This window comes from Toxorhynchites rutilus, chromosome 2 (genome assembly GCF_029784135.1).
Source record: "Toxorhynchites rutilus septentrionalis strain SRP chromosome 2, ASM2978413v1, whole genome shotgun sequence".
In the NCBI taxonomy this organism is placed as follows: domain Eukaryota; kingdom Metazoa; phylum Arthropoda; class Insecta; order Diptera; family Culicidae; genus Toxorhynchites; species Toxorhynchites rutilus.
The window spans coordinates 24,681,754-24,825,932 of NC_073745.1; the positions used below are offsets into that span (position 1 = coordinate 24,681,754).

The following is a 144,179-nucleotide window of genomic DNA, read 5'->3' on the forward strand; positions in this document are numbered from 1 at the left end:
GAATATAGGCGGAGACGTTTAGTTACTAACATCAAAATATCAAGAATAGGTGTGAACTTCCCTGAAACTGCATCTAAAACTAATTTTTAGGCATTTATATATTTGGCCAGTTTTTGTATGACGTCACCCCGTTGTGCACTCGGTTCCCCAGACTGCAATTGGCAACATGCACGGAGGAAAAAAATTTCATAGAAAGCTTCTTTCTATTCAGAGAATGTTTTCTTTTCACGGGAAATAGCTATGGATTATTTAATCAGACTTGCAAAATGTGCATGAATTCATAGCCTCATACAATTTTTGCAATACGAATTAAATTTTTAGTTAGTTTCTGTGAAAAAATACTGTACAAAGAAATGTTTTAGGAGGAATTATTTTTTCCTGTACATGAAAAGAAATGCAAAGCAATGAATACTGCGACAACGGGTGGTATGTCTGTACATGATGTTCTTGAATCATAAACATCGTGTTTATTTACAAATGTTTATGTTTGTGTATCATTGTTCGTGTTTGGGATAGACATTTAATACTAGCGAAAATCATGTTCGTGTTCAAACAAAAACATGGAACTTTCACATCGCGTGGACATGTGTAAGTGTTTTTCGGAAGACTGATTCCAAGGGCACTACTACAGGGAAAGAGTTTTCCTAACAACAACTTTTTCATGTTGAACATTTTTTATCAATGTTTAATTCTTAACGTTTTGTGTGTAAGTTATCGCGATTGACATGTTCTGCATACTTTTATACAGCCATTCCATGACAAACCGATATTGTGGTTCTTAGATTTCCATGAAAAGAGGTAGTTTTGTTCTTCATCGCAAAACATTAGACCCGTATTTTTTTTATTTTTTTATCGGGGTGCCCATTTCCATTTTAGGGTGGTCCGAAAAATCAACTCTTTCCACTTTTCCCCAAAAATGACTTTATTCAAAAATTCGTAACTTTTGAACCACTGAACCGATCATCTAGGCATATAGAATTAAAGAAAATGAGCTAGCCTTTTATGAAAAAAAATATTTAACTTTATTCCTTATTCTTTATTCTTTATTATTATTGATTCATCTGACAGAAATAGTCTTAATGAATAATCTATCACGTTTTAAAATACATGCAATCTTCTTATACTATTAACAAATTGTGACGTGGACATTCCAAATTCAAACACTGATTCAACGGACGAAAACATGCGGATCATTGCACAAACAGGTTGGTTGTATCCATACAAAGTACGATGAAATCCCGGCTGCATTAGGGATCGGTATCTCAGCATCCTACCCGAGGCTCGAAAGTCCAAAAGCGATAGGAGATACGAGCAGGCGACATCGCCATTGAGTAGTTTAACTACAAACGTCGCTTGTTGAATCTTTCGTCTCCGATCAAGTGTTTCAAGTCCAAGCAAGCGACACCTGTCAGCGTATGCTGGTAGGTTCAATGGGTCACGCCACGGTAAATTTCTAAGCGCAAGCCGTACAAACCTCTTTTTCACTCGTTCAATCCTTAGGTTCCACGTGACATCATTAGGAGCCCAAACAGCAGATGCATTCTCCAGGATCGGGCGAACAAGAGAGTAATACAATGCTTTTAGGCAATGCGGGTCCTTGAAATCTTTGGCAATCTTGAATAGAAAACCAAGTTGTCGGTTTGCCCTAGATATGGTCCAGGTATAATGAGAATGGAAGGAAAGTTTAGGATCCAGCACTACGCCAAGATCTACCACTTCATCTACTCTCTCAAGAACATTTTCAACGATGTGATAGTCAAAAATGATTGGGTCCTTGGATCGATGAAAGGTCATTACATGGCATTTACCGATGCTAATAACAAGTTTGTTCTTGCGGCACCAGTGAACAAACTCATCGAGTAGCCTTTGAAGACGTAGACAATCCCCGATGCAACGTACCACGACATAGATCTTCAAATCATCAGCATACATAAGTTTGTTCTTGAAGCCTAACGAAGATGCAGCATCATTGAAATATAACACGAACAATAAAGGTCCCAAATTGCTTCCTTGTGGGACACCAGATACGCTCACAAACGATGATGATACGCTAGAGCCATGCTTGACACGAAGCTTCCTATCAGTAAGGTACGACGACAACCACGACACCAATCTGTTCGATGCGCCCATCCGTGATAGTTTACACAGTAGCACTTTGTGGTCGATCTTATCAAAGGCTGCCTTTAGGTCTGTGTAGATCACGTCTACCTGTACCTTTTGTTCTAAAGCTTCGAACCAAGTACTGGTGAAATCCAACAGATTGGTACTTACGGATCTACCGGGAATGAAACCGTGCTGATCGGACGAAATGTGGAACTTAGTAGCATGTAGAATTTGATCACTGACGATAATCTCAAAAATTTTCGATCCAGCGGGGAGGCTGGTTATTCCACGATAGTTCTTCACATTACGTCGATCCCCACTTTTGTGTACAGGTAACATATTTGATTCTTTCCAGCACATGGGAAACACTCCTCTTTCAAACGAGTGTCTGAAAATGAAGGCAAGCGGCTCTGCAACTGCAATTATGCAGCGACGGAAGACAGATGCAGGGATACCATCCGGTCCAGGAGAAAATGAATTCTTCAATTTCTTGGAGGCGTGGATGATCATTGCAGGTAATATTTCAAACGTATCCAAATCTACTGCATCCGCAACGATGTTAGACGCAGCCAGTTCAGCATCGGAATCGCTAGATGGCTCGGGTTGAAAGACGGAAGCAAAATGTCTCGCGAAGAAGTCGCACGCTTCGGCTTCATCACTGGATTCCTTGTCTTCATACACTAAATTGGACGAAACTATTGGGTTTTTGCGTTTGCTATTGACAAAGCTCCAGAAGGATTTTGGATCACGACGTAGACCAAACTGCACTCTTAATACATGTGATTTGTAGAGTGCAGCATTTAGATGCCTGTAGTCATCGCTTGCATGTTTGAAATTGACTTTTGTAAAGTTGGATCAATGAGTTCACATACGTCGCTGCCATTGATTGCGTACACGCTTCGCCCTCCGGAGGAGAGGCGTACTCCAAGGAGGTGAAATTGGGCACCGTTTCAAAGGAACGTTCGCAATCAGCCATTGGCGAATGATGTCGCAAAATTTGAATGCCATGTCATGGACGTTCGTACAATCGTAGATACAACTCCAATCAGAACCGGACAGATGGGCAGAAAGGCTGTCAAAATCAATTTTACGGTAATTTATTTTCCTTTCTTCTACATTTCCCACTGGAAGCGAAGTCACTGATTTAGCTGGTGCGTTGAAGCGAATGGTCAAAGGAGGGTGATGAGGATCTACGGACACTAGTGAATCAACGGCGGTCAATACTTCAGCATGGCTTCCTTCGGATACAAAAACCAAATCCAAAGTACGGCGCAGGTGATTTAGTTGTGCATTAATTTGATTCATGTTCAAGAAATCCATTCCGTCAATCAGCGCTGCGCTCGCCGGAGTCAAAAGTATCGGGTTGTCGAGACGTAAGCTGTTGTCGTCGTTAGACCATGCTAAACGCGGCTGTTATAGTCGCCACAAGCGAGAATGATAGCTTCGGAGTTGGCGGACACACTTAGTTCACGGACGGTGGCGATATGATCTTCCATCAAAACAACGTCCCGGCTTTTATCGGGTGGAATGTAAATGTTACACATCAGGAAACGATGGCCCCGAATATTCGCAGAAACACACACTTGCTCCAGCCGATTTCCGTTAAGCGTGTCGATTGGCGACAGCTATCAGTACACCGCCAAAATTACGCTTGTCGCTATTCAGAGAACATCGATCACATCGAAAAACGTTGTACGATGATCCGAAAATTTGCAGTGAATTGATGCTATCGTTTAGTCCAGTTTCCGTCAGCAATATAACGTCATAACCGCAGTCGAGGGAAGTAAGAAATATATTGTCCAGCTTGGTCCTCAATCCTCTTACATTTTGGTAATAAATCCAGACGGCATCATCGATGGAAGTAGAAGTATGCTGCAACACAGACTGATTGAGTGCTGGGGTCGAGAGAATAGAATGGATATACTCGCCTGTGATGGGAATCCTTGGGTTCCCACTGTCCTCATCATAACGCATTGGAATATCGATCAATTCTGCATTGCATCTACCGGTGGTGTGATGGATGTTGGCGTCAGGTTGACAACGGGAGGTTTCCGAAATTTTTGGACAGTAATCTCCTCGAACTCACGGAACATGATGCCCTCTGGCCAAGACGAAGGGTCCATTGCTTTGGATTTCAAAGCTGGATCAAGCCCGACTTTGAACGAGATGAAGGTCATGTTGCCGATGTCTGCTCCTTTGGGGACCAGTTTGACTACGTCGGGATCCTGGGTTAATTGCAAATTTGCACGCACCATTGCTGAAATTTCCCCATTGGTCACATCGGGACGTATGCGAGACAGGTAGAGCCAAAATTTGGGTGCTGGTTTTGCACTGATGGCAACAGATACAACATCATTCCCAATCTGCTTAGAGCCAGACTGACATTCAGACGATTTTTGTGTGACATCAGGTCCACGAAGACGTTTGGCAGCTCGAACAGGTTCTAATGAGGGCCAACGCTTCACTGCGGGTGACATGGTCAACGAAGTGGGCCTAGATGACAATTGCTTTATTTCCGATTGCAAATTGGTGATTGCTTCCGTGAGTGCAACCAGCGGAGATTTTTCATCTGCTACCTTAGTAATGGAGCGGAGATGGGAATTGCTGAACAGCTCAGCGCATTCATCGCACATCCAAAAGAGATTTTTCCGATGTGACGAGAAATAGCCCAGAAGGGCACGTGTCACTACCGGCTGGCCAGCACATTGCAAGTGGAATATGCCACCACAATATCCACGGCATGTGACGAATTCAATGCCGTTTATCATTTGGCAGCAGTTTGCACAAATCTTCTCCATGATAACCGTCGAACTTATTGGCCTATCGGTAGGCTTACAGCACAGCACAAACACAAGAACAGCAAAGAGGTGCCGAGGAATGTTTATTGTTTTTGTGTACAAGTGGATGATAAATCCGATGAACAAAACGAAAACTTTTAGGCAGCTACAGTTGCAACACAAACGTAAGAACGATAATATCGACAACTTTTTCACATTCGCACAACAAACAGTCAATGGACAGTCACTAATTAAAAAATATTTGAGTGCGAAATCACAATAAAAACGGTAAGGAATAACGATCAAAACCATTTCAAATATGTTTTCTCTATACAGTAGAACCCCGCTTATCCGCGGCATAGTCGGACTAGCTCACCACGGATTACGAAAATCGCGGTTAACGCAATACAGGGAAACTTCGATATAACGTACCCTCGTTTGAATGTACCCTCGATATAACGTCACTCGATATAACGTACATTTTACCTCGATATAACGTACACATTTCCAAAGTGTAAAGGAAATTTTTTTTCAATATTTTTTTTCTGATAGAACAATAAATTATCTGTATTGTGATGCTAAAACAAGTTTTGTACCTTCAATCAATCCCGAAATACAGCTGGTTTTATGATTCCGGATTCTAAATGAATCAAGATTTACTCAACAGTACGAAGGGAAACATCATGTGACTTTTTAGTCCTGACCGAGGAATTGTCGAACAATCGCGCAGTTGCTAAGGATGACCGATTTTTGGATGTCGGTCAATTCTTTCTCCATATTCAACACCTTTAGCGCTTCCAGAAGTGTCTTCGGGACAATTCCAGTTCCAGAGAGAACGACTGGAACAATTCTTAGGACCTCCCTTAGCCCTCACAGTTCCTTGAGCTCCACGGCCAGTGGTCGGTACTTGCAAATTTTGCGACCGTGAATCTCCTCCAGATTATGGTTCATTGGAATAGCGACATCGATGATGGTGACTTTGCGGTCGCTCTTGTCGTAAACCATTATATATGGACGGTTGTGGTGGATCGAGAGGTCGGTCCCAGTACAGCTTGAAGTTTCAAAAATTTCATTTTACTTCATTTTAATTTTTAATTTTTTTTAGAAAATTTTTCGGCATTTTTTTTTTTGAAAAATTCAAACAATTTCCTACATTTCATGTTTGGACTAGATATTTGTACATGTTATAGGTTTTGAGACCCTTTTCAAAAAGTAGTCTAATTTTTTTTCGAAGATTTCGAGTATGCAAAGTAGCTTAACACTTTGAGTGCCACGATTGTATAGCGACTCTATGGAAATTTTTAAACATATTAAGGCTATCGTTTCTTATCGTAGTGGAAGGTATTTTTGTTTGAAAGGGAATGCTTATGTTTATATTAGTTACCTTTATTTTCATATGTTATAAGTTAATTTTCTTTCTTAGAACTTAAAGAAAAAAAATTTATTTATTTTAGAGCTATGCTCTACTTTTACTTAAAACTAAGATTAAGACTAAACTGAGACTAATTTAAGACTGACTCTACAATCGTGGCCCTGCTCTATTTATATTGATCTGGTGATGCGTTGTTGTGAAATAGCATGATGAAATCATGCTATCGATTTCCTGGGAAAGTTCCGTTCTCGATAATTCGTCTGGTCAATGTTTATGTTTATGTCTCGATCGCCCGCCTGTCCGCTGGGTGGCTAATTTATGATCTTCTGCACTTTGTCTGGGATGATGTTTATGGGTGGCTATGCTGACGCTGCGCGATAATGAAGTCATCTCGGTGTTAACTCTTCCCCTCTTGATCGCTTTGTCCTCAAAGTTGATTAACGGTCCGGAATGGTGATGGCATATTAATAAAATTCTCGATTTCTTTCTTCCGCTCGTCCGATAATTCGATCGTTGGTTCTGCTGACTTCAGCTCATTCAATGTGATGTTTTGTGTCGATTCTTCTGGAAGTTGAACTTGAATTTTCGTGGTTGATCTTCTGGAGAGAAAGAAAAATATCGCTATTGCGGTTATGATGAGGATTATTGTCGTAGTTCCCAATGAACTGAATAAATTCAATGACCACTGTAATGACTCATTTTTTAGTTTTAGAGTATCTAATGTATCTCTATGCTCGAGTGTTAAGTTTTGAAGATAATCATTTGAAGGTGAATCAATGATATGCGCTTCATGAACAATTAGACCTGTTGTGGGATGATAAGGTCGTCCTGGAATATTGACATCGAGATTGGCGTAAAGTTCTCCGTTGATATAGATGTTACAATCTTCAAATTGTAATAAAAAACTTCCTTCGAGTACTTGTGTTGAATTGCTGCAATTGGAGGTCACTTCAACCTTAGCGTCATTGATGAGAATAACTGCTTCGCTGATTCTTTTTACTAATCCTGTGGAGTAGACTTTTTCGAAAGTACAATTTGAATGCTTGCCTTGGATTAGTTTGTGAATACATTCTGATGTCGGTTTAAGAAAATAGCTTTCACAGAGATATAGATTTTCTGGATTTTCGCATGGTTTTTCTAATTCGTAAATATGAGTTTGATTTCGCAAATAGTAATTTTGTTTTATCCAAATGCGTTTGCTATTTTTGATAGTGGAATCAATATAGTTGTACTCATACGTATTTGTTGATACTTGGGGCACTTTCAACATGTATACTATATGTGTATTGTTCAAGGTAACTTGAGGTGTTGACATTGAAAGTAATTCTTCATATGATGCGACATAAATATTGTGATTGTCCAGAAAAGTGGTAATTGTTTGAAAATCTCTCATCGATAATATTCTGCTGCTAGGAATGCCATGTTTTGCCATGAGTATGGCTTCTTCTAATGTTTCAACTTGATTTTGTAGTGAATCGAGGTTTGACAGGAGTACTAGCTGATTTATTTCCATGGAGTGGTTTTTGAGTCTTTCGCTTTCGATGGTTAATATTTGGTTAGCGACGTCTGTTATCTCTTGGATGCGTTTACTGATGGCTTCATTAATCATCACCTGTTTGTTGTTCTGGAGTATTAGGGCGTTCATCGAGCTGTTGATTATTCGTAGATCCTCTGCGTCGGGGCTTCCAGCTATCCATTTCCATATGGTTCCGATCGTGTTCCATCTTTTGGTCCTTCTTGTTTTGGGTCTTAATTTTAAATATGTTTCATACAATTTATAATTTTTTATCTGAATCAATTCATACAATGTGTTTGGATAAGGGTGATTCTGAATTTCTCTGTTTATGCCTGCTATTGTATTTTCTATTTCTAGTAAACTGATTGGGTGTATTATCCTGATGTAACCTATCTTGATTTTAGCTTCTCCTAACGGTATAATTGCTAGTGGGTTGTTTGTGAGGTCATGTACTTGCAGTATCGGTTTAACAATAGACACGCAGATGGCGAGTCTGAGAAAAGATGGAAAAGAATTTACAATTAGGGTTTTCTTAAATTTGCTTTGTGAATTTTCCTTCCATATATGTCTATTACATGTGTGTTATGGTCTTCTTTGATTTTGATTATTTTGTACTTACTTTTTCGTTTAGATATATCATTTGATTTTTCGTAAGCATATGTATCTGGTGTATAACTTGGATATGTGTTCTGTGGTAATTTTTCTTCTTTTTCTTTATAAAGTTTGATTATTCTTTCGTGTAATTTTTCTCTTTGTTTGTTAAATTTTTCTAATGGCAAATTATTTATATTTCTTCCCTGGTATATATTATGTGGAGTATCATTTGTGACTGAATGAACCGAATTGTTATATTTATGGGCTGCCTGTTGTATTAATTCGTTTATAGTTATTTCTGGATTTAGTGCTTTTATACACCTAGCTATTTCTCTTATTGTTGAATGGCATCTTTCTATTTGTCCATTTGTTTCAGATATGTGTACTGGTGTTTTAAATATTTCTATTCCTAATCCTTTAATCTGTTGTTCCATTACATTTGATACAAAAGCGCTTTCATTATCCATTACAATTTGTGCGGGTACATCCCAATCGTATATTAATTGCATTAATACATCTTTGATATGTGCAATAGATTTTGATTTGATTGGTCTAATTTTTAGAAATTTGGAAAATTTGTCAATGGATGATATAAATAATGCATTTTGATTGTAAACGAAAATATCTATATGTATAATTTCTGCTGGATAATTTGGAATTGGAGTTTTAACTGGGATATACTTTTGTGGATTTCTATCATATTTTTCAGTTTTACAAATTTCACATGTTTTTACATAGTCTTGAGTTAATTTATTCATTTTTGGAAAATAGAAGTGCTTTATTAATTGTAGTACGTTTTCTTTTGCGTTTCTGTGAGCGAAATTATGGACATTTTTTATTTCTTCTAATTGTTGTTCTTCTTCATTTATATCTGTAACCTGTGTTTGTGAATATCGTGCCTTTACAATTTGTGAATTGAAATTTTCTTTGTATATTTCTTGTATTGTTGCCATTATTGGTTCATCTGTTAGAATTCCATTTATTATTCCTGGTATTAAAAATCTTTTTAATTTGTCTTTTAAAAATTCTACTGTAAAACGTGGTTCACAAAATATATGTCTCTTGAATTTTTCGAATGGAATATTCATTTCGTAACTAGATCTTGGATTGATTTTGAAAATTAATTGATTTCTGAATACGTTAATAGGTGTTTCTGTAGATGGGATATAGGAGTTGTCATCATTATCAGAGGAATGCTGTGTAGCGGTTAATGAATTAATTTGGATTCGAGATAATGCATCAGCTACAATGTTGGATTTTCCTGGTTTATAGTGTAACTCATAATCATGCTCTTCCAGATATGCTTTCCAACGTTTTAGCTTTGCATTACTATTTTTTGGGGATAACGTAAAAGTTAGTGGCATATGGTCAGTATAAATTTTGATTTTTGTTCCATAAATGAAGTTTCTTAATGTGTTAAGGGACCAAACAACTGCCAACATTTCTTTTTCGTTAGTCGCATAATTTTCCTCGGTTCTTGAAAGAGTTCTGGAAATGAAAGTAATGGGTCTTTCTCCTTCTGGAAATTGTTGTGATAATACTGCACCAATTGCTTTATCTGATGCATCGGTCGTGAGTATGAATGATTTTTCAAAGTCTGGGAATGTGAGTACGTCTTCCGAAGATAGAATTTCTTTGAGAGTTTTGAAAGATTGTCGCGCTTCTTCGTCTAATTTGATCGAAAAGTTTTTTGACTGAGTTTTAGGAATTTGGCGATGGCCATCTTCCCCTCTTAAAAGTTTTGTCAACGGTTTAGCAAGTGTTGCGTAGTTTTTGACAAAACGCCTGTAGTATCCTGATAGTCCTAGGAATGCTCGTAATTCCTTTAAATTTGTTGGTTCTGGGTATTTTTGAATACATTCGACCTTTTTCATATTTGGTCTAAGTCCATTTTCTGAGACAATGAATCCAAGAAATTCAACCTCAGTTTTCAAAAATTCGGATTTGTCTGGTTGTATTTTGAAGTTTGCTTTTCGTAATGTTTCGAAGATTGTCTTAATGTTTTTTAGGTGTTCGTCAAAAGTCTTACCGAAGATTATTATGTCATCTATGTAGACATAACAAATTTTACCAATGTGTTCACGTAAAACGTCATCCATTACTCTTTGGAATATTCTGGGAGCGTTTTTTAAACCAAATGGCATACGAACGAATTCGTATTTACTATTATTAACAGAAAAGGCTGTTTTTTCAATGTCTTTTTTAGCCATTCGGATTTGATGAAATCCGGATGCTAAATCCAAAGTTGTAAAATACTTGTTTGCACCTAAGTTTGCAAGGACTACAGATGTCTCTGGAATTGGGTAAGTGTCACTGATTGTTTTTGCGTTGAGTCGTCGATAGTCTATTACCATTCTATACTTTCTTTCTCCAGATGCGTCTATTTTTTTGGGTACTATCCATATTGGTGAGTTGTATGGGGACCGTGATTGTCTGATAATTCCATCCTTGAGAAGTTTGTCTATTTGTTTGCACACTTCGGATTTTAATGCCTGTGGATATGGATATGATTTGCTGTAGGTAGGATTCTCGTCTGTTGTTCTGATCTCAGCTTTAACTCTAGTGGTGAACGGTAGTTTTTCATCAGGTGGCTGAAATAAATCTTGAAATTGTCCTTAAAATATATCTAATTTTGATTTCTCTTCTGCTGTCAGGTGTTCATTCCTGATTTGAATTTTGTTTATTTCTTGAAATTTATGCTGTAACAAAGGTATTTCATAATTTCCTGGAAGTATCAATTTCTCTTTGAAGGTATTGATTATAGCTTTGAGTTCCTTTAATGTATCATGTCCTATTACTGCATCAAATGTTTTTAACTCGTTCATATGGTAGAATTTAATCATTATATTAGAATATGGTAAAAAGAACTTACCTTGTGAGTATTTGTTGATTAGAATGTCTCCTCCGACTGATGAAACTGTAAAGGGGTTTTTTACGGTATGTGCAATTTGAGTAAAGCGAGGGTGAATAAAGTTTTTATTTGATCCAGTATCGACTAAAATTTTCAAAGGTTTGTTTGGATTACCATAATATAAGAAATATGGTAATGTTGACTTTAGCCTAAAAAATTGAATTCAACATTTTCTTCAATGAAATCTTCCGAATTTTCATTTTGTTCCCATTGTTGCATATACCGTTCAAAAGTAGAATCATTAGACATCATTTCTTTGATTTGCTGTTCATGTTCCATTTCATCGGGTATTTCTGTATTATGTTCTTCAATTATTTGTTCAAGTTCAGGTTGGTTCACAGAATTCATGTTATACATTCGGAGTCTTTTTAGTGGTGGTTTAAATTGATTAGAAATTTGGGGCCTATTTTTGTAATTGACTTGTTTTGTTCTAATGGAAGGGTCTACTTCCATAGGTTCAGGTTTATTGACTTGATTGAAAGGATTTCTGGGGGGTTGAGGAGGTTGGTTGAAATTATTTCTTTGAGGTACCATTGGTTGATTATTAGGATATCGTTGAGGTCCTAGTGGATAATTGTTTTGGAAAGGTCTATTATATTGAAGCGGTCGCTGTGGAGGTATAAAGGGTAATCTGAAATTAGTAATTTCAGGTCTTCTTTTTGGAGGAATAGGAGGTGGTAATGGAATTTGGTTTCTTGGGACACTAGCGAATGTTGGAGTTCTATTTCTTGTTAATTGGTTTCTGAATTCTACATTTTGGAAAGATACACAGTAAGCATATGCGGCTGCTAACGAATCAGGTTTGTAATTTTTCAAGAATTTTCCTACATCTCCTTCTAGACCTCGGATGAAAGCATCGATAGCTTTATCATTATAATTCTCAATCATAGCACGAGAGGCTTAGGATGTTGAAATCGAGGATCTGTTTTAATTTGGTTGGCAATAAGTGAGAGCAATCTATTGATCTTATCATAATATTGTTCAAGAGTTTGACCATGTTGATGCGAACTTATTAACTGATAGTCGAGAGTACCGAGATCACTCTTTTCTCCATAGTATGTTAAAAGTGTTTTCTTAATTAATAGCCAATTTATGTTAACGTTTGATGCTACTAAAGCATCATTCGCTTCACCTCGAATTTTCCTTCTTATGGCTTTACACACCATATGAAACTTATTTTTTTCATCAGTTGTACTTTGATGATGAGGCTTGTAAAGATTGATTAAACCTTCAGCGTCATTTATCCAGATGCTGACCTCATTTGGTTCGCCGTTAAATATCGGTAAATCTTTCACCAAATCAGATAGCTTCTCGATAGACTCTGGGTTAACGGGTGTTCCGTCTGCGTTTTGGAGGAAAAGTGGTGGATCACTGTAATCCAACTCTTGGAATGCGATTCCTGGTCTTGCATTTTCGAGTGCATTTACTCGATTGATCAGATCTTGAATTTGTTGTTGAGCCATATTAAGATGGAAATTTTGCAATAAGTCGGCAATGCTGTCAGGATCAATTTTGAAAGTTAAAATTTTTCCTTAAATATTAGTAACAAAAAAATATTCTTCTTCTTTAAAAAGAAGTCGCTTCCTAATAATAATTCTTCTTCTTTAGTAAAAGAAGGTCGTTCCTTAAAATAATTCTTCTTCTTTAGTAAAAGAAGGTCGTTCCTTAAAATAATTCTTCTTCTTTATTGAAAGAAGGTCGTTTCTTTGTTTAAAATAATTCTTCCTCTTTATTTAAAGAGGGTCGTTATCTAATTCTATTTGTTTCGTATTTTCGTATTCTTATTTAATTTCCTTATATTTTTATTTTAATTTTTGTGATGTTGTGTGGTATAATTTTATTTTGATAATTATTATTTTTCTTCGCTTTTTGCGGTTTTTTTTTATATTTCACTTCGCTTTGTGCGGTATTTTTATATTTCACTTCGCTTTATGCGGTATATTTATATTTCACTTCGCTTTATGCGGTATTTTTATATTTCACTTCGCTTTATGCGGTATATTTATAATAAAAAAAAATTATTTGACTTACATGATTAGCCTGAACATCTCGAGGGTAGTCCTTGAGACTGCGGGACAACGTACTTCTGGCCACCAATCCTTTATCAGTGGTGATCTCAGCAAGCTCCGGTACGCGTGTTCAGATGGTCCTTACCGATGTCCTATTACTACCTTTTATCTCAGCTTCGCCGGGTGCGAATGGAATCTGCTGAGCAGGAACCTGGAGTGTGTTGCTCACCTTCTCAGTACGTCGCGTTGGATCCCTTTCCTCAGGATAAACCAGCTACTCAGGAACGTTACGTACGGCTGCCTTGTTGCGATTGGGTTAAGCGGTTGATGATAGTCCGGATGTACAAATCCTTTAACAGTTGTACTATTCCGGTGCTTGTGATATGGACTACTTCACTTTAACGTTGTAATACTCATAACACTTGATTCCACACTATGACTATCACTGCACACTCTGGGTCCCTATTCGGGCGCCAGTTAATTTTCTTTCTTAGAACTTAAAGAAAAAAAAATTATTTATTTTAGAGCTATGCTCTACTTTTACTTAAAACTAAGATTAAGACTAAACTGAGACTAATTTAAGACTGACTCTACAATCGTGGCCCTGCTCTATTTATATTGATCTGGTGATGCGTTGTTGTGAAATAGCATGATGAAATCATGCTATCGATTTCCTGGGAAAGTTCCGTTCTCGATAATTCGTCTGGTCAATGTTTATGTTTATGTCTCGATCGCCCGCCTGTCCGCTGGGTGGCTAATTTATGATCTTCTGCACTTTGTCTGGGATGATGTTTATGGGTGGCTATGCTGACGCTGCGCGATAATGAAGTCATCTCGGTGTTAACTTATACTTTCAGCCACCGGTGACTGACGCAGCCTGAGCGAAAACTCGGTGTCAGTCACTTGGCAGTCAACATGTTAAATGACCATAAAATATTTGATAAAAATCGACCGGAAACTATTCGCCACATATAATATTTAAGGCGTTGGAATGCCGAATCTCTTGAAGTTAGGGTATCACTGAAATTAAACGATGCAAGTACTCCAAAATTACGCGTAAACTTCGTATACTGTGAGTGAATCATTTTAGAAGAAATGCTATATTTCTCTGGAAGGCGTGTCATTTAGAAATTTGTGCTTTGAATAAATCAGTGTATTTTAGGTGCATTTTAATTTTATAAAAACTTTCGGTTATTTCGAATAATTAAACAACATTTTTTACATTATTTCTTATGTTTCGAAAAACGTGATATAAGCGAATCATTATAAAAAAGCTCAGTGATATAATCGAGACGACACTGTACCTCAATTTCTCTAGAATATTATCGATTAAATTACGACAAAACATCGGTGGAAGATGTACCATATCAACTCTGCTAAACGCTAGAATGCACTCTCTCAAAAATGTTCCGCTGAATTTTAAACGCTCTGTATATATTTACCTCCCAAAAATTAAATGAATGTACACAGAAGTTGCGCGCCCAATTTTCGCCTGCAGCCAATTGAAAACACACGACTTCCCAATAACCAACAGCCGAGAGCTAAATTGATGTTAAAAGTCCTCTCTTCCGACATCAGACCGGCAGCATCCAATCCAAATCTCGTTAAGCAAAATTTTCCCCGAATAACAGCAGCAGCATCAAGCCGTTTCGTTAGGTCAAGTTCATTCCGGTTAATTTAACTGCGTTTTTGTGCGCCCCGCTCGGAGCTTGTTTTATCGAAAAACTTTCTCCGAGTGAAGAGTGCAGCAAAAACGCTAAATCAACACCCACGCCGCTGTTTCGAATGTTCGATTCACCCAAAGTAGGAGCCAAAACTATGAAATGCATTAGTGCAAACTTCGATTGCACTTTGGTGCAATCCTGTGAGATGGAAGTGGAAGTGTGAGAGGGAAGGTGTGGCCGCGAACGGAGTCATTGTGCCAATTGGTTGCTGTTTCGCGATTAGTTTTTCAATCATCAGGTTGTGGCCCACCCCTTCATTCACGGTCGTTGCCGGAGAAATGTGCCGCCCCAGTTATTCCAAAGTCGAAGCGAAATTTCTAGATGACTCTCCAGCATTGAGTTCACTATTTCACCGTGGCTAGAAACGGTAAAATTGAGACACGGTATAATTGAAATTGATTTCAGCCGTGACAGTTATGTCCGCGAGTGCACCGGAAAGACAGCGCGGCGAAAAATGTTAATTTTATCAAATAATTTCTTGCCCTGTCAGAAATGTCCCCCGGGTATATATCCGAAGAGAGACGACTTTCATAAATATCGCCCCGTTTCGAAGCGCATTTTCGCTGATATGACAATGAAGGAACACGTCTCACTCACCAGGTATTTTTACTTAAGTGGAAAACTGTCACTCATCGCTTACGGCGATAACAGACGATTCCAACTATCGAGAAATATATTCCGGGTTGCAGTCACGTTCCACTGACAAAATGTCACTTAACGAAAAACGTGCAATTTATCGAGTTCACACGGCTGCTGGCTGCGATGATTTTTGCTTAACGAGCATACATACGAATTCGAAATTGTGCAAGTTTGATAATGCATCATGCATCAAGTTAAGAGCTGTTCGACCCGTCTCCAGTGACGAGCACACAAACAATTTGCCAACATTGTTTCAAATTACAGAAAACTTATTGCTATAGGACACAGGACAATTATCGCAGCAAGTGGCCTGCTCTAGTATTCATTGAAACCTAGCCGCAGAAACCAGGGAGCAAAGGATCCATGCCTGGCCAGTCGGAAGGGTTAGACTGCAGCACGCCAATCATAAGTTAAATTTGAAATTGTGCGGTTTCCATCCATTGCACCGAGCCCAAGTCACCGAACGCATGACGATAAGGACGACGACGACAACGACGATAACCGGTGGAAGTGCTGCTGCTGCTGCTGACTTTCCACCCGGATGCACGGTTCCCCGACAGAAGTCAGCTAAAGCCATAATTAATTGATACGTCAGCAGGTTTATACTTTTGCATTTTGTGCGCAACCAACTCCATTAGACGAGCACGAGCACACGAACAAACGGAAAGGCATTCGGTGATGCGCACCCACAGACTCCCCCACATTAGGGAAGGTTGGGGGTGCGCTCGGGGATGAGCGGAAATCCAGCTGATGTTCAAATGAAGGGAAAACTGAGTGTATAAGCAGTTCGCTGTCCCTACGCAGCATACGAACCAGATAGACTGTCAGACAGTCAGGCAACCGCCAAGAAAATGAAGAGTAAAAACAGCACTTTGTGACGTTTCATATGCGCATCACATCGGGTTTAATAGCAGCCGGGTGTCAGGTTAGAAAATCCTTTTCATAACCCCTCTGTCTAACGAGATGATGAAGATGGTGGCAGTCGGCAATAAAATTGTTGTGGTTTTGCTGAATGTTTGAGGAACACCGAAGGACGTGTTCATGATATTACTGATGGGTAATAGTAATTTTCTGATTTATGATATTAATGGATTGGAAAAAGGATGGCTTCAAAATTAGTGCTACTTAGTACTACGGTTAGGATGAAAATCCTATAGTTGCTGGACGTTTTAATAGACATAATTATTTATTGACTGTAATCATTTAAAATAGTTTATCCCAACTTAAAAGAACTGAATACAAAAGTTGGTCCGAAATAATAAGACAGTTACAATTAGTTACACGAATATAGCATTCACCCGAATTTCACATTGACCAGAAGGTACTGTTTTTACGAGAAGGTATTTTAATATTCATTACTGCAAAGCGTTATCAAATGACCACATTTGTCTTGTACTTCGCTTCTATCCCAAAATGTGGGAAAAATCGACCCTAGAATTTCAAAAACCCCATACAAAATGTACACCCTTCGAAAAAACACCATATGCAAAATTTCTGCTCAATCGGACTTAAGGAGAGTGGCGCAAAGCGGTTAAAGTTTAAGTTTTTTTTTGAAAATCGAAAAATGAAACATCGAGAACTACTGTCATCCCGAAAAAAATTTTTTTTGTAAAAAATTTACACTCTGCTTTATCTTGGAATACGAAGCAAAACGTATGGTTTAGGGTGACAATGAAAATGATCCTCTCGATTTTTCATACGGAACTTCGTGCAAAATGTTGATTTACACGATAAAATACCCAATGCAAAATATTAGCTCACTAGAATTTCATTTACTAGTGTCGCATTTACTGGAAGTCCCAGAATGCCGATATTTGACAAAACAAAATTGTTTAAGATTACACTAGACCTCGACGTTTCATGCAATTCTAAGACATTTGACATCAAACTTTTTTTTTTCGAAAACCCCGATTTCCCCGATTTGTATAGTTACATTTTGAATTTCAGATTTATGTTAATGAGAACACCTTCTTCCGTTATTCTGTAATGTTTAAGCCACCCTATGGCAATGATTACTGATCAAAAGTGGAGAACGGAAACAAAAACCGAAAATCATACATGATTCTGCGTGTTGATGTTATTTTAGCTGCTTCGATATTAAGCATTTTGAGTGGTTTGATATAAAAATTTAATTCGCTGATGGTTATATTTCGGTTTGTGAGCTAACAGAGAAGCGATATCAGGTATGTACGGAAAAGTAAATTCATTTTTGAGTGGATTTTTTAAATTTTAATTATTGAAATAATTGAACTGGTGGGGTAAAACAGACAGTTGCCAGTGGGAGTGAGATGAACTGTGAAAAGTCTGTTTAATCTGTTTCTAAGGAATGCCCTGCGTCTAAAAATGCAAATCAAATCGCCAAATATGGACTGTTTAGAAGCTGACTGGAACCAGAAGGATAATAGTTAAGGGTCTGTACGTTTATACTGCTGAAAAGCACGATATCACTTCTAGGTGGATTAATTCGATTTTTTCAAACATGTCCATATTACCCGCATCGAAAAAAAAAGTTGTACAGTAAAACCTGTTTTATTTTTTGTGCGAATTTTTTTTTGTGCGATTTTTTTTGTGCGGTTTTTTTTGTGCGATTTTTTTTGTGCTGTATATGAAAAGAAGCATATTTGACGAAGTTATAGTCCGTTTAGTTTCTTTCGATGGTTTATATGCATTTCAGTGCGAAAAAAGCATATTTGCGTCTCAATTATCCACTTCTGAAATAATTCCCTTCCTCCCATCAAATACTCTAAGTTTTTCTAAGTGTTTGCATGACATGATTTCTAACAGCAACACGTTTCGACATGCAACTGAGAGCACAAAACAGCCACGCGCAACCGACGAAGCAAACTGTCCCATCACAAAGCAGGGGAAAAAAAAGGAAATTGAACGGTGAACGGCGTGGAATTGAGTTATTTTCTTGGGGGATACTTTTTTTATGCGGTCCCTATCTACCGCACAAAAAAAGTATTTTTCAAAATGTGTACCGAACACGATTTTCTAAAGCTAATGGATAAGTTTTGCACGATTTCTTTTTATGCGATTTTTTTCTGAGGTCCCTATCCCCCGCACAAAAAAAGGTTTGCCTGTACTTTTCGGTGTGTTTTTATTTCAGTAAAAAAACATTGAAAAATGCTTTTTTGAAAAATATTTGTTCAATTAGGTAGAAAAACAGTATATTGAATTGCAAGAAACCGCATCAAAGTTGGGAAACATGAAAAGCATTTTTTTGAAGTTCTTCTTACGTACATATTTCACCCCCACCTCCCCTACAGTTCACGCGGGGATGATTTGAGTTTTGTTACAAGATGCATTTCAATGGAGAATTTAGAAGAGTGCAGGTGTCCACCAAATCCGTCATTTACCCTTCAATCAACACTCAGGTTGAATTCATCTGAAAGAGGAATTGAGCCTGAAGATAAAACACTTTAGAGAAATTCTTTTAATCAACAATTAAATTAAATTTTTGTAATCAACAATTGAGTTTATACTAACTAGTTAAAATCTTTATGTGCAATATGTGATAGCAGCGATATACTTCAATCTAGGATAAATTATTCCTTTAAGCTAACTTTGATTTTATGGATTTGAATATTTAACGAGATTTTTACACAGAGATTCTAAATGCATGATTTGCAAATCTAATAGAAGATTATTATTATGAAGTAGAACTGCATAGGGATGGACTGTTTTTCATTGAAACATTTGGCATGAAAAAAAATTCTTACAAGAATTAACGCATGTGACTCTCATTATGCTAAAAGTCCATTGCTGAAAACGTTGTTGTGTGAAATTTACTGTTCCAGCTCGTTGATTCTATGCCATCAGATAAGGTCAAAAATCACATCGAATCACAATCAACTTGATCTTACATATCATCATAGTTAAAATGGCGCTTGCACCACCTCCCAGTGGAAATGGCGCTTACGCCATTCCGTTCTCTCTCTCAATTCCGCGAGATTACGGCAGACCAGTGGCTATGTGGATAGCGTGGTCGTGTAAAACAGCCTTGCGTTCCACTCAGCCGTTTGACATCGTATGGAATCTTTTTTTGTACTATCCCAAAAGAGACGAAAAAAGAAAAAGGGAAGAGATGTCTGCTCCCATACATACAATCATTTTTAAAACTTTTGAAACAGATGCTTTTATTTGCTCATCTGACTCTTCAGAACACGAAACAGCATTATTTCTGCCGAAGATGAAATATTTTCTGCACACACTGGTTTGGGTGTAGTAAATGAAATTCGTTTGAGCTACTCCCCATTATCCCGCGCGGCGAATTAAATTAGATAGCAAATTTTCTCTTTTTATTGTGGAAGCCACATTACTTTTTCAGCTCCTGTTTCATACCCGAGTCGATAACATATGAGGACACGACTTCAAATCTCACCTAAGTGACAATCTATAGTCACGCAATTCGCCTGCACGAATACCGTGACTTGAGTCATCTCATGTCACTCGCCGCGCGGAATCAATGGGAATATTTTACATTGGATTTATCGTGTAAATCAACATTTCACACAGATCACAATTATATATATATATATATATATAATATATATATATATATATATATATATATATATATATATATATATATATATATATATATATATATATATATATATATATATATATATATATATATATATATATATATATATATATATATATATATATATATATATATATATATATATATATATATATATATATATATATATATATATATATGGATGGATGGATTTCTGTCTGTCTGTCTGTATGTCTGATACTTATGGACTCGGAAACTACTAAACCGATCAACATGAAAATGGGTATGTAGGGATTTTGGGGCCGGGGAAGGTTTTCGTGATAGTTTAAGACCCCACCCCCCTCTCTGAGGGGGGGCTGCCATACAAATGAAACACAAATTTTTGCATTACTCGAGAATTATTCAAGCAAATGAAACCAAATTAGGCACATTGAGGTTTGAGGATGCAATAAATGTTTCTATGGTGGTTAGACTCTCCACCCCCTTCTCTAAGGGGGGGGGGGGGCTGTCATACGAACAAAACACAAATTTCTGAATTACTCTAGAATTAATCAAGCAAACGAAACCAGATTTGGCGTGTGGAGGTTTTAGGATGCAATAAATATTTCTATGGTGGTTAAACACTCTTCCTGCTGTGATACAAATGAAACACAAATTTCTGCATAACTCGGTATGACACCCCTCCCTCCTCTAGAATGGAGAGGGGGTCCCATAAAAATATTACACATATTTCAACCAGAAATATTCCAACCAAACATGACAATTGAAAATTTTCGTAAAACTCTGAAGGAAAAAGGGAAAGTTCGGAAAATTTAATTCCCATATGTTCTACAATTACATAGTTACAAGCGCTGTTGGTCCATTTGATGTTTGCGCTAGAGAAATTGATCTTTGTTCGAAACTGGAAATGGATTTGATGAAACGCATGATGAGTTTTGTTAGAAACACTACGAATTTTATAGTAAAAGGTAAATTCAACGGGGTCGAAGAGAAGATCAATCAATGAACAGTTCTGCGATTGAACCCGATTGCGATTGCGATTGAACTTGCTCATAGTGAAAAATATCGTGAATGTTTGAAGGTATTGATAACAAAAAACAAATTTTCGGCAGGACGAAATTTGCCGAGTCAGCTAGTCCATAATAAAAATCGAGATGGTCATTTTCATTGGTACCCTAAACCAAAAAAAAACCATAGTCCCAGAGCGTCGATTTTTGACAGAACATTTTTTTCCGAGATGACAATAGATCTCGACGTTTCATGCAATTTTGAGATATTTGACATAAAACTTTTTTTCTAAAACCCCTATTTCTTGAGTGTTTCTATCGATTTTAAAAAAACTCATATTTTGACCGCTTTGCGCCACTATCCCTTAAGTCCGATTGAGCTGATATATTGCATAGTGTGTTTTTTCGAGGTGGTGAACATTTTTTATGGGGTAACTTTTTGGAACTCGAGATGACCATTTTCATTGGCACCCTAACATGTATACTTTGAATGGCTTTGTTTAATGTCTTTTCGTAGTAATAAGAAAATTTAAAAAAAATGATTTTATTTGAATGATGAACTTTGAATTTCGATTATAAACATTTTCCTTGCATTTAAGTCACACAGCTCATTCACAGTGAAGAAAGCTGTATTTGAGGTACTCGCCATAGAATATACAGAATTATATGTTAGAACCCGTTTTATGGAAAGTTAGCGACATATATCCTGATAAACAGATAATACATTAGCATAATAATAAAGCGAATGATAAATTTCACTTATTCCCTAATCGGATTTCCTTGATTTTTTCCATCCTTCTTCATTTGAGTTTTAAATGGTGTCCTTCGTTTTCTTGATAGTACTAGCAGCAATTTTGAGTCAAAAAGGTCGCATCGAAAACGTCATAATGTGTGGTTAGGTACTTATAAATACTTCACAGTTCATCATTACGATCGAAAACTTTTATCGGTGTCAGATGTATTTTTTGCTTATCGCGTTTAATTCTAAGTTTAATTCAGAACTGGAGATTCTAGTATCGAAGACAAGAAGGATTCCGGAAAAGTTAAAACGTTTGAAGACGCCGAGCTGGGGACACTTCTTCACGAGAATTCCAGTCGAGCCCAGCAGGAACTGTCAAAATCATTAGCCGTATCTCGACAAGCGATGTTCTATCGTTTACGAGCTTTGGGAATGATCCAAAAGCACGTTTGGTTCCATACGAATCGAGGCCGAGAGACGTCGAACGAAGATCGTTTGTTTGCGTACCACTGCTCCAACGTCAAAAACGGAAAGGATTTAACACTCCTATACTCGCGCATAGGTCTGTGAGGCCGAGAAATAGAAAATTCGCTCATTTCTCAGAAAACATCAACTCTACGACTTTGCGATTCTCTCTAGCTCCGTTATTCGTCGTTCGTCATCGTTTAGCGTATCGTATGTGTTGGTACCGAGGGGACGTGTATCACTTTTTTACCACTCTCGGTCTGAGACACCGACACTAGTATAAGAGTAACTTTTGACGGATTTTTGACGTCTTTCGGGAACATATTGGGGTACATATTGAAAATCTAAAGTCGAGCACATCGTGAAAATTGTCCAATTTCAGTCATTTCATGATGGATTGACAAAATTTTTGCGTCAATCGATTTCGGCACTCCATAACAAATTTTTATATTAAAGAAAATAATATATGTCATGAAACTAACTATGGGGCAATTGAAAAATCTCAACCGCTATCCTAACGGAAATACCCACTTCTGATTGGTCGACATTGACGACACATGCGATGGGTCCCTAACAGAGATATCAAAACCAAGCTGTCTGGGGGAGATCGGCATTGCAAATATATGAAAGAAGAAGGAGCTTTTGTTCCCACCGAAATGTATTCCCTAACAGAGACATCAAAACCAAGCTGCGTGGGAGAAATCGGCATTGCAAATACATGAAGGTAGGGCCTACCGAAATGTGTTCCATAACAGAGACATTAAAATAGAGTTTAACGATGTAATTCTTCAAATATATCCAAAATCAACAGATAGCCTAACGGAATCCTACGAATCGGAATCCCTCCTGTGACTTTTTTAGTCAAGTGACTACTTCCTATTTTGGACTATCGTTCAATGAAATGTATAAAATCATGTTAGGGGCTGTCCATATACCACGTGGATAGAAAAAGCACGTTTTTGGACACCCACCTCCCCCCTCCGTGGACAAGCGTGGACATTCCTGATACCCCTCCCACGTGGACATTTTCCCAGAGACAATAGTTGAGTTTTTTTATGTTCTACTAGCTAACCCGGCAAACTTCGTCCCGCCCATTTACATGATTAATTCTCGAGTAATGCAGAAATTTGTGTTTTATTTGTATGGCAGCCACCCCTAAGAGAGGGGGAGGAGTATCTAACCACCATAGAAACATTTATTGCACCCTAAAACTTTCACATGCCAACTTTGGATTCGTTTGATTGATTAATTTCCGAGTAATGCAAAAAATTGTGTTTCATTTGTATGGCAGCCCCCTCTAAGAGAGGGGGAAGGAGTATCTTATCACCATAGAAACATTTATTGCATCCTGAAACCTCCACATGCCAAATTTGGTTTCATTTGCTTGATTAATTCTCGAGTAATGCAGAAATTTGTGTTTCATTTATATGGCAGCCCCCCCTTTGAGTGGGGGAAGGACTGTCTAACCATCATAGAAACATTTATTGCACCCTAAAACTTTCACATGCCAACTTTGGTTTCATTTGCTTGGTTAATTTCCGAGTAATGCAGAAATTTGTGTTTCATTTGTATGGCAGCCCCCTCTTAGAGAGGGGGGAGGGGTCTCAAAATATCACGAAAACCTTCCCCGGCCCCAAAAACCCCTACATACCAATTTTCATGTCGATCGGTTCAGTAGTTTCCGAGTCTATAAGAATCAGACAGACAGACAGACATCACTCCATTTTTATATATATAGATTCTATATTTTCTATTGGTAAAAATGTTAGCTATTACTATTAAATGATATGTCCTATTTTTTGACGTAGAACTGCGTCTTTCATTAAGGGTGTCAAATCAGAAAACAGGTCACGTTTTTATGAAATAAAGTTAACGTTAATAACTATTTTTGCCGCGAACGGATTTTGGCGATTTACATACTAAACGAATCGGAAATTCCGTAAGATTTGTTTAATATGCCATACAATAGAATCCCCTGGTTAGTAAATGGTTAAAATTCATGAAAACTTTAAGTGTTTCTATTTTCCCATACATTTGTTCTGTTCATTTGAGTGCTTTCCCGAACAGAGCTATCAATAACGAGCAACTTATCGACGAGCAACGGAGGAGAAATCGTAGGATTTAAAGTCTCCGTGAACAAAGGAAAAGAAGAAGAATGAAGGGGAATACTTGCCTAGAGTATAAACAGTGGATCTCGCTGAGGCAAATTTTCATTCGGCATCAGACTGTTAAGTAATCCAGCTCACTTTGCTTTCGCTGCGTTTCGATCTAAGATTGGACCCCACCAGTGGTAATCCAACTTGGAAATCGTCGTTTGATTTTTCTGTTCGTTTTTCGCGTTATTCGTATCGTATGTTCTTTCCGCATCATAAATTGGACGTTTCGCGTAGTGTGCGATGAGCAAGAAGAAGAGGAAGGCAGTCTCGAGCCTTGCAAAAAACGAACGCATTGCCAGGGGCAATAAAATTTCGAGGTAAGCGTCATCTAATGATGCACGCGGTGTTGGTGCAGTGAAAAGCGCTCGCACTGAACCGAGCCTTCGCAAATATGACACCGCACCGAACAACAGCGAAGTAGGCTATTTCGGCGCGTCGGTCGAAAATGTAAACGCCCAGGCAGCAACCAAAATCAAGCTCCCCCGCTGGTGGTGAAGGCGGTCGCTCTGACAAACTCATCAGCGAATTCGCATCGATGGGTGTTACAGCAGAGTACAAGCTGTGTGGCATAATTCAGCCTTTTTCCAAGCAGTTAACATTGTTTATTTTCCGTCTTCATAAGGGCTTCGTTGGTGCCTTTGAGAATGCATCAATGCATTAAACTGACGTTATGGCGAAGCAGACGTTAAGGTTGTGCACCAAAAAATTATTTGGGAATACCAAGCATCTTGAATGTCTTACTGGAATGTTATAAGTTATTTGGGTTCGCGTGCCAGTCGCAAAACTGCCTTCAACTAGGATTGCGTTTGCGCTAATATTGATCATAATGAAGCATTGCTACTGTTTTCGAGGTTGTTATTAACAAAAAAAAGTTTATTTCTCTTGTTAAGTCATCAAGAAAGTAAATGTTCTGGAATTTTGTATGTGATTAGGTTTTGCTTGCCAGTAGCAAACATCCTCCACTAAGGGTGACAGCTGCGCTTCTCTCGAGCATGAGAAAGTAATGCAACTCTTTTCGAGGCCAGTAATATTAACAGAAGCGACACACGATTGTACATGGAATAAATTGCGACATACGATTGTTTTGCGAGGGCAAGAATGAATCATCAATGAATTATCGTCAACTGGTTCTACAATTAAAAAATCATTTCAGAGATTATTCTACTAAGCAGTTGTTTCTAAAATTTCACAGCATTATAGAATAATATCCGAAGGTATAAACAAGCAACTTATATAAAATAACAGCGTATTTCTACGTCAACAATGCGGTCGTATCTTGGACACAACCTCTTATAATTTTTTATTTTTTACCGAGCTCGGGAAGCTCTTTAGTTTTTTTGTCCGATGAAGTCCATATAAAAATATTTCTCAAGACGAATTTCGAAACGAGACAGCAGTGGTACAAGGTTTTACATTTCGGGCTTCCGAAAGTATACAGCCCTGCGCTGACAACCGTTTGACATAGATGTCAACCAAAGTGTCATATCGTTAGTTGAATGTCTGCCATTTTACAATATGGATCGTTTTAGCATCGCACAACGTGTTAATTTTGTTAAATTATACTATAAAAATGATGAAAAACCGGCAAATGTTTTTCGAGCACTACAGACGGATTTTGGTCGTCATGGACGGCCTACAAAGCACACAATCGCTAATGTAGTGCGTAAATTCGAACAAACTGGATCCGCGGATATTGTGAAACTTGTGCATCATCGTAATGTGCGTTCGGCCGAAAATATTGCTGCTGTTGCTGCTAGTGTGGAGGATGACCCGAATGTTTCGATTCCACGGCGTGCTCAGCAATTGGGCTTGTCAAACACATCATTGTGGTGAATTATGCATTTGGACTTGCACCTACATCCATATAAAGTCCAACTGGTACAAAAATTAGAGCGTGGTAACCATGGAATGCGTCGGGCATATGTCGATTGGGTGAACGAACAACAGCAGCAAAATGCTGAATTTTCGCATCAAATTTTCTTAAGCGATGAGGCACATTTCGAGCTCGGTGGCTATGTGAACACCCAAAATATTCGTATATGTGGCTCAGAAAATCCACACGTGATTGTTGAGAGGCCATTGCATCCGCCAAAAGTCACTGTTTGGTGCGCATTATGGTCTGGTGGAATCATCGGGCCGTATTTCTTTGAAAATGAGGACGGCGGGATGGTAACTGTGAATCGTGAGCGCTATGGCCGCATGTTAACCGATTTTTTTTTGCCACATATTTAAGATATGGATACGGATGACATGTGGTTTCAGCAGGACGGCGCCACGTGCCACACAACACGACCGAACATGGGCATAATGCGAACGAAATTTGAGGGACGCATAATTTCGCGTTTTGGTGATGCCAATGGACGGCCAGATCATGCGATTTGAACCCGCTAGACTTTTTTTGTGGGGTTATGCGCGAAAGACCGTGTCTATGCCAACTCTCCGCAAACTCTTGAACATTTGAAAGACATTCGTGAGTTAAGACCGAGATACCGCCCCATATGTGCCGAAAAGTCATCGAAAATTACCTGTTCCGGATCAAGGTGTGCGAGGAAGCCCTAGGTGGACATTTGAATGATGTTGTAAGTTAATACTTTTACAGAAGGTTTATTTTAAAAAAATATTTTTTTGACACCAACGTGTCTTTATTCACTCTTGCTAAATAACTGAACATAGAATTTTAGGATACTGCTATATATAATCTCGCTGTGCCCTGATTCTAGTCCTATCGCTAAATACTGCATTATGGCAAATAATGGAAATGTTTGTTTATTTGGATCTTGGGTCGTGAGATTGTTTATGATGTGATGTGGCTGAGTGGTCCGATGTCTGGAGTTTGTTGATAATGAATTATCGCTTCGCGGGTGGTCCGTTGCTGGCCAGATGGTTGGTGACTTAACTCTTCCCCTCTTGAATGACTTTGTCCTCAAAGTTTAATGGTTCGAAAGGGTGATGGCATGTCGATGAAAGATTGGATTTCGTTTTCGCGTTCTGCTGATAGTTCTGATGACTGTGTCTTGGAGTTTGTGATGATTTCGTTTTTGCTGACGGAAACAGTTTCCGTGAGAATGATGTCGTCTTTGTTAATACTTGAAATGCTGAATTTGGCGTTGATGATTGTTTTTCTGGAAAGATATAGGAAAACTCCAATTGTGGCAATTATTGATACTACCGTGAATCCTCCAATGGATCCAAACAGGTGTAGCTTCCAGGTGAGAGAGTTACTTTGAAGTTTCAATATTTCCAATTCGTCTCGATGTTCTAATGTCAGGTTCTGTAGATATTCAACAGGTGGTGAGTCCAGGGTATCGAGCTCGGTAACTATTAGGCCGGTTGTAGGGTGATACGGTCGTCCAGGTAGAATAGTTTCAAAGTTAGAGAAGAATTCTCCGTTGATTCGTAGAGTGCATCCTTCAAATTGGATTAGAAATGAACCATTGAGTTGTTGGTTCGAGTTGCTGCAGTTGGATGAGACTTGCACAAGTGCGTTGTTGATAAGTATGGAGGCGTCGTCTATTCGTTTGACTAAACCTCTTGAATATATTTTTTCGAAGATGCAATTGGAATGTTTTCCACGTATTAATTTTTCTATGCAGTCATTGCTTGGGGTTAAAGTTGAAGTTTCGCAGAGAAAATAATTTCCTTGATCCTCACATGGTTGGTTTGACTCGTAAATGTGTGTCAAATTACGCATTAGATAATTGCGTTGCAGTGAGATGCGTTTGTTGTTCTTTATAATGGAATCAATGTATTCATATTCATAAATGTCTTTTGAAAATTGTGGTACTTTTAAAATATACGCAATGTGCGTGTTGTTCAATGTTACTTGTGCCGTTGATTGTGATAATAGTTCCTCAAATGATGTGACGAATATGTCGTGGTCTCCCAGGAAGGTTGCGATCGTATTGAAGTCGCGCATTGATAACAGCTTGCTACTCGGTATACCATGTTTTGCCATTAGAATTGCTTCCTCAAGTGTTTCTATCTGGTCCTGAAGTGAGTCTAAGTTGGACAGTATCATTAAATGATTAATTTCAATCGAATGATTTTTAGCTTTTTGTTTTTCCATTAACAGCATTTGATTAGCCAAATCGGTTACTTCTTGTATTCTATTGCTTATAGCTTGGTTTATCATTACTTGCTTGTTGTTTTGGGTGATGAGGGAGTTAAGTGTAGCGTTGATGATACGAAGGTCGTCTGCATCAGGGTTGCCTGCTACCCACTTCCATACAGTGCCTATAGTATCCCATCTTTTTTGTCTTTTTATAAAAGGTTTCAATTTGAGAAAGGTTTCATACAATTTATAATTCTTAATTTGCATCAATTCGTATAAAGGATTAACTGAAGGGTTTGATTGTATTTCATCATTCACGTTGGATATGGTGTTTCCTATTTGAATCAAATCTATGGGATGTACTATCCTTACGTAGCCTGTTTTTATCCTAGCTTTCCCTAATGGTATGATAGCTAGTAGATTATTTGTGAGGTCATGTACGTGAATACTGGAGTGTATGGCCGACAAGCAGAAGGCGAGTCTGGAATGAAAGGATTGAAGAATTAATTAGATTTCCGTAGATTGACCTTATGTATTTTCCTGCCTGTAGTGTCTATTATAAAAGTGTTATGATCTTCTTTGATTTTAATGTGTTTGTACCTGCTTTTTATTTTTGATATATCATTGGTTTTTTCGAAAGCATATGAGCCTGGTTGAAAGATTGGGTATGTTTTTTCAATAATATTTTCGTTTTTGGCCTGATGTAAATTATATATTTTTTCAAAAGTTTTTTCTCTTTGTTTGGCAAAATCTTCAAATGGTAAGTTGTTATAATTTGTTCCAATATATACATTGCGAGGTGTGTCTTTGATAAAGGAATGGAAAGTATTATTGTACCTATGAACTGATTGTTGAATCAAATCTATTATTGACCAGTCTGGGTTTAAGAATTTCAAGCATCTTGAGATTTCTCTAATAGTAGAATGACAACGTTCTACTTGGCCATTTGTTTCTGATCGGTGTACAGGTGTTTTGAAAATTTTAATACCGATACTCTTGATTTCCTGTTCTATGACATTTGATATAAAACTGCTTTCGTTGTCTATTACTATTTGCGCAGGCACATCCCAATCATATAATAGTTGTATCAAGGCATCTTTGATATGTAGGATTGATTTCGATTTGATAGGTCGGATTTTAAGGAATTTGGAGAATTTATCAAGGGATGTTAGAAAAAGATTATTTTGATTATAGACAAAGATGTCTATGTGGATGATATCTGCAGGATAACATGGGACAGGTGTTTTGACGGGGATGAATTTCTGGGGGTTGCGTTCATATTTCTCTGTTTTACAAATTTCACAAGTCTTAACGTATTCCTGTGTTATTTTTGTCATTTTCGGAAAGTAGCATTTTCTCAAAAGTTGAAGTGAATTTTCCTTAGCATTTCTATGTGCAAAATTATGTATCGTTTTAATTTCTTCTAATTGTTGTTCTTGATCATTAATGTCTTCAACTTTCGATTGTGAGAATCGTGCACGCACTAATTTTGGATTATAGTTTTCTTTGTAGATTTCTTGAATAGTAGCCATGATAGGTTCGTCGGTCATTATTCCATTTAAAAGTCCTGGAATGAGATATCTTTTCATTTTGTCTTTTAGAAAGTCAATAGTGAATTGTGGTTCAGTAAAAATGTGTCTTTTGTATCCTTCGAATGGAATGTTTTGTTCGTAGGCAGAGTTTTGACCGATTTGAAATATTATTTGATTACGGAAAACATTAATAGGGGCTTCAGTGGATGGAATGTAAGATGAATCGTCGTTGTCAGAAGAATGTTGAGTTGGTGTAAGAGAGTTAATTTGAATTCTAGAAAGAGCGTCAGCTACAACATTGGATTTGCCTGGTTTATATTGTATCTCATAATCATGTTCTTCTAAATATGCTTTCCAACGTTTTAGCTTTTCGTTATTATTTTTTGGTGATAAGGTGAAGGTTAGTGGCATATGATCAGTGTAAATTTTTATTTTGGTACCATAAATGAAATTTCGTAATGCATTTAATGCTAACATGACGGCTAACATTTCTTTTTCATTTGTGGCATAGTTTTCCTCTGTTTTTGAAAGTGTACGTGATATGAATGTAATTGGTCGTTCACCGTTTGAAAATTGTTGTGAGAGAACTGCACCGATTGCTTTATCAGAAGCGTCGGTTGTTAGAATAAAAGGTTTTCCAAAATCAGGGAATACTAGGACGTCTTCAGATGATAAGACTTCCTTCTAAAGTATAAAAGCTTGCTTGGCCTCTTCGTTGAACTTGATAGGAAAATTTTTTGATTGTGATTTTGATATTTGGCGATGGCCATCCTCCCCTCTTAAAAGTTTTGTTAAAGGTTTTGCAAGTTTTGCATAATCTTTGATAAAACGTCTGTAATATCCAGAAAGTCCAAGGAAGGCACGTAATTCTTTTAAATTAGTAGGTTCGGGGTATTTTCGGATGCAATCAACTTTTTTCATGTTTGGTTTTAATCCGTCCGCAGAAACAATAAATCCAAGAAACTCAACTTCGGATTTTAGAAATTCACATTTGTCTGATTGAATTTTGAAATTGGTTTTCCTGAGCGTTTCTAGAATAGTTTTTAAATTTTCCAAATGTTCATCAATAGTTTTTCCAAAAACAATGATATCATCTATATATACATGACAAATTTTTCCAATGTGTTCGCGTAGTATGTCATCCATTACTCGTTGGAAAATACTTGGAGCGTTTTTGAGACCAAATGGCATACGGAGAAATTCGTATTTACCATTATTAACAGAGAATGCAGTCTTTTCTATGTCTTTATGTGCCATTGGAATTTGATGAAAGCCAGATGCTAAGTCTAATGTTGTGAAATATTTGTTATTTCCTAAGTTTGCTAGAACAGTCGATGTGTCTGGAATTGGATATTTATCACTGATAGTTTTGGTATTAATTTTTCTGTAATCAATAACCATGCGATATTTTTTTTCGCCTGATGCATCCATTTTTTTGGGTAATATCCAAACTGGTGAATTATATGGTGATCGGGATGGTTGAATTATACCATCTCGTAAAAGTTGATCTAGCTGTTTAGTAATTTCTGTTTTAAGGGCTTGCGGATAAGGATAGGATTTGCTGTAAACTGGATTTTCATTGATTGTTCGAATTTCGGCTTTTACCTCTGTGATAAATGATAGTTTACTGTCTGGAGGCTGGAAGAGATCTTTAAAATTTGTTAGTAAATTTGATAATTTTTCCTTTTGCGTTGATGACAGGTGATCGTCTCGTACCTGGATTTTATTCACTGCTTGAAACTGATGCTGTAGTAAAGGAATAATATTTTGATTAATAATAAGTTGTTCATTTGATGTACTTATTATGGCACCTAATTCTTTTAGGGTATCATGTCCAATGATGGCATCGAATGTTTTTAGATTTTTCATGTGATAAAGTTTAACATTGATGTTGGAATATGGTCTAAATAATCGTGCTTGAGAAAATTTGGTAATTTCAATGTCACCGGCTACAGAAGATACAGGAAAGGGTTTTTCAACATCGTGAGAGATTTTTGCATGTTTTGGATGTATGTAGTTTTTGTTTGATCCAGTGTCGACTAAAAATTTCAAAGGAGTATCTGTTTTACCATAGAAAAGGAAATATGGTAACGTGGATTTTATTCTTAAAAAATTAAGTTCGGTAGGTTCATCATTATTATTTGATTCGTCTTGTTCTTCTATTTCAATGTTGTCACTGTATCGGTCAAAAGATGTTCCTTGTGGGCAACTTTCTTCTGCGAGGTATGGGACTTGTTCAAAATATTGGGATACATCAGGATCATTTTCTGTATATTCATTAGTTTCTATATTAAAATATCTGGGTCGTTTATTCGGAATTTGTGGCCGGTTTGTATAATTCACTTGTCGAGATCGAATCGAAGGGTCTACTTCCATTGGTTCGACTTTATTATTGGGTTTTGGAACAAATGGGTTGTTTTGCTGAGCTTGAAATCTTGGTTGAGGTTGAGGATTTTGAGGTTGAAATTTTTGTGGTTGAAATTGGTTTGAAATCATTGGTCTAAACATATTTTGTTGTTGATGTTGTCGATTAAAATTGTGAACAGGATTAAACATTGGCTGTTGACGAGCAGTATGCTGAATATACATCGGTCTTGAAATAAAAGGTTGTTGTTGAATTTTGGGAGGAATTCTAGGTGGTATTCTAGGATAATCTTCAATTCCGTGTCTTGTTTTTGTCATTGTTTTCCTGTATTCAATGTTTTGGTAAGTAATACAATATGCGTATGCATTTGCTAATGATTCCGGTTCGTGATTTTTCAAAAATTTGCCGACATCTCCATTTAATCCGCGAGTGAAAGCATCTATTGCTTTTCTATTGTATATGTCAATCATGGCCTTTGATGCTTCTGGGTGTCTATAGGCTGGGTTAGTTTTAATTTGTCCAGCAATAAGAGAAAGGAGTTTATTAATTTCATCGTAGAAACATTCCAAACTTTTACCAGATTGTGTTGTGTTCATCAATTGATAATCGAGAGTTGTCAGATCTCTCTTTTCACCATAATATGTCAAAAGAGTTTTCTTTATTAAATTCCAGTTTATATTTACATCGGAATTTACTAATGCACTGTTGGCTTCTCCTTTTATTTTCCTTCTTATTGCTGTGCAGATGGCATAAAATTTATTCCGTTGATCGGTTGTGCTATTAATATTGGGTGTGTATGCTCTTACGAGAACATCAACATCACGTATCCAGCTGCTTAATTCATCGGATTTACCATCAAAAACAGGTATTTCCTTAATTAAATCTGGTAATTTTTCAATAGAGGATGGATCTGCAGGTGATCCATCTGGGTTTGAATAAAAAAGAACTGGATCTTTATAATCCAAGTCTGGTAATGGAGCATTTAAACTTTCTAAAATGCTTAACCTGGTTATAATATCTTGCATTTGTTCTGCCATTTTATTGAATCTGATTAAGTATGTATTTTTTTCAAAAATTATATTAAAACACAACTAGTTTAGTTAATTCACTTTTTTTATTATAATTGTATTTCTTATATTTTGATTTGAATATTGTTTCGCTTTTCTTCACTTTTTATTAATAATTTTAGTAAAAATTTTTCACTTTGATTTTGATTAATTCACTTAATTGAAATAAAAAATTTACTTACACAATAATTCCAAACATTCTGTGGGTATGCCACAGAACTGCGGGACACGTGGCTCCGTTCCCAATCCTCTTGCAGTGGAAATCTGGAAGCCTTTCGAGCGCGTGTTTGGTTGTTACCGAGTCCTATTATCTCCGGATCCAAGCGTCGGGTGAGCTCGAAGTGATGAGGATCCGTGGAACCCAGGTGAAGCACACACTTCCCGGTGCGGTGGTGTTTTCCTTTTTAGATGAAGCACTAGTATTTCTCTGTGTTTTCGTCCTACTGGGGCACCTATCCGCACGTCCGCTTTAAACGAGGTTGGTGTTGCGCGAGTTATCAATTCGAACCGATGGTTGCTTTATCGCACCAAGTCGTTGTTCGAAACGCGGTGGAAAATTAAACGGGCTGTCGATTGCTTTCACGCACCGAGTCTTACTTCCGTTCACTTCACTAATTTTCCACTGATAACACTAATCACTCTGGGTCCCTATTCGGGCGCCAGTTAATACTTTTACAGAAGGTTTATTTTAAAAAAATATTTTTTTGACACCAACGTGTCTTTATTCACTCTTGCTAAATAACTGAACATAGAATTTTAGGATACTGCTATATATAATCTCGCTGTGCCCTGATTCTAGTCCTATCGCTAAATACTGCATTATGGCAAATAATGGAAATGTTTGTTTATTTGGATCTTGGGTCGTGAGATTGTTTATGATGTGATGTGGCTGAGTGGTCCGATGTCTGGAGTTTGTTGATAATGAATTATCGCTTCGCGTTGCTGGCCAGATGGTTGGTGACTTAACTTGTATTTCACACATAATGGCATAAACCAAACTTTAATTTGAAATAAAAGTCAATTTACTTTCGGAATTTAAGGTTGGAAAACCCTGTATAAATACAAATCGATATAACGCTCAAACTAATAGACGTTAGTCAGTGCCCGATTTCTGACGCCGTTCACTTAACAGATCCGCAGATTCATCATAACCAGCAAGATTAGTCTCTTTATGTAGAATATTTTCCCTTCTAACCATCATTTACATTACACAATATTACACATGTTGGGTAGTGCATGGCGGCTACACTGAACTTAGGCAAAACAAAACACCTGCATCATCATCGTGATTGATAATTTCATCCATTTCATCCATCAAATTCAGCCAAATCGGTCGAGTAGGTCGATCGAGAAAATTCTTTTAGGGTAACATTTCTGAGGGCATTAGATTCCCAAAAATGCAAAAAACAAAAATTCGATTTTTTCGATTTTCTAGACCTTTAAACGCGCCTCAGATGTGTTCAGCTGCCATGTAGGTACTTGGACAGTTTTCGAACCCCACTAAAAGCTGAGTTTGACGCAGTATAACAGTTTCTGAAGCCAACTAACAGTTGAGATATTGGCATTTTCCGAGCAGAGTCCATAAGATAAGACCTAGAAGGGTAGGCGCTCGTAAAACGGTATTTTTTTCAATCCAACCAGACACGGTGTAGGATTTCTTCGTGGCAAAACACGATATGTGTTTTAGTTGCGTTTATGAAGCGAATCTCAAATGGAGATGCGTTCAATCAAATTTTTTTGGTCAAATAATATGTAACCCATCCATTGCAGCGTTTTACGTAACAATACTTCACCAGGTGTTCATGAACGGTGGTTTTAGCTATCTGTAGTGAATCTGCTGTATCATGTGTCGTGTACCGAGGATTATTTTTGATCAGTATCTTGATTCGATTGTCATCAGTGTTCCCAGACAACCCAATAGTAGCGTATTGCAAAAATCCCTTCATTAAAAAAGAGCATCGCTACCAGGTATAGATCCGCAGAGATATGGCCCATGCATCAAACAATGTGTTGATCGCCTTCCATTTTGGCAAAATCTCAGTTAATAGAAGCTGAGCAGCGGAAAACGGAATCTAAGCCCACACATATAAAAATAATGTCGTGTTTTTAATACATTTAAACATTAGAGACACAGAGTGCGAAGTCGACATTTTCAAATAATTTTTGAAATGCTGTAACTTCGTGAAAAATCAACGCATAAATATAAAATTTAAATAATTTAATACTTGAATTTTCAACACATACGTAAGGAAACGAATGTTACTAATCGCTCTTGTCAAGGGTACGCAGAGCATTTTGTACTTCTGGCACAATTTTCAATGAAGGCTTCTCTAATTTATTCAAAACATTCATCGATTGGCTAAAAAAAATGGCTAAACGTATTATTATGAAATATTTACAGGGGTTTTGAGGATATAAAAGGCTCAAAATGTTCTGTTAACATCGAAACATGCTGCAATATTTGCAAAATAATAGACACAACAACAACATATTTTCAAAAACACTACAGCAAAACAACGTTTTAGACGCTTTTTCAAAATCGATGCAAATAAATTTTATTGAATCAAATTTCGTGCGTTTTTCGTAGAATCAACAAATTAACTTTGCACACACACAATTTATGGGAGTTCTCCAAACTGCCTCCCGATAAGTGGAGTGTTAATCATTTATCGAATCATTAACCATCGAAGACAATGAAACGCTTTCTCATACATGCAAAAATAGCTTTGTATTGAAAGCTCATAATGAAACATTTTTAAAATCTAATAAAAGCTGATTGATAAGGTTAATTTTTTTTTTTTTTTGTTGGCTTAGCTAGCTGAAAGTCTCAATAAACCTAGAAATTACAGAAAGAAATAGATTTTTTCTTGTTTTGTTCTCATATTTTTATTCACTACATTTACACAAACCAAAATGAAAATTCGTTCGTAAATATTCCGTACTTAAAGCTTTGAGCTGTTGAAGTTGAAGCTTTGAAATGATGTATATCCATCTTCATAGGTTGATTTTTCATGAAGTTACAGCATTTCAAAAATCACCTAAAATTTACAACTTTACACTTTGTTCCTCTAATTTCTTTGTCGAGTTACAGAATTGTAAGATTCTTCGATTGTGCATTCATCCTTGTGGAATGCATGATTCTCTCCTACCAATGGAAATAAATCGATTGCTCTCAATTCATGTGGATGACCTTCAAAACACACGTTTCAGGGAAGAAGTTCAACCATATGGAAAAATATGGATGTTTGCCGCACGCAAGCCTTCTTTTATAAACACTGAATACAAAGAGCGGGTGGAAAGTTCGAAAAAGTGCGATTCACATACAACATCCACGTCACGTTCACGTTCCGTCACGTCACGTTGCGTCAATTATTGTTCCATGCAATTCTTATGAAAACATTCACATACACCGGCAACGGAAACTTCGACTTGCCGTTGCTGGTGTATGGGAATGCTTCCATAAGAATTGCATGGAAGAATAATTGACGTAACGTGACGCGACGTGACGTGAACGTGACGTGGATGTTGTATGTGAATCGCACTTAATTCTTGAAAATAAAGCGCATCATTTAAAAAATATGAATCGTGTCCACGTGGATAGTATCTAAACCCCCTCCTCCCCCACCGTGGACAATCGTGGACATTTTCGTAACCCCTGTCCCCCCTAAAGTTGTCCACGTGGTATGTGGACAGCCCCATAGTGGCGTGGAATATTTATTGAATACAATGCATAGGATCATTACCGAACTATTCTTTTTTGATTTTAGTTCTTTTTGTCACCAGATTGATTTCATTTTACAAAATTTGTAATACCTCGTTCCTAATGCAAAATCGATTTAATGAAGAAGATTCATACCAAAATTATCGACATTCAAACAACTTTGTAGAACATCACATACTCATCAGACAACTAGGTTTCGATTTAGGATTTTTGGAAATAGCTCAATAATTGTTGATAACCCCTTATAAAAAATCGGTCGTGTTTGAAATCAGTTATATGATAGGGAAATTGTTATTTTGGGTAGCGGTCACCATATGTACAAATTATTGGAAAAGAAATGGTGGAATCTACAGTTTCATACACCATATTCATTCTATCATTTTCCAACGCCGAATTAGAATTTAACATCAATATTTTTTTTTTGCTGACTTTACTCACAATTGCAATACCGCCAACATGTCCACAAGGGTCAAGCAGGCCTGGTAGAGGTAACAATCACTGTCACCCGGCGGTGGTAAAAAACGCACAAGCAAACGATTCTCCAGTTGGGCCTTTTGCTTGATTGACTCGTGCAGATGAGCCCGGAATGGGACCGTCAGTCAGCTGGATGTAATAGGTGCTTTGTCCCCACAGCAGCTGAATCCCGATGCAATACAACTAACATTAATTAGCGGTTTTGCCTCATCGCTGAATGTACTCATTGCGAGTATTCACATTGCTACCACAACGGAGACCGGTTGGAAAACGTCGCTTTGCACTGACAGGAAGACAATGCCGAAGTTGTGCTTCCCAGTGATGCCCGCCTTTGCTCTCGGCACCTGTCAGGGCCGCGAAGAGTAGTTGCATGGGGCGCCCAACATCAATGACGGCAATATTTGTCATGTTTAATTGAGTAAATCTGTCAATTTCAACTGCCTCCAGTATAATCTATTGTGGTTTCTAGGCTTCGGTCAGATATTCAACGCAAACCTGCGGTGGCTTAAAGTAGACCGTCCAATATGTGTGTGCCCCAAATCGGCCATGATTCAACTCGCTGACAAAAAACTGGAAATTTACGTTCAAAGCAATTGCCCATCCCACTATAAATAGCTGCTAAATAGAACTAAATTGCACCGGAAGCATAGACAGGCCATTATTCCGCTCCTTCTGTCGGAACAACCAAATCCAACAACACCGAAGGCAAAAACGGATGTCGAAACACCTCCTCTCGTCGTACTCTCTTTGTACTGTTTCGTTTTAAGAATTCTTCAGGTGTTTTCAATTTGTAATTTTAATGTCGGAATTTTATGCTTTTGCCCATTTTATGTAACTGGTCTAAGCGCCGGGACCGGAGCAACGGACGAAGCGGGACGGCCACACTTACGACTTACGTTTTATGTGCTCCTCATCCACAAAGACGACGTTCTCGTTCGTCCGTTTGCTCGCTCGGTCGGATTTGGATTCGATCCTAGGCGAAAGGCATACCTAAATGGGGTAAATTTACTTTTTATTCTTCGTAAAGTTTGTATAGAAGAAGGTGTCGAACCCGCTGATCTACCGCTTCCACCAGCTCTTGGTGGAGGAGGGAATGATACTGGCGAGGCAAGAAATCGGCTTGATTTGGACGTAATTTTCCGACCCTTCGCTTCGACCGGAAGATTTCTTCGCCGCTTCACCTTTACAGTGAATTGAGATTTCACTAGGCGCTTTCACCCCTTTCCGCTGACTCCATCCCGGTACACACGGTACCATTCTCCGAAGCTACCAGATGGGACGGAGAGGAAGTGTGCTGGAGATAAGGGTTTAAAAAGACGATTCGTTTTAATGCTTGATTGAATTCTCGGAAAAAGGAATTTTAGTTGGTAAATTATGTGAATTGCATAAATTTGAATCGCCGGAAGGTGGCGCGTCGGATGCTTTGAGAGCAACAGTCGCGTAGCAACGGGTCGGTGGCTTCTAGCTTCAGAGGAGGCAGCAATGGTTTATAAAGTTGTAGAGTTACATTCTTTGATACATTAATGTTTGGCTCGTAGATTACGTGCGTTGTGTCAATAGCAGAAATGCCAGATTTTTTAGGATGCGTCGAGACTTTCTCAAACCCATTCTCCTCTTGTTCGATTGCAATAATGTCCACAAAGAAACTCCGCCGTCTCATCCTATTCGCGTAGTTTTCATTATATTTAGTCGGTATTTTTATACCAAATAACACGCCTTGATTTTATTCTGGCTGGTAAACTCGAAAATATGCGTGTATCAGTACAAGTCGGAGGCATTTTCTTTTGTTTCTGACAAAAAACCGGAAATCAACGGGAATCGAGACCGGAGCCCCGGTTTGACATTTAAACGACCATGTAGCCACATTTTTGATGTCATATTTCGTGTAAATAGACAAACTCACCAAATGTTCCTGTATACAATAGCTTTAGATATGAATATTTGTTTTCAATAATGAAAATATGGAGAATGGTGTTGAATAAACGGATGGTTCACATGCATGAGACCTTGAATGTATTTTATTCAATTCGCTTGAATTGAATGTTGTTACGAGTCAAAGGCAAACGTTCTCTTCCCCTTTCTATCTCTCTTTCTTTCTTCTTTGCTCTTTGTTCTTTACTCCTTACTCTTCACTCTTAACTTTTCTTTTTTTTTACTCTTCACTCTTCACTCTTCGTTCTCCACTCTTCACCTCTTCAACTCTTCAACTCTTCAATTCTTCAACTCTTCAACTCTTCAACTCTTCAACTCTTCAACTCTTCAACTCTTCAACTCTTCAATTCTTCAACTCTTCAACTCTTCAACTCTTCAACTCTTCAACTCTTCAACTCTTCAACTCTTCAACTCTTCAACTCTTCAACTCTTCATCTCTTCATCTCTTCAACTCTTCAACTCTTCAACTCTTCAACTCTTCAACTCTTCAACTCTTCAACTCTTCAACTCTTCAACTCTTCAACTCTTCAACTCTTCAACTCTTCAACTCTTCAACTCTTCAACTCTTCAACTCTTCAACTCTTCATCTCTTCAACTCTTCATCTCTTCAACTCTTCATCTCTTCAACTCTTCAACTCTTCAATTCTTCAACTCTTCAATTCTTCAACTCTTCAACTCTTCAACTCTTCAACTCTTCAACTCTTCAACTCTTCAACTCTTCAACTCTTCAACTCTTCAACTCTTCAACTCTTCAACTCTTCAACTCTTCAACTCTTCAACTCTTCAATTCTTCAACTCTTCAATTCTTCAACTCTTCAACTCTTCAACTCTTCAACTCTTCAACTCTTCAATTCTTCAACTCTTCAACTCTTCAACTCTTCAACTCTTCAACTCTTCAACTCTTCAACTCTTCAACTCTTCAACTCTTCAACTCTTCAACTCTTCAACTCTTCAACTCTTCAACTCTTCAACTCTTCAACTCTTCAACTCTTCAACTCTTCAACTCTTCAACTCTTCAACTCTTCAACTCTTCAACTCTTCAACTCTTCAACTCTTCAACTCTTCAACTCTTCAACTCTTCAACTCTTCAACTCTTCAACTCTTCAACTCTTCAACTCTTCAACTCTTCAACTCTTCAACTCTTCAACTCTTCAACTCTTCAACTCTTCAACTCTTCAACTCTTCAACTCTTCAACTCTTCAACTCTTCAACTCTTCAACTCTTCAACTCTTCAACTCTTCAACTCTTCAACTCTTCAACTCTTCAACTCTTCAACTCTTCAACTCTTCAACTCTTCAACTCTTCAACTCTTCAACTCTTCAACTCTTCAACTCTTCAACTCTTCAACTCTTCAACTCTTCAACTCTTCAACTCTTCAACTCTTCAACTCTTCAACTCTTCAACTCTTCAACTCTTCAACTCTTCAACTCTTCAACTCTTCAACTCTTCAACTCTTCAACTCTTCAACTCTTCAACTCTTCAACTCTTCAACTCTTCAACTCTTCAACTCTTCAACTCTTCAACTCTTCAACTCTTCAACTCTTCAACTCTTCAACTCTTCAACTCTTCAACTCTTCAACTCTTCAACTCTTCAACTCTTCAACTCTTCAACTCTTCAACTCTTCAACTCTTCACCTCTTCAACTCTTCAACTCTTCCACTCTTAAACTCTTCAACTCTTCAACTCTTCAACTCTTCAACTCTTCAACTCTTCACCTCTTCAACTCATCAACTCTTCCACTCTTAAACTCTTCAACTCTTCAACTCTTCAACTCTTCAACTCATCAACTCTTCCACTCTTAAACTCTTCAACTCTTCAACTCTTTAACTCTTTAACTCTTCATCTCTTCAACTCTTCAATTCTTCAACTCTTCAACTCTTCAACTCATCAACTCTTCAACTCTTCAACTCTTCAACTCTTCAACTCTTCAACTCTTCAACTCTTCAACTCTTCAACTCTTCAACTCTTCAACTCTTCAACTCTTCAACTCTTCAACTCTTCAACTCTTCAACTCTTCAACTCTTCAACTCTTCAACTCTTCAACTCTTCATCTCTTCAACTCTTCAACTCTTCAACTCTTCAACTCTTCAACTCTTCAACTCTTCAACTCTTCAACTCTTCAACTCTTCATCTCTTCAACTCTTCAACTCTTCAACTCTTCAACTCTTCAACTCTTCAACTCTTCAACTCTTCAACTCTTCAACTCTTCAACTCTTCAACTCTTCAACTCTTCAACTCTTCAACTCTTCAACTCTTCAACTCTTCAACTCTTCAACTCTTCAACTCTTCAACTCTTCAACTCTTCAACTCTTCAATTCTTCAACTCTTCAACTCTTCAACTCTTCAATTCTTCAACTCTTCAACTCTTCAACTCTTCAACTCTTCAACTCTTCAACTCTTCAACTCTTCAACTCTTCAACTCTTCAACTCTTCAACTCTTCAACTCTTCAACTCTTCAACTCTTCAACTCTTCAACTCTTCAACTCTTCAACTCTTCAACTCTTCAACTCTTCAACTCTTCAACTCTTCAACTCTTCAACTCTTCAACTCTTCAACTCTTCAACTCTTCAACTCTTCAACTCTTCAACTCTTCAACTCTTCAACTCTTCAACTCTTCAACTCTTCAACTCTTCAACTCTTCAACTCTTCAACTCTTCAACTCTTCAACTCTTCAACTCTTCAACTCTTCAACTCTTCAACTCTTCAACTCTTCAACTCTTCAACTCTTCAACTCTTCAACTCATCAACTCTTCCACTCTTAAACTCTTAAACTCTTCAACTCTTCAACTCTTCAACTCTTCAACTCTTCATCTCTTCAACTCATCAACTCTTTAACTCTTCAGTCTTCTTCGCTCTTTACTCTTTGTTTTTACTAGGGCACTTGCACGTTGCATTATATTATAGACTTCAAAAGTAGACCTTGTAAAAGGCCTATCAGAAGACCCAATGCAGACGTTAAATAAATCATATATATAAATAGAACAGAAATCAATATTAATGACAGTTTTTGTGGAAGAGCGTAAATTGTATTATGGTATTTTGGTACTTTGGTATTTTGGTATTTTGGTATTTTGGTATTTTGGTATTTTGGTATTTTGGTATTTTGGTATTTTGGTATTTTGGTATTTTGGTATTTTGGTATTTTGGTATTTTGGTATTTTGGTATTTTTGTATTTTGGTATTTTGGTATTTTGGTATTTTGGTATTTTGGTATTCCGCCTCAAGCGGAATATAGGAGCAAAAGTTTTTATAGTTTGTGATCGATATCTGAGTGGGAATGAGAAATTCTTGTGCGGTTGGGCAGCGCTGTTCAATCGTAAGTGTAATATATTTAGATATAATATATTAGATATATTATATCTACAAATCTACAAATCTAAATCTACAGTCTGGTAGCGATATCCATATTAATCTCTATCAGTTTACCAGGCCAGGCCAGCCAGTTTGAAACTGTTTCGAATAAGATCATTTTTATAGTAACAATAAAAAAACTTATTTATGAAATTTCGATGCATTCTTATGCATATATTCGAACTGGTAAACAAGTGGATTGCATAATATAATTGCGTAGTTGTACGTCGAAAATGCGGTCGTGTCCTAGATACAACCCCATACATTTTTTTGCGTTTTTGCGTTTTTGTGTTTTTGTGTTTTTGCGTTTTTGTGTTTTTGCATTTTTGTGTTTTTGCGTTTTTGTGTTTTTGCGTTTTTTGTGTTTTTGTGTTTTTATGTTTTTGTGTTTTTGTGTTTTTGTGTTTTTGTGTTTTTGTGTTTTTGTGTTTTTGTGTTTTTGTGTTTTTGTGTTTTTGTGTTTTTGTGTTTTTGTGTTTTTGTGTTTTTGTGTTTTTGTGTTTTTGTGTTTTTGTGTTTTTGTGTTTTTGTGTTTTTGTGTTTTTGTGTTTTTGTGTTTTTGTGTTTTTGTGTTTTTGTGTTTTTGTGTTTTTGTGTTTTTGTGTTTTTGTGTTTTTGTGTTTTTGTGTTTTTGTGTTTTTGTGTTTTTGTGTTTTTGTGTTTTTGTGTTTTTGTGTTTTTGTGTTTTTGTGTTTTTGTGTTTTTGTGTTTTTGTGTTTTTGTGTTTTTGTGTTTTTGTGTTTTTGTGTTTTTGTGTTTTTGTGTTTTTGTGTTTTTGTGTTTTTGTGTTTTTGTGTTTTTGTGTTTTTGTGTTTTTGTGTTTTTGTGTTTTTGTGTTTTTGTGTTTTTGTGTTTTTGTGTTTTTGTGTTTTTGTGTTTTTGTGTTTTTGTGTTTTTGTGTTTTTGTGTTTTTGTGTTTTTGTGTTTTTGTGTTTTTGTGTTTTTGTGTTTTTGTGTTTTTGTGTTTTTGTGTTTTTGTGTTTTTGTGTTTTTGTGTTTTTGTGTTTTTGTGTTTTTGTGTTTTTGTGTTTTTGTGTTTTTGTGTTTTTGTGTTTTTGTGTTTTTGTGTTTTTGTGTTTTTGTGTTTTTGTGTTTTTGTGTTTTTGTGTTTTTGTGTTTTTGTGTTTTTGTGTTTTTGTGTTTTTGTGTTTTTGTGTTTTTGTGTTTTTGTGTTTTTGTGTTTTTGTGTTTTTGTGTTTTTGTGTTTTTGTGTTTTTGTGTTTTTGTGTTTTTGTGTTTTTGTGTTTTTGTGTTTTTGTGTTTTTGTGTTTTTGTGTTTTTGTGTTTTTGTGTTTTTGTGTTTTTGTGTTTTTGTGTTTTTGTGTTTTTGTGTTTTTGTGTTTTTGTGTTTTTGTGTTTTTGTGTTTTTGTGTTTTTGTGTTTTTGTGTTTTTGTGTTTTTGTGTTTTTGTGTTTTTGTGTTTTTGTGTTTTTGTGTTTTTGTGTTTTTGTGTTTTTGTGTTTTTGTGTTTTTGTGTTTTTGTGTTTGTGTTTTTGTGTTTTTGTGTTTTTGTGTTTTTGTGTTTTTGTGTTTTTGTGTTTTTGTGTTTTTGTGTTTTTGTGTTTTTGTGTTTTTGTGTTTTTGTGTTTTTGTGTTTTTGTGTTTTTGTGTTTTTGTGTTTTTGTGTTTTTGTGTTTTTGTGTTTTTGTGTTTTTGTGTTTTTGTGTTTTTGTGTTTTTGTGTTTTTGTGTGTATTTGTGTGCATTTCTGTGTATTTGTATGTATTTGTGTGTATTTTTGTGTATTTGTGTGTATTTGTGTGTATTTGTGTGTATTTGTGTGTATTTGTGTGTATTTGTGTGTATTTGTGTGTATTTGTGTGTATTTGTGTGTATTTGTGTGTATTTGTGTGTTTTTGTGTGTATTTGTGTGTTTTTGTATATTTTTGCATATTTTTGCGTTTCATGGAACAATAAGAACATAAGTTTCTTCATTGTAATACATACCTACAAATAAATTCAATCGATTCATGTGAACATCTCTGCGATATATCGATAAATGATCGAGTTATTTGATTATCTAGTTACATGTTAGATTTTTAGATTTTCATTTTACACCCCATACCTTCGTGCTATATGTAATTCTTCGTTGACATTGACATGTGACAGGGCAATTCGACAGAAGTATATTTCATTCTTTTATGTTCTCCTTCGCTCCCGTTAGAATTATTCGCATTATTATTCGAATTACAAGCCAAAATATCGCATTGTAACTTCACGATGCTGATATGTTCCATTTATAGTCCAATTGGTGATATACTCCATTTATAATCAACTCATTCCTTCTAAAAAAATCTACTTTCATCAGATTTACACGACGGAGCCAGGTAACAATCCCGATGTGGTACACCAGCAAAGGTTTCCCAAGAAAAAATATTCAATCAATTAGTTGCTGTAACAAATCCAAGACGGATTGGCGGTAACCGCACTAATTAAATTAACGTCATCCATCACGCCAGATGTCACAATCTCAGAGCTCGTGTCCAAAAATGTTTTATACTCCAATGGAGCACAACGAAACGGCGGATGTCCCTCTGCCGGCTGCCCAAAACTTCTCACCACCAACAGACGGTGGGGTGTGAGGCTGATCCTCGATTGACCTCGGATCCTCTTTAAATCCACTTTAATCTCATCCATCCGTTCACTTCAGCTGGGGCGCATAACAACCGTGCGTTTCGCCCCTCGATATCGTGCATCGTGGTTCCCCTTCGGAGAAAGCCTGGTATTATTATCATAATCATGCCCCCACCGCCTAGGCCACAACCACTCTGCTGGTTGGCTTTTTGGTTGCTAAAAATAAAAGCAGTCCCCTCTCAATCCTTATTGAACTTATTTTGCGCTTCAATGGACGAATTTAATTGAATTATAATACCACGCACCGAAGGACGACGTCGAGGATGCGTGTGTTCGGGAAGATGGCGCCGGGGAGGGAGAAACGTTGATGGTGAGTGAGAACAATCCACAAGTACTCCTCAACGATTGAAACCACAACGATGCGGCCATGCTCCCCTCCGCCATCGCCGCCGCTCACAACATACAAACCCCTTTTGGCGTAAAGAGCCGACAGGATATAAGAGCGTGTGTGTGTGAGGGGGCGAGGGTGTAAGCTTGGGATGAGGATAATGCTCATATGCGGTGGCGATGATTTGGAACAGAATTGCTATTTCAACGTGATTAATTAGTGACGCTCATTTCGGCGGGGGGAGAGGTGGGTGACCCATTTAAGTCGATTTAATGCGCCACAATTTGCCACCGAGGAACAAAAAAAGAAGGAGATTAATGAATGGTTTGGTGGTGTTGCAAACGTTGAGACCGGATGTGGCGTTTCCAAGCGGTTGTGGAATATGGGTTTTTCTGAGCTCGGAAATTTTAATCACACCTCAGCGAGTATTGGAAGGTGTTTGAGTGTTTCTTATTCGCTATAATCAACGCGTGCCAAGCATCATCTAATAAACCTCTTAATTTGCTTTGGTGAGGAATATTCGACATATACGCGAAACGTGTAGCAGTTTGTATGATCTTCCAAAATTCAAGATTGGACAAGATTGGTCTGCCCCGGATGCCACCCTTAGAGGGGTGACACCCATGACCATGACAAGTATATTATATTGAAGGGTAATCATGATTTCGAATGAAGGTTACCGGTTATTACTAATGGTATTATCTAACAAAATAAGTCACTATGGAAAGTCCATGTTATAGAATCTTACCTGTTTTTTATGTTGATTATTTCTTCATACTACATCTTTCAATTCTATACTGGGGTGTAAATTCAAGGTTTCGAGAACGAGGGGGTGACGTTCGGAGTACAAAGTGTTGAACGTTTATATCTCTCTACCGGATGAACGAAGTGGTATAAAAATAACATTTTCGAAAAACTCTTTTCTTGTACCAATATTGAAATCCGGTATTAGATCCGATGTAAGAAATTATCGTGAAGCAATTTTTCTTGCATTCCAGAACTCTTTGAAGCCATAATAAACCAAAAACTTTTTCAACAACTAAAGACACGGATTACGAATTAGAAACACGGTTTATTCCAAACGACGCTCAATAACAACAAATTTGCTGGAATTTGTCACATTCACTTTGAATGCAATGGATAATTGTAATCAAGTTGAAGCTCTATACACTGACTTCAGTAAGGCTTTCGATCGTGTTGATATACCCTTACTCCTTCTTAAACTTCAAAAAATAGGGATAGAAGTCAAGCTATTGAAACGGCTAGAATCATATTTGACTGACTGCACGCAAATAGTAAGATTTAATGGTAAAATTTAAAACCAATATTTGTTACATCAGGAGTTCCTCAAGGCTCTCACTTGGAACCACTTTTGTTCACTTCATTTGTTAATGATGTTTGCGTTTTTCTTAACAATGTTAAGGCACTTATCTACGCAGATGATATGAAGCTGTATATGGAAATAATGAATGAAGAAGATTCTCAAACATTCAAAAACGAAGTTGATATCTTTTATTATTGGTGCATCAAAAGTTTATTACAGATCAATGTTTGGTAATGCACTTTGATGTATTTTATAAGAAGAAGAATAATATTGAACAATGATGTTAAGCTGGGAAATCAACCCATCAACAAATGTCAACGAGTAAGAGACTTAGGCGTGGTCTTGGATTCGAAACTAACCATCGGTGATCATTATAATTCAAATAATATATTGAGCTTCATCAAACGCTTTAGTTACCATTTCCAGGATCTGTGCACAATAAAAATATTGTATGTTACATTACATGTCAGATCAATTCTCGAATACTGTAGTATTGTATGGTCCCCCTATGTAACTTCACACGAAGACAAAATTGAATCTGTACAAAAACAATTTTTATTATTTGCACTTCATAAACTAGACTGGTCTTCATATCATCTCCCTCCATATGAGGCACGTTGCATGCTAATCAATATGAAAAGCTTGAAAGAACGACGGAACTCTGCCGTGATTCTATTTATTATTGACATCATATCACAACGAGTGGACTCAGAAGAAATATTAGGAAACTAAAATTTTTACGCACCCATTAGGCACCTGAGAAACCCTAACATTTTCTACATAGATTACCGAAGAATGAAGAATGAATGAAGAATGCCAAATAAAGTCCTATTAGTCGTATGACGAGCCTCTGTAACGAACAATTGATGTAACCATGTCAAGGTCAATGCTTAAAGACTATCTTAATAGAATAAAATATAGTTGAATTTCACTGTAATATTTGGGGAGCAACGAAACGAAATAAATAAATAAATTTAAAAAAAAATTGAGTATGTAACTCGTTAAAATCCTCTTTTGAATCAAACGGATAAATTAAACGCCTCCTATCTGAGTTGCATTAGGGTAACTATGAAAAAACGGGTTTTTTTTACTCTAACTTTTATATTCAAAATTCTACATCAAAAAGGTCTTCGTACAACTTTTCAACTTCAATACCAATATTTGTATAATTTGTCAATATCTTAATTCTGCTCAAAGTTATTAATGGTTTTTCGCCCAAAAACTCCTGATTTAAATTTTAATATACTCAAACATAAAAATAACATAGTTTTGAAAATCACATATTATATAGAGTGAAATCTGTTCTTTCCAATTCCGTCAATCAACATTTTTTATGTTTGCCCCAGAAAGAATGACAAACAAATGAAAAGCGCGTGTTTTTTGGGAAGAAATATCAATAACTTTGAGTAAAGTTGAGATATTGACATGTTCTGCATCGACAAATATTTTTATTAGTAAGCTCTAAAAGTCTTTCGAAGACAATTTGCATGTAAAATTTGAAATATAAAAGTTAGAGCAAAAAAACAGTTTTTTTCATGGTGACCCTAACGTAACTTAGAAAAAAGGCGCTATATCGGTTATTTCAAGAGATAGAGAAAAACTTTGTTTTACATAGGTGTCGCAAATAATTGGAGCTACAACATTGTCGAACTATATTTACCTATGTATAAAGATTTATAAAGATAAAAAAGTTAGATTTTTTATTACATCGACAATTTTGGTCACCCTATTTTTGACAACATAAAAATGAGCGTCCTATCATGAATAACAACTTTGTCTAAAACAGTTTTTGTCTAGAGAATAACTGTCAAGCTCTGAATACTAATTTCCACTTAAATGCATCTCCTGGACCATTGTGCATTGCGAACAACTATACTATATTTCTAGGCTCAATCCTCTATTCAATACATTATTCTTATTTTTTACTCCTCGCTTTCCACGTCTCGCTATCCTTGTTCTGTTCTCATCTGTATATTCATATCATCATAAACATCATAAAACATGCCTCATGTTTATGGATTTGTCGCCCATGTTGTTCTGATTTGGCCACTCTATTTTAAAACGTAGTCCTACGTCAAAAATCACATGCGATTGCAAGGATACTCTACATCAATACGATGGTTACACGAGCGTTTATACCGAAACATCCAACCGCCAGACTGTTTCGAAAGTTGGAAAAACTCTAAATCAAACGGCTGTAATTTTTGCGTATAGCTCATGAACACCATGCCTTTCACTGAAGGTTTAGTGCTGCTTTATATATATATATACATCCTCTGATGAATACGCTAAAAAATGTACGCTTCATGGCTCTGCCTATTCCAATGAACCGATCGTTAACGTTCCGTAAACTCTTTTGAAAACTACACCCACTCACACATACACACACACACGTGCGCACATAATTCCTCGAAGTACAAAAATGAAAGTGCGAGCTCGGTTGAATGTTATTAAAATTTCAGCAAACATTTCGCCTTCCCCTGGAGCAAATCCGATTTTCATAATTACAACCAGACCGAATGGTACCGATGGGCAGGGCAAAAAAAATCATCGGAGAGCGACAGACTCAGTCCCCACTTTGCATCACTTTGTAGTGATAGCAATTCCATGTCAAACTCCAGCCTCCAGCCTTTCGAATCCCGGCCATCTGTTGGCGGAGTGCAGTAATCGTGGCATGCATATAGTTTCGAACAACAACGAGACAGACGATGCCGTTCGAAAGTCGAACTAAATTTGTGGACTTAAGCTGTGGGGGGAGAGGGAGACGGGGGGGTGATGGTCATAGGAGGACTGTCTACAGCTGTAGGCGTTTTTCGAATTCAACACCGGCCATCGGAGGAACCAGTTACGGCCCGGGGAAAAGACACTTTCACCACCCACCAGTAAACTGCTTATGTTTCAATTATAAAATTCATAAAATTTTCCTTCTCACTTGGCGTGGGTGAAAGCGGTACCCAAGCGCACATACACACAGACACACACATACGTACATGTTCTGCCTGGTGGAAAGTTGTAGCAGTTAAGCCGATTAAAATTTTGTAATACTGGTTTATTTATGCATTTGCATTGGGCAAAACTCTTCCGTCTGCTGCTGTTAGGTGTGTGCCTTTTTTCTGCCTCTTTTGCGGCGCGGCGGGGAAATATGACATCACAGCAAAGTAATTAGAGCGATGAACATTGGATATGCGAAATTGCAGGAAAACAGCAGTCTCCTGGTTACACTACAACACTCTATAAATACTTTTCTGATCTCGCTGGGGTTTGTTAATTCGCTTGTAAGCCGGTACTCATGATGATGTGCGGTGGAATTTTTCGTATTGTTTGCGGGCTTGTAGGATATTGTCTGGAAATCGGGTTCTTCCGCATGCAAAATGTAGTAATATTTACATTCGAAGACGTTGCCTGGAGAAGTAATTTGCCGCATTCGAAAATTTTCCCTTTCGCGACGGCGTACGTGCAAAAAACTAGAAATACTTACAAAACAACAAGGAATGTCCTTTTTTCGGGATACTTATTTGCTGTAGTGGTAATATATTTAAGTCAATTTTATTGAAAGGACGTGCGTCACAATCACACACATACAAGGCGGCATCGGTGGATATAATCATTCAAACGTCTTTTTTCCCGAGACATACGTTTAGCGGCATAAAAATCTGTTTTTTTTTTTAAAAGATACTTGGGAATGTTCAATTTTCAAGGTAAATATTGGGTTGGGGAAAAATAAATGTCGTATATTGTCAATATATGGCAACACTTAAACATATCTTGTGTTGTACTTATCGCATCGGGTCATACTATACGGCTGTTTAAAGACGACAATCTGTACTACAAGTGTCGTTTTGACAGTGTTGTGATTGTTCTTTTCAGTCTGAAGTTATAGCGCGTCCACCACGTCCAGATGGAGTCCACCAAGCAAGAAATATATTTTACGCCATATTTTACGTTTTTACTATCTGCGAGGTAAAACTGCAACAAAGGCGGCCGAAAAAAATCGTGTAGTTTATGGACCCGATACTGCAACGATTCGCACCATTCAATAGGAATGGTGTTGTTTTCCACCAGGACAACGCTCGGCCTCACACATCTTTGATGACCCGCCAGAAGCTACGGGAGCTCGGATGGGATGTACTATTGCACCCACCGTATAGTCCGGACCTGGCTCCAAGTGATTATCATCTCTTCCGGTCCATGCAAAACGCTCTTGGTGATACTAAGTTGGCCTCAAAGGAGGCTTGCGAAAACTGGCTGTCTGAGTTTTTTGCAAATAAGGAGGGGGGTTTTATAAGGGGGGGATAATGAAGTTGCCTTCTAAATGGCAACAAGTTTGCGAACAAAACGGCGCATATTTGACTTTTTTTTTTTAATTTAATTTATTTTCAACTGGCTCAGCAACGTTAAGCATCAATGAGCCGTGTTTATGTATAGGGAAAAGCCTCTGTGAGTAGAACTATGCAAATGTTCTTTCTCATAAAGGCATAAAAACCCTATGTTTTTTTCATGAAATAGAACAATATAAATAATTATACAACAATTCATTATGAAATATTATTTAAGACTTCTTCTTGAGGATTTTTTATAGAGAAAACCACCTCCTTGAAGATTGCGAGCAATTGCGTGCATCTGAGTATTTTAGAGTTCTGAGGAAAATAGTTGAAGAAAAATGAAAACGTTAATAACCATATATTATTGACAAATAATAAAAATATTCATAACAAAAAACAAAAAAGTTGGAGAAGTAAATGATAATCAAAAATAAAAGAAAAATACACACATACTCATACTTGAAAGTGTATGGATTTGAGGAAGTAATAAATCAACATAATTGCATCGAGATTACGAGTAGCCAGAACGTCACGGATCGAAACATTGAGTGGCATTCCCTTTTTGCGAAATTTTTCTATTAAAGATAACCTTTTATTTTGAAATTCAGAGCAATGCCATACAATGTGATCAATATCGTGGTAACCTGTACCACAAATACATAGGTTACTATCACTGATGTTAATTCGAAAAAGATGTGCATTCGAGGAATAATGATTAGACATGAGTCTGCACACTACTCGAATGAAATCACGAGAATAATTATATCCTTTGAACCATGGTTTGAGGGAAACTTTAGGAATGATAGAATACAGCCACCGACCTTTATCACTACCATTCCAACTTGTCTGCCAGCATTGAAGTGCACGTTCACGAGGAAAATGGAGATATTCATCAAAAGTAATTGGCCTATGAAATAACAGTCCTTCCGTAGCGCCCTTCTTAGCAAGAAGATCAGCTTTTTCATTTCCTGGTATCGAACAATGAGAGGGAATCCATACAAAAGTGATATTAAATGATCTACTTATCAAAACACTTAAAAGATGTTGGATTCCAGACAAGAAATACGAAGAATATCTAGACCTTACCGAACGAAGTGCCTCTAAAGAGCTGAGACTATCAGAAAAAATGTAAAAATGTTCAGGGGACAAGGTCTGAATATGTTGTAATGCAGTGTATATTGCAGCCAATTCCGCAACAAACACCGAACAGGGTAAACTAAGCTTACGGAATATGGAGAAGTTAATATTAAATACCCCAAAACCTGTGGAACCATTAAGACTAGATCCATCAGTAAAAAAAAATTTTGGTTGAGTCAATATGTTTATATCTTGACAAGAAAATTGCAGGCATGACTATTTGGCGGAGATCACTGGAAATACCACTCACATAAACTTTCATTGACAAGTCAAAATTAATAGAAGGATTGAACAAAATTGAAGGAATGGTCTGGAAACCAAGTAAAGCAGATGGGCTTTCCAGGGTCAGAAATTCAAGATATAGCAACATTCGCTTAGATTGAGTGCCTAAGGTTAGCATTTTTTCAAAGTTTGTTATCACTATCGGATTGAGTGTTTCACAACGTATCAAAAAACGAAATGATAACTCGAAAAAGCGCACAGAAAGAGGAAGGATACCAGCTAAAATTTCTAGGCTCATTGTATGTGTTGACTGCATACATCCTAGAGCAATACGCAAACAGCGATATTGGATCCTTTCCAGTTGCATAATATGAGTACGGGCAGCGGACCTGAAGCAAAAACTTCCATACTCCATAACAGATAGAACGGTTGTTTTATACAACCTAATCAAATCGACGGGATGCGCCCCCCACCAAGTCCCTGTTATGGATCGGAGAAAATTTATTCGTTTCTGACATTTTTGTTTCAAGTAACCTATGTGTTTACCCCATGTTCCTCTAGAATCAAACACAACTCCTAAATACTTGAATGACGGCGAGTGCCTAATTGTTCTATCCAAAAGTTTAAGTTGCAATTGTGCGGGACGGTGTTTTCTTGAAAACACAACCATTTCTGACATTTCAGAAGAAAACTCAATACCCAATTTACAAGCCCACTCAACCAAATTATCAAGAGAAATCTGCAAGGGATTATACAGATGAATACTGTCTTTGCCTGTTACCGACACTACACAATCATCTGCATATTGTCTCAAAGTACAGTTTCCTGATAAACAAACATCGATGTCATTTACATAAAAGTTGTAAAGGATTGGACTAAGACATGAGCCTTGAGGAAGGCCCATGTAGCTAATCCGTAAAACTGACGAAGAACCATGGGAAAAACTCATATGTTTTTCACGCATTAGGTTAAACAAAAAACTATTTAATTTTGGAGAAAACCCATTTAGATGAAGTTTTTCGAAAAGAACCTCAATGGAAACTGAATCAAACGCACCCTTGATATCTAGGAACACTGATGCCATTTGTTGCTTACTACACAAGGCTATGTCAACCTCTGATGAAAGCAGCGCAAGACAATCATTAGTTCCTTTACCTCTACGAAACCCGAACTGCGAAGGAGAGAGGAGGTTGTTGGATTCTATCCATCTGTCTAAGCGACATAGAATCATTTTCTCTAATAATTTTCGAATGCAAGAGAGCATTGCAATTGGTCTATAAGAATTATAATCAGACGCAGGTTTACCAGGTTTCAGAATAGCTATAACTTTAATCTGTCGCCACTCATGTGGAACAACGTTCTGCTCAAGAAAAACATTGAACAATTTTGACAAACGTTTCTTCGCATTATCAGGTAGATTTTTCAATAAGTTGAATTTGATCCTATCTGACCCCGGCGCCGAATTGTTACATGACAGAAGTGCAAACGAAAATTCAGCCATACTGAACGGAGGCGCAATATCATCAGATGTCTCCAAGAAGGGAGGTGGAGCAGGTGCTGAGTCTGGACATATCTTCTTGGCAAAGTCAAAGATCCACCTTTCAGAATATTCAACTTGTTCATTTGAATGAGTTGAATTTCTCATTTGTCTGGCAACTCTCCAAAGAGTGCTCAAGGAAGACTCTCGGGAAAGCCCATTCACAAAATTACGCCAATAGCCTCTCTTTTTGGGTTTTATGAAGCTTTTGAATTTACGCTCCAGATAAATGTAATTGTCGTAACGTTCGCAGGAGCCTGATTTACGCCAATTCTTGAAAGCATTCGATTTTTCTTTATAGAGATTTGTACAATCTTGATCCCACCACAGATTAGGAGAACGTCTGCGAAACGAATTCCCAGGAAAACGTTTCGTTTGGGCATCAATAGCACTGTCATGAATTAAACCAGCTAGAAAATTATATTCTTCTAACGGGGGTAACTCATTAACTAATGCCACTGATTCTGAAATAATTGAAGAATATCTCTTCCAATCAATGTTTCTAGATAAATCATGCTGAACATTTATAGTTTCAGACGATTTAGAATAATTTGAAATAGAAACGGTGATCGGCAAATGATCACTTCCATGTGGATCTTGGATAACCTTCCAATGACAATCTAATGATAAAGAGGAAGAACAAAGGGATAAATCTAAGCGACTTGCGCGGCCTGATGAAGGAGCAATTCTTGTTATATAACCTGTATTTAAAACTGTCATGTTGAATTCATCGCAAAGATCTTCTCTTCGCTCTTCGCTTCTTCGCTCTTCGATCATCAAAAGATTCACCCCAGCCAATGCCATGTGAGTTGAAATCTCCCAAAATAAGATGAGGTTGCGGAAGAAGCTCAATTATATCCACAAGGTTTCGATAATTAAGCATTGTACTTGGTGGAATATAAATAGAAGCAATGCACAAATCTCTACCCTTGATGCGTGCCTGACACGCAAGAATTTCAATTCCTGTGACTAAAGGCAGGGGAATCCTGTAAAATGGATAACATTTTCTAATACCTATGAGAACTCCTCCATAGGAATCATAACGGTCTAAACGAATAATATTGAAATCATGGATGTTTAATATATTGTCCGAACGAAGCCATGTTTCAGATAGAGCAAACACATCGCAATTCAAAAAATGGAGCATTTGCTTGAAAGAGTCAAGTTTTGGAAGAAGACTTCTACAATTCCACTGTAGAATAGTAGAATTCTCTGACTCATCCAATAAATTAGGCATCGAAATTAATGAAGGAGAGGAGGGGCCACTTTGCAACCATTTGTTTAGCTAACTGACTGATAGTAGGAAGCCAAGCAGAAATGAGACATTTCAATGAATCTGAAATTCCGAAAATATCAAAGATCCATCTAACAATTGAAGAAAAGCAAATACCTCCTGAAAATGATTGGGGTTCAGGAACCGATCGAGAAGCAAATCTGGGATGACTTGACAATTCAGGGAAATGAACGTCATAGTTAGAGGATCCCCAACCAGGAGGGTTCCTGTTGGAAGGAGCAGAAAAATGAGAAGAAGCTTCTGGTTGATTAGAGGATAATCCTCTTTTTTTAGCAGGCTTGGAGGAGGAAGTATTTTTTTCTCTTCCTGGTTCTTCCCGCGATTATTGGATCGAAAGTAGTATCCGATTCATCATCCTCTGATAAAGCAGAGAAACGATTTTCTGAAATCTCGGATACCTGAGCTGCCTTGAGTATATCAGCAAAGGATCGTTTAGAACGATCTTTAAGTGACTGTTTAATTGAACGGGATTTGTATTTTGGACAGTCTTTAACTGTGTGAGGAACACCTCCACAAAGAATGCATTTATCAGCATCCTTGTTGCAAATACTTTCATCATGATCGACTCCACACTTAGAACATTTAATTTTATTGCAACAGAAGGTTTTAGTGTGACCTAACTGTTTGCAATTAGTGCATGACATTATTTTGGGAGTAAATAATCGAACTGGAAGACGAAGCTTATCAATGAGCACATAATTTGGAAGAGCTGTGCCCTCGAAGGTGATTCTAAAAGAACCAGATGGGAAATATTTCTTCTCGTTGCCAAAAATTATAAATGAATTCAGCGATCTAACTTCTAAAATTTTCACATGAGGAAGTTTTACATCATGAAAAATACCCTCTGCTTTTTCGAATTCTGCTAGTTGAGATTTTCCGAAACCACACCATCGATTTCAACAATGTGTGCCTGAATATACACTCGATATTCAGCAGTGAACAAAGAATTATTTACAACTGCGTTAGCGTCTTTACAATCCGAGAGCACAACACGAAGTTTGTCTTTATTAACTTTTGTAATCTCCAAGACACTTGAGTAATTAGATTTCAAGTCTTTACAAATTTGGGTCACTCTTAACGGTTTCCCTTTGGGACGGAAGAATACCACCCAACGATTTTTCGATGAACCCGAAACGTTCTGGTATTGTCGTATTCGAGAAAGATTCTTGGGAGGAATATTCTCAATGATTGGATGTTGAGGAGAATTAATTAGATTTCGAACCGAACTGAGTGAAACAGAATCAATTGTTGGCTGTGTCGAATTTAACTGTGATTGTTTTTTATTTTTCTTCGAAGGACGAACTTCAGAAAAACAATTACTAGGAGAAGCTACGATGCTCATATCAACATCGGAGGGTTCGTTCCCCTCCATTTAGATAGAATTGTGTAATAAAAATGAGAGCAGAGAGAGCATAAAATGCCTAACACTCACAGAAAATAAAACTATTATTTTTGTATATATAAAAAAAAATTAAATAAAATTAATTAATTAATTAAGTAACACAAAACAAAAACTTAGCTGTTTTATATTTTCCAGAGGCAGGGAATCTTCAGAAATCCTGCACCAAGGTTCAATACAGCGGGAAGCTTTACACACACCGAAAAACACTTGAAAATTCAAAATTCGTATATCTTCTTCGGGGAATTCCACTCGCTAAACAAATGGCTCCAATAACTTCACAACTTCTTCGAGAAATAGTCTTCAAAACACTGAAATGACCTACAAGAAAAAAAAATCACGAAGAAAATCTGCAATATTCGTTTTGATGAAAATTATACGTCACCTTTATTCCACGGCTTGCTGATGTATTTCTTGTGATCATATTTGACTTGTGATCATATTTGACTTAAATTGGATAATTTTAAGTATGTTAAATAAAGCGTCAAATTTCGATCAGAAATACGACATTTCTTTTTCCCCAACCCTCTATTAGATGTGCAACGTACGAAGTTAGTCAGATTAGTGATCTACGTAGAATTTAAAGGAATGGTGAAAGGTATTCTATTGACGGAAGAGGGGCGGAAAACAATAAAGATATTCAGTGAACAAAAGTTTTCTAATCGTTCGATCGTAACAAAAATTGGTCGATCTGAGAAAGTGGTACGGAATTTCTTTAAATAGTGCCTGAAATATGGGATATAAAGACCAACAAATGGGAACACCAAAGTTACTTTGCGTCTTAAAGGTCGAATAAGATACGAAGCAACCAGGAAACGATGTCCTGCTCATACATTAAGGCAGGATCGGTTGTTCCAGTAACGAAGAGGCATATTGCGTGCATCTTGAATGAGTCACCAAACCTCATGTGGAAGAAACTTCAAGGGAAGCCGAAACTGACCGCCACCCATGAGCAGAACCATCTCATTTTCGCCCGGCAAAACATGGAATGGAAACTGGAATGGAGAAATGTTGTATTTTCCAGCGAAAAGAGTGCAATTTGGATGGCCCGTACTGTTACAGCTGCTATTGGTACAATTTAAGTCGACGGAATCTCGTGAGATCGAAGCAAAACTTTGGGGCGGAAGTTTGACAGTGTGGGGAGCCGTTTCCTATCACAGCAAACTTCCCATTTGTTTCATTTTCACCCGAATGAATTCCGAAAAGTATCTTCAATTACTGGAGGACGTTTTGATTGGCCATATCGAGAATAACGCTACCGAGGATATCGTTTTTTCAGCAGGATAATGCATAGATCCACGTTTCCAAGCAATCGAAGGCATGGTTTGCTGAGAAGGACATTCCGCTTCTTGAATGAGCTGCTGGCAGTCGATTGTGATCCCATAGAGAATCTATGGAGAATCTTGGCCGAGATGGTCTATGCAAACGGATGAAAATTTGACAACATATCCAGCCTCTACTACCTTGAGGCTGGAAATGTTGTCAAATTGTTCAGGAATGTTGGGCTATAATTAATATGGCAACACTTTAAAAGCTGTCTGACTCGATGCCAAAACGAGTTTTCAAAGTGATCTGAAATGGAGGTGGACATACAAAATATTAGCTACCGATTGGATTCGAAATTTGCCGCACAAATTTTCTTTTATTGAATTTTTAGGATGCGGCTAAACGAATGTCCGAATATTTCCACATATTTCAATTACTTAGAAAACAAAAAGTGTTTTTATACTTTTTTTAGAATGAATTCGATGAAAATAAACAATAATAGTCTTTTATGAACAAAACTGTACAAATAATTGACTTATTTTTAAAAATAATGAGGAAAAATCGGGTGCGGCTAAACGAATGTCTACCACTGTATAGACGGCGTCCGTCGTTGTGATGTCTGCCGTATATACACTAGGGTGGCAAAGGATTTATGAAGAAAAAAATATTATCGAATTTAAAGAACTGATCATGTATATTTTGTTCATTGGCCCAAAAAAATTACCTGTGCAAAATTTCCTGATTTAGGGGGGCCCTCAAAAATCTACCAAGGGTGGGGACATGAAATCGGGGTTTTGATTGATGCCAAATGTCTTCAAATTGCATGAACCGTCGAGATTTACTGTTATATTAAAAAAATTATCAAAAATTAACTTTTCAGACGGAACAACGAGATCCAAAAAGTCAATTCTTGACAAAAATAAAAAAAAATTCCGAAAGAGCGAGTATCAGAGAGTAGATTTTCGACAAAAAAATCAAGATAACCGTAGATCTCGTCGTTTCATGAAATTTGGAGACATTTGGCATCAACATAATTCTTGTAAACCCCGATTTAATGTGTTTTTCATGTATTCCTCGATGCCAATCGTCTTTTGAACAGATGTAGTTCCGTTTAGTAGCATTCTCTTTGGACGATCTTCACAAAACAATCCCTTGCATTTTGAAGTTCACTAGGTAGTGCACCCGTGGCCGAGTGGTTAGCATCTCACATTATCATGCCGGGTGTTCGGGTTCGATTCCCGTTCTGGCCGGGGGATTTTTCGTCAAAAGAAATTACCTTCGACTTGCACTGTGGTCACGCGTATTCTAGAGCTTGTCCCTCGGAATACATTCAAGGTGTGTTATTTGGCTTAAGAAATCTCAACTAAGTATATTAATAGTATATTAATCTGACGCTAATTATTACATACGTTGAGACGGCAAAAGTTCCACAGGGAACGTTAACGCCATTCAAGAAGAAGGTTGAAGAGTGATGATAGATTGCTTTGGTCCCTTTTGCATATGCCAACTAAACCTGCATGTGTTATTTCCGGGATTTCCTGCTTCGGCCAATTTTCCTTTCCCTTCCCAACCAATTGGATCTATTTATCTAACCAATTGGATCCATTTATCCATATTTATCTACGATCAATTCTCTGGATACAACATCGGCTGGGTTATACGTTCCAAGTACACTCTGTCCAATTTCTATAAGACCAGGTGATGATCTTGCTGCTTTGTGTCATTGTAAACAAACAATGCTTTAATTCATATTCTAGTGTGTTGGTGACTAACATACACTGCATGATTTTCATATGTGTGTGCAAGCGCTTAGCATAAACGAATGTTTTCGTATTTTTGAATTGTCCAGTTTCTATAAGAGCAGTTACATTTTCCTTTGTTTTAGTTGTTTTGATCAATAAATCTGGAAAATACCGAAGGGAAAAAGTGCTCACGGAGAGATCGAAAAGACAATTCGAATTATGATATCAGAGAAATTACTCGTGGGATTGGGCGATCCCATCAGGTAATGCTCAATTATTTGGCGAATCCTCAAGGATACGGTAAGAAGGAGAGAGCTCCACGTAAAGCGAAGCTCTCTGACCGGGATAAGCGGGAAATAGTTAGTACAGCTTCGTATACCTCAAAATCGTTTATGCAAATAAATCAATATATCAACTTCTCTTCTACTCGGGTGACAATTCGTCAAATTTTGGTAAAAAAACCCTCACATAAAGAGGATTAGAAGGTCAAAACTCCTCATCTTATAACCTTCACTGACGAAAAAAGTTCAATTTGGATGGTCCTCATGGTTTCAACGGGTACTAGCGTGATTTACGGAAGAAGGAACAGTATTTTTCAACCAGGAATTTTGGTGGAGGCTCGTGCATGGTTTGGGCGGGATTATGTGCAACCGGATAGCTCAAGATAGTTTTCACATCATTCAAGGATTACACACATGTTCTGGAATCCTCTCTCCTACCATTTTTGCGTGGATATCGTCACAAAAAATACACATTTCCGCAAAAAAATGTTGCTATTCATACCAGCAAGTAAACTAAGCAATGGATTAAGGACCAAAAACTTAATTTTTTGGACTGGCCGGCTAGCTCTCCAGACATGAATCCTGTTGAAAATCTATGGGGGGTCCTTGTACGCAGAATCTACACTGAAGGAAACGGTACACCACGATTGAAGAGCGCAAGGTCGCAATTTCCGAAAAATGGAAAAATATCGAGAAATCCGTTCAGCAGAATTTGGTAAGTAGTACTCCAACACGAATTTTCAAGGTTATTAGTCGAAATGACAAGGTTGCCAATTATTGACATGTAAAGCAGCCAATCGTTTCGAATTTTTCATTGATAATTCTTATGAATGTTGAAGTAGTCTTATAGAAACTGGACAGCTGAAATTATCATATTTAAGCACATCAAATAAACAAATAACTCTTTTCAACGAAATTGACGTTAAATATATTTTATTCTAAGTATTTAACAATGTATCAATGTATCTTGTTAAAATTCTAACTGTTCGTGTTGCAACGAAATAGAATAAGGATGTTCTTATAGAAGTTGGACAGAGTGTACATGCAGCCATGAAGTATCTTTTGTTCGGGTTTGCCACAATGGTTTTCCAGATTTGTGGTGGTGCACTACCACCATCGAGTCGGTCCAATAGAAGATAGGTACGCCTTTCAAATTTAGTGCAGTGATAACTCTCGACAACAAGCGAGCGCCGAGTTGAGCTGCACATAATTCCAGTCTCGGGATGCTACGTTTTTGTAAGGATGCCACTCTAGACTCTGCTGCTAATAATGTCATCTTCACTCGACTGTTGACCTTCGCCCTCGCCATCCGTACGTAGATGCAGGCTCCAAAAGCCGATTCCAAAGCATCCGTGAAGCAATGCAGCTGCATCGCTCCCACGTCAAAGACAAACCGCGGTACCCGGAAATTGGTTAGCGATGGTAGGTCCTCCACCAAACGCTTTCACGTAGTACGAATCTCTCCAGGCACTTATTCGTTCCAATCGATAGACATCAATCAATGTTGCTGGGTGAAAATCTCCGCCGGACAACGATAGGAGCGATTAATCCCGAAGGGTCATATAATTGAGTGATGATTTTCGTAGGAAATGGCTTAGTTGCGCAACCGTATTGCTGTCGTGATGTCTACTTCGCTCCGAACAATAACAACGATGGACCTTAATTCGTATGTCACTGTGGTCATCTCATATTTAGTTATCGAGTCGGTCTTTTTGAATATCCATAACACGTAGGAGAGGTCGGTCATCGGGATGGATTCCGATTTGCCGATACATTTTCTCGACATCAGGATAGCAATGCAACCGAACTTTCGAAGTCGGAGCTGTATATCGGAGCGGGATTTGGTTCGTCCATAGGTACCTCTCGCATGAGTCCCAGTTCTATAAATTCCGCCATGAAAGCGTGTTACCATTCTCTAAGTATAAGATTTTGGTCCAATTTACGTTCTAAACTACCTAATCGGGATTTTCCGTTGTAGTAAGACTCACATATCATGATTTCGAAACCTTCTTTCTTGGGATATTCCACCGAGTATCGTCCAGTGGAATCTGTTGTGAACGTTTCCCTATAGAACTCCTCGAAATATTGATCGTTGGGGAAAATGTTTCAATTATCCAGTTCGTCCAGTATCCAGTATCTCGATATTTCGGTTCAGCGTCGGCTCTTCGTTCACAGAGACAAATTCTTCCCATTCCTTAATTCCCCTTGGAATCGTCGACTCAAGAAAACAGTAGATGAACAGGAAGACCACCCCAATGCCCTGTAGGTTCTACAAGCTGATTCAATATTTTCACATGTCGATGAAAGTATTCCAATACAGCACTTAGCCCTACAGCAAATTTTCCCGACACCTTCGAGTGGACCATCAGAGAATGTAGATGATTCTTTTTAGTATGTACGTATTTGGATAACAATTCAGAAGGGCTTTCCAAGGCACTGTATAATTATTCGCCGTAATTGTAATTGGACTCAATTAATTTTAGGGCATCGCCTCGCAAGGCGGATCGTGGGTACTAGAATTTTTGTATGCAGAGGATTTCTGATGACGCATGAATCAACGAGGAAAAGGAATCGTGGAATGTCTACCATTCATTCAGGTCACCATCAATCCGTGGTAACTCGACGGCAGGGAGCTTCACACAGGTAACATGAGAAAAGGCTGAGACACCATGATGGATCGTAGAATCCACTGAAGTTAAAGGATGAGGAGGACGCTTGCTGACGAGACCTTTTACCCGAACGAACTGCTCTTCAGCATTGAAATTCGTCAAGAATTCTTTGATACGTTGGATTGAATCCAGAACATTTTTCCGTTTCAGCTCCTTAGACTTCATTTTCTTCTCCCGCATGCAAGGCTGCAATTTGTCACCGTCACCGTCAAAATTGGTTCTGATTATAATCCTGTCTTCCATTGAAATTTTGAGGGTTTTGTCTCCGAAAATTATTACCATTTTGATAATTATCCCTTTGTTGAAAATTTTATCGATTGTTAGAGAAATTTGGTACATTTCTATCTCGTTCAAATTGAGGGTTAAAATTCTGGAACTGATTCCGATAACGGTAGTTTTGTTGTTGGTAATCAAACGTTGTGTCATTGCTCATTTCTCTTAGAGCTATAGAATTAACTGTTTCAAACTGATTAGCTGGTTTGAATGATCCTAATCCTTTATGAATTAAAATATTTTTGTACATGTGGCGAGCAATAATTTCTTAATTTTCCAATAGCATTGGACTCAGCAAATTTGAAAAGCACTGCTGAGTCAGTTCCATAAATTAATTTAATTTCCTTGATTTTCAATGATAATCGATCAGCGAAGTCCGATTAGCATTCGCCTTGATTAATCGCAAAACTAGATAATTCTACTAACATTATGTGAATGCGCGTTGGATCAATTTTAAATTTTAAATTTCTTGTAAAATAAGTTTTAACTGGGCCCAAGATTTCACATCGATGCTAATTGATTCTTCTCGAACTGAGTCGGACAATTTACAATGAATAATTGTCACAACACAAATCTGATTTTTTTTAACAGTCGTTTAACAGTTCAAATAAAATATTTTTGGAGAAACAGTCTTTTTTTAATTGATTGATTGAAGTTAAATTCAAATCAATCCAAATTAAAATAAATAAATTCCTAAATAGATTTTTAAAAAAATAGCAAATAGTATTTTTTTTAATTTTCAATGAATTGTGGATCAAACTAAATCAGATGCCTAGTTCTGCATAATAATGTCTCTTTCTTGAATATAATTGCATAACTTCTAATTATTTTTATCAAAATTTTATTATTTCCAGGCTCTATTTCCGTTCAACATTAAAAAAATATATTATAAAGTTAATCTCTATCTGTCACCATATGAAAAAAAAAACAGTTTGTAATCACCACCTTTCTTTAACCCTTTGCGGTCGGAATTAATTTCTCTTGAAAGGGATCGTATTATGTTTCCACGCTAATAATATTTGGTTTATATCGAGAATCTACGTATTAATTCGAGAACCAGTTCACTAGACATTTCAATTAATTTAGAAAAAGCATAAACGGTTACATGGTTGAATAAAGTATTCAGCATAATTTCTAAAGACGCGTGCACATTACGCCAATCGGCCTTGGCCGCCCGGTAAAGCCGAATAAATGTGGACGTACCGCCCGGGCTTGCCGACGTGCCGAAAACCGACTCGAATCAAACCGAACCCAACCCGAAACAAGTGAGTCCGGTTCGAGAAAGTCGAACCAAAACAAAACGAAGTAAATTAGCGTTGAAGACATAGTGCTTCGTGTGTTCGTGACGGCTTCGTGTATCCGATGGGACTTCGGCTTCGTGCACCCGATGGGGCGTCCACATTACATAACGAACCGAATATGCCGCCTGATACAGGCCGATCGGCATCTTTCGGCATAATGTGGACGCGCTTTAACTGTGGTGGTTGACGGCAGACAAACGATCGCAAAGGCTTAATGTTGTCAATCAGCAAAGCTAAATCCTGGATTAATTTCTCGTTGCACCGATGATCCGACGCACTGTTGCTTTTTTTTTTAACACACTATTTCAACACTACTGTCCTTTTTTCACTTTTGAACACTTATCGCGACGAATTTTTGTCACCAAAAATGTTGGGTTTATTTCTTTTCTTGATAAATGCCGAGGCGTACTTTCCTCTAGCATGTTACAACTCGGACTGATTTTATTATCACATTCCTTCTCTTCTCGTACATCCTTATCGTGTATATGTTCTGTTGACACATCTATTCTTTTCGTCCATTTTCTCTCTCATTCTAACATCTCACCTTATCTATATGTTTGGCTAGTATGGCGTGGGAAGAGACTACAATAAAACATGTATCGCCATGTGGCCATGGGTTTGACTCCCGCGTGGCTGTATCAATGTCGAGACAATAATGATCGTTCGTACCACAACATCTGGTTTTGAAAGCTTACAAAAATTTCTAACTCAAAAAATATGATACAGGTCGGACTCGACTATCCAGAGCAGTCTTGGTAATGGTTACCATCGTATCACTAATTATGGAGACGTATGTGTTGTGTCATTAATGAACATCATAACATGAACAGTCAAAGTACCGTCGACCTAAAAATGTCATATGACATTTCAGTTTTTTTTTCGTCTTATTCATTAATTGTTCATCGTCCCGTAATTAAACAACAGTGTTCACGGGGAACGCTCACCTCTTGAAACGTTGATTCAACACATTCGCACTTGATAGGGAATAGTTTGTTGGTTGCTTTGATCAATACAATTCGTCTAAATATCATCCATCGTGTATGGATGTGTGAGTGAGAAGGTGGATGTATGTGTGCAGCTACGCTTGAATGCAGAATAAAGAGAGAAGAAGAATCCATACCAATGTCAAATGACATTAAAACTACAGTCAAAGTAGCCGGAATTAAAGGATGGTTATGAGCACGAATGGTAGAATGGAAATAGCATATTTTCACCGCTCTTCTGGGTACGTTCGACAGAAAGAGAGAATATATAAACGTTCAATTGATTGTCGTGTTTGCGGCTGTTCGTTTATTTCAGAGGTGACTGTTCGAACCGAGCAATGCTTTCTTGGTCACATTCGCAATACATATTTAGCTGTGACTCTCGCGCAAGAGCAGTATGTGATGGTTGAGATAAATGTCGACCATTTACAACACTGATCCAGAGTATTGATTTTTTTCACTCCGAATAATCGAATCCTCCGGATAATCGAGTGAAAACAAGTATTTGTTTTTTTTGCATGCATTTTTTTTTTTAAATGAAAGAGGAATTTGATTTTTGATTCATCCCCTTAGTGTCAGAAAACACCTTTCTCACATGAAAAAACATAATTTATCCAGATTCTCTCAGGAGGTGATAGACGATCATATTTGATGAAAAAAATCCTTTTACGCATATGTTAGAATTTCAACAATGACAGACTTACAGAACTTTTTTTGTTGTTTCAGACTCTGTTGCTTCATACTGGCTCTACATTTAAAAGTACGCTACGAAAGACGATTCTAATGCTTTCATTTGAAAGATGATAAAATTGAGTACAGGATATAGTAGTGGAACAACTAAATTAGTAAATTTTGATAACATTTTGGAAATGAAACACTTAAAAGTTAGTATATTTTAATGTGTTATTATTAATCTTATCCTAAAAAATTATATTGAACTAAATTGATTCTATCAATTAAAATGAAGTTCTTTTACCGCTCCACAATTTGTTCTTTGACGCACAACTTCTATCTTTCTTAATCTGGCTGCAATATCGATATAAACAATTCCTGGTGAAAATTCAAGCAAAATCTTCAAAAATCACGATTTTTACCCACGGTACATGTAATAGCCACTTAAACTTCACCTTAACGTTGAAAGGTTACATTTTATAATGAAATAAGCCATATTTGAAATATAAAAATAATATATTTTTTCCAAACTGAATATAATCGAGTCCAAAATTGTGTTGAATCGAATCACATATAATCGAGTCTGTGTATAATCGAGTACCTGTACCGTATTCTATTAGTCAAATCATTTCATTTGATACCAATATTGAGGGGATTGCAAAAAATACATAGTCGACCATTTTGTGGCGGCGACCTTTTCGAATTTATGTTGTTCATAGTGTAGTGTATTCTCCAAAGCAAGCCACTCAGCCATTTTTTTTGCGGCGGCCAAATTGAATTTTTAAAGATCATGGAATACGCAGTTTTATAATGAAAGTAGAATTAAATGTATGTGCCAAATTTCAGATCAATCATTCAACAGGAACGGGATCAAATTTCTATTAATGTGGGACAACCCTACAAACATTCAAACATACATAGAAACAGGTCAAGCTGAATGAAACCATTCAAAAAGTAATTAGTTGTTTGGGGACTGCGGCCATCTTGAAATTGGATTTTTTATTATCTGTTATGTTCTTCTAGTCGAGAACTTTCTTTTGATACATTTTTGGGCATTTTTCATAAATAACTGTGTTCTACTAGTCAAGCCTTTTCATTTGATACCCATATTGATGGGGTTCTGAGAAAATATGTAATCCGCCATTTTGTAGTAGCCGTCTTAGATTTCTTAGATTTGCATTTTGCAATATACAAAAAAAATTGTTTCAAACAAACAATAAACAATATTTTAAAAATAGAAATTCATTTTTCTTCAAAAAAATGTTAAAAAATTATATAAACAGTCCTTACAATATCCAACAAGTCACCAACAAGTTTTTGAAATAAATATTTCGAAGTTTTGAGTTTTGTCAACCTTTTTTTTGGTAAAATCTTAACTCAAAAACTATAAACCCTACAATATGTTGATTATAGAATGAAATGTAGAAAATAATTTATGTTTTGATTAAAAATATCGAACAATAAAAAAATCATTGATCAAATCATCAAATCAAATACAAAAAGTTGGGTTTAAAAAAAAATAGCAAATATCTCAAAATTGCATAAAATTTCATGAGATTCACTGTTATTAAAAAAAATATTTTGTCAAAAATCGACTTTTCAGAGAAAAAAACGACAACTTTTGACGAAAAAAACAAATTTCAAGATAACAGATAACAGTAAATCTCGACGACTCAGATTACGCACGAAAGATGTCCGAAAGATGATGCTGCGAAAACCTTGAATGGCTTATGTATACCAAATAAGTTGACAACGGGCAAAATCGAATGTATTAGTTGCTCGTTATTGACGGTACGGATAGGTAAGTATCAAATCGGCAGAACAAATGTATGAGAAAATGGAAATGCTTCCAGTTTTCATCAATTGAAACCGTTCAAGGATTGGAGAATTGTACTGTATAGCACATCAAACAAATCTTAGAGAGCTTCCGATTCAATTGGTATGCAAATCATCAAAATTCGTTCGCGGTGAAAATAGTTATTTAGGTTAACTTTATTTCATAACAACGTGACCTGTTTTCTGATTTGGCACCCTTCCTGAAAGCCGTAGTTCTACATAAAAAACGAGCAAATTTTTAAAATACCGTAAAACATTCATTTTTCATTTGCCCAGGATCGAAGACAATATGGGCTTTATTGTGACAAAAAATTACATTTTAAAAAGGTAGTTTTGAGATACTCCATTTTTCAACTTTGTTCTAATTTTTTTCGGTAAAAAAAAGTATTTTTTTTTAGTATGTAATATTTTCAAAACCACAAAATTATAACCTATAACTTTGCCTAAGACACTATTTCAAATAAACCGTTTTGGCGATGTAGGTGTTTTTTTCTGGAATGATATTATTTTTGCATAGGCCTTTTTAAAAAAATTGGCCGTGATCATATTTAAAAAAACTAAATCCGTAAAGTTTAAGCTAATTCAAAAACATGAAACTAAAAAATTTTTAGATACATGTATACTTTTTTCTCAATCTGAGTGATATTCACACACTCACGTATTTTTTCAACGGTTTAGCATTTCTAGAAATCCATAACAAAAGAGATACCAAGTTTTAATTAATTTCATACCGGACGATCGTTATCTTTCTGCTTATCTTTTTATAAATAATTCGATGCTGCATGTGGTTTATTCTGAAAATATGCTCAGAAACCCTCACACTATTGTCAATTCATGCCATCTGATGGTTTCTCCATTAAGAGTCGTGAGATTCGCCCAAAAAAAAAAATTAAGATGAATCATAATATAAACTATCATGAATAAGCATTGCAGGAAAGTACAGAAATACTAAGTCTACGAAGCAAGCATAATTGATGTTGCTCTAAAAAAGTAAAACCATAATTTATTCACGGAGTGTTAACGTCAAGTAGCAATTTTCAGACGAATTTCTTGCCTCGGCTGCATATTTTTATTGTAGCCATGTAACTAGTTTTCGTTCCCCAGCGCATGGCATGCGAAGTTAAACACCACTCGGAAATAGTTTAGTTTTCAGCTGTGCATTATCGCAATTTGGGTGCTAAAAGTATCATATTTTCTCCAGGTGTATCTACGTTAGCGACAACTTCACGCGACAAGAAAATTACTCAACAACTAAGCAACTTGTTCTCACTGATGCCACACTCTGTGCTTCTAAGGAAGTGAAAACTCGAAAGCTTAGAGAAAACAGCTGGTTGCATAATAATTAATAGGAATGCAAAAAACAGCAACAGCAACAGCAGCAGCAGGGAAGACGTTCCGGAACCGTACTGAACTCGCACACACAAATATTACCAACCCGCGCATAGCATCGGTGGGAACATTCCCGTAAAACAGGTTTACATTTTCAGCGGCACCTCGTAACACACGGAGGAAACGCGCAACTTGCGCCGTGGTGGCTCCTGTACATAAATCTGTCTATCCATCTAACTGCATGAGAAGTTCAGTTAGGGGAAAAGTATCCCTTTTTGCTTCCTGCCGCAGAACACATTCCATCGGGGTGTTCGAGCAGAATGAAGACATCGTGTTTCCTCGAGTAACTAAACTCGACGTGGAACTAAGTACTTAAACACATTTTATTTGATCACTTGCTGGGACGAAAGTTTTAGCGCTCGGTTTAAGTTCCGTAATTTGCGATGGTTTAGATAATAAACAAGTTGTGATATCTTAATTAGATGGATGAAATTTACATTGCAGTGGTATTCCGCTGTCAATTCGAGTGAAGATTGGCGAGAGTTTCCAAAGTCTTATCTGAGAAAACGTCTAACGAACCTCGTATCCACATATACCGTTAATTCAGCAGTTTTGTTTAAATTACCTGACTTTTCGACTTTCTGTCTGCTAACTTCCCTTCCCACCTAATCTATTTCATATTCAAACACTCGCTTAATTCAACATCATAACCCAATTTTAATTGCAAACATCGAGCAATCACAAGTTACTAGACAATGCCCCCATTCACAACAGAGCGCTGTCAGCAATGGAAAAACATCAAAACTCTCCTAATTAGCCTTGTTTACGAAACAAACCACCTTCCGCACACAAAATTATGCTACAAAGGCAAAAGTTTGCACTCGGAACTCTTCCGAAGAAACGCTGTCTATTGTTGTCCTATTTATAAATATTTACGCTTCGGTACACCCCCTCTCGCACTCACTGAGACGCAATTAAAAAACGACGGAAGCGGCTTGATCGCTCACTCCGTGGCCCCACCACTCTCCTCGATTCGGAACACCAATCTCGAGAGCACCGGCACCTATTATATCGCCTTCGTAATCATCAAACAAACATTCATACCCAGCACGCCAAGGATCACTTGCCGGAGGGCACTTCCAGCATCCGACAGCGGTTCCCCCTCGCTTACTCACGATAAAATACGTACGAATATTATATGTTGAAGTTCTGTCCCAAAATTCGCCCGCGCCCATTTGCATGTTACGAGTCTGCTGTGTGTTTTAAATTGAATCTTTCAGCCGCTCAGCATCACCCTCATCACCACCCACACCCCCTCTCAAAAAGCAAACAATTCTCGCCAACCAGATTTGAGTGAACATCCCGTTTCGCCTCGAGATGACTTTCTTTGAGGAATATTCCTTTTGAGCTATTAGCAGGAGCGCAAGAGCGTGTAACATGGGTATTATATCCTTGTAGAAGTTCCTTTTTTTTTGGATGTTGAGCGGTGTTTTGTTGGAAAATGGGGTTAATGAAATATTCATACACTTTATACGATTGTACGCTTAGCTAAATCCTGTTTTGTGTGCCGCATCTCACCCGGTCCCGTACTGTCCTTTGCTGCGAAGGCAAGGCTCACAAAGAGAATGTTTGAAGGATGGGTGGAACCAGCTGAGTCGAATAAGCGGTTTGAATATTGTATTAGAAAGGAATACATTGTCGGCGAGAATAGTGTTGATTCGGAATGGAACTATTTGTGTGCTATGATCAACTTATTCTCTATACAGAAATATGTTGTTTTTGTAGCTGAAGACAAAGACAAAATATTAAATGCGATCAGTAAAAAAAAAAGTGTAAACTACACATTGTGTTCATAGAAATTTAAATTTTTTTCCGAAATAGAGTTAGTGTGAGTCCACACAACGCTGGAATGTTTCGGAAGGTATTTGAAGCAATGTTTCACGGGGCTCATTTAAACCCTTTTTCAAGGATAATGTAACTAGTATGATAGTAGGTGAAATATTTTTACATATATTCAACACTGATATGTATTTAACCGAACATGTGCTGAATTTACTATGAAATTTTAAAAATGTTCATATAGTGGTTGAAGATTGATTATTTCATTAGCTTGAGGATAGAAGGCACTTTTGACATTTTTAAATATTATGTATTGCGGATCTTTGACTTTTTCTCTAATTCTAAGAGTGAATATGATCATCCACAATTAATAAATTTATCTATAATTTAATCGGGAATTTCATCAAACGTAACGCTTTCTCCAGGCGGAACTATGTTGTTTTTTACTTCGTTTGATGCCCATCTAGACGACAGCTGCTAACATTGTTATGATGTTGTTTTAATAATTCCTTGACTTCACCTACAAAATCAATTTATATGTTCCCAAATTGTTGTGGCCTCATGAAGTTCTCACACCTGCTAATGAACGAAACTAAAGGGTGTGTCACATCAAATTGCATCACGGAAAAAACGCTGTAGAAATTTAATTTTTAGGAATTATATCTTTAGCTTTCGCTTATAATCAGATAAGAGTGTATAGATCACGTTGGCCATGCTTCACTGTAAATTTTTCGTAAATTTGGAAAAATGTCGTCGAACGAAAAAGAGCGTCGTGAATTAATCCTGTGCACTCATTTCGAGAATCCGGAGTTCTCACATCGGGACATCGGTAAGATGCTGGGAATCGTCCAATCCACGGTCAGCAGAGTACTAAAACGATACTTCGAGAACCTAACCATCGACCGGAAGGTGAAGAACGGCAAAAATGGATGCTCCGTCAGTGAAAAAGATCACAAGCGCGTAGTTAAGCAGTTTAGACGTGATCCGAGAAGTTCGGTCCGGGATGTCGCCAATAAGCTGAATTTGTCAAGTTCATTCGTCCAGCGGACCAAGCAGCGGGAGGGCTTGCGTACATACAAGGTTCAGAAGGCTCCTAACCGCGACGAAAGGCAAAACATTGTGGGGAAGACGCGAGCCCGGAAGCTGTACACCGAAATGCTGACGAAGCCGCATTGCCTGGTAATGGACGACGAAATCTACGTCAAAGCGGACTTTCGTCAGCTGCCGGGCCTGTTGTTCTTCTCCGAAGAGGACAAATTCAGCGTTCCGGAGGAGATTCGCAAGCAGAAACTATCCAAGTTTGCCAAAAAGTACATGGTGTGGCAAGCGATCTGCTCTTGTGGAAAGCGGAGCGCCCCCTTCGTGATGACCGGCACGGTAAACGGGCAGGTTTACCTTAAGGAGTGCCTACAGAAGCGCTTACTACCACTATTGAAGCAGCACGAGGGCCCGACCATCTTCTGGCCGGATCTCGCTTCGTGCCACTATTCAAAGGACGTGTTGGAGTGGTACGAAGCCGACGGGGTCACCTTCGTGCCAAAGGAAATGAACCCGCCCAACGCGCCGGAGCTTCGCCCAATAGAGAAATATTGGGCGATTATGAAGCAGGCCCTCCGGAAGAACCCAAAAGTTGTCAAATCGGAGGCGGACTTCAAGAGAAAATGGATTTCTGTTCAAAAATAAACTACAACCTGACGTTGTAGAGAACCTTATGGACGGGGTAAAGAGGAAGGTGCGAGCATACGGGCTTGGGCTCGAAGTATGAATAAAAAGAAAATGCGAAAAGTTGTTTAATAGTTTTTATTTTACTGTCTAAAATTTTCAAAAGGATCGGTCTACTGGGCGAATTTCTACAGCGTTTTTTCCGTGATGCAATTTGATGTGACACACCCTTTAGTATACGGGTGAGCAGTGTTACCACACGTACAGATTTATCTGGAATGGTACAGATTTTTTCGTTATTTTTGATACAGATTCTGTACGGTACAGAGTACAGATTATCGTCAAAAAGTACAGAGTGGTACAGATTTTTTCATCGTGTGAAATTTCTTATATTTGAAGGAAGCAACATTAAGATACATGACGACGTTTACGCCGCAGTATCGCTTGGTGCAGCTGATCGTAAAAGCATTTATAATGCTTTTATTGATCAGTTTCATAAGGAAGAAATTCGATGTTTTAGAGGCGTTTCTGGGTTCTACGATGGGAATATGCAATATCTAGAGAATGGATTCCATACCCTAAAAGTGAAATTACTCCGAAAGGAAATCACAGTTTCAGAAAACGTGCATGTTCAGGATTGGTGGACAAGAATTTGTTGTCTAAAAAGAAATGTCGGTTCGCACGCATTTTCGGCGCTTCGATGTCTTGTTTGTATCATTCTCACTACGCCTCACTCCTCGGCATTTTTTTTTTCTAAATATAATCAGAACGAAAATAAGCTGCGAAATTGGCTGAGTAACGATACGATGAACACTATTAGGAGACAAAAAGATTTTGTTAAACATAGTGACTTTGTATAGGCGTCATCAAACACCCGAATGACTTGCAACTGTAAATTTAGTATTTGAAGTAAATTTTAGATTTTTTTTTCATTTTGATGAAATATACTTCTTCTACAACAAATATTTTCGATGGTACAGATTTTTTGGAAAAAAGATACAGATGAGAAAGAATTTTAACCACTCTGGTATGGTAAATGTGGCAACACTGGAGGTGAGATATAATAGATGTATTCTCTAAGAAGACTAGCTTTATAAACTTAATTTTTTTAGGTCGGGCACAAAACTTTTTGAAACCCTTAAAACACACGTATTAATTATCGAAACATAAGTAAATATTTATACTGCTTACAAAATTAGTTATTATGTTAATTATGTTAATTATAGAAACGTTGATCACTAGGGTAGACAGTTGATAATGACAAAATGAGGAAATATAAAAAAAATGTTTGTTTTCGGTTAGCGTTAGCGTAGCGAGTAAAATTCGATAATTGTTCTGATTTTCAGGCCCAATTAACGAACGTCACTTTCCTCGTTGCTTCGATTGAATTTTGCATGAAATTTGAGTGATTACTTCAACATGTTTACATTCGAAAAAGGTCTTGCTAATTTGTTTGATAGAACGAATTATTGCAAACAATTTTGTGTTGCATACAGCATTCATGGGAACGAAGTTGAATGAAAGAATGCACATACATTATTTACCTTCGCGTCCGCTCGCGAAGCATAACTCTTTTATTTGTTAAATTGCTTACTTGTTTTCAATCCACTGTTGATGACTCAGGCGAAAAAAAATGCTAGATAAATTTTCCGTTTAACGGTATACATTATAACATATGTCGTAAGAACGATTCTGCGTAATATGCATTTGAAAACCCTTAATAAACGTTACATTTTTCGTAGAGTGCGAGGAATAAAGACCGCATAAAAAATCGCACAAAATTTTAATGAGTAGCTTTGAAAAATAGTTTTCGATACAAATATTGAAAAAATATAATGCGGTAGGCAATTTTACCTCATCATGATGCTCGCGGAACGTGGAACTTCAATTATTATAAGATTTAAAGCTTTAAAAACGACATAAATTATTTTAAGTATAATGTAGAAAAATAGATCTTCTTTAAAGTTTTGTTTCGTTTTATTAACTTTAAGTTGGCAACACGTGTTTTACATTTAGTTTAATTTTTCATTTCATCACTATAGACTGTCTGAAGGAAATATTTTCGAAATATACGATTCTAAAAAAATCACATTTCTGTTATTAGTACTTCCAGATTGGTGCGCTTTATGGGCCGATAGAATTATTGCTCCGGTAATCATTACTATTTATATGTGTTTTTTTTTTAGTTTTAACATTATGTCATTTATAGTGCCAAACGGTTAATAGCATAACATTAGGTTGGGGAAAACGAAATCCATTATGTTTGCATGAAATTCAAAACTTTATTTAAGATGTTTCGGATTGTCCGATTTGGGTCAAATATGAACCGTATAATTTGTTGTATGATTTGTTGCCGTTTTTAAAGGTAGCTTCATAATGCCTCTCTCATAGTACTAGTCTTGGTCTTAGTCCTTATTGGCGAAAAACTTTAGTAATCGATTTTTATCATCTTCTCTTGATACCAATTTGTTATCACTCAGAAAGTTTTACAATGCGAAAAAGGTGGTAATCGCTTGGTGCGAGGTCAAGACCATATGGTGGATGGAATAAAACTTCCCAACCAAGCTCCCGAAATTTATGGCGAGTCACTTCAGACGTGTGTGTCTTTGCGTTGTCCCGGTGGAACACAACGCCTCTCCGTCTAACTTTTATATTTCAAATGTTACATCAAAATTGCTTCTAACGACTTTAAGAGCTTATCAAGACAAATATTTAGCGATACAGGCATTCATGAATTGTCTGACAGATGAGAAAAATGTGCTGTTTCGAATGGTTATTCGTTTGATTGAAATATTTTCAACCGAAGAAGTAGTGTATTAGGAGTTTGTGCTGTATTAATATTCGCTATTAAAATGAAAGTATATGGATTTTTCTTACAAGAACGAACCAATTAATCGTCAAAGCTTCTCACAATTTACTTGCCCTCGATACGCTTCTAGTAACTTTTCTCGGAGATACTCTCGAACATGAATTACAGATGATACAGATCAAGATCTTCCCAGGAAACATACGTGCCAGTTTGTGTCTCCTGTGTATATGATCAGAACCTTCATCCAGGAAGCTGTCCATAATCCATCTTCACACAAGTTTCGTCGTCCATGACGATACATCTTTCGTACTTCGTAGGAACCTCATTGTTCAAATTTCGGGCACGTCTTTAGGCCACTATATTCTGCTTCAGTATCCGGTTTGGTTACTTACTGGTCCGAAAAGATTGACATCCTTCTCGCGAACGAATCCTCCTAACGGTGGCATTGGTTTGGTTTCATTTATTGGTGATATAATAATTTGACAGCCCAGGGTTTACCCTAATCATTCTCAATACCTTGAAATGCCACTTCCGATCCTTAGTTCCACTATGAGACCTCCACACACGGCAAATTTCGCCAATTTCAGCCTCATCCTGATTTTCGAAGTGAATTCCCAAAATATATATTCAGTTTCTCAGATCCGACCACCACGAGCGCTCCAATAAAATAAAGCTATTAAAAAAGCTGCGACCAGCTATTAAATAACTTGAGCTTTATTACATGGAATACATATTCGATACGGAAAAGAAATTTACATTCATGATTCCATTCATGTTTAGAAAGTGAGTTTATTCCACCTTATCACTTTCGATGACACAGTATACACACACATTGTCGGTCGCGAACAGCTAGAAACCATCAAAACGAAGCAATATTTACATCAATTATGCTGCCGTTCTACGCATAGTTGTCCCATGTCATTTTTTGGAAATTTTCACTTTTCTTCATTAAACGATGTTTTCATGCCCAATCTTCCGGAAAAACACAAACAAAGTTATAGTTTGTTCTCAGCTTTTAAAAAAACAACATCAAGCTCAATTGTCCCATGTTGATATTATATACATAACCGTTCCACCATGTATTTTTTGTAGATGCATAATAAATGAATCGGTTGAAGTACAAGAATTCCATTGGCATGCTTTCAGCAGGACTAATGCACTCATTTCTGGTTTGGAAGAACGATCTAATTCACAACCAAATAATAAAAGTTGAACAGAACACGTGTACACCTTGTTAGCGAATGCCTAATAACAATGAGATTCATATTTCGCAAAGATATTGCTGATCACTCCTTTCTTCATAGAACGATGTTTTTATGCATAATCTTTCGGAAAAACTCAAAAAAACTTATTGTTTATTCTCAGTTTTTCGAAAAACAACAATTGTTGTTCAATTATCCCATGTTGATATTCTATACATAACTGTCCCACCATGAATTTTGAAGCTCAGATTGGTTGATTCAAGTAAGGCGATCTGTTTACATTTAATTGAACAATAGTTTTCTGCTTATAAAAAACCCAGTGTATTGCTAAAATGAAGCTTCTGGTAGACAAATATTGTAGAAAACTTTGATTGCGTTTTTCTCAGTTGCTGATTTTAGAACATGGGACAACTATGCGTAGAACGGCAACATGGATATTGAGTCTACTGGGAGGCATATTGATGACAACGGTAACCGTAGCAGCAAACATGATCTTTATTCGTTTCCGAGGGAAGGGAATACTCATAAAGATGCGAGGTCCCCGAAATCCAACCATCGATGGACATGAAAGTGTATTGGAGTAACAGGGTTCACCGACAAATACTGAAACAGCCGTCCTTTACCCACGGAGAAGTTTAATACCATCCATGATGAACACCGTCACCAGCACATGTTTGCATTTTTGAGCAACGTGACATCGATCACACCATCCGAGCGTTCTGTCGACATAATTGAAATCCTCAATCTATTGATCATAGTCATACACGCAAGCTGAGATGCAACGCAACATTTCTGGTTTTATAAATAAGACTAGCAGGGAATAACCAGATCAGCTCTGTTTTGTTAGTTCCAGGAAAATTTCAATAATGTTTTTTTTATCAATTAGTGGACTATTTCATATGTGTTTCCAAATCAAACTTGATAAACACGAAATTACAACCGTATTGTAAAGAAATAAAATCTCCTGCGATTCTCATAAGTACTGTACCAAGAGCTATCATAAGCGTCCCTTAGACTAGTGAAGGGAATATTAATACTTTTGGTGAATAGTCTTACGTTTTCTCAATAACTCCCGGCATCCTGATCAAGATTGTATTCATAATTAAACTACTTAGTTTGTTAGAGTCACGCCCAAATAGTTTAAGTTTATCGTGAAGAAGTTGCAGCGTATCCACGATTTGTCCCGCTCGCAATTGTCACAAAATGACATCTCAACCGTCTGGGTATATCTCGGTGAATCCGTAATGAATGCATAATGAAAACGACCTTAAAATTTTAAAAAGTTGCCCTATACAAAATGTTCACCACCTCGAAAAAACACCCTATGCTAAATACCAGCTCGATCGGACTTAAGGGAGAGTGGAGCAAAGCGGTCAAAGTTTGAGTTTTTTGAAAATCGAAAAATCACCCAAGGAGACAGTAAAGGGTTTTCGAAAAAAAATTGATGCCACATATCTCAAAATTGCATGAAACGTCGAGATCTAGTATCATCTCGAAAAAAAAAATTTATCAAAAATTGACACTCTGGGACTTTGTTTTTTTTCGGAATACGAAACAAAAACTATGGTCTTGGGTGCCAATAAAAATAGCTATCTCGCTTTTTCATTCGGAACATGTTGTGAAATGTTGATTTGTACGATGATATACCCCATGCGAAATATTAGCTCATTCGAACTTCATTTATTAGTGTTGCAGACGTTAAAATTTGAGTTTTTTTGAAAACTGGGGAATCGGAAATCGGGGCTCTCAAAAAAAAAATTTTTTTTTGATTCCAAATGTCTTAAAATTGCATGACACGTCGAAATTTACAGTTATCTAAAAAAAATTGTCAAAAGTCGACTTTTCAGACGGAAAAATGACAAAGTGCCAAAAAAAACTTTTTTGACAATTTTTTCTTCGTAAATATCGACGAGTAATGCAATTTGAAGACATTTGGCATCAACTTTTTTTTTAAAACTCCGATTTTCGGTGATTTTTCGTTTTTTATAGAAACTCAAATTTTAAAGTCTGTGACACTAATAAATGAAGTACGAATGAGCCAATATTTTGCATAGGGTATAATATCGTGCAAATTAACATTTCGCAGCAAGTTCCGAATGAAAAATCGAGATAACTATTTTTATTGGTACCCAAAACCGCACGTTTCTTCTCGTATTCCTAAAAAAAAAGTTCCAGAGTGTCGATTTTCGACTAAAAAAATTTTTTCGATTTGACACTAGATCTCGACGTTCCATGCAATTTTTAGACATTTGACATAAAAAAAAAATTACGAAAACCTCGATTTTTTTACTCCCCCCTTGGGTGATTTTTCGATTTTCAAAAAACTCAAACTTTGACCGCTTTGCGCCACTCTCCCTTAAGTCCGATTCAGCTGATATTTGGCATAGGGTGTTTTTTCGAGGTGGTGAACATTTTTTATGGGGTAACTTTTTGAAACTAGAGATGACCATTTTCATTGGCACCCTATTGCATGGGTTTCGAACCTGATTTTTTTAAATTTTCCACACATCGGAAGCGTAGTCTAACAATCGAACATTCTTTTTTTCATTTTGATTTCTTGTGCAACAAAAAGAAAAGTGTTCAAACTAGCGAATTTAAGTTTTGAGCAAAAACTTATAAAAAGAAGCGAGTGCCATTCAATTTGTTGCACCGTTTTCTAATTGTTGAACAAACAATTTTTTTCACACTAAAACCAGAAATATCTCTGTAAATTTCGAATTCGAACTCTGTTCCTCCAATTTTTTTCGTGTGAATATCCCTTTGTAAATATAAATAGGAAAAAAAGTAACGACATTTATAGATTATTTTTCTATTTCCACTAATCGAGTTTAAAAAAAATCATGAATATACGAAGTTTGGTCCAAAAAATAACAGAGTGTTTCACAAGAAGTTCCAATATTTTTTCAACTTCAACTTCGATTGTTCAATCATTAGTAAATTTGGAGGGATAAAATGCGATATATTGGTACGCCAAAATAATGCCTTTTACTAGAACATTCGCTGATGAAATTCAATGTTTTTTAGATATGATAAATGAGATTTGTTCAATTACCTTATTTTTATTGGACGAATTGAAGTTCCAATGCCAAATAAGCTTCTACGATAGTAATGTTGAAAGCACAAAATCAAAGACACGTGCATTAGTGCAAGTTGAAATAATTTCCTCCCACTCAATTGAAATGAAAGAATTTCTCGTCGTAAACGCCAATGTTTATCTCAAATTGAGTTTTCATGCACAGTTGTACAAAACCCAATTTATCCTTCTCCAAGGGACCAGTCCACAATGCGCTTCAAATCACCAAGCTAATCTGGTATCGCCCATTTGCCCGTATCTCCCCCCAGATCGGACTTTTATTCATCCGGAGCGGAGTCCGAGCCGGGGAGACATGACACTGAACGCTTTCGCCGAGCAGTCATACGATAAAATTTGCATAACCTAAACAACTTGTCCTACCGGCCGGGATCGAGGGGTCAGGTAATTCCCCAAAAAACCGCACCGCCCCACAGTGTTCCAAAAGTGCAAAAACGTGATCGTGAGGGATTTCTCCAAAACGGTTAATTTTACGTATATGATGTCTTCGGAGAAGTTTTAAAGTACAACGAGGGCCACCTTTTGAGGGCTGCCATTTTGAAATGAATCCCCCTAAAAGTGAGATCCAAAATCCATTTTTTTCAGCTTAAGAGATAGGAAGTTGGTGTCTTCACAAAAATTATAGCTCTTATCAAAACAAACAATTTTGCTGAAAACATCAACTTTCTATCTATTCAGGTAAAAAAGTTATGGGACATTTTTGGTGAAAAGCACCAAAAAATCATATTTTCGTCCTAACTTTTCCTCTTGATTTTTTACAATTTCACAATGTTTAGAGAACTTTTTTGCCTAGTCAAAACACACATTTTTGACGCACGTTGTTTTTTTCTATCTCTTATATATTTGGAGATATTAGAGTTTTTATGTTAAAATTTACCTATTTTTGAACAAGGATATTTCATAAAGGGGCAGATTGGGGCAGACCAAACCGATTATAAATTAAAGTACAAGCAAAATGCTGCAAAAACACACTTCAAGTGTCTGTATCCACCTGTATCCTCAAAAGTTACACTTAATTTAAAGGAAGGCCTCCATCTACGTTATCCTGTTAAAAAAATATGTTATATTGAATATAGTTGTTTTGTATACATCTATATAATATTTTTATAAAAAATATCATTTAGACAATGACTTCAGTATTCTAGATTACATGAGCAAAGCTAAGGCAGGTTTCTTTAAATATTAAATAAAACATATAATGATCTTTTTAATTGCTTCTATTAGGATGAAAACTCGTCACTTTACACATTATTTTAATTTTTTCTTAAGAAAACGTTTTAACCTACCCTTAACCATTTTTTTAGTTCAGGATACTGCCCTCGTTGTACTTTAAAACTTCGCCGAAGACATCATATACGTAAAATTCACCGTTTTGGAGAAATCCCTCACGATCACGTTTTTGCACTTTTGGACCACTGTGCGCCCATGCCGCATATGATTCCCAGGGTTCCAGACCGTTCGCCGCTCGAAGTCAAGGTGACACACACCCGACACGACACCCGCTCGTACGTGTTTTTTTTTCTGTGAATCTACCTTTGAATTGGCCAAACTTAAATTGCGGCTAGGTGCCGTTCGGGGACACCGGATGAAGAAGTTATCAGAATGAAAGCACTAAAAGTTAAACTTCCTTATCGTTTCTGCTCTGCTGCCCCCCAAGTGCCGTCACGAGTCACATCATGTGCCGACGACGTAAGATTCGTCCCGGAATGAGAGTTCCGTCTATTTACAAAATATCCCTCTCCCTTCTAGCCGGGTGGCATTTTTCCTGGCTGCTCCGACCGCTAGCGAGTTCGGTGTGTTTAGGAGAGTGTTGGTGAAAAACTTTCTCCGGATAAGAGTGACTTTGGGGAAAATGCCACCGTCGACCGGCAGCTGTCCTAATATGCAGCCCAGCCGAAGAGCATAGCTTAAGCAGGGAATTCTCCAAGAATGGCAAACAATATCAACCTAATTTGCTGTCAGGATATTATCTTATTTTATTTCCCATGTGAGCAGTGCATCATAACGGACCGACAAAAGCAACAGCGAGCGAGTGGCCCTAGTTCCCAGGACCATAGTGCCAGAGCACCCGCTTTTGGTGCCTTTGGTTTCCCACTCCCTCAACCCCCGCCAGGGTGGGGCATTTATATGGTGGAAAAGCTTTTGCATCTCCACTTGAAGTTGGCACTGCACACGTCACTCTCTGAGTGAACACAACACAGCAGAGTCCATGGTGTGACACTGGAAAGCAGTTTACCGATACACAACACCACGGAAGTTTACATAAAATAGTGCACTGTGGCGACACCGAGACACGTTGAATATGCTGAAACTAGCTTATCGTTGCTCATTTCCGTCGTGGGGGGAATTGTTCAAGGGACAGAGTGAAAGAGAGAAAGAGTCGGTCACAACGAGCGGTAAGTGCCTCCTAACACCAAGGAATGGCACCATGTGAACACGCTTGATGCAGGTCGTGATTTCGAGCACCTAATTTAGATGTGCTGTGGTTAAAAACGTTGCATACATTTCCATCGTGAAAGTACTGATTACAATGGTCAATGCCGCACGGCGTAAGAGGGCAATTTCCTTGAGCACGAAAGGTAAAGGAAGTCGTTTCTTTGATTATGCAAACTTTTCTTTTATGGCTGGTTTGACAATGAAACGGTAAATAGTGAGTGATCCTTATGGATCAATCTTTTCTTTTGACTTACTTCCATTCATCGGAATCTCGAGTTATGGACTTGAAATGCTAAATTTGTCAGAGATTAGATAATGAACACAATGGGCCTTTGCAAATCGAACACCAGTTACGCGACTCCTTCCTGACCTTAAGTTTGTAGCAATGCAATTGTATGTTTTATTCATAGCCTCAAAATATTCTAAAAATATTCTAAACATCTTGAAATTAGAGAATATTTTTTGTTTTTCTTGAAAAATGCAATTTAAATAGCTAATGGTCACTGATTCATACGTATGACGAGTATGACGAGTATAATCACAGTTAACTGGTTAAACATGAATCTAAGAATCAAAAACTAAAAATGGCGAAGAGTTATATTGGGAAACCTGAAAAGATAACCGAGAAAACTCTTCTAAAACTAATAAGGCTATGGTGTAACTATTCCGTTAAACACCAAGCTTTATCCAAATCCAATCGCGATGCCGGATTTCTCTATGGAACCTAAGAAGATTACCGAGCGTACTCCTCCTAAATCAAAGTATATTATCCATCGCTCAAAAGTTCTATCACGCTCTAATCAAGACGACAGAGAGTTACTATTGAGAAACCTAAGAAGGTAACCGTGAGTACTCATCTAAAACAAATAAAACTGACGATATATTTCGCTAATCATCGAGCATACTTTTCATCGGATTTCAATCGCGACGCGCATCGATTAATCGATTAATCGAATACTGTCTTCAAAAATCGATTATTATTCGCACGAATACTCTGCAACCAATTATCGAAGCGAACGAATTTACGTCGATTAATCGATCCCAATTCAGAGCAAAAAGTAGATGGGTCTGGGCCTAGGGAACAGATGCAGCTTGACGTAGGGCTGTGGCTGTTTGTAGTAATTGCATTTGAATTAAGTTTTTTCGTTGCTCAGAAATCTATTATTTTTACTCATTTCATGCATCAAATGGAGGTCCTGCAAAAACAGTTTCTTATAATAACGTATATCCTTTAACATTTTTGGCGCCCCGTCACCCAGACATGTGAGACACTTTCCTCTTTCAAATTGAATAGGATTTTCAAACCGAATTTGATCGAATGGGCACCTAAATATTAATTTTGGATATGTAGAAAAATCATAAAATCAAGACCATAAAAATATCATGTTTCTCCTATATTTTCCATTAATTTACATTAACGATGGTTTGTACTATTGTTCAATACGAAACCCATATTATATAACATAGGCATGTGCAATTTTGGCCTGCAAGAAACTTAGCCGCAGCGCTTTGAACGACATTCTAACATTCTGACATAACTCGACACCATTTGTTTTTTTATATCGATGTTCAAAAATATGCACAAAATACCATTAAAGCCAATGCTTTTCTTCTCTTCTATTTATTTGATTATGCAGAAGAGAACAAGCAGCCAGCATTTATGGGTGCATTTTTGAACACAAGCCTCAATAGGTTAGATCTACGTATACTAATCTACCTGAATCTAATAAATCTTTAACTACAGAAATATATAAAGGACAAAAATTGCATTTTCTCCTACGTCGCCACGTTGTCCGGAACATTGTTTGTAGAGGGTTGTAATAACCTTATAGCGTGAGTGAATGTGAGTGAAAAAAATAATTCGCTGGACAGTAAATAAGAAACTGCAGGCAGGTCTCCTTTTTTATACGACAGGTTAGCTCAGATGAGAGAAAAATAAATAAATAAGTAGTAATCTCTGCTTTCTGCGGAATCCTTTGTGCTCGCGCTAATCTTTCGGATAAAATATTTTGTTCAATTTGTTAGCTGTATTTTTATACGCGTTTGATGGCACGAAAATTCGACTCTGAACATTCTTGTCATAATGAATGCCTCTTCGTGAAAATTTTCCCCAAACCATCAAAACTCTATCTCCAAAGATGCGGGTTGTAATCCCATCGGATTCACTATTTTAGGGGAACTTTGGAGGTTTGATGTCTTGGGGGAAAATCCCCAAAGAGGCCTGATTCCGTGAGTCCATCGATCAATGAACAGGCCGGAGTACAACGAAGTATTTCAAGGATAATTCAGTGCTGTTTTTGCATCAAAACCATCTTGATAATTGGCTAATATCGAATTTATATTAGGTGTACCGGTAAGTTTTTTCGATTTTACAACAGATGGCGTAACTGGCGATTATTATTCCAGTGAATCAAATTTCCAGACATTCGTTGGAAAGCTACTATCACTGCGCGTCTTTCTCAGTATATGCCAAAAAGTTGAAGCGTAAACAACATAGCTTTTTGCCATTTCGAATATGTCGAATTTCGTACCAACGAGAGTGTTTATGCTGGGAGTGTTACTTCATTACCTTAATATGAAGAAAATTCATTGCATTTTAGTGGAAGTTTATGGTGACCATGCTCCAACTGAGCGAACGTGTCAGTCGTGGTTTGCACGGTTTGAAAGTGGTAATTTTGACTTGGAAGACGAAAAACGTTCCGGGCCGCCAAAGAAGTTTAAAAAAGAAGAATTGGAGGCTTTACTCGATCAGATCCATCACAAACGCAACAAGAACTTGCAAATACACTTGGAGTAGCTCTGCAAACCATATCCGACCGTTTAAAAGCAATGGAAATGATCCGAACGATAGGACAATGGGTGCCGTATGAATTGAAGCCACGAGACGTCGAACGCCGTTTTTTCACGTGCGAACAACTTATCCAACGACATAAAAGAAAGGGATTTTTTTGCATCGAATCGTTACTGGCGATGAAAAGTGGCTCCATTACGACAATCCTAAACGGCGGGCAACGTATGGATATCCCGGCCATGCATCAACATCGACGGCCGCGCGGAATATTCACGGGTAGAAGGTTATGCTGTCTATTTGGTGCGACCAGCTGGGTGTGGTGTACTAGGAGCTGCTAAAACCGAGTGAAACCATTACAGGGGACCTCTACCGACGACAATTGATACGTTTGAGCCGTGCACTGAAGTAAAAACGGCCACAATACGAGCATGCGATGGACAATACTTTGAATATTAAATTTGTAACCATTTTTGTAGAATAAAGCTTTAATTTAAAAAAAAACTAAGAAACTTTTTGGTACTCCTATTAGAATAAGACGAAAAGATACTATAATTATAAAAACCAGAGTTTTTCCCCAATTAGTACAACAAGTTACAACAACAATCTTATTTCACATGCGAATTCGTCAGAACAGTTGAAAATAATAACAATGTTCAAAATCAGGAGTGCCAGAACACCATTTCTGACGATTTGTGGGTCATTCACTATTCAATTGTGGCTGAAAGCGATCACCTGAGTGGAAATGGCAAAGCTGGAGAAATCGGACTTTTTAGCGTGCGTGGTGACCATGGAATGCGTCGGACATACGTCGATTGGGTGAACGAACAACGAACACACGTGATTGTTGAGAGGCCATTGCATCCGCCAAAAGTCACTGTTTGGTGCGCATTATGGTCTGGTGCAGTCATCGGGCCGCATTTCCTTGAAAATGAGGACGGCGAGATGGTAACCGTGAATGGTGAGCGCTATGGGCGCATGTTAACCGATTTTTTTTTTTGCCACAAATTGAAGATATGGATACGGATGACATGTGGTTTCAGCAGGACGGCGCCACGTGCCACACAACACGACCGAACATGGCTATATTGCGAACGAAATTTGAGGGACGCATAATTTCGCGTTTTGGTGATGCCAATTGGTCGTCCAGATCATGCGATTTGAACCCGCTAGACTTATTTTTGTGGGGTTATGCGAAAGACCGTGTCTATGCCAACTCTCCGCAAACTATTGAACATTTGAAAGACAACATTCGTGAAGTTATGACCGAGATACCGCCCCATATGTGCCGAAAAGTCATCGAAAATTACCTGTTCCGGATCAAGGTGTGCGAGGAAGCCCTAGGTGGACATTTGAATGATGTTGTATTTCACACATAATGGCATAAACCAAACTTTAATTTGAACTAAAAGTTTCATCGAAATTCGAATTCTAAGTGTGTTTTATTTCAATTTACTTTCGGAATTTAAAGTTGGAAAACTCTGTATATCATCAATTTTAATAATTTACAGAATAAAATAGTATACAGAATAAAAGTGTTTTTGTTTTCAATATTTGAATCGATAAAAATACCTCTTTTATCAATAACTAGCTGACCCGGTAAACTTCGTCCCGCCCAAAATTTATTTTTCGTCATCTCATCCACGCACAATCATGGGAACTTTGAATCACAGTATTGAGCAGTGATATTTAAAAACGTACTAAACGGAATGTACGCGTTTGTGCTCTGTGTTGATTATATTTAAAAAGCGAAAAAGTGCGTGCTTTACTTTCGTGTAAATGGAAAGCAGTGAATTTTTTGAATTTCCTACAAATCATGGAAATTAACATGAATGGCGAGATGAAGTATTGGTCGAAGCCATTTTAACACTTCATATGTAGTGGTGAATACTTCATCGTTTTCGTCGTGCTATGAATCGTCGCGTGTTTGGTTTGGTGTGCAGTATTTCCTTTTGCCGCGTGTATGCCGCCATATTGCGGTTTGGTTGTTTTCGTCTGCTAGATTCAGACATGCCAGTATATAAGTGTTAGTGCCTATATTTTCTATAACAAACTCGAAGTTGATGTGACATAGTGAATGTATCACAACCGGAATAATCATCGGCATGGCTGAGAGCAGACAGTGGTTTCAGCTGAGTTTTTTTTTTTATTTATTTACATACATACTTCTGAGGGGAGGTCCTAAAAATATATGAAGGCTGGTTTATGCTACTCTGGTATTTCTATTCGCGTTGACAGCGTAATGGTGTCGACATCTGGATGCGACATTAGTTTGTATGACGCCAACTATTCTCTATCAGATTAGTCGGCCCTAAGGCAGTTTTAAATTGCTAAAATTTGTATGAAATTTTTTTCTTGGTGTTATTTACCTACTAGAAGTACGTTGTTCTGACCCTAATTTGAACTATTTTCTACGAACTTTCCAATGTCCTCACTAAAATTTATCATTATAATATAAAATTACCTTTAGACACAATTTTTGTATGATATTTTTTCACTAATTACAAGCAAAAGTGATTTTCATTTACATAGAGTACTAATTTGATTCGAGAAAAATAATTTTCATTCACAATTTTTATTTTAAAGTGTATGTCTTCTGGAAACCCATATTGTCATACCTACTCCCCCATTTCGTAATACGAAGCTCAATGCCGTCAACGCGGATAGTTCTCATTATTATCACCCGGGAGAGCAGTGCTACGATGTAATAGGCGAAGTAGTATTTTTTCATTTATCTATTATATCTGAATGTGTAGTTTGATGCTGTTGTGGGGGTGGATGCGGTTGTTGATTTTATATTGTTGTGTTTTTGTATTGTTTTTATTTTTATTATTTTTTTTGCGGATTGCATATGTACCCGCTGGGTTCTTGACGCTAGTTTGGTTTTGGTTGTATTTTTGTCGGTGATGTGGAGTTCGCGGGCTCGATTAACGATACGCTGGATAATCATATTTCGTTGATCATCGAGCGTGTTGTTTGTCGAGCTCGCGGATTCTATGCTACTGCTACGGACACATGGCTGAAGCTGACCTTACGTGGGGCTCCCGGTGAGTGTATGTATGATCCGCCGGGGGAGCTAAATGGAGATAATACGGAAATACAATGTTACAATGGTATAACATCGATAGCTCCTTGTATCCCCATATCAGCATGAAAAATGGATATTCCGATTGATTTTGGAGGAGTTCTATTGGTTACCTTCTTAGGTTTCCCAAACAAAACTCTCCGCCGTCGCGATTCAAGCTTGAAACAGAGTTTGCGTGATAAATAACGGAACATACCGCCGGTTCGATTGGGTTTAGATAATTTCTCTCGGTTACCTTCTCAGGTTCCCCACATTTAAGTAAGTACGATAAATAGTATAATATATAGACGGTTCAACTAATTTTACAGGGTTTCCTTATCAGAATACCTTAATATAATATATGCAACGTGTTGTAACACATGAAAATGTAATTTTCGTTCCGTCGAGCGCTCGACAGCCCGTGTTTACAAAATCACATCACTTACCTCAGTGAATCCTGATTCATACCTCTTCCCACTAACAATTATCCCTCCCATGATATTCGCTAGGGAACCGCGCTATAGAGGCGACCCTTCTGGCCTTCGGGCGGCGAATATCATACTAACATTCCTTCCCTTCCCCTGGTAACTGTAAGGACGTGGCCGGCGTCGTTATTGACCATTTAAAGCTCGAATCACCGATAATTGCACAACGAGAATGATTTGCTAGTCTCAAGCGTCATTCTGTGCGTTCTTTGTGCAATTTGGTTGGTTCAGGTCAATCACGGAGAGCAACTACGAATTAGACTGTACAATTGCACTGTACAATTCCCAAGCTCAAGCTCATCCACGCACAATCATGGGTCCTATCGCAGAGCTGTTCATCTTCTAATCTACCCTTTGAAATTATTTTTTACTATAAAATTTCAGTACTTCTACCAAAACTCGACATTATAATATAAGATTATTTTCAGATACAATTCTCGTGCAAGATTTTGCATCCACTTGCAAATAGCATGTTTCTCCGTCACATGGAATAAATGTTTGATACAAAAAAATATGATAGAATGAAGACAGCCCTAAATCGGACAATTCCTTTCCCAAGTTTTGCTCTTATCAACACATTCGGCGATCCATTTTATGTATATAGATAGGAGACTATATACAAGTGTGTTTTATCATATTTATTGCACCCTAAAATCTCCACATGCCAAATTTAGTTTCATTTGCTTGATTGATTCTCGAGTAATGTAGAAATTTGTGTTTTATTTGTATGGCACGATTATTAGGGGACGATTAATCATATCGAATAACAAACAGCTGAAAAATATTCGATTAGTTGATGAACAATTAATTTCAAAAATTGGGGATCACTACTCTAATACAGGCGAATGACACAAAACTAGAACTATGTTAGTTGAACGGAAAAGTAAAAAACACTAAGGTACACCGGGGCAAGTTGGAACGATTTTTTCGAAGTTCACCTTGAAAGTTATCTTAAAAAATCACGAAATCACTAAATTGAAATCTGTTTGCAGCATATACAAGGTATGACAAATGACTTTCGAGAAAATTCATAATAAATGTTCCAATAATATAAAATTTTTAAATGTTTAGTTTTCATATGCATTGTTTCAACTCATCCCGTAGAGCGGGGTAAGTTGAAACGCGGAACTATCATGAGTTTAATGTGCGGTTTTGCTTCTCGAACTATCTACTACTGATCTATGAAACACTAAATTGAAAGAATTACATATTAACAACTGGAAAAGGGAGTTTTGGTACACGTGAGATGTTGGGGAGTAGTCTAATACACACAAAATGGACGCATACTAGGAATTAATATACGAAACAATAACATCAAGAATACTATTTTAGACGCCTTCATGTGAAGCCACTCATAACGGCCACTAATCAGCATCCCGAGTGATCATGATCAACAACAGTCAAGTGAGATTGTGTACCTGTTTACTCACACAGTATCGCTTGATCTGTTTCATATAAAAATCTCTCTGGAGAACATGATTTTGGATATTGCTTTGATCGATGATTCGTGATTACTGACTAGAACAACTGATTATACAGAGGAAGATCAGAAAGACGGTGAAATATACAGTCAGCGGAATAAATGTTTTTGCGTTATGTTTGTATGTTTTGTATTTGAAATTTGAATGTTTTTCCTGTTTAAGTATCCGGTTGCGCACGAACAATGGGATCATTCAAATATTAATATGTATTAATAATTTACGTAACTCCTCGGAACGGGAGGAGGGGATGCATTGTGGAAACTTGTTAAGAAATAAATCCAAATAAGTTTAACATTTATATGCAAATGACCACTTGCTACATGTTATGTAGGAAAGAGGGAGTCTAAAATAGTAAACAAATTGCGTTACGTAATATTTGAACGACCTCTAGTTGCAAAATTAACAAATTTGACTTGTTTCATGCCTTTGTATTGATAAATTATGTAGAACATACTAGAGAACAAAATATGAATGATTTTAATTTTTTAAATTTATCATCATTCATTCATACTGCAATCACCGACAAATAACGTCCGCAGATGTTTAAAAAATAGTCGATTTTCATTGGTTTCAATTTATCCCAGTGTTGAAAAAAAACATGGGGTGAATTTAAATGCTCAGAGCTATACGGAAAAAGATTTTTCACTTTAGTTTTCAAATCCACTACACTTGATTATCCCTATTTGATTATCTGACGTGCAATTCTGGCGATATTTTTGGTAAAATCAGTGTCTACGGACCTCAATCGGTCAGCGCGCAAAAATGTTTGTTTTAATTTCACGGAACAAGGAAAAGTAAACGGAGGCGCGGATTGCGTTAAAGCATTCCAATATTCTGATAATGACTGTCATAAGGTGGGTTGAAAGATAATGTTAACTATATGTATTTCCATCTCGTCAATCCATCATTCCTAGTAAAAGTTATGATTTCCGTTTTAACTTACCCCGAATTTCAACTTGCCCCGGTGTACCTTATATAGAAGTATAGACGAATTTCATGCCAACTCGTCTCAGGAGTTGGCAGCACCATCTCAGATAGTAGTGAAACGTTGTGGGTCTAAAGACATAAGTCATTTAAGCAACTTTGCATACATGAAATATTCGAAAAAGAATTGGGCAACTTTTTGGGAAAAAGACAAACTTTTTTCTTAATTTTTTTACAAAAATTTATAATTTAAAAACTATGATACCTACAAAGTTATTGTCAAAGGATGAAATGTAGGAAATTGTTATTTTCACAAAAAAAATACCAAAAAATTTTTGGGAAAAAATTATGCTGCCAAAAAAGTAATTTTAAAAATTAAAATTCATTTTTCTCAAAAATGTATTTTTTTAAATTCCCAAAAATATATATATGAATAGCCCTTACGATTTCCAACAAGTCGTCCATACATTGGAAGATGAGCACTATTACAGGGAAAAAGTTTTTCGAACAACAACTTTTTCATGTTTTCTTTGAAAAAAATACAACTTACCCTAATTTTGTTTAAAGTCAAGATAGCGATATAGTGTATTCGACAAAGTTTTAGATCTTGTTGACATATAAACTTTTGTCGAAGACATCAATTTTCTATGTTTTATAGTTTTTGGAATATAAGTCATTTTTGTATGAAGAATCCTGAAAAAAATAATGTTTTGTTCGTAACATTTTTGTGTGTAAACGTTTGACATGTTCTTGACATGTTTCTAAATAGAGAAAAATTAGAAGAGCATGTAAATTGCGATAATTTATACATAGAAATGTTACGAATCAAACATTAATAGTATTTTTTCAAAGAAAAGAAATGAAAAAGTTGTTGTTCGAAAAACTTTTTCCATGTAAATGGGCCCATCGTCCGATGTATTTGGAAAACTTTAAAATTTTAAAGCTATTTATATCTTTTTTTTTCAGAATTTAAGAAGCATATGTTCTCGAGAAAAATGAATTCTATTTTTCAATATATTTTTTTAATGACTTTTTTTTCCAAAAAAATCTTTGATAATTTTTAATGAAAACTAAAATAATTTCCTACATTCCATTCTTTGACTAAAATTTTGTAGGTCTGATAGATTTTTTTGGTTTTTTGTTTTAAATTTTGAGTTTTTTCATCTTTCTTCCGGAAAATCTTAACTTAAAAACTAAAAGATCTACAAAAAATTGGTCAGAGAATGAAACGTAGCAAATTACTTAGGTTTTCATTAAAAATTATCAAAGAATTTTTCGGAAAACAATTTCATTGAAAAAAAAATATTTTGGAAATTAAAATTCATTTTTCTCGAAAACATATGCTTTTAAAATTCTGAAAAAATTGATATAAACAACCCTTAAAATTTCCAACAAGTTTTCCATACATCGGACGATGGGCACATTTACATGGAAAGAGTTGTTCGAACAACAACTTTAATTTGTAACATTTTATGTATAAATGTATAAATTATCGCAATTTACATGCTCTGCTAACTTTTCTCTATTTGGAAACATGTCAAGAACATGTCAAACGTGAGAATTTACACACAAAAATGTTACGAGCAAAACATTGTTTTTTGCAGGAGTCTTCATACAAAAATGACTTATATTCCGAAAACTATAAAAGAAAAAAAGTCGATGTCTTCGACAAAAGTTTATATATTAATAAGATCTAGAACTTTGTCGCATACAGTATATCGCTATCTTGACTTTAAACAAAATTAGGATAAGTTGTATTTTTTTCAAAGAAAACATGAAAAAGTTATTGTTCGAAAAACTTTTTCCCTGTAAAAGTGCCCATCTTCCGGTGTATGGACGACTTGTTGGAAATCGTAAGGGCTATTCATATATATATTTTTGGGTATTTTAAAAAAATACAATTTTGAGAAAAAATTATTTTAATTTTTAAAATAACTTTTTTGTCAGCGAAATTTTTTCCCAAAAAATTTGTGGTATTTTTCTGTGAAAGTTTAAATAATTTCCTACATTTCATCCTTTGAAAATTAATTTGCAGGTATGATAGTTTCTAAGTTATAATTTTTTGTAAAAAATTAAGAAAAAAATTTGACTTTTTCCAAAAAGTAGTCTAATTATTTTTCGAATATTTCAAGTATGCAAAGTTGCTTAAATGACTTATGTCTCTAGACCCACAACGTTTCACGTTTTTTGAGATGGTGCTGCCAGTCGAGTTGGCATGAAACTCGTCTATAGCTGCACCTGAGTGCAGCTTTAGTTTGGGAGATATGAGTATTCAATTATTCAATCGAGGTTCTATTCAACCAGTTACATGAGAGTATAGAGTATACACTACACAGAATCATTGAACATTGAAAAACATTTATGGAATTAAAATTTTACACCGTATACGCGAATACTATTTTATTTAATGGATTCCCAGTGACAAAAATAGTGGAGCATACTTCCTACCACAAAGCAAAAGTTTCAAACACGCTTCACACCCATTCTTGGCAAATCTAACCAATTTTTCCCGTCTATCTTCGTTCCACCCACCATATGGGTCCGGATAGAAGAAAATTCTGTATTCGCCTGGTGATGTATAGACAAATTGAAATTTTGATCACAAAATATTCAATTTTTACCAGCCCTTTGCCACCCACCAAAACAGTCCAAAATTGCCATCTCGGTCCCGTCAGCATCACCACCACTAGTCTCATCCCAGCAACGCAAGGAATAACTGTGATTTCCGCTTCTTTTGTCTATCGGTCCCGAGCCCCCAAGTTCGGCTCGAATCAGCCTGATTTGCAACCGAAGCATGTGTCGACCGCTGTCAGAAGCGCCTCATACTGCCTGGTCCGATGCTTCTTGCTATTAGTCCAATGCCGCCGCTTCTATATGTAGGTGTACTTGGGTGTGTGTGTCAACCCACGCAACTTTAGGTACGTGATTGGTTTGCAGTTTGAAATCCACCCCATCAGTGGTCCGGGTTTGAATGGCAGGAGAACTTATTAGCAACTCATTTCTTCGTCTGAAGCTACGTTTTCTATCGATAATACGGTGGTGATGCCTTCCATTTGCTGTGTTGCAAATGTGTCAAACGAGGGATGCGGGGGAAAGATTTCCCTGCGGGTGTCTGAAACGTGGTAAAAATTTAAAATTTTCTCGATGAATCTGCTCCGATGAAGAGTGAAGCTGGAAAAGTGTTCCATTGAAGGATGAAAGAATGAGACATACTAAAAAGTGAAAACAGGATTGGTTTTTTGTTGTTGAAAATTATTCCACTAGAAGCCAAATGGGCTCAACTCATCGAAAAGATAGAAATGTAAACACATTTTGGGAACGCGGCTGACACCTTGTACACCCGGTACTTATTCAATACAGTATAATAAAGACACCGTCATTTACCGGGAAGCATGTCTTTATCTCCGAGAGTACACGAGCGAAACTTTCCCGGTTCCTTTTTGTTGCCAACGCCGCTATGAATAGACACCGCAGCTTTGATCGCTACATTTTCCCTTCCAGGAGACAGCTACTTCATGGTGCTTCCACTCCAGAAGCGCAGAGGCATCCGGATTCATTCGAACCTATCACGCTTGATTTACGATATTTTTATATACATTCTTGGGGTATCGACAAAATTATTGGTACATAATAACTTAACCAATATTTATTGGTCTATGGTAAGAGTGAAACTAATTTTGTATTCATTATCGTTCATTCTCCTCTCATCTCATCTCTGGAGATATTGAATTATAATACTTGTCTGACTCAATGAAGACTTTGACTTAATTCAATATAATTCACAGACAGTTTTTATGTCATTTTCGATTAACATAAGTGATACAAGTAGTACTTCTTCAATACGATATAGTTTTTCAGGAAACATTGGGTTCATTATTCTTCTAAATCTTCTTGACTATTTTATCTTTGGCATATTTAGCATAGATAGATTTTTGTACTACAGTTTCTGAGAATGGCGCGAAAATTTGTATGTAGGGTTTTAGGGGCCGGCGAAGGTTCTTATGATGGTTCGAGACCCCTATCCCTTTCTAAGGTGGGTGGGGGTTGGTTTGACTTCCAAACAAATGGAACACAAATTGCAACAAAACTCGAGAACCTGGGTATATTGTTGAAAGTCTAAACTTCAGAAATATGTATAAAAAAATTCGAATTTTTTCAAATTTCTAGACTAGAATACTCCCTTAAGTGAAAAATACTTAAATCCTAAATCTCAAAAATTAAAAATCCAAATGTTCTGAAACATAAAATTCAAAACATAAAGCTCTGGAAATGAAACACAAAATCACAAATTTTATTCCAGATATTTGAAATCCAAAAACCGATTCAGTATCTAAAACGTAGAAGCCTAAAAAGTAAAAAGGCAATTCTTAAAATAAGAAAAACCAAACATTCAAAAATTGAAACATCGAAAATTTCAAATGCATAAGACTGAATTTCAAACGTTTTATATCTCATATTCAAAAATTAAACAGCTGTTATCTAAAAAATTTTAGATAAGGAATTCCAAAAACTCAAAATTAAGTAATCTAAACTTCATAAATTCAGAATTAAAAAATCTGAATTACAGAAATATGTAAATGTAAAACCCAAAATCCAAAAATTTTTAAATTTTTAAATTTAAACTCCAACAATTAAAAAAAATTACATCCAAAAAATAAAGAACCAAAACATAAAACACCAAAAAAAATTGAATACATAGAAATCTTAAATCATAAGTCTAACAAATCAGAATACAACATTTGAAAAAACAAAAAAAAAGAAATTCCATAAATTTAAATACCAAAAAGGTCAAATCCAAACATTTTAAATCCGACAAATCCAAACATTGAAGAATCCTAAAACCCGCTACAAATCTTAAGATCGTAAAAATTCAAAGATTTTAAAATTTGTTATTCAAAATCCAAAACTCGTTAAATCACAGTACCAAAAAAAAATCAAAAAACAATGAAACCCAAATTACATAATTCTGAAATCCGATTCAAAATCTAAAATATACAAATAGTTCAAATTCAAAATTCAAATATCTAAACTGTAGAAATTTAAAATCGACACATTTGACAAACATTTTGACATTTGAAATCTGAAATTCTTAAATTAATAAATCCTAAAACACTAAAAATTATTTAGGAAAATATAGAACCAATTTCAAATCAAAAATCCCATAATAAAAATTTCAAAAATAAAAACTCTATGAGATAAAAATAAAATCTAAATTTTTTTTCCAAAAAAGATTGATTCGAATCGAAAACCGTGAAACCAAATCACAAAAATTATATTCGAAAAACATGAAATGTAAATTCTGAGAATGCAAAAGGGATATACAATACAAAAATCTAAATTTCAAAAATATTAAACAAACATTTTAAATCCGAAAAATTCAAGCGCTGAAGAATCCCAAAGCACACTGAAAATCTTAGGATCGCGAAATTTCAAAGTTTTCAATATTTGTTATTCGAAATCCAAAACTCGGGAATCTAAAATCATTAAATCACAGGACTAAGAACTTATCAAAAATATAGAAAATAAAAAACAGATTCCGAAAATAAAAATAATGAAGCCAAAAATACATAGAACTGAAATCCGAAAACAAAACAAAATTTAAACTCCTAATAAAAAGGTGTAAAATTTAAAAACCGTACATCTGTAACATCTGTAATCTAAAATTGGGACAACCAAAAAATTAGAATCCAAAAACTTATTAAATTTCAAAAAAACAAAATTATAATATCATAAAATATAAATTCAATAAAAATTAAAAAAAAATCCTTAAATTCAGAAATCTAAAATCCGAAAAAAAATATTAAATCGAAAACAAAAAAATTCAAAATTGAAAAATCAAGAATTCGTTGGCTAAAAATTTTAAATTTTGTTTTAAAATGTTTAGCTCACGAATTCTTGATTTTTCAATTTTATAAGAATATAAAATTCCAACAATCTAAAACTCAGAAGTACAAAATTGAAAATTGAATATCTAATATCTAATTATAGATTTTTCTTTTTATGTCTTTATATCTTTTTAACATAAAACCAGAAAGTGTATAATCCACAAACCAAAAATAAAAAATCTTAAAATTGAGATTCCCAAAATCAGATATCGAACAAACTGAAATTCAAAACTAACAATTACAAAAATCTAAAATAAAAAAAAACAGCAAGACTCTTAATTTCTAAATGTTTATTGCTAAAATTAAAGAATTAAACATCAAAAATTCTATGATCCGAAATCGTTAATTCCGTAGATTCAAATTCCAAAAATCTAAGGACCTTTTCTGTCAATTAAGGTGGTAGTACACAATGAACCAGAGATGAAACGGATATCCCGTAACAAAGATCTGGCAATCCGTCTGGATACCGGATATTTAAAAAAAAAATTAACATGAGATACATTATAATACAATAGCATATAAACACGTGATTGAAAATAAGGTGAAAATTCCGACATGTCAACAATGTCATGAAAGTTGAATCACTATCAACTCATACCATCAACTTATTATTCAGCTTCAGCACTTTCGTTTCGATGACCGGGTATTGAATACAGCAATGAGCTGTTATTCTCAGAAGATTCGTTATGATTTGAAGATACAATTTGATGATTTTTTGTCGTCTGTTAACATTTTGAGAACTCCTAAATGGTCTGACCTGAACCTCGGGTCTAAAAAGGTTGCAATCAGATAGATTTGATCTTCTTCTAAGTAGTTAAAACGACCTCTCTAGCGTTTAAAGATGTTCTCATACGAACATACGCAACCGGTTTGTTGAATCTTTGCAGCCGAAACCTTGTAAACTGGTGGGAGTTCTATAAGTTATTTTAGTGGACCGATTTCAACCAATGATTTTTTACGACGTAATCTTGGATATATTCCCTATCATCGTACGTAATATTTTTTCAAAATATTGATTTTTGACGAAATGCAAAACTTAGTTTAGAGAAAAACGCGTTTTAAATTTTGGATCCGCGCTCCTTACGCAAAGACTTAGGTCCACTAATTGGCTTGTAACTTTGGAACGAAGCATCGGACAATCCTGGGACAAAAACTACAGTAGAGTAGACATCCCAGAGAACATTTTAGGCCAGAATATCTTTTTTATTTTTTTCAAGTTTCCATTGTGTACTACCCTTTTAAAAAGAATCTGAAACTCTGAAGTCTAAATTTTAAATTTTAAAATGCTTGATACGCAAAAAAATCAAAAATCGAATATCCTTTGAAACTTAAAGCTTAAAAATCCAAAAATAAAATTTTAAAAATTTGAAATATTAAATACAAAAATTTAATTCTGAAAACCTGATATCCAAAAATACGAAAATATAATATTTTGCAATTAAAAATCCATAAACTTGAATTCAATAAATCTAAAAATAAAAAATATCGATTCCAAAAGAAATACAAAAATACAAAATACAAAACACAAAACACCAAAAATCCAAACTTCAAATTTAAAGAATTCAAAAATATCGATTCTGAACAACTGAAATTCATAAATCTAAAATCCAGTCATTAGAAATCCATAAATCCAAATTTGAAAATAATCCTTGATTTTATTCTTAAACTAAAACTACGGAAAATTTGAAATCAAAAATCACAAAATGTGAATTCAGAAAATATATAATCTAATGAAATCTAGAACTCCAATAACAAAAAATCCTAAAATCTTAATTAAGGAACTAAAAATAAGAAATCCTAATATCCGGGAATGCAAACTTCAAAAATTGAAAAATCACAACTGCAAAATACGAATATCTAAAATGTGGAAACTAAAAAACAAAAATCATAAAAAAATCTTAATTTTAGAAAAATATGAATTCCTAGAAATCTAATAACAGAAATCTAGGAAATCTAGAGAATGTTTAATCCAGAAAATAAAAACAATTGATAAAAACAAATTTCAAAAATTCTAAAATAAATGTTATAAAACATGAATTTTAGAACAAAAACCTCGAAATGAAAAAATATAAAATCCAAAAATTTTAGATCTAAAAATCAAGAAGCTAAATGTGATAATTTCAAAATTATGAAATACAGAAATCTTAAATCCAAGAAATAGAAATCCGTAAATCTAAATTTGAAAATATAATCTATGATTCTTAAATTGAAACTCCAAAAAATCAAAAATCCCAAAATCAAAAATCACAAAATGTCAATTCCAAAAATATATAATCTAATAAAATTAAAATGCCAAAATCAAAAATCTAAAACAATGCCAACTAAAACTCCAAAAACGATCCTAAAATCCTAATTAAGGAATCAAAAACAAGAAATCCTGATGTCCGGAAATACAAAATTCAAAATTTGAAAAATCACAAATGCAAAATCCGAATATCTGAAATGTGGGAATAAAAAAATACAATGCCGATCATAAAAATCTTAATTCCAGAAAAATGAAAAATCCAAAAATATTAATTCCGAAAAAAAAATCAAAAATTCAAAAACATAATAAAATTTTAAAAAAATAACAATAAAATTCTGATTTTATGAATTTCATATTCAAAACTGAACAACAAACTAAAACTCGAAAACGAAACGAAACAAAAAATCCTAAAATCTTAATCCAAGAATCAAACATTTTTATATTTTCTTCAAATTATCAGAAATTCAAAATTCAAAAATCTTCGAAAACAAAAAAAAAGCAACTAAATTCATCAACATCTAAAATGTACATCTCTAAAAATTTCAAATATTAATTCTAAAAATCTCAAAGAGAATTTATTCGAAAATATTAATTCCAAAAATTTTCATAACAAAAACAAAAATTCAAAATAAAACATATGAAATTAAAAAAACTAAAATATAAAAATTTAAATTCCAAAAATATTAATTCCATAAATTGTAAATCCAACTAACAAAAAATACGAAATGCAAGAACATACTAACAAAAAATGCAAAAGTAACAAAAATCTTAAATTAAAAAATTTAGAATCCAAAAGTTCTAGATCCAAAATTAAAGAATCCGAATGTTTCAATTCGAAAACTATGAAATACAGAAATCGGAAATCTGGAAATCTTATTTTCAAAATTTCATAATCGATACGCCCCGTATATTTTGATACGCTCCGTATATTTTGATCCAAAAAAATGGAATTTCAGAAAGCTACGAAGAAAAAATCTATTCAAAATTCAGAAATTTAAAAATCGAGAATTGAAAAATTGAAAAACCAAAAATCCAAGCTCTAAAAATGACAATTCCAAAAATATTAAAGGGAGACGAATTTAAAATATAAATTTCAAAAATCAAAAAAAGACGGGTGGGTAATGTCGGGGACATAACCGGAGTGACGTAGGACTATACAAAGGGGACAGCTTTTGTTAAATATATATTTTAAATATATTGTTTTATTTTGTTCTCCCACGTGAATACTTACCTATCTACCTGAAAAATGGATTAGTTTACTGTTTACTCTTTATGAATATGTTGATGGTTCTGAAAAGAACCTTTGGTGTTGTGTTTTTGTTATCACTCGATATTCCCATCTTGTTCGGTTAAACCCTCCTGTTTAGCTATTGCGTTTGCCACTCGCCACAGCTTTCACAGTTGGAAAATTTCTTCCCATCCAGCTTGTGACATGTTGTTCAGTAAATTACATTTAATGCAACGTGCCGGAGAAACACTCTGTTCTTGATGCGGGTTTTCTGATTGTCGTGAGCAGCTTTGCAAGCCAACTCGAGCACTCCGACGGCCGAAACTCTATAATCGCTGTTAGGTATACTGGTGCTCCGGCACCAATCCGTTCGGCCTAGTTACCCTTGCGGAGCAATCAGTGAATGCGACCAACAGGGAACTGGAGACCTGCACGGTTCGAGTGAGACTTTGCCTTTCCCTTAACTTGTCCTCCTTTGTTACGTCCAAGATGCCGATGCCGTACAACCACACGGGTTTACGGTTTGAAAGAAAATAAGATATTTTTTTGGGGTCCGCGTATTTTATACTCTAGCGGTACACACTCACAGGATAGAGACAAATCGGCAGACTCAGCCAGAGGGGCGAGTCCAACGAGACGAACGAATGAGCGTTAAAAGGGAGCGATGGCAAAAAAATACATTCATTACGATTTGTTCGCTCGTTGGATTCATATGCAGGCTAAAAAGGGTTCTTTTCAGGATCACAAAATTATCTTCAATCTAAAGAGTTTATTGTTTTGTTATCACTCGATATCCCCATCTTGTTCGGCTAAACCTTTCTGTTTAGCGATTGCATTTGCCACTCGCCACAGCTTTCACAGTTGAAAAATTTCTTCCCATCCAGCTTGTGACATATTTTACAGTAAATTACATTCAATGGCACGTCACATTACCACCACTCAGTATCGGATTGGAGGTAATTTTAACCTGTAATTGAACATTTGCGTATTTACCACTGTCAAGTGGTACAGTGTCGACTTTCCATGTGGGGTCATAATTTGGACCCCGAACTCTATGTTTACAAAAATGTCCAACTAAATATGTCGCATTACAGGTCCGTCCAATTGGCTAAATGTCGAGATAAGTGTAAATTACTTTACTTTCAATCTAGAAGCAATTTAAGAATTGGTGAAAATGAATAAGCTCAGAACAACTGCCAAATTCACATACTCATCATATCCTGGCAAACAAATTATGAAAAAATCAATTTGTGTTTTATTATTATTTTGGATATTGTTTTAGAAAGCATTGAACTGTATTTTCCAAATTTTTTTTGGAAGGTTTAATGGCCCTGAAAAGCGCCTTGTTTTATGGAACGGTTCCATTTTAGAAAACTTAGTAATCTTGGTTTTGAAAAAAACCATTTCGAACGCCCTCGATGCCGCCTTGTTCTGGATTTGTCACCAAAGCAGTTTGTATAAAGAACAAACTTTTTTCTTCTGCTACCTGATGCCGTTTTGCGATTGCGTTTGCCACTCGCCACTCGCTGCAACTGTCTGTTGTTGTCTTGATGTGTTCTGTTCTGAATGCGGTTTTTCTTATCGTCGCGAGCTGCTTTACCAGCCAACTCGATCACTTCGGCGGCCGAAACTATATAACGCCGGCTAGGTGCACTGGTGCACTGGTACTAACGCGCTCGGCCTAGCTACCCTTGCGGGGAACTCCAGATCAACACGGTTCGAGCGGGATTTTGCCTTTCCCTTCACTTTTCCTCCTTTACCATGAATGAGGATGATCGTTACGGCAGCGGAGCGGGGATTTTTAAGCTGACTGGCTGGCTCGAGAATTACGCATGTGTGAGACTGCGACCAATGTTTCGTTCATTTTTTTCTTTTTCCTTTCCAATCGTGCTTCATTCTATTTCGCTGCTGCTCTGGTTGCCCGTTTTGGTCGGTACGAATTGAGGAGCACAAAATGGACCAATCAAAAATGGGCACATAGTGCATTTTGACAATGCTTCATATTTCACAATTATTCAATTATTTATCTCAAGAAAAATGAAATGTTATTCGTTATGATAGATGCGTAGATATATTTCCTATCAATTGATACAAAAACCTTTGCGATCTATTGAGAAATGCTCGAGTTATAAGCGTTCCAAATCTTGCATTTTTTCCTACTTGTTCAGTGCCTAGATTTCCATTTCACCCCCTATATCTTCCGGTTAGACGTAGTCCTACGTCAAAAGTCGAAAAGAAAAATAGATTATTCAAATAAAATTTAAAAATTCTAAATTCTAAATTGGAATTTCCTAAACCTGATATCCAAGAATCAAAAAACAATAAACTAAAAAAAACTACGCAATGAAAGTGATCGAGGAAGATTTGCCGGCAACGGGAAATCCGAGATCGGAGGGAAAAAGAAATCCGAAAGCCAAAGCGACGACGAAAACAGTGGCCTACGTTTTCGATCGAAGCCTCAACCTCTCCTTCCGAGGTTTCGCAAACAAAATGGGAGTATTATCTTCAACCATGTATCAAGCTAAAATTGTGTTTTCAAATGGTAGCTGAGAATGATTACAGGCCACAAGCAGTAGCTTCTGTGCACAATGATCGACTGTTTCTGCATAAATATTTTGTTGTGAATTGAAAATCTTTCCAATTTTTAAAAATCAAAAATTGGATACATTACGCAATTTAATGAAACAGCTTCCATCCCAGTTCCTTCCTCCAGATTCCACCCCAGCAATTGTTATTTAATTTGGAACGAACAAATCCGGATGTCAAACGAATACTCTAATAGCGTTTCAATTATTTGATGTGTTTCATTTTAGTAACGACGCAACTAACGTTGTATTTTGACGACACGATAATATTTGACAATAGCATTAACTTTGTAGGAATGATGTTTAAAGAAATAGATAAATTTGGTAGAATCTGATAGAATCTGTATCTTGAAATCAAATTGAAACTCACATTGTACCACCATACAATCGAAGCGCAGTGTTGACTGGAATTCATGTCTCTCCCTTCAGATTGATTGGAAACTATCGAGAGGTCGCACGGGAGGATCAACCTCTGCCGACTATCGAAGTTTTTCTGTTCATCGAACACAAACACACACACACACACACATATATCCATCTGGCTCAATTCTCAGAGCTGCTTTTTCCGATCCGAGCCCGATGGGAGTCTTCAATGAAAACGCGCCATTCTCGGCAGTTCTTCAACCCCTTCCTTTCTGCATCTTGACTTATCCGTAACATTCCGCCGATGATTGGAGGGGAGGAACAGACGCTGAAATTGCATTTCTCTGATGCAGCTAGAGATTTTTTCTTGCCCCTACCTAGCCAGTGTGTGTGTGTGTGTGTGTGTGTGTGTGAATGTGGGGAAAAAAACTTGTTCGTGGCAAAAAGCATCGAGTCCAAATATTTGCCCAGCAACTCTCGGTTGACACGAAAAATAGATTTGCGGCATCGTGGGGAAAATTTGTTCAGGGGATTCCACCACCAGCAGTACTGGGATCTTTGAATAACGTGTATTATCGTTGATGGCTGATGAGAAATGCAGAGCAGGGCACTTGCTTTCAACTCAATGGGTAAGCGACTGTACTGTTCTCAACAGCAAAAAAAAAACGCAGATTGATGAATCCCTAAAAACACAACGTATTCAGAAAATCATCGCACAAAAAGGAAAACTCAGCAAGGAAGTAATAACACACCAGATTGCTCAATCCCTTTCCCTGTTGACTGTTAGAAATGTAAAAGTCGTCAGTAAATACGTTGTCTGCAATTTCACAAGAGAAGGGCACAATTTACTCCACATCGGGCTATTATCAGCCTCGCCTATTTCAAACGGCATTGCAAACTCATGCAAAAGAATACGTTCTCGAACGAGCGAACGGAAGCGGATGAAAGGGAAGTGATTTACGGAAAAGTTTTGAATTATTACCAACCAAATCCGGATGGTACGTGATCTGTTTGCATGAAGATGTTACTTCCTCGGAGTACGCCAATGACGCGCTAAATTCAAAACAACCGAAAGCAAAAAAAAAAAAAATAAGCGCACTCAAAGTGGCATCTATGGTTCATGCGTTTTAAGGCAGCAGCAAATTGCAGGAAAGGCGTGACGAGAAATATTTCCTGAATATTCGGCAAATTTGGGTGAAATGTAAATTGGAGTTCTTAGACCTAACTTTTCGCCTATTTCTATATTGATTTTTGTTTTTGTTTTTATGAACGCTGAAAGGAGTGTTAAATCCTATATGGGACTAACCCTTATTCCCCATTTTTGTTGCATTTGCTGTGGAGTAGCGTATTTTAGATTGTGATTCATTTACATACCCCAGAATTCGTTCACTCGAACTCTGTCCTGTTATATGCATTTTAGAAGTAACATATGTAAGAAATAAGAAATAAAAAAGATGTAACAAATGTAAAATTTATCAGACATTATGAAAGATCAAAATTTAACAATTGAACCCGCGGCAGAAAGCACTGACCGGGCAACAGTTCCTCAACAGCGAAAGAAAAGCTATTAACTGCATTTCCAAGATTTCAAAGAGCGATTTAAAAAAAAAGACGATGCTCATACCGGTTCCGGGAGACCTTCTTTCCTCCGTCGCAAAAGTGTCGTGGATTGGCAGCCTCCGTTCGCCTTAGATCTCAAACGAAGAGAAAAGACCCTTTAAAACTCCATTCGGTATTATTTGCCCGTGCTCCATTCAAAACACGATAATCACTTAAACATACATATTGAGACGCCCCGGTTCGACAGGGGAACCGGGTCCTGCCCCACCAGGCCGAACCGACAGATGAGCAAACGGAGAAATTGTACAGAGATTTAGCACTAACCAAATACTGGACAGTTGAAGTTGAAGTCTTCGGAGCGGACAACTACTCGAGCCGGCGAAGAAAATCCTGTTCCTTCGAAAGCGCAGCGGCCAAAAGCGCCACCAGAAGACGACAGCGATCCACTTCAATCAGGAAACCGACAGCAGCAAAAATAGAGCTGAAACGACTCGCCAGGATCTATCGGAGCGTGCAGATTCAGATGGACGGTGAGCGGTGCTCCTGCTGGAAACGGTGCCAGTGGGAAAGCATCACAAGGATCAGAAGGATTTTTCGACCGGCACAAAGATAAAGATATAGAGCGAGAGAGAGAGAATGAGGACCATCCTTCCTTCCAAGATGCATAGTTGAAGTGTGTTTTCTTGTTGTGCGCTTTTCCTACCAACCCCCGGCCATTCATCCCACGCGGGAGTGGACGATGTCTTCGGACGGAACGGTATAATACATTACATAATAGAGCAACTAAAATGGGAAGAAATTAAATTCCATTCATCAGTATGACCCCCCTACACTTCGGAGCCGAGCTAGCCTTTGGTACTGACGGAGAGTTGCCCACTAGCGAAAGCCCCGGGATTTTCGTTAATGAAGAGCAGTTTCGTCGGATAGTTGATTGCGTAGTTATGAGGATTAAATTACGCTCGTATGCTTCCGTATGCTTTTTTCGTATTTTTTCGTACTATGAGCTGGTCTCAAAAATATTCGTTTCCTCGCTCATTCCCCTTGAATGCCGCCGGTAGATAATTTGACTTCCTTTTTCGAATTGTCGAGGTGAAATGAGGAACGTGGCTTCGACGTGAATAAAATCACAACTCATCGAGTTCTGAAGCTATAAATGAACAATTTTGGTTATAAGGCATTCGTACATGATCATTGTACATTAGGGTGCCAATAAATGCATGGGGAAAAATCGATCCTAAAATTTCAAAAAGTTACCCTATACAAAATGTTCACCACCTCCTAAAAACATCCAATGCCAAATATCAGCTCAATCGGACTTAAGGAACTGTGGCGCAAAGCGGTCAAAGTTTGAGTTTTTTGAAAATCGAAAAATCACCCAAGGGGGAGTAAAGGAAATCGGGGTTTTCAAAATTTGTTTTATGTCAAATGTCTTAAAATTGTGTGAAACGTCGAGATCTAGTGTCATCTCGAAAAACCATTTTTCGTCAAAAATCGACACTCTGGGACTTTTACTTTTCGGAATACGAGACGAAACGTATGGTTTTGAGTACCGTAAACCGGGGGCAAATTGATCACAATTTTCATGAAAATATTGTGAATGTGAATATTTCCGAAAGTTTTTGTTAGGTGTATACCCAATTATTTTTAAAATCAGTACTGGTGCTAAGGGCACAAAACGTTATGGAAGTTTTGTTCATAAAAAATCTTTAAGCGTTGATTTGGAAAATTTTTAGCGTAAAAATTCAAAATGTAGTTTCGGGGTGAAATTTATCAATCTATGTTTTACAGGATTTTCTAGTGTCATATGCACAAAAATTTATAGAAAATCATATTTTTGTCTTCACCTGTGGTCATTTATATGATAATTCAAGAGTTTGAGGATACAAAAGCCTATTTGAATCCACTCGATTAAAACACTGATCTGCAGGTCATACGGAGACCATTCGTATTATCCTAATGTGGCCAAAAATCCTTGAAATGGTCACCAATGCTAGTTTTGACAAACCAAGACGTTCAATATGTCGCATTATGAGATTCGGTTCTGGTCATTCTAGGTGCTTTTTTGTAAAATAGTTTTTTAGTTACTCATTCAACTCATCATGTATCGGCTACAAGTGAATTAATATGTTTGGCGTCTATAAATATTGTTTTGATGTGTTGAAAATATATTTCTTTACAATAGTTAAAACTGGAAACGAAAATACTATTCAGAAAAATATTAATTTTTAATGCAATTTAATAAGTGATTCGTTGAGAGCCATTGACAAAAATAACCTTCAGATAATCATTGAACATGTCAGATTAAAAATGTTTAAAATTAAAATGCATAATACCTCTGAACATTTATGTTTGTAATACGTTTGATCAATTTCATCCCGGTGGTCAATTTGCCCCCGGATGACGGTACCAATAAAAATAATTATCTCGATTTTTCATCCTGAATTTGCTGCGAAATGTTGATTTGCACGATAATATACTCTGTGCAAAATATAAGCTCATTCGAACTTCATTTATTAGTTTTGCAGACAGAGTTGCCAACTATAATTTTAAAAAATCAGGGATGAAAATAGAAATCAGGAAAGCTCATATTGGTTTGTCCGAAAAGTTAATGTCGATTTTCGGGAAAACAAAAACATCATTTTCAATCAAAGCATTATAAATTAATATTATATCCATAGTTATGTTTCACAATCTTTCGTCATCTTTCACAAAGTTTAAATATTATATCCTCCCAGAACATGTTTGCTTCCTCGTTGAAAACTGCTGCGAGCCATAAATGTGATAAACAGGTTGCTTGGTAGTAGCTCATAATACAGAATCCATTCCAAATCCCACCAGAAACAGAGTATATCTTCCTTCGGGCGAAGACCGGATATGTAAATCGCATAAGCGGAAATACTAGTGTTTGGCCTGACTTTTTTTTATCGTTTATAGTTTTTCCGGAAAACTTGCAGCAGTGGAAGACTTGTTGAATTTTTCCCAATTTTTATGATATTTAGTACGGTAATAAATATATTTACCATAGTCCCATAATTAAACTTGATTCTACTTTGAATCAGACAAACAACATATGTATAAAATCTTCTTATATTGACTGTGGATTCAAAAATTTTCTCTTGAACAATTTTACACTCTTATCCTCAATGAAGCAATGTTGTTCCTCAAACTTAATCTCGTTGTAATTTCATAAATTCGTCAGACAATCTGGTCTCATGACATTTTCTGGCACTGTTTTGGAAAGTCACGAAACAATTGAGGCTAGAGATAAAAAAAAGTTAAGTACAACTTTGCGTCTAGAGAATTTAACTTTATTTAAGATACACTCGACAAAAAAAATAGGGGAACAGAATGCGAAGTCACAAATTTAAAGTGATTTTTGGCATGCTGTAACTTCGTGAGAATTGAACACATATCGATGGGATACACATCATTTTGAAGCTAAAACTTTTAGGTATTAGAGTATTTTTCGTACATATTTTTATCTTGATTTGTGTAGGTGTAGTGGGCAACAATATCGGGAAGAAATGAAAAATCAATTTTTCTTTGTTTTTTCAAGAATATTCTGGACTAACACAATTTTTTGCCAACCAACTCAACAGCAAATCCATATTTTTTTCCTGCCGATTTTTCAAAGTTTGGAATAAATTAGAGGTGCATTTAATCGCAATTCGTACCAGATGTATAAAATCATACGCGACTCTCACAATGAATGATTCGTAACTTTTGTCTTTATAAGTTTGTGGGTAAGGAGTGCGTGCATGTGTGGAAATGCGTATGAATATGTGTGAGTATTATCACTCCTTACAATATTTGTACCTACAAACTCATGAAAACGAATGTTACGAATCGTTTGTTCTGAGAGTCGCGCAGGTTTGTACTTCTGATACGATTGCGATTAAATGCTCCTCTAATTTATTCCAAACTTTGAAAAATCGGCTAGAAAAAAAGGGTTGAACATATCAATATGAAACGTTCACAGATGTTTAGGGAATACACTAGGCTAAAAATTTGCCTGGAAACATTAGAACTTACTGTGATATCTGCAGAACTACAGTCGATTTTGTAAAGCACTATGAAAATCCTGTTTTTGACCCTTATTTTAAATCAATGCAAAAAATTTAAATAACTTTTTTTTCGTCAAAGTAACAAAATATCCTTGTGAAGAATTTATTGGAGTTTCCAAAACTGCCTTTCGATGTGCGGTGTAATGGTTGTTTATTGAATTATTCATCATCAAAGACGAAGCGATAATTTTTCATTCAAACTAAAATATCTCGGTGTGGGAAGGTCCTACAGGAACGTTCTTGGAATCAAAAAAAAAAGCTGATTGATTAGGTTATATGGATTTGCTGTTGAGTTGGTTGGCAAAAAATTGTGTTAGTCCAGAATTTTCTGGAAAAAACAAAGGTAAATTCATTTTTCATTTCTTCCCGATATTATTGCCTACTACATCTACACACACCAAGATAAAAAAATATGTACGTAAAATATTCTAATACCAGAAAAATGTAGCTTCAAAATGATGTGCATCCCATCGCTATACGTTGATTTTTCACGAAGATACAGCATGTCAAAAATCACTTAAAATTTCCGACTTCGCACTCTGTTCCTCTATTTTTTTTTGTCGAGTGTATATACAAGTGCGAACCGGAGAACTATAATGACAGAAAGCTTTTGGCCAGTATATTGATTACGAATAATGTAAAAAGTACAAAAATCAGGACCATTTCAGAAAAATCAGGATAAATTGAGTGTTCGTCAGGATATCAGGGAGCGTGCTAAAAAGTCTGGGAAATCCTGAAAAATCAGGAAGGTTGGCAATTCTGGTTGCAGACGTTAAAATTTGAGTTTTTACAAAACAGAAAAATCACCGGAAATCGGGGTTTTCAAAAAAAAATTGATGCCAAATGTCTTGAAATTGCATGACACGTTGAGATTTACAGTTATCTCAATTTTGTTGTCAAAAATCGACTTTTCAGACGGAAGAACGACTAAGTACCAAAAAAAAATTTTGTTTTAACAAATTTTTTTTTCGAGATAACAGTAAATCTCGACGGATGTTTTTTCGAGGTGATGAACATTTTTATGGGTTAATTTTTTTTGAAATTAGAGATGACCATTTTCATTGGCACCCTAATGTACACTGTAAATGGTTATCTCGAATTTTCGAACGGAATGCCCTGCAAAATGTTGATTCCCGTGAAAAAAATACCCTATGCAAAATTTTAGCTCAATCGGACATTATTTACTAGTGTCAAAAAGTTTGAGTTTTTTTGAAAACCAAAAATCAGATTAAACCAGGGTTTTAAAAAAATGCTAAAAGTCTTAAAATTGCAATGAAATGTCGAGATTTACTGCTTATAATAAAAAAGTCGAACATCACCAAGGGAGGGATTATATGGTTTCAAAATACTCAAAAAAACGCCAAATCTGGTTGAACCGAAATTTCGCATACAATATTTCTCCGCGGGAATCCCCATTTTGCAGGAAGTCCCGTTCGAAAATCTGAAGGTCAGTTTTTTCGGCACTGTAATGTACACTGTAAGTATGAACTAAATCTGCCTATTTTGCTGTAATATTTCCGTTACAGTAAAATAGATCAAAACCCGGAAGAGTGTAGCCCACGATAAATGAAACGGTGCAAGACTTCTCGCATAAGAATTTCTGGTCCTTCTAATAAAAAGTAGACAAATGCACAGAAAAAAAATCCACGCACTGCTGCATAAATAACATCGCGCATAATAATCAAATTTATACATTTTAATTTTTTCCATAAATCTTCAAAACTTTCATGTTCCAAGATCGTAAAACTAGATTGAAAATTACATGACCTTCTAGCCATCTTATAGCTATTCCAGGAGAAAAAACAATCCACAGAAAAGCTTTTTTTTCTGCACAAATCTTGTATAAATATTCATCTGTTATTGTAAAATTTTAGACATGATTTTTATTTCACCTACATAGTGCAGAGTTTTTTTTTTTGTGAATAATTTTTCTTTGTATTTTACTCTATATCATGTGAACTGTTCTTGCAATATAGTTAAGAGTTTGGCTCCTTAAAACCCATGTAATTGAGCCTGTAAAAGTAAATGAATCGAAAACGTAAACTTTTCGTCCAATCGTTTTGCTGTCAATTAAAATCACACATATTTTGGGAAAAAACATTGTTGCTGCTGAAAATAACGAAGTAACTTACGAAGAGGGGGTATTTTTGAACTCTATTCAAAAATGTCCAACATACATAATTCAGGACATAAACTTCCTGATTTTGAATACATCATAATAGAATAATATTACATCATCGAAATATAAATTTTTGACATAGTTCGAATATGACAAATGTACCAAAGGTTAGAGATTTTTTCCCCTGAAATTTCTCCATTCATCGAATGTAACCAATAATTGCTTTGAGGTTTCACAATCAAAATATGAAGGAAAATAGATTGGTTTTCGAGTTATTCATATTTTAGCATTAATTTCCAAATAATAAACAAAATGTTTTTTTTTTCCCAAGGCCTCAATAATTCCCAACAATTCGTTCTTTGAAAGTTTCTTTTGCATATTTTATTCTTATTTAAAATGCTCAAATTCGAGAAAGTCTAAATGAATCGTATTTCAATCTCTCAAAGCGGCCAATAACTTTGGACAGTTGAGCGCAGAAGTTACACCTACGGTATATATCCACCACCCAAAGTGAGATGCCCATTCCCCTATTCGCACATATCGCATGGAGCTCAGTTCCACCCAGTGATGCGATCGATCGCATCCCTGGCACTAGTTTGCGGCTATAATATCATATCTCTCACATGCCCACCGCTGCCACAGCAATAGTTCCGGACAGTTCCCGTCAATCCAATGCTGTATGATGCTGCGTGGGAGGCAGAATTTGTCGATAAATTACATCCGATATGGCAATCACGATTCTATTTGCGGGAGTGAGCGCCGCACACGTCGAAGTTGTCAATTTTAACAATGTCTGATAATACCCTATCCGTGTAAGTAGGCGATCGGATTGACAGATGGAATGGCACGGTTTTTATGAGTCCATCAAAATGAAAAATCATTACAATCCGACATTTGATTGGGCTATATAGAAAATTTAACAGATGCAGTCATTCTTTGTGCCGATTTCGAATGCTGCCGCTGACGGTTTGTATTGCTGTCATGTATAATCCGCTGTCATGGGGGAAATTTTGATTGATAATTTAACTGCGCAAAAAATACACCAAACTCGCTACGCCACCAACCGAGTTCTCCTATACAAGCTGTCAACAATACTTTCCTATTCCCCGTCGATAATGGAGGTAATGCATTATCACAGGAAGTGTTGTTGAAGGCACACGAGAAGGAGAAAAAAAAACCACATAATCGCCAACGCTCGGAGAAAATTGAGCTTCTTGAGCTCCGATGGTTGGCCTGGATTCGATTCTCCTGCAGCAACATATTTCACGATTTCCTAAACAACACCCGTTGATTTGTGTTTCCGAAAGATGGGCGCGGGGGAAGAAAAATCCGTCTCGTTATGCACGTGTTTTGTGTGTTCGTTGCAGTTGCCGCCTCGCAAGCGGGGATGTGAAGCTCGCTTCAAACGTGATTCAGCAACGAGAGGCATAACACACAAAAAGGGGAAAAAATAATAAAGAAAGCAAAAAATGTTCCTGCTTCCAAAACGAAACGTGATTTTCCAGGAGCGAATGATGCCCTTTCTTATGGTTTGTTTTCCTCAAAGCTTGTTGGGATACAAAAAGTAAGCCAACAGCAACGAATTCAATACATCGACCCTCAGCTCTGAAGCTGGAATTTTCCCAGTTAACGGTGAGGGGAAAATTTGCATTGAAGAGATGTCTGAACAAGTACCCCAGCACCCGCCACCACCCACCGAAAGCTTACGGAAGGATAAAGACCAGAGGAGATGCGAAAAGTTGAAGCGAGCAGTGAATAACAGAAGTTGTGTTCTTTTAGCTCGGCTCCATTTTGGGCTAGATATGCGCTCGTGAAAATTCTTTTCCGAGATATTTACGAAAAGAAACTACCGAAGCCGGGGCGGTTTGCCCCCTTTTCACACGATCAAACGCGAAACTTCATCCTGCGACTGCGACGGAGTTTCTAACTTGCTCAACATGTATTGAAAACAAGAAAGAAAAAAAAGGGAACGGGAATGTGATTTTGCCTCCGCACCAGACTTTATTATGTGCTTTGGCTGTTGTGGCAATAGTAGAATGTGGAACGGCTTCGTACAAACGGTACAAAGCAAATTGTCCTCTCGTGCGAACGATTGTCACGAACGTTTTCGGCACTGGCAAGAGATCATTAGGGTCGTACCCAACGCCCGAAAATAATGAACCATGCTGATTCCATAGAATATCGGTGGGGAGGGTTACGATCCTGTATCCAAATAAAATTCTCTAACAAAGGCTTTCTGGAATCAGCACGAACGAAGGGAATACAATTTGCTGATGTTATTATACCGATTTACACAACCGATGCATTATGTCGAATGCGATCGCATGGTTTTGGTTTGATTACACCATTATTTATGAATATCATCTTCTCGTCCCGCTTATTCTTACCAATAATTATTTCAAGCCATATAAACAGGAATCATATTGAACAGGAGAAAAAATAACATTATTTTGATTGAAGTGAAAAGATGAACCGCTGAATTTATCTTCTTTTCAAAAAAAAAAATAAAAACAAACTTAATGTAATATTGCATAAATTTCCAATGGACTGTGGGTTCAAAAGCAGAACAAATATTGGTAGAAAATAAAAGGAAGAAAAGAACTAAATAAGCGTTCGTTCTAAATAAGTTTGCGCCAATTTTTCTAATTTTCCTATTGATGAATATGCCAACTCGACCGACCATTGGCAGCAGCATCTCAGATCCCAAAGAAACATTGTGGATGAAAGATAATGATCATTTAGGTAATTTAAGCAATTTAATATTCAATTGAAATTCTTAGAAAAAAGAATAAGACTACTTTTTGAAAAGGGTCAACAAAAGTTGTCTTTATTTTTTACAAAAATTTTAAACTCATAAACTATTATATCTATAAAATTATGGTCAAAGGATCAAATCTAGGAAATTGTTTAAATCTATATTACACATCTACATTACAATACCAAAAACTTTTTAAAGAAAAAGAGTACTGAAAAAAAATGTTTGAAATTGAAATTCATTTTTCTCAAAACATATTTTTTTAAATAATCAAACAAATTATGTGAACAGTCCTTACAAAATTTCCAACAAGTCTCCCGTGCTCGGAAGATGGACGCTTTTACAAGTTAGAACACACACACACACACACACCTATAGATTACACATACATATGAATCCCTACACTGTATATCACACACATACATCTTTAGATTTGTATTTACAAATTATAATGTACCGAATATCAATATAACGCCACCCTACGGTAGCTAACATAAAAGCATTACAAACATCCGCAATAGAACGGTCAGACCGAGATCGAAATACGATCTGTAACAATAACAAATGCGGAATCCGCGTTAGCATGCTATCTTTTGTTTAGCTTACTAAGATAAGCAACGATCGCTAACCATGGGTGCGCGAAGAAATAAATTGAACAATAAAATCAGTTGAAAACGGTCACTCATGAAGTCTGGTTTGAATACTAGATAATTGGCGCCCGAAAGTGAAAGTGTGAAAATTTAAGTGCAATCTGGAGGTACTGCAATCCAGATACAGTGCAATTAAAAAAATACTGCATTGTTCTAATCCCAATCGGAAGCCGGGTGAAGGTCTCGTTAGTAGCAAGCCAGCGAAAGCGACAACGACATCACTCTGAGAGGAACAAGTAAGTTCAAAAAGAAAAAAAATGTCGACACCACCATCACTTGAAAGTTTGAACGCAGCAATCAGTGTCCTAGCACAACAAGTGACACAACTAAATAACCAAGTTAACCCAACGCCGGAAGCTAATTTCGCGCCATTCGAAATTAGAAACCCCACGACGGGGCACATTGCTTAGGTGTCGCACGAGGATCCGTTGGCTCTTCTAAAAACTATAAACGACTACGATGGAAACCCGAATCTCCTTAACCATCGGCTGAATAAAGCGAGGAGGATCAACCAAATTTTTTTTGCAACGGATTCGGATACTCAACAAAAACAGGGTCATTATTACACATTTCTGCTTGGACTAGAATCCAAAATTATTGGACCTGCACAGGAAGTGCTTGCAAAAAATAATTACGAAGCAAATTTCTCACTAATGGAGAAGTTACTTATTGAGGCGTTCGGTGAAAAAAAGAAAATTGAGCATTTATTATATGAGATTATTACAGCGGAGCAACATGGAAAAAGTAATCACGAATTTTATGAATACATTACGACTCGACTAAACCAACTTATATCTTCTACAATTCTGAAATACGGCAATCAAAATGCAAAGCCATTAATTGAACAATACAAAATGCAAGCTGTATCGGCATATCTTCGTGGATTAAATGGCATAAATGGATTAATTATTACTGGGTATGACCCAAAGACACTTGAAGAAGCATATCATCATGTAATTACAATGGAAGCTAACACAAGATTGAAGAACGAAATTACGAACGTTCCACAAGTACCAGCAAGAAATTATCAAAGAAGATCATCCAACCAACCGAATAACAATTTTCAACAACAAAGACAAGATCAAAGATTTCAGTATCAACAACAAGGTACTTTATACCAACAACGACAACACCAACGAGATTTCCAACCGTTTCAAAGACAACAACACAGTTTTGAGCTACGAGAATTTCAACCATTTCAAAGACAACAACGAAGTTTTGAGCAACGAGAATTTCAACCACATCAACTGCGAGATTTACAACAATTACAACAACAACGAGAAGTCCAACCATTCCAACAACAGCAACATGAGAACCAACAGTTCCAGCAACAACTTCAGCGTGATCGAGAGCTAAGAAATAATCCGAGAGGGGAGCCGATGGAAATCGATCGTTCAACACGATCACGACATGTGAATTATGAAAACAGAAACCAGCTAATAAATAATATAGAAGAATGCGAGGAACACGGAAATGAGGCAAGTTCATGTCAACTATTTACCCTAAATAAAAAAGGCCTTCCATATTTGGAAATTCAAGGAAAAATAAAAACAAGAAAATTTCTAATTGATACAGGATCAAAATATAATTTTATCAAACCAGGAATTGTTGATAAAACATTTCTACTACGAAATAGATTTCATGTTGAATCCATAAATGGTGTAAATGTTATAAATGAATTTGCAAATTTAAATATTATACCTTCTGTTAACGAGAATCAGCAATATTATATACTTCCACTTTTAACTAAATATGACGGGATTATAGGAATTCAAACCTTACAAAGAATTGGTGCAATTATTAACACCGTTAATAACACTATTATACTCCCCAAAACAAAATTATTCCTCAAATACGACGAAAATGACTCTGATGCAATACATATGATCCAAACTTCCCATTTAAATGAGGAAGAGAAGTATAAACTGCAAGAAGTAATTAGCGAAAATTTCAAATTATTTCAAGATAATAATGAACCTATGAAAACCATTCCAGCAAAAATTCGAACTAAGGACGATTTTCCTATCTATACGAGACCTTATAATCCACCACGCAATATGAGAAACGAAGCTAAAGAACAAATTCAAGAACTATTAGACAAAGGAATCATTAGAAAATCTCAATCACCATATAATTCCCCGTTATGGATCGTTCCTAAGAAGATCGATACCAGTCAGATTCAAAAATATAGAATGGTCATCGACTATCGAAAGTTAAACGATAATACAATCGAATATAAATTTCCAATGCCAGATATAAATAGTATATTGTCTCAGTTGAAAGGACAAAAATATTTTACAGTTATTGATCTAAAAAATGGGTTTCATCAAATTAAACTAGATACAAGAGATATTGGAAAAAACAGCATTTAGCACAGGAACTGAGAAATACGAATTTTTAAGATTGCCGTTCGGCTTGAAGAATGCGCCGGCGATCTTTCAACACGCAATCAACCAAATATTGGGCGAACATCTGAATAGAATATGCTTTGCATATATTGACGATATCATCATATATGGAAAAACATTGGAGGAACATATACAAAATATACGTAAAATATTCCAAACTTTGGTTGAGCACAAAGTTACTATTCAAATTGACAAATCTCAATTTTTACAGAAAGAAGTAAATTTCCTAGGACACATTATTTCTACTGACGGAATTAGACCGGACCCAAAGAAACTACAAGCATTAAATGAGTATCCCGAACCAAAGACAATTAAGGAACTCAGAGCATTTTTAGGATTTAGTGGATATTACAGAAAATTCATCCACAGATATGCACATATTTGCAAACCACTAACCAATTACTTGAAAGGTATTGACGACAGAAGAGATAATAACACAAGAATAGATCTCACCCATGAAGCTAGACAAGCTATCGAAACAATTAAAAACGCTATCTCTAACGACGCTACATTAGAATATCCAGACTATACGAAAGAATTCTTATTAACGACAGACGCGAGCAACATTGCTATAGGCGCTGTACTTTCACAAAAAACAGAGCAAGGCGAAAAGCCCATAACATTTATCAGTAGAACATTGAGCTCTAGTGAACAAAATTATTCCACAATAGAGAAGGAGTTATTAGCAATAAAATGGAGTTTGAAAAATTTAAGGAATTATATTTATGGTCAAAAAATAATTGTTTTCACTGACCATCAACCATTAACTTATACAATATCACAAAATAATGATAACAGTAAGTTAAGAAGATGGAAATCGACAATTGAAACATATAAGATAGAAATAAAATACAAACCAGGCAATACTAACAAAGTCGCAGATGCATTGAGTAGAGTTTCTGTTAATACAATGACTGCTCATAGCGCAGAAGACTCAGACGAATATTTTTTTCCAAGTTCTACTGCTCCTATTAATGTCTACAAATTACAAATCGTGTATATTGAGGGTGAAAAAGCTACGTATACAACACAAGATGGCAGAACACGCATCTATGTGAATTTTGAAGGAAAAACAGATAAACAAATACAGGAAGAATTTTTAATGATCATACAATACAGAATAAAAACTGGAATCAAAGCACCTACGAGAATTATTGGATTATTACAAGAAACTTACAAGGAACATCTCTCTAATAGCAAAACAAAAATATACTACGCACCAATGGAAGTAAAAGAAATATTTGATGAAGAACACCAATTGAAAAAAATTAAAGAAATCCACGATTACGCTCATCGCAATGCAAGAGAAAATGTTCAACAGGCACTCGAGCACTATTACTTCCCAAAAATGAGGACACTATTTGAAAAATATGTAAAAACATGTAAAATATGTGTACTACAAAAATATGATCGTAATCCAATACAGGAGAAACTTACAAATACACCAGTACCAATGAAAGGAACAGATTTACATGCTGATTTAGTCTTCATTGACAACAACATTATAATGAATGTAATTGATAAATTGACAAAATATGTTACATTCAGATTTCTAAACACACGTAACACACAGGATGTTGAAGAAGCTTTCATAGAAATGTTAAATGAGTTTCCTCAAGCTGAACATATCATGACAGACAACGAATCATTATTCTTAACACAAAAAGTTCAACTTCTATTCAGAGAGCTTGGAATTAATCATACAACAACACCAGTGCATAGAAGTGAAACCAACGGCCAAATAGAGAGAGTCCACTCTACAGTAAGGGAGATTCTACGCTGTACAAAGAAAGAAAATAAACCAAGTAAAATGGAAATTGCACAAGCTTATCGAAAATACAATCACACGATTCATAAAGTCACCGGACATAAACCGATCGAGTTATGGTTCAATAACATGACAAAAGAGGACTTAGAAAAACTACAAGAGCAGTACAAGAAAGTATTAGAAGAATATTCAAATTTAGATCAAGGACAAGAAATATGGGAAAAAACAAACGATATAGACAAAAATAAACCCAGATACAGGATTAATTATGTAAAGGAAAATCACCCCTCATATATAGTTGATACGAATAACCGTAAAATCCATAAACGACAAATAAATTCAAAATCCTTTCAGTGAAACTCACGTGGATATTCCTAATAACCGCCATCCTAGGAATAGAAATAATCGACGTCAAGGATAAGGCGTATCTACTTTATGAAGAAAAGGAATGTATCGTCTCAAATGGTGAAGTTATTCTAATCCATCAAATCAACATTACACAAATAAAACATGTAATCGGGGAATACGAATACGTAACAATGACACGAGGTATTAATTCAACATTTAGTTATGAACTACAGGATAAACTTTCAAAATTAAAAGATTTATTTTTCAAAATATACACCCCAAGATTCAAAAGATGGGAAATTTTAGGACAAGTTTGGAAATGGCTATCAGGTTCACCTGATGCCAATGACCTAAGAATCATCAATAATACAATGAACAACATAATAACAGAAGAAAATAAACAAGTTATAATCAACGATCAATTGACGATAAGAATAAATGGCTTACAGACACAAATAGATGAAGTTATACAAGAAAAAAACATGATATATTTTTATCTCAAGCTGAGCCACAATCTGGAATATTTGATACAGGAATTAGTTTATATAACACAAGCAATTTCATTCGCAAAACAAGAAATAATATATCCAGACATATTTACAAAAAAATAATTATTGAAAATAGAAAATAAGAGTAATTTATCAATCTCAGAGATAATTCACTTTGGAACAGTCAAAATTACTTCTAACAACAGAAATATGCTCTTTATATACAAAGTTCCAAGGGAAATAAATAAAATTCAACTTTATAGAATTTTACCTATCGAAAATATGAAAAGAGAGTACAGATTGATTGACAAAAATGGTACACTATGGAATAGTTGTACACCACAGGAAAAATATGACTGTAACCAATATTTACTAGCCCCTAAATGTACTGAGGACGAAGAAATCAATGAAAATATTTATACTGACACATTGATTATTATAAGAAAACCTACAAACATTACAACCATTCAAGGTCAAATTACAATTTTTCCACCCAAAAAAACTGAAAATAACAGAAGAAATGTGTATTGAAAACAAGACATTTATCGTACACGAGGCACAATATCAATTTAAAATAATACAATCGAACAAAAACACAACCTATAACAAAATAATCAATGAAAAAGAAATTGAAAGAGAGAAACTAAATTATATTAAACTTAAAACAGAGAGCCTTCATTTTAAATTTCACATCGTATCATTTAGTTTGACAACCATAATAGTGTGTCTAATCGTCACAATTATTATAATTAAAATAAAATTTGGACGCACAAAAATAGAGACTACTATAAAACTGAAAGATCTAAATACAAAAATTAGACGAATAAGAGGAATAGACGAATGCCAGGAGGATTCGCCAATCTAAATGGGGAGGAGTTAGAACACACACACACACACCTATAGATTACACATACATATGAATCCCTACACTGTATATCACACACATACATCTTTAGATTTGTATTTACAAATTATAATGTACCGAATATCAATATAACGCCACCCTACGGTAGCTAACATAAAAGCATTACAAACATCCGCAATAGAACGGTCAGACCGAGATCGAAATACGATCTGTAACAATAACAAATGCGGAATCCGCGTTAGCATGCTATCTTTTGTTTAGCTTACTAAGATAAGCAACGATCGCTAACCATGGGTGCGCGAAGAAATAAATTGAACAATAAAATCAGTTGAAAACGGTCACTCATGAAGTCTGGTTTGAATACTAGATAATTTACAGGGAAAAAGTTTTTCCAACAATAACTTTTTCATGTTTTCTTTGAACAAATTACTACCAATCCTAATTTTGTTTAATGACAACGATATATCATATTGGACAAAGTTTCAAATCTTATTAAGATATAAACCTTTGTCGAAGAAATCAAATTTTTATCTTTTGTAGTTTCTGGAATACATGACATTTTTGTATGGAGACTCTTAAAAGGAATGTTTCACTTTTAACAATTTTGCGTGTAAATTCTCGCGTTTGACATGTTCTTGAAATATGTCTGAATATATAAAAGCTTGCAGAACATATAAATCGCGATAATGTATACATAAAACATTTTTCCCCGCAAAAGAGTCCATCCCCCGATATATGGGTGACTTGTTGGAAATTGTAAAGGTTGTTCATATATATTATTTTCAGAATTTAAAAAAAAACATGTTTTTGAGAAAAATGAATTTAATTTTTAAAATATTTTTTTTCAATGAATTTGTTTGATGTTTTAAATGAAAACTTAAATAAATTCCTACATTTCATTCTTTTACCAATATTTTGTTTTTGGTTCTAATTTAAAGTTTTTAAGTGTAGTATACCTAATTGCTGCCGCGAGTTGTGACATAAAAGATTTACGGAATTTCGTTCAGTCGAGTGGTCGATATTTAGCATTTGCATAATCACATCACTCACCACAGTGAATCCTGATTCTTACCTCCTCCCACTAACGACTATCCCTTCATCGATAAACCACGGGAACAGGTAGGGAACCACGCTATAGAGCCGACCCTTCTGGCCTTCGGGCGGCGAATATCATACTAACATGTCTTCCCTTCCCCTGGTAACTGTAAGGACGTGGCCGGCGTCGTTATCGACCATTTAAAGCTCGAATCACCGAAAATTGCACAACGAGAATGATTTGCTAGTCCCAAGCGTCATTCTGTGTGTTCTTTGTGCAATTTGGTTGGTTCAGGTCAATCACGGAGAGCAACTACGAATTGTACAGTCTACCCAAGCTCAAACTCAAGCTAATTTAAAGTTTTTAAGTGAAATATTTTTTTGAGCATTTGAGTTTTTTTTTTTCAAAAAACCATAACTCAAAAACTATGCGACTTACAAAATGTTGGTTGAAGAATGAAATGTAGAAAATTATGTATGTTTTCATTAAAAAAAAACATCAAACAATTTTTTTAAACAAAATTTCATTGAAAAAAAAATATTTAAAAAATTTAAATTCATTTTTCTCAAAAATATTTTTTTTTTGAATTCTGCAAAAAATATTAGATATTATTAACATATTAACATATTCATTTGGAAAACTTTTTCTAATTAGAAACCTGACAAACACGAGAATATGCACACAAAAATAATACGAGTAAAACACTACTTTTTCAGGAGTCTCCATACAAAAACGCCATGTATTCCAGAACCTATAAAAGACAGAAAATTGAAGTCCTCCATAAAAGTTCATATTTTAATAAGATCTAAGACTTCGTCGAATACGCTATATCGCTATCTTGACTTTAAACAAAATTAGGATCATTAGTATTTTTTTCCAAAGAAAACATGAAAAAATTGTTGTTAAGAAACTTTTTCCATGTAAAACTGCCTATCTTCCGATGTCTGAGTGAGTTGTTAAAAATTGTAAGGATTATTCACATAATACCGTTCTGAATCATATTTCGGACACTTTGTTCTAATATCTTGAAATTCTTAATGCACTGATAATATAACTATAAAATTAGTATCACAATTTTTTTTCAAAGTAGTCCCTTGGTTTCACTATCATTTCTTATGAGAACTACATTTGAATTATAACATAATCAGCAAAAATTTGACAACACTACTCATTATCGTTTGTGTTTGACGTTTGCTAGGCGTGAGCAAGTAGAATTTACTCGTTCATCAATATTTAAATTTCTCCCGTGTTTCATCAGTTCTCATTATCGTTAACAGTTTACTGTGATTGCTTTGTAAGTGTTTCGCAGTCGACTATAAAATATAATCAAGTGTAATGTTATTTTCGTCCAAAAAAATTACAAAATAATGGGTCCGAAATTTGAATTCAATCTGTCCGAAATTTGATTTTTTTATAAATATATCCGAAGTTGATTCTTATTCGCTTCATGAAGAGCGTTTTATTCAATGATTTTTTTTATGTTTTCAATCAAATGGGTACCAAAGTAGAAAGCTTAAAAGTTTAGGTTTTCTATAAAAACTTTTTGGTTTTTTAATGAAATTTAAACAATTTCCTACATTTTATTCTTTGACCAGAATTTTGTAGATGTAATAACTTTTGAGTTATAAATTTTTGTAAAAAATAAAGGAAAAAAACTTTGGACCTTTTCGAAAAGTACTATAATCCTTTTTCGAAAATTTAAAGTATGCAAAGTTGTTTAAATGAGCAATTTCTGTACACCCACAATGTTTCACTCCTTAGACGAGTTGACATGAAATCCGCTTATTCGATTTATTTGATAATCCCATAAGTATCACTACTTTCATTGTTTTTCTCGAGCACACCTGTACATATTTTGCGTTGATTACGCAAGAACATCATCCATAGCCGATGTTGGGATAGGCGGCACAAATTATTCACCACTTCGCTCCTTCGTATATTGTTGCTGTTCACTTAATTTGGATTAAGTTGGATGTACGCTTCCTGAGTGGTTCCTCGGATCTCGGGAAAGTATCTGCCCCCGGCTAATTGACAGTGGGATCGACAGCTTTCACCCCGGCGTGACATCAGTACAGCATTTTTGCCTTTCCAATATCCACCTGCGCTTGATTTATTCGTAACAAGGTGGTGCTTAGATTGTGCCACGCACTAAGCTGACAGGTGCGTGTTTCGAAGATTGAACCCCCGGGCTATAATGATTGCGAAGACGTTGTCTTGCCAGAGGCAGCGTCAATGAACCTGTTGTCCTTTAATTTTCATTAGTTTCGATTTTCCGATGAACCATTTTCAACTTAAAAGTTGGTAAAAGATTCTAATTGTAAGCCCCCGAAAAGAGCGAGGGCAGCTGCTAGCGAAAGTGCGGAGCGCTGAGGTGTAGCAAGACAACTGAGCTTTAGGTCGAACGAAGGCAGTAAACTTTTCCAACCCAAGTGTACACCGTCTAGGGAAGAAAAGTACAGTCTAAGGGAATAAATTATACTGCAAAAATTATCCACTTTCCTAAAAGGTAAAGTGTTTCCACTTTCATTTTTTATGTTCCTTCTCCCGGACTCTTTCTCCCAGCCTGATGCTAGTTTTTCTAGGTGTTACGATGTGTCGTCCCATGGCATCGGTTGCACTGCAGTACCGACAATGATCCTTCCCCTGCTCCGCATTCCACCTACCGACTGTGACTTGGGTTGGGGAATGAAAACTGAACGATAAACTTTCATTTCAGAGCTGCCGTATGCCTAGTGATATGGCGAGGAGGGGTGTATGCCGACAACGTTTCGTGTTGGCTTCATTAAAAGAGATTTGATAATTTACACGAAAAATCAATTAGATGTGAGAGTATGTGCACTTATGGATGGAAAAAAGTATCTTAAAAGTATTTGAGTGAATTCTGTACGCGAACCTAGGTACGGGCACATGATTATCGTGCTAAAGAATTGTATCTGATGACCTTCCCTGACTCTTTACCATGCAACAGGGAATCAAAGGTCCCAGGTTTATAACTGAAATATCGCGTCTAATGTTGAATCATATATGCAGCCGAAAAAATAGCTATGATTTTGCTCAAATGACGTTTTAATTTAAATGTAGTTAGACGCGTATTTTTATATTTCGCCTTTAGCCCTTATATATCGCCCTTGTTGCGGGATTCAAGAGCTGTGAACGGAATCCACTCGGTGAGGGTTTCTATTGGGTATTTCTCGGCGCACGCTTAAAGGGTGTGTCACATCAAATTGCATCACGGAAAAAACGCTGTAGAAATTTATTTTTTAGGAATTATATCTTCAGCTTTGGTTTTTTAATCAGATAAGAGTGTATAGATCACGTTGGCCATGCTTCACTGTCAATTTTTCGTAAATTTGGAAAAATGTCGTCGAACGAAAAAGAGCGTCGTGAATTAATCCTGTGCACTCATTTCGAGAATCCGGAGTTGTCACATCGGGACATCGGTAAGATGCTGGGAAACCTGAAGTTGTCCAATCCACGGTCAGCAGAGTACTAAAACGATACTTCGAGAACCTAATCATCGACCGGAAGGTGAAGAACGGCAAAAATGGATGCTCCGTCAGTGAAAGAGATCACAAGCGCGTAGTTAAGCAGTTTAAATAGACGTGATCCGAGAAGTTCGGTCCGGGATGTCGCCAATAAGCTGAACTTGTCAAGTTCATTCGTCCAGCGGACCAAGCAGTGGGAGTGCCTGCGTACATACAAGGTTCAGAAGGCTCCTAACCGCGACGAAAGGCAAAACATGGTGGGGAAGACGCGAGCCCGGAAGCTGTTCACCGAAATGCTGACGAAGCCGCATTGCCTGGTAATGGACGACGAAACCTACGTCAAAGCGGACTTTCGTTAGCTGCCGGGCCTGTTGTTCTTCTCCGCAGAGGACAAATTCAGCGTTCCGGAGGAGATTCGCAAGCAGAAACTATCCAAGTTTGCCAAAAAGTACATGGTGTGGCAAGCGATCTGCTCTTGCGGAAAGCGGAGCGCCCCCTTCGTGATGACCGACACGGTAAACGGGCAGGTTTACCTTAAGGAGTGCCTACAGATGCGCTTACTACCACTATTGAAGCAGCACGAGGGCCCGACCATCTTCTGGCCGGATCTCGCTTCGTGCCGCTATTCAAAGGACGTGTTGGAGTGGCACGAAGCCAACGGGGTCACCTTCGTCCCAAAGGAAATGAACCCGCCCAACGCGCCGGAGCTTCGCCCAATAGAGAAATATTGGGCGATTATGAAGCAGGTTCTCCGGAAGAACCCAAAAGTTGTCAAATCGGAGGCGGACTTCAAGAGAAAATGGATTTCTGTTCAAAAAAAACTACAACCTGAAGTTGTACAGAACCTTATGGACGGGGTAAAGAGGAAGGTGCGAGCATACGGGCTTGGGCTCGAAGTATGAATAAAAAGAAAATGCTAAAAGTTGTTTAATAGTTTTTATTTTACTGTCTAAAATTTTCAAAAGGATCGGTCTACTGGGCGAATTTCTACAGCGTTTTTTCCGTGATGCAATTTGATGTGACACACCCTTTACCAGTGCAAGTAGACTCATTGTGGTACTAGATTTGTCGGAGTTAAATTTAAATGTTCATAAGAATAGGGTATTGTACTATAGTTATTGTAAGAGGAGATCTTTTTGAAACCATTGTACCGTCAATCGTCCATCAATATACTTGTGTCTATCGTATTTGAAGAAATGTTTAAATGTTATGTAGTAATTCGTTAATTAGTTAATAAATGTAACGTAAATGTAATGCAGTTCGTCAATAAATACAATATCAAAATACACTGCGGATAATCAATATACATAAATGGTCCTTCGAACCGGATCTGGATTAGAGGATCAATGAGAATAAAGGATCATCGCCATTAAAAGGATCATCACTAATAAAAGGATCTATTGTCGAAATCATTGGAATTTTAATTTGAATTGAACATCTTCACTGCAAAAATCATCGAGCATCTCACGGGGCAATCAAAGGAGTTCAGAGGATTTTAAATCAACTTGGATCATATTGGACTTGTACCAGGAACGGTTCTATAGCCGTGTAGGTTAGTAGACATTTAGTACATGTCCAGCCGTGGCACTACACTAGATTCTAACACAAATCTCTCAATCACATGTCTTAAATCACGCTTACTGGCGATCGTTCATCGCATCATCAAAATCGGAGAAATTTCTTGGATACAATAACGCTGTTACTGGTGAACGAACGATTCGGAACATCGGCAAGTCGTACGCTATTGGACCAATCATTCCTGTGGAGCAGATCATCGTGAGAGAAAGGTGAATTGGACGCATCAATCATGCCACGAAGGTTAAAACCGTATCAATGAAGTCACTGCAAGTGAAACTCAACGGACTGCAGGCTTCTTTTTCAAACCTTGTGAGCTTCATGAATGAATATCCTGAGGGGACAACCGCCAATCAGATCGCAGTTCGTCTTGAGAGGTTGGATGATTTGTGGGAAAAAACAAACGATATTTATTACGAAATTGAGTGTCATGAAGATTTTTCACCTGATGAAGAAGTCTATGTGAAGGAGCGTTCAGTTTTTGAAAATCGATATTACGATGTAAAATCATTTCTGTTAGATAAGGCCAGGGAGTTAGAAGATACTGGTAATTTGAACCAAACAACAAGGCAATTAGATGCAACAATGCAGGGAGTAACCGAACATGTACGTCTTCCAATGATTACGCTGCAATGTTTCGACGGTAACATCGACGAGTGGCTCAGCTTTAGGGATCTTTTTACTTCACTAATTCATTTGAAGCCTGAGTTACCGGACGTAGAAAAACTGCATTATCTCAAAGGATGTTTAGAAGGCGAAGCGAGGGCGCTAATCGATTCTTTGAAGATCACAAAGGCAAACTATCATATTGCCTGGGAATTGTTGCTCAAGCGTTATAATAACAGCAAACTATTGAAGAAGAAACAGATGCAAGCACTATTCAAACTACCAACTATAGTCAAGGAATCGGTCGTAGAATTGCGCTCATTACTGGAAGGATTTGAGAAAATCGTTAACACGTTGGATCAGATAACACAACCAGCAGATTTCAAAGACTTACTGCTGGTGAACATTCTCAGTTCCCGGTTGGATCCATACACACGAAGAGGGTGGGAGGAATTTTCCTCTACGAGAGAGCAAGATACGCTTCCTGAACTCATCGAATTTCTGCAGCGACGTGTGCGAATTTTGGAAGCGCTCCCTGCTAAATCATCGGAAAATAAATACGAGCAAACCGCAGTTATTAGAAAGGGGCTAACCCCAATACGCGTCAGTCACCATGCTGCTCCACATATAAGCGGGAAATGTCCTGCATGTCCCGATACACATTGGCTTTATTTGTGTCCCACCTTCCAGCGCATGTCAATTGCGGTTCCCGGAATAAATCGCCACAGAAAACGACTGCAACAGAAACCACCGCTTATAAAATGTGTAGTAGGCTATAAATATTGTGGCGCGGTATTGTATTTCAAAACAAGAATTAACCGGGCAAACGTATCGCCCCAGGCAAACGTAACGCCCCGGGCAGACGTATACCGTCCGACGCTCGCTAGAGCTCGGTCGGACATTGCTAAAGGATCGTATCCTATGTTTCAAACTAACCGGGCAATCAGTGGATCCCAGGTTTGCGTGCGAGACACCGCCGCTTCCGACGGCGGGTCGGCGGTGGACTCGGATTGCGTCATCTTGGCGGCATGGGCCGCCTCGATTCCTTATCCTCGCCAAATGGGGACTTCGTCCCCATTACATTGTCCTCAGAATAAATTTCGAAAAACGAGAACAAGAGAATAAATTTATAATAGAAATGTGAGGCACATGATGTTTTTCCCGCGCCAAATATTTCTAGCCTACTACACTTTTTCTAAGCGGTTGTTTCTGTTGCAGTTGTTTACTGTGGCGATTTATTCCGGTCACCGTCAATTGCGAGTAAGGAATCAGTTTTACGCTCCAACAATCTGTGTCGGAATTGTTTTAAAAAGGGCCATCAGGCAAAGGAATGTCTATCGAAAAATTCCTGCCGTAACTGCAAGGGTCGACACCACACCATGGAATGTTTCAAAACAGAAGGTGAACGTAGCACCAGAAACTCATGCGAAGCAGGTGAAATCACGGCAAATCAGAGATTACACTCAAGGGTTGCAAACATGGCGGCAACAAATTCAGCTTCATCAACAACATCGGTTAATCAATCTTCGAAAATTCTCTTAGCTACAGCTCTAGTGCTAATCGAAGACAATTGTGGGCTGAAGTACCATGCACGAGCGCTGTTGGATTCAGGATCAGAATCCAATTTTGTTTCGGAGAGATTATGCCAGCGTATGAGAATATCCAGAACAAAGGTAGATGTCTCTATAGTGGGAATTGGCGGTGTGGCAACAAGTGTAAAGCATAAAGTACATGCAACAATTCGATCTCGAACATCTCCGTATGCGCAAAAAATGAGTTTCCTAGTTCTTCCTCGGGTGACAGTCAACCTATCAAGTGCAACAGTACAAATGAAACGCTGGAACATGCCCGACGGCATCGAACTGGCCGATCCAGCATTTTATCAATCTGGTAGCGTCGATTTAGTGTTGGGAATACAATCATTCTTCAGCTTCTTCCAAACGGGAAATGAAATATCATTAGGAGACAGTTTACCACGACTTACAGAATCTGTGTTTGGCTGGGTGGTATCAGGAGAAATGGCATCAGAAGAACCAATTTCACGCATTAGTTGCAACATGGCAATATCAGATCGATTAGAGGAGCTTATAACTCGGCTTTGGTCCTGCGAAGAAGTAGGAACTACCAACTACTCACCTGAGGAATCATGCTGTGAGGAATCATTCCAGCGCACAGTGCAGCGCAGTGCAGATGGTCGTTACACTGTGACACTTCCAAAAAATGAGGACATCATATCAAAATTAGGAGAGTCACTGGAAATAGCTAAAAAACACTTCGAAAGCGTGGAACGAAGACTCACTCGAAACGATATATTACGAGAGCAATATCAAAGGTTTATGAAAGAATACATCGAAAGGGGGCATATGCGGAAGGTGTAGGAGGATCAATCAAATCAATTAAGGCGATGTTATCTACCGCATCACGCTGTTCTAAAGGAGTCCAGTACCACTACGAAATTGAGAGTAGTTTTTGATGCCTCATGCAAAACATCGAACGGTATTTCTTTAAATGACGCATTGCTCGTGGGTCCAGTTATTCAACGAGACCTCAGGGCAATTATCCTTCGCTGTCGAACTTATCAAGTGATGATTGTGGCTGACATTGAGAAAATGTTTCGCCAGATAAACATAGATCCCAAGAATGCACCACTGCAGAGTATTTTATGGCGGGCTGATGAGAATGAAAACCTTGCAACGTACGAGTTGTCCACAGTAACTTACGGGACGAAACCCGCACCATTCCTGGCAACTCGCACTTTGAAACAACTGGCATCTGATGAACGTGAGAGATATCCACTAGCCGCGAAGGCAGTCGAAGAAGATATGTACATCGACGACTTAATCACAGGAACGGATGACGTCAATACAGCAATAGAATTAAGAAGACAATGTGAGCAAATGATGTCCAGCGGCGGGTTCACTTTGAGAAAATGGGCTTCAAACGTAACAGCAGTATTGGAAGGCGTTGCTCAAGAATCACTCGCATCACCAGAAATTCATGAAATCAGCTGGGAGCTGGATCAGGCTGTAAGAACGTTAGGTTTAACATGGCTGCCTAAGACTGACTGTTTAAAATTCCAATTCGAAATTCCTCCACTCTTATCAAATCAAAGCTTCACCAAACGAAGGGTATTAGCCATTATCGCCACACTATTCGACCCTCTTGGGCTACTGGGTGCGGTCATTATAACGGCCAAAAATTTCATGCAGAAGCTTTGGACTCTCTGCAATGAACAACATAAGCATTTACAATGGGATGATACTTTACCAACTGAAGTGCAAGAAGAATGGCGAAGATTCCACAGGTGGCTACCACTTCTGAATGAAATAAAAATTCATCGATGTGTCGTATCATCTGAAGCTAACTCGATAGAAATACACGGTTTTTCAGACGCATCTGAGAGAGCTTATGGCACATGCATATATATCAGAAGCATTAACACGAACGGCGAGGTCACCGTGCGGCTCATTTCTTCAAAATCTAAGGTTGCTCCGTTGAAGGTGCAATCATTGCCACGCTTGGAACTTTGTGGAGCAGTACTAGCGGTCGAATTGATGGAAAAGGTGAAGGAAGCAGTACGAGCACACAAAATTTTCTTCTGGACCGATTCAACCTGTGTGCTTCAATGGATCAAGGCTACGCCAACCACGTGGGTAACATTTGTGGCAAATCGGGTGGCAAAAATTCAAACTTGTCGAGGAAAATGGAATCACGTTCCCGGTACATCCAATCCAGCGGGCTTAATTTCAAGAGGAGTAGCTCCAGATGTCATCGGAAAATGCAGCTTGTGGTGGGAGGGCCCATGCTGGTTGACAGAAGTTGAGGAAAACTGGCCATGTCAGCCAACAGTCGTTGACGAGGATCCGCCAGAGGTCCGCCGTAAGGTGGCAGCATGTTTGATGGCAGTGGAACCGGAGTTCGACATCTGGTACATCTCGAAATTTTCGTCATATACAAAAATGATACGAACAACGGCGTACTGGGTGCGTTTAATTGATCTTCAGAGGAACCCAAAATCGGATCACAATTTTGGATTCCTTACATCAAGCGAGCTCAAAGGAGCGGAAATGATTTTGTTTCGCTTGGTTCAACGGTTGGCGTTCAACCAAGAAATTAGAGCACTGTCGAACAGCAAACCAGTGCCTCGTAATTCATCACTTCGATGGTTCAATCCTTTTATCATGGAAGACGGCATACTACGCGTAGGTGGGAGATTAAGCCAATCTCAAGAACGAGCTGAAACAAAGCATCAAATTGTATTACCGGCTAAGCATCCAATAACCACAATGATTTTTGTTTACCATCACGAAAAGTTGTTGCACGCCGGTCCACAATTACTGCTAAGTGCTGTTCGGTTACGTTTCTGGCCATTAGGCGGCCGAAACATTGCTAAAAGGGTGGTCCATCAATGCCAACGGTGTTTCCGAGCGAAACCAATTCTGATCCAACAACAAATGGGTCAATTACCAAGGGAAAGAGTGACAGTAGGTCGAGAATTCCTGAAATCCGGAGTAGACTATTTTGGACCTGTATATATCCGCGATGGACGCCGAAAACCTACAAGAAAAACTTATGTAGCCCTGTTTGTGTGTATGAGTACGAAGGCAGTGCATATGGAGCATGTTACGGATTTGTCGACTGAACGATTTCTGCAGGCTTTGAGACGGTTTATTTCTCGACGTGGCCGATGCACGGACATCTTTTCCGATAACGGTACTAATTTCGTGGGTGCAAAGAATAAAATGCGTGAGTTGTTCGATTTGCTCAAGGATCAGCGACATCATGATGCTATCTCCAAGGAATGTGCAAACGAAGGGATGCAATGGCACTTTATTCCTCCAGCAGCCCCACACTTTGGTGGATTATGGGAAACTGCGGTACGCTCAGCTAAATTCCATCTACTACGTGTACTAGGAGAAAATCCGGTCTGCCAAGAAGATTTCAGCACCCTTTTGGTCCAGGTAGAAGCGTGTTTAAATTCCCGGCCGCTTACCCCAATGTCAGATGATCCAACCGATCTGGAAACTCTGACTCCGGCTCATTTTCTGACAGGTGACTCGCTTCAAAATATTCCGGAACCTGATTATAGCACGGTCCAGCTCAATCGTTTAAGTCGATGGCAACTAGTGCAAAGGCAATTGCAGGATTTCTGGGAACGTTGGCGTACTGAGTATTTATCCCAACTCCAGGCCAGGTCGAAAAACTGGAAATCACCAATAAAATTGGATATAGGAATGTTGGTAATCATGGTGGATGGAAATAATCCACCAATGCTATGGAAGAAAGGTCGCATTGAGGAATTACACCCTGGAAAGGATGGTATAGTACGTGTAGTTACCGTGCGGACATCAAGTGGGCTATTTAAGCGTCCTGTAGCTAAACTTTGTTTGTTGCCAATGGAAGGAAACTCAACTAATCATAATGAAGCTGATCACTGAACATCATGGCGCAAGAGAAGATCACTGTTTACTTCAGAAGTCCGGAGACACTTCAGGGTGCGCGAGGATGTTCCGGGATTCAAGAGCTGTGAACGGAATCCACTCGGTGAGGGTTTCTATTGGGTATTTCTCGGCGCACGCTTACCAGTGCAAGTAGACTCATTGTGGTACTAGATTTGTCGGAGTTAAATTTAAATGTTCATAAGAATAGGGTATTGTACTATAGGTATTGTAAGAGGAGATCTTTTTGAAACCATTGTACCGTCAATCGTCCATCAATATACTTGTGTCTATCGTATTTGAAGAAATGTTTAAATTTTATGTAGTAATTCGTTAATTAGTTAATAAATGTAACGTAAATGTAATGCAGTTCGTCAATAAATACAATATCAAAATACACTGCGGATAATCAATATACAGCCCTCATGGTGAATAATTTAAAATTTGTCGTTTCTGAGTTTTGATTTTTCAAAGCTAACCGATGGTCTGAAAAATCTTTTTCCCATTTTTTTCCAAAAATACATTTTATAACAATTCAATACTTTCGAACTACGGACCGATCCAGATAATCGACATATTAAATTGAAACAATGAGCTATTCAGGGGGTCTCCGTAGCCACATTGGTTACGCGTTCGCTTAGTAAGCGATCGATCGTGAGTTCAAAACACAGGGCCCTCATTGACCATCTTTGTGTTGTTACAGAATAGCTACGTCCACGCAACAATCATCATCGATGGAGATCGATCCACGGTCGAAATAAGATGGATTCATCCATACAACTGCTCTTCCCTGCAGACACATCGGGCTACTGTTCTATAAATAACTCAACAATGATCAATCAACTGTCTCCGCTGTCCGGTGGTCCAACTGGATAATGGAAGAACAGAAAGAATAACTCTTACGCCTAAATGGCTACGGTGGGAATGTACCATATGTAATGGTATAGAAGGAATACTGGCGAATGGCAACTGTGTAATGTGCTAATTATAGATATGATAACCATGTGACATGTACACGATTAAAATTCGGCTCTGTTACAGCTAAAATGCTAATGAGCCCTAAATAAATAAATGGGATAAAAAAAAGAGCTATTCAGATATTACATTTACGAAATAATTGGATTCTAGTCGCATAAATCTACTATAGTTGTATACAAATATTAAACGAAGACTGAATACATGTTAACTTTGAAGAATCATAACTCAAAAATGAGAAAAAAACGCATATCTAATTTTTGGATGTGTTATGCAAAATAAGCCTCAGTTTTCGAGAAAAAATATAAACAATACAGCGCCCTTGGTCCCGAGACCATGTATACTATAAAAAACAAATACAATCAATAATAACTAAAACGAAATTAAATGTAATATTTTTTCGAAACAATAGCTAGTTGGTTATAAGTCGATGACATGAAGCGGTTTGGTAGTTCAAAAGTTAGGAATTGGAAAAAAAGTCATTTTTGAAAAAAATGGGAAAAAATAAGTATTCGGACCACCCTAAAACAAAATGGTCATCCTAACGAAAAATATAAAAAAATGTGGGTCAAATATTTTGCGATAGGGAATAGGACTACCAATTTTTACGAATATCTGAGAGCCACTATAGAGAAATTCCAAATGAAATAAATAAATGACAAAACATGAGCATTTTTGATTCGAATGAAATTTCTAAGACACTATTTCGGTACAACTCATAGTTTTTGAAATATAAATTATCAAATATTTCTCTTACTAAAATCGATATGCCTTTTCCGAACATTACACTTGAGTCAAAAAAATCCCAATTGCTATGGAAAACTAATATTTCCTCCAACCTAAACGAAATACAAACTTTCATTCGAATAAAAAATCGTCCTGAAAATGCCGATTTTAAAAACATGTCGTAATTAAACATTAAACATTGAAATCGGCATTTTCAGGACGATTTCATTTGGAATTGCTCTATATCAGTTTGACAAGGAATATAGTTGCATTTGCGCTTGCGAATCAGTGAATCAGCGCCTCCATGTTGAGCTTCTTTATGGAGACGCATTATCATTCGTTTATAACAATAAAAGTAGAACATATTAGGCGGTCTAAAAAGTCCTGCGGTATTTCCGCGAGGTGTCGTTGTAAGCGCGTAGTTCTAGTTGTATTCATTGTATCGAGTCATACTATAGCTTGTTGTAAAGGTATTTTTGCGCGCTATAATATATTCCTTGACAGAGTTTTGTTTGGTTAAGTCGTTCGTGAGTTATAGTGTCGCAAATATGGAGCAAAATAAAGAGAAAATCCGACATATTTTACAGTACTACTATGACAAAGGCAAAAATGCATCTCAAGCTGCCAATAAAATTTGTGCAGTTTATGGACCCGATAAGGTTTCCATTTCCACCGCACAACGATGGTTTCAACGTTTTCGTTCTGGTGTAGAGGTCGTCGAAGATGCGCAGCGCTCCGAAAGGCCTGTCGTCGAAAATTGCGACAAAATCGCTGAATTAGCCGAGAAAGACCGGCATAGTAGCTGCCGTAGCATCGGCCAAGAGCTGGGGATAAGTCATCAAACCGTTATTAACCATTTGAAGAAGCTTGGATTCACAAAGAAGCTCGATGTATGGGTGCCACACACGTTGACGCAAAAAACATCTTTGACCGTATCGACGCATGTGAATCGCTGCTGAATCGCAACAAAATCGACCCGTTTCTGAAGCGGATGGTGACTGGCGATGAAAAGTGGGTCACTTACGACAACATGAAGCGCAAACGGTCGTGGTCGAAGCCCGCTGAAGCGGCTCAGACGGTGGCCAAGCCCTCATTAACGGCCAGGAAGGTTCTGCTGTGTGTTTGGTGGGATTGTCAAGGAATAAAGGGTGTGTCACATCAAATTGCATCACGGAAAAAACGCTGTAGAAATTTAATTTTTAGGAATTATATCTTCAGCTTTCGCTTATAATCAGATAAGAGTGTATAGATCACGTTGGCCATGCTTCACTGTCAATTTTTCGTAAATTTGGAAAAATGTCGTCGAACGAAAAAGAGCGTCGTGAATTAATCCTATGCACTCATTTCGAGAAGTGTGCACCCGTGGCCGAGTGGTTAGCGTCATAACTAACATGCCGGGTGTTCGGGTTCGATTCCCGTTCTGGTCGGGGGAATTTTTCGTCAAAGAAATTTCCTCCGACTTGCACTGTGATCACGCGTATTCTAGAGCTTGCCACTCAGAATGCATTCAAGGCGTGTTATTTGGCATAGAAATCTTAACTAAGTACTAATAAAAATGACGCAAGTAATACTACGTTGAGACGTCGAAGTTCCTCTAGGAACGTTACTGCCATTGAAGAAGAAGAAGAACTCATTTCGAGAATCCGGAGTTGTCACATCGGGACATCGGTAAGATGCTGGGAATCGTCCAATCCACGGTCAGCAGAGTACTAAAACGATACTTCGAGAACCTAACCATCGACCGGAAGGTGAAGAACGGCAAAAATGGATGCTCCGTCAGTGAAAAAGATCACAAGCGCGTAGTTAAGCAGTTTAGACGTGATCCGAGAAGTTCATTCGTCCAGCGGACCAAGCAGCGGGAGGGCCTGCGTACATACAAGGTTCAGAAGGCTCCTAACCGCGACGAAAGGCAAAACATGGTGGGGAAGACGCGAGCCCGGAAGCTGTACACCAAAATGCTGACGAAGCCGCATTGCCTGGTAATGGACGACGAAACCTACGTCAAAGCGGACTTTCGTCAGCTGCCGGGCCTGTTGTTCTTCTCCGCAGAGGACAAATTCAGCGTTCCGGAGGAGATTCGCAAGCAGAAACTATCCAAGTTTGCCAAAAAGTACATGGTGTGGCAAGCGATCTGCTCTTGTGGAAAGCGGAGCGCCCCCTTCGTGATGACCGGCACGGTAAACGGGCAGGTTTACCTTAAGGAGTGCCTACAGATGCGCTTACTACCACTATTCAAGCAGCACGAAGGCCCGACCATCTTCTGGCCGGATCTTTCGGATAGGCCGGAATGGTGGCTTCGTGCCACTATTCAAAGGACGTGTTGGAGTAGTACGAAGTCAACGGGGTCACCTTCGTGCCAAAGGAAATGAACCCGCCCAACGCGCCGGAGCTTCGCCCAATAGAGAAATATTGGGCGATTATGAAGCAGGCCCTCCGGAAGAACCCAAAAGTTGTCAAATCGGAGGCGGACTTCAAGAGAAAATGGATTTCTGTTAAAAAAAAAACTACAACCTGACGTTGTACAGAACCTTATGGACGGGGTAAAGAGGAAGGTGCGAGCATACGGGCTTGGGCTCGAAGTATGAATAAAAAGAAAATGCCAAAAGTTGTTTAATAGTTTTTATTTTACTGTCTAAAATTTTCAAAAGGATCGGTCTATTGGGCGAATTTCTACAGCGTTTTTTCCGTGATGCAATTTGATGTGACACACCCTTTATCAAAAAAGCATACGGACACATTTAAGTATAAATTAAACAAGAACGGGGTCTCAAAATTCTAAAACAAAAATCCAAGATTTGGAAATATAAAACAAAAAAATTGTGTCGCGCAAAACGTTTAAAATTCTGAATCTGATATGTCTAGAAAAGTTTCCCACGTTTAAATACAAATTAGAGCATCACTGAATCTTTAAATTGCCAAAAAAAGATTTCAAATTTTATTAATTTTGTTTATACAGCGCGGACTCGATTATATACATTCTCCGATTTCTTTTCACTGTATATAATCGAATCCTGTATATAATCGAGTCAAAAAAAATATTTTTTATTCGTTTTTTATGCATGAATTATTCGTTTATTGGAAATAAAAGAACAATTTAATTTTTGATTCATCCCCTTAAAGTCAGAAAATACCTTACTCACATGAAAGAAGTATTTTTTCCCAGAATCTCTCAGAAGGTGATAGATGATCATGTTTGATGAAAACAATCCTCCTACGCATGTGTGCGAATATCAATAATGACAGAGCTATAGAACTTTTGTTTTGTTTCGGATTCTGTTGCTTCAAACTGACTGTACACTAAAAAGTACGCTGCGTAAGCCAATTCTATTGCCTTCATTTGAAAGATGAGGAAATTTAGTACAGGATATAGTAGTGGAACATCTAAATTAGAAGATTCAAATAACTATTTTGGAAGTGAAAATTTCAAATTCGGTAATTTCTAATGTGTGATTATTAATTTTATCCCAAAAAGTATTGAACTTGATTGTTCCTATCAATAAAACCAATGTTATCAAACCACTCTAAAATTGTTCTTTGACATCCAACTTCTATCTTTCTCAATTTCACTGCAATATCGATATGAACAATTCATGGTGAAAATTCAAGCAAAATCTTCAAAAATCACAATTTTTACTTCACTGTACATATAATAGCCGCTTCAATTCAACCTTAACGTTCGAAGGTTACATTTTTTCTTGAAACAAGTCATATTTGAAATGTAATAAAAAAATTTCACACTGTATATAATCGAGTCCGACCTGTACCTCAATTTTTGATGAAAACTTTTCTTGATAATATTTCTTGATACACCATAGTATAAGATGAACTTTCGATATTTTTTTCAAATTTTTATCTCGAAGCTGTTGTGAATAACGTGCCAAAAAAATTAAAAGTACGGTTTTCATCGTATATCTTATGGTGAACCACGTAGGAGTTAAAAAATGGCCAAAATTTCTTATCTAAATCTATAAAAATGGATTTCTGTCTGTCTGCCATAAAAATGAAACACAAATTTCGACATTTCTCGAGAACTAATCAAGCAAATGAAACGAAATTTGACATATGGAGGTTTTAGGATGCAATAAACGTCTCGATGGTGGTTAGACACTCCACCCTCCTCTCTAAGGGCGGGCTGCCATATAAATGAAACACAAATTTCTGCATTACTCGAGAACTAATCAAGTAAATGAAACGAAATTTGGCATATGGAGGTTTTAGGGTGCAATAAACGTTTCTATGGTGGTTAGACACTCCACCCCCCTCTCAAAGGGCGGGCTGTCATACAAATGAAACACAAATTTCTGCATTACTCGAGAATTAATCAAGCAAAAGAAACCAAATTTGGCATGTGAAGAATGTTTCTGTGGTGAGTAGACACTCCTACCAAACCCCCCCCCCACCCCTTCTCTAAGGGGTGAAGAGGGGAGGGGTCTGTCTTTATTCTATCATATTTTCTGTATCAAACATCTATTCCATTCCAACGCAGAAACATGTTATTTGAAAGTGGTTGGAAAATCTTGAACGAGAAATGTGTCTGAAAATAAGTTGATATTATAATGATGAGTTTTGGTAGAAGTACTAGGAATTTTATAGTAAAAGTTAAATTCAATGGGGTCGATTAGAAGATCAATCAATGAACAGTTCTACGATTGGACTCATGAACTTGCGTTTAGTAGGAAAACGTGAATGTTTGAAGGTATTGATAAAAAAACAAATTTTGGGCGAGACGAAGTTTGCCGGGTCAGCTAGTATACAATATTTTCCATAGAGCTAGATTTGGTTTGGGGGTTCTTTTTACTTCCATACCCAGCAATGCCCTTTGTACTCAAGCCTATTCTGCCGTTCTACGCATAGTTGTCCCATGTTCCTAAATCAGCAACTGAGAAAAACGCAATCCAAATTTTCTAACATATTTGTCTACCAGAACCTTGAAGCTTTTCTGTTTAGCAATACAGTGGGTTTTTTATAAGCAGAAAACCATTGTTTAATGAAATGTGGAAAGATTTCCTCAATTGAATCAATCCATCTTAGTTACGGGTTTAAAAATTCATGGTGGGACAGTTATGCCTATAATATCAGCATGGGACAATTGAACTTGATGTTGTTTTCTGAAATACTGGAAACAAACAATAAGTTCTTTAGTGTTTTCCAGAAGAGTATGCATAAAAACATCGTTTTCTGATGAAGGGACTGATCTGCAATACCTTTGCTGAATCTAAATCTCATTGTTATAATGCATTCGCTAACAAGGTGAACACGTGTTCTGTTAACCTTTTTTTCATTTGTTTGAAAATTAATTCGTTCTTTCAAACCAGAAACGACTGCATTAGCCCTACTAGAAGCGTGACATGAAATTTTTGTACTTGAACTGATTCATTTATTATGGATCTATAAAAAATACATGGTGGTACAGTTATGCTTAAAAATACCAACATAGGACAATTGAGGTTGTTGTTTTAGAAGCTGTGAACAAACTATAAGTTTTTTTTGTGTTTTTCCGGAAGATTAGGCGTAAAAACATCGTTTTATGAAGAAAAGTGAAAATTGTCAAAAAATTAACATGAGACAACTATGCGTAGAAAGGCAGTATATTGTTCATGAAAATGGAATGAACTTAATGCTACGAGATTAACTGAAGGATTTCAGTTATCTTTCTTCGTCTCGTTCTAGCGAGATTTCTGAATTCATTCGATCAGACCAAGCTTCCTTAATTCCGTTCAGTGGCTGCAATGGAGCATGCTCATCCGAATAGCTAAATTGATACCAATCAGTGACTTTTGAAGTATGTCGTTCGTTATGTTCGTTTTATCACCGCAATACTTTCCATTCTGCTATGGAGGAATTCGCTTGCCACAGAAACGTTTCAATTTAAACTGCGCCCTTCTTCATGAAAACCTTTTTGTAACATATAAACGAAGAAAAACTTGTCTCAGAAGAGAAATCATCATTAGTTTTGTGCTAGCTGTTGTTTCGGTTCATTTTTTTTTTCGCTTTGAGCTACCAAAGTTGGTTGAGCTTTGTCTCTATCGAACTGCGGCTTAAAGCGCAAAGAAAAATTAGAATGATTGCTGTGCAACAATAAGCAAAAAGTTGTTATTTAATTATCGCTACTTTCCAATCATTAGTCCCAGTCCAGCAGTCAGGGGGGAAGCGCGCAAAATAGCTTCACTTGCGGCGGAGCGGTGGGGAAGAAATATGAGCTCATTGGAATCCGCCGGGTGGGCCCCTGGTGGGAGGGGTGGAACGCCTCGAAAGGGGCCCCGAGAGGGATGAACGTTAACATTTCCAACGTGCTCATTAGTCATTGGGAACTGGAGTGGAACAAATCCCTCGTTTCTCGTTCTGTGTTTCGCTTTTGCTTGTTTTCAGTCAATATTTAACCGGATTAGTACGAGATTCTGTTCCGAATCTGATCCACGAGAGTGAAGTGAATATTTGTCGACGAAATGAAGAGGCTGCCCACACTAATCCTGCCGGTTTGGTTGTTGTGGATTGTGGGTGCTCGAGAAGAGCTGTACGAAAGTTACATTTTTGTGTTTTTGATGAAAGCTCGCTGAGCGGAGGATTGTCGAGATTTGTTTCCAGCTACGATCGGATGTTTAATCCAATGGGTTGTTAACTTTCAATGAGTTGTTTAAATTCGGTAAACCATGTGCGAGTTCCGAATAGAATGGAATTAACATGTGAGGGTGTGTGTATGACTGGCTATACGGAGTTGATACTCATTTGGGTTTTGTTTATGACGAGATATAAAAGACTCGTTTGATAATTGAACTAAATTGCGTTTCCCAGAGACAAATACATGAGAATGATTCTTTGAAATGGTTTCATTACAGCTCTTAATCCGTGAGCCCCGCAATTCACAGCGTTTCACACGAGAGGGACGCAATTTCCGCACCACTGTTCGTGTTTAAAAATGCCATTAAAAATTGTAATGATTAAAAAATTTCAACTCACCAGCAGCGGCTTCCGGCAAAAGTCATTACCATGTTTTGTGCGCGTAATAAGTTGAAAAATACAGTTTATCTTCACGCCTGGTTCCATATTTCTTGTTCCACTTTGGACTCAAATGAAGGAGTGGGGTAAAACTGCGACGGACGTAAATAAAATTCTTTTAATTTTTAATGCATCTCGCATTAACGTTTTCCACATTCATTTATATTACATTATGCAACAACCGGGGCGGCGGCGGTGATGCGCTCTAAAATTTCACTCTTCTGTGTAATATTATCTCAGTAATTTTTCCTCTGGTTCTATAGAGCTCGACACGGCCTTTACAGCAGAATGGTCCTACGCGGAATAAAGCTAAATAACATCGGTGAGAACAGTTCCTGCGGCAGGATTGCGCCAACATTCCCAAACAAAAGCAGAACAAGACAATCGCGGTGTGCGCCTTAAGAATTCAGTTCCTAGCATTCTGTTCTGTTGGTGGCGACGGCAGTTGCAGCTAAGAGTCACAAAGCGTGGCTGCGTATGCATCCGAAGAAATGCTGCAGCATTTCAGAAGCAGGAGCAAACGGGTTTTCATCTTCTGTTGAATTAATTGCGCAAGTGACACAATTATGAATTTATGCCCGAGACATGATTTCGAGATCTCTCGTACACAATAAGTCAAGTCAGAATAATGTAGTGCAAATTTATAAACGCAGTAAACTAAATGTCGGTTTGAATAATAGCCAGAGGTTCAGTTTCCTTTAGAGTCGAGTTTTGATTAACATTTTCCCTGTAAGAAAGACATCGGCCCACGATTAGTAAACTAAGCACATATATCAATTCGAGCGTTCACAGCGTAAGATAAATTACAATATTAATGGCATCATCAAGATACAAATTGTCTTATTTTATTTCATCAGAACATTTCATTCATTAATTTTAAATGCTACCAGTATAAAAAAAACAAGCGAAATAAATTGCTACACCTAGTTGCTATAAATATGGAAATCATCGATTCATCTTGCTGTGAACGCTTCCTTCGTCTTCTCGCCCATCGTTCCCCTCCTCCCCTTCTCCTTCTAGTGCTCAATCACACCTCCATCCCAAAAAGTACACACAATCGACCCCGATCTCGTTCGAACGGTAACTAGGTGATGCTCAATTTGAATAATTTAACTTCATTAATTTCACGTTGGCGATAATAAAACGAATATTTCGCACTCCAGCGGACTCGCGGGAAAGTGACACCTCCGGGCCCCGGATCTCGGGGTCCACCCTTCGATTAGGATCGAGATAATAAGCCGACCGACTGATGGGAGGGGAGAGAGAGATTTTCGAACCGATGGTGTCGGCATGATTGGGGCGAGAGCGATGGAATTATACCCCCAACCCCTTCTTTTTAGGCCGAGTGGGTGGTGCGTGTAAATACAGATTTCATGCCGGAGTGGTTGTTCCAGAATTTAGGGTTGTGAGTGTTTGGCCAGATTTGTGTACTAATATCTCTGGTGTTCAATCGATGTTCATGCTATGTACCTTTTCGAAGAATCTGTGATATCCCAAAAGCAAACATTTCAAATACCGCTTCTTTTGATTTCGTCCCCTGAATTCTATGTAATACATTGGACTCAGCTGGAATTCATTGTGTGAATTGTATAAATTTTCTAATTTTCACGGATACACTTCAGTCACAATTGATCAGTGTTAAGTCAAAGAGGACCAAGTCGCAAAATTGAAAATTTCGAGTTATTGATTACATTTGGTTAAGCTACATAAGCTACATACCACATTTATCAGATTTGGAAAATCACGCATACAGCAGGAATAATTGATCGAAATTGTTATGATTGATCAACGAAAACCCCTCATAGTATGCTGTCAGAGTGGACCATGTAGGGGAAAAGGGGGGAATTTGGACCACCTAAGCAAATCGCCTAATATTTCCAAAAAAATGTCACATTGTATACTAAGCTACACTTGTTTTCTCTCAATCAAAAATGTTTAATCATTATATCAATCATCAAATTAACAAATATATCATAAAAAAGAGATGATTTTTGGACATCAAAATTTGATGCGGAGTGATTTAGACCGTCTGTGGGTTGATTTGGTCCAGTGTGTGTTTCATCGAAAAAAACATATTTATGTTTATGTAAAGTATTTTGGAATAATGCTACAATCAGTAACAGTGTTCTAGGATCGATGCCAGGTGTCTTGGCCAGATTCCAGACCAGAAAAATTGGATTGAGACCATCTCGAATTCTGCATGGATTTTTTCACTGTTGTTCGAGCATTTTCAAACAATTTCAATGCTTAGTCAAAGAAAATCCGTTCTTGATAGCCTGCGTTGCTCTTTCAAGCTCATCCTTCTCCCAACGTTGTCTACCCATCCCCTTTTTGTAATTCAGCGGCATCTGAAATCAATTAGACCAAAGAAAAACCTCAAATCTGTAGGACCAATTCACCCCACAGAAACGTGTTCATGTTACCCCACACAACATGCAAAAATTAAAATGCAATTGAGTTCATTTATTGTTATCAAACTTACAGTTTCGCTGCATCAAATTGTTCCTCTTCTGTAGGCGAACAGAACTTTACTGCACAATACACGAAAAGTTTGTTTAATCAGCAGGAAAAACCTTAAAACCACGATCGGAAAACTCACATTTTTGACAATCAAAGTGCTTGCTGTATTCATGCTACCATTTCCTTCCA

The 144,179-nt window shown here is 36.9% G+C and overlaps 3 protein-coding genes across 3 annotated transcripts; all 3 read left to right on the top strand.

Annotated features, from left to right (window-relative positions):
- Window positions 1-16,112: 16,112 nt before the first annotated feature.
- LOC129765606 (dr1-associated corepressor homolog) lies at window positions 16,113-116,172 on the top strand. The gene is made up of 3 exons (XM_055766018.1): window positions 16,113-16,193; window positions 105,476-105,758; window positions 115,892-116,172. The coding sequence occupies exons 1-3, from the start codon at window positions 16,113-16,115 to the stop codon at window positions 116,170-116,172; spliced, it is 645 nt and encodes a 214-aa protein (XP_055621993.1).
- Window positions 116,173-128,873: 12,701 nt separating this feature from the next.
- Window positions 128,874-129,773, top strand: LOC129765607 (uncharacterized). Its single transcript, XM_055766019.1, has one exon. The coding sequence runs from the start codon at window positions 128,874-128,876 to the stop codon at window positions 129,771-129,773; it is 900 nt and encodes a 299-aa protein (XP_055621994.1).
- Window positions 129,774-130,004: 231 nt separating this feature from the next.
- On the top strand, window positions 130,005-132,833 carry LOC129765608 (uncharacterized). The gene has a single exon (XM_055766020.1). The coding sequence runs from the start codon at window positions 130,005-130,007 to the stop codon at window positions 132,831-132,833; it is 2,829 nt and encodes a 942-aa protein (XP_055621995.1).
- Window positions 132,834-144,179: the final 11,346 nt, after the last annotated feature.

Bases quoted from the DNA above. Each gene is read 5' to 3' on its own strand.
- LOC129765606 (XM_055766018.1), top strand. From the start codon at position 16,113: ATGACGATAAGGACGACGACGACAACGACGATAACCGGTGGAAGTGCT. The intron at 16,194-105,475 runs GTTCCCCGACAG...CCGGTTCGACAG, and splicing joins ACTTTCCACCCGGATGCACG to GGGAACCGGGTCCTGCCCCA. The intron at 105,759-115,891 runs GTGAGCGGTGCT...TCAACAACAAAG, and splicing joins CGTGCAGATTCAGATGGACG to ACAAGATCAAAGATTTCAGT.
- LOC129765608 (XM_055766020.1), top strand. From the start codon at position 130,005: ATGTTTCGCCAGATAAACATAGATCCCAAGAATGCACCACTGCAGAGT.
- LOC129765607 (XM_055766019.1), top strand. From the start codon at position 128,874: ATGGCGGCAACAAATTCAGCTTCATCAACAACATCGGTTAATCAATCT.